Consider the following 138874-nt stretch of genomic DNA (forward strand, 5'->3'; position numbering starts at 1 on the left):
ATTCCCGTTTAAAAAGCTTCATGGATAACAGAAAATAAAACCAAATCTACAGGTTCAGCAGGGTTCACATTACACGTCTAAACCTCACTACAACCTCTTCAAACTCTGCTGAGTGAGACGGTCAAGCTACTTCACAAAGTCATTGAACCGCTAAAGCCCGCAGCATCCTCACCACTTCCCACGGAAAACACTGCCTAAACACCAGAACAGAACACAGAAGAGAAAGTGGAAACACAACTTCACACTAGGCTCCGCTGGGGCTCACAACAGCCGCTCAGACCGCAGAACCAGCGCTTGCAAGGCATGAAGCCTCATGAGGCCGGAACGCGAGCGGCAGCACCGGCCGGGAAGCAGCCCCGGAGGGAGGCCGGGCCGGCCGGGGCAGGGACGCTCACCCCTCCGGCTGCAGCGGCCGCGCTCCGGCCGCGACCAACCCACCCCGGGGACGGCTCCTCCGGGGACCGCTCCGTCCCGGGGGCCGCCAGCGGCGGCTTCCCCTCACCTCGGGTACCTCACCTCGGGCCCCCCCACCTCACTGCGTGCCCGTCCGTGTCCCCCCTCCCCTCCCCGCGTGCCCGTCCGTGTCCCCCCTCCCCTCCCCGCGTGCCCGTCCGTGTCCCCCCCTCCCCTCACCGCGTGCCCGTCCGTGTCCCCCCCTCCCCTCCGTGTCCCCCCTCCCCTCCCCTCGGGGCCCCGCAGCGCTCTCCCCTCACCTCACCTCAGGGGCCGGCGGCTGGGCCTGGCGCCAGCAGAGCGAGGCGGCCGCTGCCTCCGCCGTGTGAGGCACCCTCAGTACCGGCGCCCGAAGCGGCGGCTCCGGCCCCGGGCACAGGCACAGGCGGCCGGGCCCTCTTCCTTACCCCGGCCCTCCCGTCCTCCGTCCCCGCCGCCTCCGGGCGCCGCTCCCCACTCCAGGCCCTGGCTCCCTCCTTCCCGTCCTGCCCCGGCGCCTCCATCCCCGGGCCCCCCTCCCCCGGCCGGGCTGCGCCTGCGCGGCGGCCCCTCTCCCCATCCGGGTCCCTCCGTGCGGTGTAGCAGGTCGGTAGGCGGGAAATGGCGACTGGCTGCTGAGCGGCTGCGGAGCGCGGAGCCCCGGCGCGGTGTAAACACAGCGGAGCCCGGTGCGGCCCGGCCCGGCCGCCGGCAGCGCGGACCCCGGGGCGCTGCTCCCGGCCCCCCGCACCCGCAGGTAACCGAGCCGCGGCTCGGGCAGCAAGGGGTCCCAGCCCGGGATCAGGTGGGAGGGTGAGGGGTGGCCGCTCCGGAGTGACCGGCGGGAGCCTCCCCTCAGGGCCTGCCCCAAGCCGAGCCCTGCGCCCCCGGTCCCGGTTGTCCCCCGGCCGTGCTCTGCTGCCTGCGGGGACCCAGCGCCCGTCCCCTTGCACCTCCCCGGGCCGGCCGCGGAGGCCGGACAGCCCCGGCCGCACCGGAGCGGCGGCGGAGCCCGCCCGGGCCGGCCCCGGCCCCCGGAGGAGCGGGCGGCGCGGCTGTCACCCCCGCGCCGACACCCCCCGCCTCCCCCTCTAGGCCGAGGCCTGCGGAGCGCCCGCACCGCCCGGCCGCCCCCCGTCCCGTCCCGTTCCGCTCCGCTCCGCACCGCGGGGGCTGCGCTGTGCGCTCCGGGGGGCGGTGAGGACGCGTCCCGGCCGGGCCGGACCGGCTCAGGGGGCGCAGCTCCGTGGGCTCCATCCCGGCCCCGGCTGCGCACACGGGCGGGCCGAGCCCGGCTCCGCGGAACGGGCGCGCAGGACGCGCCTGTTGCTGGCGGCAGCACCGGACGCGGCTGTCAGCGGCTGCGGGCACCGGTGCCTCGCTGCGGGCTGCCCGGGCACGGACCGCGGCCGGCGCGGCGGACACCAACTTCGGGCGCTGTCAGTGCGGAGGCGGCCGGGCCGGTACCGTGCGGGACCACCGCCATCTCAGCCCGGGGCTGGCATCAGTACCGGGAGCGCGGCGGAAGGCGTTAGCGTGTTGCATGCCGCATTGATTGTGTGCTCGCTTACCAGGGAGGACTGTACAGCCTGTTGCTCAATTTATGGTACTTGAGAGTGCGTGAGAGGACAGGTCTTAGTGTGTCTTTGTGGCTGTTCTGGTGAGCTTCAGCCTGGGCTATTTCTCCCTCTGAGATGATGGTTGTAGCACTTGCTGTGATCGCAAGCCTGTTGTGTCCGGTGGGGTCTTTCATAGTCTTCAGTTGCTTGTGATGTGCTTCACAAAGTAATTTTGAGGTTGTAGTTCTTGCCTTTGCCTTTCTTGGTAAGTTTCCACTGTTACAATACGTTAGTCCGTGAAGAGGATCTCCAGGTGTAACTATTCCTCTGTTGCCTTCGGCGACTCACAGCCTCTTTTGCCATTTCTCCATCAGTAAAATGGGGATAATAATACCTCAGAGAGTTGTTACAAGAAGTAGTTAATGTTTGTAGAGGGCTTAAAAGACCTAAGTGTTATTAATTAAGCCCCATGACACATTAAGGTAAGAGTTAGCGAACCAGGTTTACACATGGATGAACCGAGGCAGGAAGAGATTATGATTTAGCTGGAGTAACATATTGGATCTGTGACAATAGCAGAAAACAAGTTGTAACTACTTCATGCTGTAGGCACAAGCGAACCATTCTGTATAACAGATAAGATTCCAAGATTATTTGCCTCTCCCTCACTCCCCCCTTCCGATTTCAAGCTTTTCTGCTTGAGGAGGGTTTGCCTGTGTGACTTCCAGTTGACTGGATAGCTCCAAGGCCACTTGTGGCTTGCCCACTTGAAAGTGTTTCAGCAGTTTTCATAACAAGATATATGTTCTAGGACGCAGGCCAAATCCCGACTTAAATTCCATAAACCATTCTCCACTTTTCCCCTGAAAACATTGTGTGGAACTTAGTTAAGACTTGATCCCGTTCCAGTTGGTGGAGTACGCACTGAAGCTGACATTCCTGCTTCATTTGAGCAAGTTCTGTAGTTAGCGAACAAACCCCCTTGTCAGTGTGTCCCGGAGATTTAGTGGTACAGTTGGATCCCTCCTCCACCCATGGAAACACCCCTCAAATGCTGGAGCTGGACTTGGGGTTTCAGCATTTAAAAGGAGTTTTCCACCTTCAGATTTCCACCACGATGCTGATAACTCCACACTGACGTGACCGCTGCTGAGGGCTGAGGAGCATTAAGCAGTTAAAAAGAAAAGAGCCTGCTGGATTCAAAAGGAAACGTAGTCTTCATCTTACAGAGTTTTTCCATACTGTACTGGCTTTTCTTTTCTTTGATCACTTGTGCTGCTGCTGAGGCCGACACCAGCAAAAATAGTGCTTGCAGGAGACTTGGAGAGTCACGTTTTCTATGCAAATATTTCATTCCTGTGGAAGAAACTTTTTCCATAGGTATAAGTGGAATAATAACTTGGAATAGTTGCCTGTTGTTGTAAGAACCAGTACTGACAGTCAAACAGAACTGTTTTGGCAAGAGCTCGCCAGAAAAGCTTGAGCAGGGGGGGCTGAGGTGACCTGAGTTCCCTTCCAACCTCCACCATTCCAGGAGTCCGTAAAAGCAGGATGTGTGGAGTAGGGCTGGAATTCACCAGCGGTTCGGAATTCATGTGCACTTCTAGACACACATGTGCTCTGACAGAAGCTTGTGATTTCCTGCCCTTTTGAAGGAATATCTGGAAGTTCCAAGACATCATTGTCATAGTTGCAAGATCCCAGCTGGAGCCAGTGGGACTGTGTAACTCTAACACTGCCTCTTCCAGGATACAGGTTTGCAGTTTCCCTGTTCAAACCCGTGCAAGTCCTTCCCCATCCGTGTGGTTTCACGCTCCCACAGGGGAGCCAGTTCTATGTGTGATGGTTTTTGACTTGGATCATGTCCCCATAAGACTATTAAGATCATCCCAGATTCAAAGACTGCCCCACACACATGCTTTCCCTGCCACTGCATCCTTATTCCATACTTCCTCAGGAGCATTCCTCTCTGTCAAGTGCCTTTCTGATTTGTGACTGTGACTAGATCAGATATGATGACTCTTACTCCTGTTAGCCCAGAAAGTAAAGGACTAAGTCTGAATGAAATTCTTTCATTTGCTGGCAGCTTCCATTACCACTAAGTGCTGGCACCAGCCTCTTGTAAATTTTAAATGGGAGTTTGTTTTCCATCTCTTGCATATGAAAAGTTCCTTTGATGTTTATAGATCCCAGTTAAGTCTTCAGGAAATGCACATACCCACCTGAAGTGCCCAGCTGATGCATCAGATTCATCCCAGATTGCAGTGTTTAGGGCCAGACTGTTTAAATGGAACCACACTGCTGCTCCTGTAAGGGAGTTCTAAGCTCTTTCCAGGCTCGTTTAAAAGAGGAGCTGTCTCAGGGAGAGAGTTTGGTGGTGTCAGACCCAAATGAACCCAGGTTAATTTGCTCAGTGCAGAGCTGAGTGCAGCGTGGTGCATCTCTGACTGCTCAGAGAAGCTCCCATAGTGTGAGGTACTCCGCAGCCAATGCAGTGTGCTGTTTGCAGGCTGAGCTGCCTCCATGGCCACTATTTAGTGTTCTAGAGAAATAAATATTTTACATACACAGATGAAGACATTTTCAATAGCACTTGAAAAATGAAGTGTGAAATCATCCACATCTAAAGCAATCAGTCTCAGGGGCTGGATGGTGGCTTCCCAGTTGGCAGTCATAACTTGGTCGAAATAGATGACTTCCCAATCAGATCGGTTGCAGTAATTACTTTGATTAGTAACTGAAGGTCTTCTTCACTACAGAAAAGTTCTTTCATTGCACCTCATGATCCCAGGAAAACACTTTTATCAGGACAATCTGGTGCGAGCAAGTAATGAGTGTCAAGTAAGGAGCTGAGTGTCACCACTGCCAGCCCCACCAGCTGTGGGATCAGATATTGGCCCTCGCTGCCTCAGTTTCCCTGCATGATGGGTCAGTATTTGTGGTGATGCTGTGGTCTGTGCCAAGGGGAGAGGATGAGCAGCCGCTGGAGGACAGGCTTAATGCAGCAGCCGCATTGGGTTCTGCTGTATTGTGACCTAAGAGATCCTTGGGAAATGTTTGAGAGCTCAACCCCATCACAGCTCCCTCCACCTGGCTAAGAAAGGCCCTGAAGGGCAGCTGGCTAGCTGGTAAGTTCAGTGCAATGAGGGTGCTCAGCCCACTGAGGGATGGGGATGCCTGAGGTGCATGGTAAGAGGATGGAAATTGAAGGGTGCCCAACTCCTGTGCGCACTCAGAGCTTCTTTCTGTTGGGTGAGGAGACCGGTTAGAAGGCATAAAACACTGAAAGTTACACCACCACAATAAATATGAATTCCAAACTATAACATTATAATGAAAGGTTAACTAGAAGGAGCTGTTAACTCCACTGCCTCCGGAAAATAAGCTGTGCATGCTTAAAGTAATACAATGCTAAAAAGTGGATCCTGCTATTAATTGCCAAAGTGCCAAGTGTAAGAAGGAGCAAAACATCTGACTGGAAGACGTTTGGATTAGAATTTACCTATAAATAAATTACCTTATTTTATATCCACAAACACATGCAGTGGCTGCACAGCAGGAGTGTCATTATCGGCAGAATGAGGCTCAGAAGGTGATACTGCAGGGCACATTGGCATCCTTGAAGCCTCATATGCAAGGAAAGGAACCTGTCCTTGTTTAGGCTACATTTCGGAATAGCTAATTTAAGTTAATAAATGAACAGGAACTCCCATCAAATCAGAGCAGTTGTTGTGAGCTTCAGCTGTACTGATTCAGTGTAAATCAGAACTGTTTACTTGAGGCCATTCTAAACATGATTGCTTTGATTCACCCTGTATTTTAGAAGGTGCTAATTAGCAGAAGGCAGGTAATTCAATCTGAGGATTACACTATCCCACAAGGACTTCCCTGGCACAGCCACACCAGCCTAGTTAGTGGTAAAACCCCTACACAGAGGGGTTCCTTTTGGCAGCACGAGTTGCACTTGTACTCTCTGGGAGGCTTGCAACCCTAGCTGTGTGTGACTAGAGAAAACCAGTATTCCCCTTTCCTTTCACATTTCTATCAGGCAGCATTTGGTTTAGGCACAGTCCAATGCAGATTTCCTCAGTCTAGACAGAGCTTCAGAGATACTCAGTATTTCCTGCTTGGTACCTGGGGGATGAAGGTGCTGGGACAGACAGCCTGATGCAGGTGTACTTATTTCTTACCCCTGTGGTGGGATCCTCACCCACTGTAGCTTCCTCTAGGCTCATTCTTCTGTAGTTTATGTCTTCTAGCTGATGTTTTTGAAGCATTCACTGTTTCAGGATGGAGTGGGCTGGCTCTGAAGGTTCCGTGGTCTCCTTTGTCCTCAATTCATTTCCCAATACCCTTTTCATAAGAGATAATGCCACCTGAGTTGCTTCTTTCTCCCTTTCCCAGGCACTTCTCTCCCTTTAGTGTCCTGGGGGAGCTCATTTAGGTGCAGCAGGCTTCCTTTTGTCTGAAATAATGCCTTTGGGCTGTGGTGCGATGCCTGGTCACCTGAATCACATCCATCACCTGGGGGGAGAGAAATCCTGTAGGTGAGGGCTCAGCTTGTCCCTTGAATGTGTGGCTGTGCTGCAGTCCTGTATCTGTCTGTGCCTGAGCAATGATGAAGAAGAGCATCTGTTAGCAGTTAAGAAATAAATGAAGAGTGTAAGAACAAGTTAGTTATTAGTAATTACATGGGCAGTGGTTATATGTCTGTGTTTGCTAAAGAAAAGCTTAATATGGGCTGGAGTTTTAAGGTGTGTTTTTGGGTGAGGGGTGGGAAGTGCAGATAGCAGAAATATCTGTGAGAACATTAAGGGTACTTTAACATTTAACTTGTGGGCTTTGTGTAGCTAGGTTTAAATATAGGATGTTTGATTGGATTGCCTAGCTCAATTTATTTGACACCTTAAACTCTCATCAAGACCAAGTAGTTGTAATTAAATCACTTTAAATGCACTTGGGAAAGCTTATGTATTTTGCTTATCAAGACAGAACTGAGGAATATTAAAGAAGAAAACAAGAAACATAATGGAAATTTGATACTTTTAATACTTAAAATATAGATTTAGAAGAAGCTTTTGAAGACTCCAGTGTAGCTGCAGTGATACTCAAGCAGCTGGAGTTACTGGATGTAGAGTTCCTTAATTTCGTGCTGCTGGGGACTTAAAAGCTTACTAGCACTCTTAAGAGAAAAGCCTTTGAAAGCTCAGTCGGAGAAATGGGCTGTGTAGATACAGATCAGGTGAAGAGGTGTCATGTTTAATTACCCTCTTGGACTTACTTGAAGATGATTCTCTTTTGATACAAGCTGGGTTTATTATATACCTGGAGAATGTTTGATAATGTTCACTCTCAAAGGAGTTCAAGTCAAAAGTCAGTTAATGTGATAGGGCTCCAAACCATAAAATAGCTTAAGAGTAGAGAATAACCACTTGTCATCAGTGGTCCACACTTGCAGCGGTAGGAAGTTTCTCAAGCAGATTGCTCTTTGCTCTGTCTCCTCTTCATGTGTTTTCTGTTCCCTTTTAGCTCAGGTACTGCGAGGTTAGAGGCGTGCGTGTAGCTGTCCATGTGCCGTTTGCTGGACGTTTGGAAGCTCTGTGCCTCAGGTAGCTGATACTTTGTCAGCCTCGTGGGGGAAAGGGGGAAAGGGATGGGCTTTTTGTTGCTGGGTTAGTTTTGGTTTTCAGTTAATCACTGATGAACCCACTACTGTTACAGCAGCTTACTCAGAGTGTTGTCAGTCTTCATCTGTATTGTCAAGTACTGTGGTGTGGGAGGAACGGGCCCATAGAATGAGTCTGTTGGTGCTGAGGACCTGATGTCCATGTTTGCATTTCTGGATGTTTTAGTGTGGTCTGGTCCTATGTGCTTCAGTGGTTGATGTGTATCTTCCAGCTCAGTTTCAGTCTGAGCACTCCAGGTGATAAGCTGCTTTGTTATGGGCACCCGAGCGCTATAAAAGGGGATGGTATGCATTGTTTCAAAAGCTCACACTAGATCCAAACTGAAGAATCGGTGCAGATTCGTGTCAAGCATCACCTTACCTTATGGGAAGGCAGAAGATGCCCTGCCACTTCTAAAGTTCTTGTTTATGTTAAGTTCCTTGTGAAAGGGGTGAGAAGCACATGGCAGTAATGGAAGAAGAGATAAATCTGATGTGAAGAGGGTGTAAAAGATGGCTAAAAGCCTTCAGTCAACCATCCCAGGATAGAAGCAGATCCCATGAATCTGTGCAGTTTCCTGCATGTCTGAGCAGATGCTTTTTCATCTGCTATGTGAGTTCATAGCTCAGCTCTTCTCCGTGTGGATAGATGGACACTCCTCATCAGGGTCTGCCCACAGGCTGCTGAACTAACTTGGTTTGACATAGGTGCTTGTTTAATCAGGATGGACTTGGTTTATCCTCCTTGTTCAGAGAGTTTAGAAAACTAATTTCTGTGTTATAACATAGAGGATACTGAAAGGATGAGAATGATTCCCCACACACACACCTTTAATGTGCATGTTCTGAAATGTGGGTGGGAGTTTTGAGCCCTGTAGTGGACAGGGGCAAAAGATGTTAACCTTCTACATGAATGGTGTGCTCAGCATTGTTCTTCAGACTCTGCTTTCGAGTTATTTCCACGCTGCATCATCAATATCTTGTCAATATAATAGTCACAAGCTAAAATACTCCAGTTTGTTTTGTATTGTTTCTCGAACAGCAGAATTGGTACAATCTGTTGCACAGGCTCTGTTCCTTTGTGCCTTCCAGCCCTCTCCTCTCCTGTAATACCCCCGAGTGCCCTGGCTGCAGTGTTTTGGGTACCCCCACCTCCCCTGGAGTCCCTCCTGCAGTGTCTGCACTGGCTTAGCTGGTGGCTGTGCTGGGAGTGGGTGCGTGGTTGTTCCTCCCCTGCCCAGGCTCTGCTGGGAGCTGGCCTTTGGAGGTAGGCTAGGAAGTGTAGGCAGAGGGGATGTGGGGAAGGGCTGGGCTCGGGCCCTTTGTTGCTTATTGGAGGTGTTAAAAGGATACTTAAAGAGCTTCTGATTCTCCTTGAAGTTGGAGGAACTTACTAGTTTGAGATTTCCCTCCTGTGGAATTGGTTGGTGTAGGTCAGTGTGTTCCATGTTTCCCAGGGGAGGACTGGCACACATGTATGGACAGTGCTGTTGTATAAGCCTTATTTTCTCTAGAAACAAGGCTGTAGAAAATCAACTGTAACAGAAAAAGCTTGTTCATGTTAATGCTAAAGAATGCAGCCCATCAAAGAGCACAATAAGCAAATGAAACCCATGGCATAAAATACTGTTGCTTAAAAAATCTGTGATGGATGGTCTTAGTTAAAATAACATGCTGGAAAAGGAACACTTGAAACCTGAATAGTTTCAGTGATCGCATCAGCACAAGCCCAGCCTCATGCTGATAGTGGAGCAGATGAGGCTGTGCTTCCAAAGCAGCCTGGAGCAGTCAGGGCTGCTACAGTCCCACTGACTACACAGTGACACAGGTTGTATCCTCCTGGTGAAGCTATAAACAGGGGGACCACCTCTGTCCGGCCTGTAGGGACCAGCTCTCTCCTGTGTATTGCTGTGAGCTGCTCTGAGCCCCATCCAGGAGAGCCCTGTGCCACTCATACCATCTGGCTGTGCCAGAGAGCTGAGCCCTGAGCGGTTGGGTTAAGTTCTGCAGTTACACACGGGAGGCTGTGGTACAGCACTTCACCCCCATGCCTTGGGCTTGCTGCTTTACTACTGTAGCTGCCCTTCCTCCTGCCAGGAGCTGTGTTCCACCCCTTGTTCCTGTGCTGGAACATTGCAGTTTATTAAGCTGGCCTAAAAATATGGCTAAATAGAGGGCTCCTGAGTGCCAGCACGGCCTCGGGCAGGGTGCAGGGCTATGGTAGTGATTAGATGGGCTTGGGCTGTGCCAGAGCTGAAGCCTGGCAGCAGCAAACCCTGCCATGGGGTGAGAGCTGAGCGGGGACAGGAGCCATGTGCCATGTTCAGTGACAGGTCCTATCTTAGCTGCACTCTGAAAGGCAGCAAAGTCAGTGCAGGAATGGACGGCTGACTCCTTGAACTGCCTTTCCCTTCCTTCTGCCTGGCCACAATGCACAGTACCCCATGAGCTGGGGGGATGCAGGGGAGGGAGGGCTCCATTCCTGCTGTTGTCATTAAAACACTTCTAAAGATCAAAAATACTTTGCCATGATTTTGCTGAACTGTTTCTGCAGTGCTTCTAAGGAAAAGTGTTGGGCGTCTCATCGTATCTAGCATGTGGCACATGGTGACAGCTAACTTGCTTCCAAGTATCTGCTATTGAAGATAAATTAGCTCTCCTCAGTATCTGGAAAACTCTTCCAAATGAGTGTAACTGCTTTGGAATGGGATGAGTGAACCACTGTCAAACAGACTGGCATTGCTTTGGGACGTGGCTGGGCGCTCATGTTCTGTGGGACCCCTGATGGAGAGGGCAGGTTTCCTCCTCATACCGGGGAAGAAGAATCCAACAACTGTAGGTTCATGGTTGGTATCAGCACTTCTGGTTCTTGCACATTTTTCTGCTTTAAAATCTACAGATACAGGTTAAGGGTCGAGTGTGGAGATGGAGGCTTCAGCCACCTCTGTTCCATTCAGGTTTGCTAGTGTGCCAGATGCATGCATGTTTTCTCTTAAGGATGTAAACCCTCATCACGGGGCATCACTGACAGTCACATCAATAGTTCTGTAGCACTCAACTTTTCCTCAGATGCAGCTTTCCAATGGAAGGCATGAGGCAAACTGACTTGCTCAACAGAGCAGTTCCCTGTTTGTTTCCAGAGCCATACCTGCTGCTCTATAGCCATGAAGTTATTCCATTGCATCTCAGGCATTTCAAAGTGGCAGAGATATGTTAGACCGAAGTGGAAGCAATTACACAGGGAAATAAAGAAGCAGAATTCAGGGTAGCATCAAAGAATGGAAGATCATAGTGTGGATGCAGATCGGTTCTGGGTACAGGACTTCTGCTGCTGTCAGTAGCTTGTGGTTGTTACACTTTGTAATATTGGCATATTGAAACTTCTCATGACTTCCCACCGAGCAGCCACTGAGTTTTGTTTTCTTCTTGTGGATTTTTCACCCAAAATATAATAGAGGAAAGAATGATGAAAGAAAATAAGATGTGTAAAATAGTGATTGGACAGGTCCTCAGTTCAGTTCCTTTTTGAAACAGTTCCTAATGTCTCAATAGTGTGTTTCTGAGGTTGTATGTGACAACATACCATCCCTCACTGGTAAAGCTCTTAAAACCTGAGCACTTGTTTTCCTGTCAGTTTTAACTTGTGTCCATGCACAGATCAGCACATTCATCTCAGAGGCTGCAGTTTGTAAGAATGAAGTTCTCCAGGTGAGAAACAGGCCGGAAAGGGCAATGAATGTGTCAGGGCTAAAGCAGCACGTTAATGGGAAAGGGTGAGTTTCAGATGTGTGCGCCAGGGGCTGATGGGAATCTTGGCTGGGATGGCAATTCCCTGCTTTTAACAGCAGAGTTGGTTGAGTTTTGTGCTTTAAATCAGGGAAGGCAGGTGTGAGAGGAGCATGGCAGCGGCCCCTGGCAAGGCAGAGCCCAGTGTAAGCTATGTGTAAAGGTTCTGAAGCTACAGAGTGCACCAAGGAAAACTTCCAGGGCAGGAAGAGTGGTATTACCATCTAAAGAGGTTTTATCCTACAATAGAAACCCTCTGCTATTTCTAAGGCCAAAGGAGCAGCCGAAAGCCTTATCTAGCCTTTAAAAGATAGCAACCTGACGGAGTCCTGCGGGATATGTGATTGTGGTTCTGATCCCACAGGGAGATTAAGGTGAAGAACAGCAAGATTAGGGTTTCTGGAGCAGTTAAGCAAAATGCAGCTCTCTTCTCTGTGTGGACCTTGCAAAAATTGCTGGCTTCTCAGAACAAACACAGCAGTTACTCCGTGCCTTCCACAGTCCAACACAGACTTAGTGGGGCTTGTTACTACTCTTGGGTGCTTTAGTTGGGTTGTTCTCAATTAAAAAGAGAACTGGTGCGGAGCAGCAATTAAACACCAGTCAAACCCAGTAAGTCATTAGGATTTGTCTGTGGTCAGCCAGCATCCTGGAAGGGCAGTGCAGGAAGTGTTTAGCAACCTGCCTCTACCACGGCTTGTAACAAGAGGGAGATGACTTCCAAAAATAGGCTTGCTCTGTGCCTGCAGCATGGATTAAGTGTCCGAAACGCCCGATGTGCCTGGGGACAGCTGCTCCAGCCCAGCCCAGGATCACTGCTGCTTCTGGGGGGTTTGTTACCCTCTCGGCTAAAACTCAGGTGCTGCAAGCTCCCATCTCAAACCATTGCAGCTACTGGTGAGCACCAGGGTCCAGTGGTGACTGATGTCAAATTCTTGTCTCAGCAACGTCACTCGTAAATAGGACCTGTCTTCAGCTGCAGGTCTGGGGTTCTGCTCTGACATTAACTCTCCTACAGCTAACCCAGCTCTCCATTTCTCTTGCTGGGTTAATAGTCAGACCCAAAGCAAAAAGGCTGAATTAATGACAAGCTACAAAGAGAAAAATGTCTTGGCCAAGAGGTAATGAACTTGTGGTTCCAAACACATACCATATATTCAAACCAAAGCCTCGCCGGCAAAGCAATGGTGCCTAGAAATATGAGTGCTGGGGTAGAAAGTGAAGTACCAGAAAAGCTTTCTCCTGTTAAGGCCACTTGTTTGGCAAAGTCTTTCTTAGGAAGTGTCTTTTAGGGGAGGTGCTTGAGCTCTGGGACAGCAGAGGGGTGGGTGGGAGCCCCAGGCAGACACCCTGAGCAGCAGGGGCTGAAGACACGAGGCTTCGAGCATGACTTTAGTTTGGATTGGAATGACTGTAACCTGAAAGATGGGGAGGAGAGGACAAGGTGCTTTCCATGAAGGATGGGAAGTGAGAGGTGCAGGTTGCGTTGCATCTTCCATCATTGTAAATGCCAGCTACTGTTTTGAGGGACCTTGTGGTTTCCTTATACGTTTATCCAGGTTTCATAACCAAGCACCACCAGCTGAATAGCACATCCTGTGCTCAGCTGTTCCTGGAAACTCTTGTCTTTTTATTTTGCTCTTACCTACCCTGTCCTGTGGACTTCCTCGAATCATGGTTTCCTGGTTAATAGTTGTCTCTTTAGGAGACAGTTGCAGAGAACCACACTTACAGATTTGAGACGTGACCGGTAATCCAGTGTGCTGTAAAAACCAGAATCCATGGGCTGGAATAGCGTGAAATTGCTGTAGTTTTCCAGGGAAGGAGAATAAGTTGGTTAAAGAAAGGCCAGGAGTGTTTGAAGGGGGAAAGTCTCAATGTCTCTGAACTAACAACAAGCATTTCCTTGATGGCTGTGAAGTGCTTTGGGGCCTGTCAGGATGAAAGGCTTTATCTGTAAGTCATTTTCCTTGGCTTTGTTGTGAGTCCAGGCAGGTATCTCATCACACAAGGGTTATCCTTTGTCCCATACTTCTCCCTCCCCACCAGGCAAAGGCTTACCAACTTCTTGTCCATTTTCCATGGTGCCTCAGGCTTCTGTGTACACTAGCATGAGATCTTGTGTTTCTTGAAAGCATCACCAGTGTGAATGGACTCGAGCCAGCTCCACGAGCACATTGTCTTGTTGGGATGTTTCTTCATACTTGAAATCTGGGTCACGTCACAGCAAGGAAATGTGCTGATGAAACATGACTGGCATTATTTGTTTAAAAGGAAACAGAAGAAATACTTGGGTTTGGCTCCTCTTTCTGTGGATCTGTCTGCTTGTGTGTCCTGAAGTCCCTGGGAGAAGTGAGCAGTGAGGTCTGCATTATCTGAGCTGGTTGATGGTGGGATGCTGAACCTGCCCCTGGCACCTCACACATTCCAAGCCAGACATCAGTTGTCACTGATGCTGTTAGCTTTGGGGATGGTTCCCAGCTTTGTGTGTGTTGGGCACGTATCCATCTCTGTCTACAGCATATACAGCATGTGTTGACACTCACTCAAAATCCTGAAGAAAGGAACAAATTTTACTGCCTTCTTGGCTTTGTGTAAGAAATGGCTTAAGGAATGCTGTGGAAGTGGTGCAGGAAGAACATTGTGGTGGTTAATGGGATGTATTCCACAGCATTTTTCAGCATGCTTTGTTTTGCAGTGTGAGTTTTTCACACACACTGGTCATCAGCCTCGTGATGGCAAAGCTGATGTATGGGCACAGGGACCCTGAGGGAAGGGAGCCTTATGCCATGTAGTTCCATCACTTGGGAAGGAGCTGTGCTATGGCAGCAGGAAAACATCCTCCCTCAACACAGGCCATGTCCACAAGGGGAGGTTAATGTCATCTGCAGCAGCAGAAGCTCTCTGCTTGAGGGTCCCAGCAGGAGAATCAGCCAGGTTGGTAAAGACCTTTTCCCCCAGCCCTGCCGAGGCCACCCCTGCCCCATGGCACTGAGGCCTCATCCCCATGGGATGTGAACCCTTGCAGGGCCAGTGCCTGCAGCCCTGTTCCAATGCTGAGCACCCTGTGGGGCAGGAATTGTTCCTCAGCTCCATCTAAACCTGCCCTGGTGCAGCTTGAGGCCAGTTCCTCATTTTGCTTTAGTGATCTGGGGTAAAGCAGTAGTACTGCATGTGATGGGATAGTTCCCCAACTGAAGAGCTCTTGGAGGCATGCTCTTAGAGAAGTGAGTCATTCCCAGGAATGTCTTTCCTGTAGGTACACCCTACCCTTGCCATGGAATAACAGTGGCACTTACAGGGTGGTGTGTCTGACAGCTTGGGGATGCAGGAAAATGGGGATTTACTGCAGCTGTAGCTCCTCTCCTGCTGCTTGTTAACAGCTCCTTCATTCCTTATTTTCCTGTCTCACACGTTGTTCAGTGAGGATTCCATTTAGTCCCTCTTTGCTGTGTATTTCTCTTGAAGACCGAAGGGTTTCTTTCCCCCCACTTTCTGGGTTTACTGGAACTACAGAAGGGATGCAAGAAAGAAGGGGGTTTGAGGGTTTAACACATATAGAGCAGAAACATCAGCTGAGTCTTTAAATGTTCAGCACATTTGCTGCCCATGTATTGAGTTGACTTCAGGTTCATGTTGTGGTAATAGCTCAATGAGGAGGGATTAGAGGACTGCACAGAAGGAAGGTTTGAGCTGCAAGCTCCTGAAAGAGAGTCTGTTAAAAGAGGACTGAAGAGCAGAAGTCACTGGGGGTGGTTTGCTGTGACCCCCCCATGCACTCACTGTTGGGCTGTTGTCCCAGTGCTGGAGCCAAGCCCAGCCCCATTGGGTGGCTATGGCAGTCAGTGGTCACACAGCCCTTCAGGGGCTCACAGTGATGCCATGAGCAGGGAGAGGCAGACTGGGTGAGCCCAGGGAAGGAAATCACCTGTGTGCTTTGACTGAGAGTGTGGGAAGTGTCTTAGTCTGCATTGTGCTGCTGTGGGGAAAGAAACACGGCTGTAAGTCAAACCCCAGCCATGGCAAAGGTCTCAGGCATCAGGAAAGCAAACTTGTGTCACTGAGAGGATTGCAGGGAACTGTTGCTAAGTCCATTAGAGATATTTATAACCCCAGGCTTGATACCCAGGGTGTGAAATGAGCCAAAGAACTCTGGCAGCAGTGGACAGATGAGTTGAATGGTTCCTTGCTGGATAAATACATACTCGCCATTGACAGACATTGCATTGGTTCATCTTGTGCCTGCCTGATAGTTCTTTCCATTCGAGAAAAATCAGGCAACTTGCAGTATAGCAAATGAAGCAACAGTTTCATTCTCACACTGGAATCTCACCCGTGTCAGTCGTCTTTCAGTGTCTCACATATCCCTCTTACGTTTTAAGCCTGCTGTTTCACACAGTCACCTTGCAGGGTGTTTTCCAGCTCTTCAAAACATATTAAGTAACATTTTAATGAATGTGCTTTACTTCTTTGGAAATACAAAATCCCACTGCATTTTAGTGTCATTCACTTAACTCCTAATTCCCCGTGGGAAGCAGTTGTTCATACTCCATCAAAACCTTGCAGTAATTCAGTGTAGCTCTCTTCTCACCTTACAGAGGTTTATGAACTAGATAAATAAGAATGAAGCATCTCACTTGTGTACATGTTTATATATTCAAGGTCTGTTTTAGGGATGAGCCATCTCTCTGACTGCTGCTGTTGTGTGTAACACCCTTCACAGACTGCTCCTAGCACAGGGCTTGAGTGCAGTTCCTGCAGTTGGGGTGGCTTGAGACCACAGTTAACTAACACTTCACCTGGCAGCACTGTGAGACAGCAAAGGGGAGATGCAGGTTCTGCTATCGGGCACGGTTACTTCACTCTTGCTGTAGGAATGCTTCTCTTTGTCTCCTGGTGTGAGGAGCAGGGACAGGAAATTGGACTAAAATCTCTGGGATTATTTTCCTTATTCCTCTGCATCACTTTCCTCCAGGGATAGTGGATCCTTTTAAACCAAGTGCAAGTTTTATTGCAATATTAATAATGCAAAGATGCTCCCATGGCCAAGGTTGTGAGAACCAGTTTTTATCAATGTAGACTATGGTTTTCTGTTCTCTTCCCTTGAACCTCACATACGAGCCCACTTCCACTGTAGCTTCATCATTTAGGAATCTTGACTTTCCCTGAAAGCAGTTGTATGATCTGCTGACGGAAGGAGCTGGACATGGGCCTCAGCAAGCTGAAATCCCATGTTTGCTGGCAGTTAAATATTGTATGTAAGTGAAGTACTTCACTCTTGACAATACCGCTTGAGCCCTTTTTCTGCTAAGCCTTCCAGCAGTGGTGTCAGTAGTTATTGTATTCCTCATTAGCTGTGAACAGCTTCTGAAAGCTGTTATCCCAGTGTGGCTGTGTCTGAATCATTCCAGTACCACCCTTGCCTTTTCCTGAACAGAAGAGCTGTTGTGACATTGCTTGGATTTGAAACGTTACAGACTATTTATTCTGTCTCTTCAGCAATAAGATGCCTGCTAAATGAACTTCAGGAAAGCAAATACCCATTCCCATCAGGATAAGCATATGCTTTCCTTTAAAAGAAGTGCTTTTTGCCATGAGTTCAGCTGGGAAATGCCTGTTAGTGGCTTACCAGTGTTTCTGTGCGGTACAGCTCGCATGGGTTTCTTACTGCTGCTTTTTTCCTGCTCCTGATCCCGTCTGTGTGTAATTTTAAGCACAGGAGTAGCCCCGTTCAAATCGACCTGAGTGTGAGCTTCCGTCAGCTGGAGAAGTGGCCCTTGGTCCAGGAGAGCAGTTATATTTGGCTGTACCAGCAGTCCAGTTAAAGGTTAGAGATAAACGGGATACATTCCCTGGAATGGTCCTTTACTCAGCTTGAATAAGTATCACTCCTGCACAAGTTTTGCTGTGGTTGGGTCTTATCCCCAGATAGAGTTGTATTGAAGATCGCTCGTGGGTTCTGTGGCTGGGCTGCTGTACCCTCACCAAGCTGAATGCACAGTCTTATTTCATTTCTTCTTCTGTGAACACTTGACATGAATATAGATTTATGCCTCAGCTCAAATTTAATGTGGAGGCTTAAAATGAAGTATTCTGAGGAGCACAGGGCTGGACAGGGGTGCCTAGGTTGTTGGCTCTAGTCACTTGATGCGAAAGACACCAGCTACCACACAGTCCTCATCTTAAAAGCAGGTAGAGTTTTTGTTCCTACTACTTGGATTGGAGGGTTATGCAGAAACCTCATTGATCTAATGGTTAGATGTCTCCACAGCCAGATTATACTCATTTATTCTTCTGCCAGTGTTATGCTTTAACTTAAATAGCTCTTCCCCTTGATTTAAATTAAGCCATCTACATGATGCAAAAGCTTAGTGCATCAGAACGCTGTCAGTGTTATATAATGTTTTGAATTCATGATCTGGAGCTCAGTTCTTCAATGACTAAAGTATTCCTGGTGCTTTTTCCTTTTATAGCTTTACATGTGGTACACAGGAAAATGAGGCTGAGAACGCGGAAGGCTTCTCAGCAGTCGAATCAGATCCACACGCCACGTGCTCTGAGGGCAAAGAGGAAACACTCGGAGGTGGAGGAGAGCTTACCTGTCAGCGGAGGCAGGCCCACCAAGGATGACACCGGCCTGCTGTCGTCCATCAAGAAGTTCATCAAAGGCAGCACACCCAAGGTATGCACCCGTTTGGGCTGTGTCACTGGGGCACGCTCAGTTAAATCTGATTTGAAATGGTTCTTAATGTGGTGGAAGCAAAAGGTACTTGTCAAGAGTCAGAAGAGAGCAGCCCCTGTGGTTGTTGAAACAGGGATGAAACAACCCAAAGCAGACTGCAAAGCCTGCAGGAGTCAGTGGTAGGTGTGTTCAGCACAGCTCAGGAAGTCCAGGATTTCCCACCAAGGTATTGCTCTGTCAAATGTTCACTGATAAATTCAGTAGATTTTGAAGTTCTGTTTGAAGCATTCCCAAACTTGGGAATTACCAGGACTGGCAGTAAGAAAAGCAGTTCTGTAAGCATCAAGTTGCTCAGTATTTTAGCAATTTGATTCACAGTTGTTTAGGAGTTCCTCAATCAATAAAGGTCAAACCTCACAAGTTCACTATGCTGACATTGCTGTGACTACTCAGTGTATTACTACAGTGAATGCTGCCCCTCAGTGGGTCAAACCCAGATGCTGTCAGGGCTAAACCACTACGGCTCAGCTGTCTTCATCCAGAAACCCCAACCTTACTCATTTTCACCTCTTAGAACCTGTTGCATGTATGTTTTGAGGGTGAAATTTTTACACACACGTAACTTTGATGTGCTGAATGTAACTTTGCAATTGCTTCCTAAACCTTCAAGAAACTGCTTTATTCTGTGAAGGGAGGCAAGTGAAAAAGGAAGTTAAATTTGGCCACAGCAGCCCAACCATTGCCATTATGTAGCCATAAATTGTAAAGAAGAGTAGCCCAGAAGTCAGAATGAATTACATTGTATCCCAATGAATTCAAATGCATCCCAAAGTAACTAGATGATACCTAAAATTTGAAAGTCAGAAGTATCTTCTGGGTTTCCAACCGAGTGTTGAAACTGTAACTTTGTAACAAGCTGAAGTTGAAATAACTTCAATTAAAGTAACAGTATCTTCTTAAATTGTAAACCTAGAGTGAAAGTTCTTGTTTCCTGGCATGAGTTAACTACCACAGAAACACTGAGATAGCCACAAGTAGCACTGCAGTGAGGAGATGGTTAAATCGCTTACATCTCAGTTTTCGTTAGGGCACAACAATTAATCTCTTCTACATTCACCATCAATAATGTGGCTCAGCAGTGCAACAGTTTGGCTGCAAAACCACTGCAACAAATGCTGAAATCTAAGCAAAACGTTTTAGGCTGGAATTTTCAGATAAGGAAAGTATGTCTGCTTTTCCTTCCCTCTGTCCCTGTGGGGCTGTGGTCACTTTCCCTCTCCCTCGCTTCCCTTCCTCTCCCAGAGCTTTGGATCACATTTCGTTCTTTAGTTCCTTGACAGGGTTTTTAATATAAAGGTCCACGTTTTCCTCTGTTTCCTTTCATGCCCTCTCCTAGCAGGACTTGGAGTGGTTCCAGTGGCGTTAGCATGGCACGATATTGATAGTGCCGGGCTATCTTCCAGAGTGCTAATGACTTAACCAAGTAGTCTGGAGGCTGCCATGGAAACGTTATAACTCTTTGCGATAGTGCATGGGTATGAGTCCTTTCTGGGTGTGCACTGGGGGGTGTGGGTTTACGGCAAGAAATGTCTTTGGAACAAGTGTTTCTCGGTTGTGATCATAGTCACAGGTCATTATCTGATGTCTTGTTGGAAATACTCCTCAAACAAACAGACCCTGAAACAGCCTCAAGCTATTTAAGTTGGAGAAACCAGAGACTAACATATGGCTCTGAGTGTGGATGGTGACAGGCTTGAGGTCCTTTACTAACACACAGCCTACTGGCAGGTCAGCAATAGCATGGAGAGCACAACAGTGTTTGTCATTTCCAAAATGTCAGGTCTGATACACCAGAAAAACCAATACATGGGTACCTATGGGGAGTACTGTGAACATTCCTAACTATTAACATTGGAGACGTTGTAGAGGTTCCTCTAAACTTGCCTGATTTGGGGCTCTAGCACTAGCACTGTTAGACAGTGCACTGAGCTCCATCATGTCATACTTCAGACTCACTGTAGCCCATTCCCTGATACACATGGGGTTTCTGAATCAACCTAACAGCAAACATGTTTGCGTTGGTGTGATATCACCGTGTTTCTTATGGCACCGTTATTGATCATAATGGGTTATACTGAGTTCAAGATCATAGAATCCAAATAGATTGTTATATAAATACATAAAATAGGTATATTTATTCCTATATCTGTCCAATTAAATTTTCAGTGTATAAAGCAAGTAGCACAATAATGTAACTGACCACATTGTGACAGCTCCTATTCTGGAGCATGAGAGAGACCTCCTGAGTCTGAGCTCTTCCTGCCCCTGCTGGTGCCTGTTGCCAGTGTAATTCCTGGAGTGTTTCTACACTTGTTTTCTATAAAGCAGAACAAGAGCACAACTCATTTTCTGAAGGTCATTTGATAGCTTTTACAAGTGAATTTCCCTCATTTTCCCCAGTATTAACTTTTGCACAGATGTCCTAAAAGCTGGGCTGCTGTCCTATTCTTGTATCAGGTCAGGGAGACACATGTCAGCCCACTTCCATGTGTGTTAGTATTTCTCTAAGCCACTGTACTCTTAACATGGGCTTTAGATTAAATATTCTACAAGATCCAGTTACTTTTTTTGGAGCACACAAAACCTTCTTCTTTTTCAAGCTGTGAAACTGCAGCTCCAGGAGGGCAATGCTGTAACTCTGCAATGGAAATGTTCATTACCTTTGGTATGGTCTGTGTCCTCATTTACTTTGCTATGTAATTCATTTTGCATTGTCTCACAGCTCACATTTCAGTGTCCTCTGCTTTAGATTTCAGATTGCTATTTTATTAAGCTGTAGTAGGTGCTTTGGGAGCAAAAGGGGAAGAAACCTGTCTTGGAATCATAGAATACACTCATAGAATGGTTTGGGTCTTAAACATGTGTGCCTATACATATGCTCATGCACAGAAAATGGGCAAAAATGTTTGTTCTGTATCATTCATGCAAGTGCCACAGGGAAGAAGAGCCATTTACTTAAGAAGACTCACTGGGCCATATAACCCTTGTCTACAATGTTTTTAGCCGCTGAGTTTTGCCCTCTGATAAGGATTGTATAGCAGCAGGTTCTGCCCATGTATACAACTGAGGAACCCACTTTGTGTATGTAGGAAGCGTGGTGGAGACCTCCACGTGGGCTGTTGTAAACTTTACTTCCTGGATGTCTCACAGGCAGAGAAATCAAGTCCTGTGTAATTTTAGTTGCCTTGTACGTACAGTTCCCAAGCTGCACAGCACTTGGGTATTTGTGAATGAGCTATCCAGAGAAATAGCACTTCAAGACAGTTTTTCTGCTACAGAAGTTCCAGGTTTTCTTTCCTGCTATTTTGCTATTTCCCTTGAGCTGTGTCAGGTTAAATGTCCAGCTGGTCAGATACAGGTTGCATGTTGTGCATCTGGAAGTGGAACAATAAATGACATTTTGTGGTAGTATCCAGTGGAGAAAAGAGGCACTGTTCAGTGTGTAACTTTTCCCCCTCCTTTTCTATTTTAAGGAAGAAAGAGAAAATCCTGCAAAAAGAAGTAGGATCGAGCGGGATATCGATAACAACCTGATCACATCCACACCTCAATCAGGAGAAAAGCCTAACAAACAGATCTCTCGAGTGCGACAGAAAAGTCAGATGAATGGAGGTCTGTGAACACCCTAATCCTGTGTTGCTGCAGTACTTGTGCAGATGGCTCAGAGACCTGTTACTGGGGAGTAAATAACTTCTCTTTATTCCAGGCTCAGAGCTGTGTCTTAGAGCTCAGCCCTGAGATGGCAGTTTCTAGTTGTAGGATGGACCTTGCTGTGCATGCACATCTATGGAAAACCTTCACTGTTAGTTGTTATTTTGTAATGTGAAGATTTATTCTATGCCCTTTGTTATCTGTGATAACAACTAGAAAGTACTTTACTTCATAACTATATTTGTGTGTGTGTGTGGGAAACGTTCATTATAGGGAAGCTTAAGAGTTTCCAGGCACTGGACGTCAGTGACACTTTCTCTTGCCTCCATCTAGTGGAACCCCACTGATACTGTCAGCTGTGTGCTGGGAAGGGTGCACAGCAGCTTGAAGGGTCTTCTGTTATCAAGCTCATTTAAAGGATTTAAACTTCTACTGTTGGTTAATGTGTAGTATCATTTCTATAAATAACAAGTGCTTCCTGGTTTGTAGGGCTGAGATAGTGCTAAGTTTTTATCTGAGACTGAGCTGCTGCTGCTTTGTTGTTGTTGTTGTTGCCCAAGTTGAACTGTGAACAAGAGAGATCTTTCCTATAGTGAAAATGATACCGATTGAAGGGAGGATGTGTGAAAACCACAAGTGTGGGTTTGTACCTTTCACAGAAGCTGGAAGTTACGAAATGACGAACCAACACGTCAAGCAAAATGGGAAACTAGAAGATAATCCTGCCACGGGCAGCCCCCCCCGAACCACGTTACTGGGAACCATATTCTCTCCTGTATTCAATTTTTTTTCACCAGCAAATAAAAATGGTGAGTATTGAATGAAAAGCCCATTGTGTTAAAGCTCAGAATGATGGGGGGTTTAAGAACAAGCTGGTTTGAGTGGCAGTACACTTCACATGCTGATTTAGAGACCAGGAGTTACTACTACCTGACAAAGGGCTCCTTAAGTCTTTGAAGGGTTGATAATGAATGAAAGAAGCAATAAGTTTATATGGATTAGACTGTTTCTTTTATAGGTGTAAGTACCCAGTGGTGTATCTTTCATCTAAAACAATGTAATAATAATTGGTATTAAGTTCCTTGTCCCAGCCATAAGAGGCATTTGTCATGGCCTTCATTTTGGGTCTTATTTTTGTTAGCATGGGTCAGATGTGGCTATCTTCAGTTATTCTGAAACTGTTTGTTTGTGTGGTCAGTAATATCAGCATTCTGATGGGTAACTCAGCCTGATAATGATGGTGAATGTACTGAAATCTTAATGCAGGAACATCAGGATCAGATTCTCCAGGCCAAGCTGTTGAAGCTGAAGAGATAGTCAAACAGCTTGATATGGAACAGGTTGATGAGATTACCACAAGTACTGCAACATCAACCAACGGGGCAGCTTACACTAGCCAAGCAGTGCAGGTCAGGTCCACTGTCAACAATGGTTTGGAAGAGGTGGAGGAAACAAATGACCGGGATCTGCCACCACTTACAGGTAAGAAACATGTGCTTGCCTTGCACTCACGTGGGAGCTGTGTGTGATTTGTACTCTCAGGGAAACCCCAACACCTGCATTCTCTAGAAACTAGTATTTCACATTTGCTTAGGGCATCAAACAGTAGTAACAGGGCTTTTATTCTAATAGACAAATCTCCTTTATGCACCAAAGACACAGTTTTTTCAAAGCTTATCTGTTATTCCCAGTACTGCTCAGTAGACTTCATAGCACTTCTTCACATGAAAACAAAGGTTCCAGAATGAATACTGAAGCCTTCCACCCCATTAGAAATGCACATCCTGGGCTTGCTGATCACAAAAGAGCAATGTGCAGCATTTTGATCTCTTGTATTAGAACTTCAGGGAAGTGAATTTAACCTCTGCATAGAGGGGCTGCTGTGGGATACATGGCTGTGGTCCAGACCTTCTGGTCTGCTCTGCTGCTGAGGGGCCCTCTGGAAACACAGCAGTGGGAGCTGCTGGGGAAAGAGCTGTGCCACCTTCTCAGGCTGGTTCGTGCATCCAGGGAGTTGCCACCACCAGAGGCTGTGTGGGGTCTCCCAGCTTGGCCAGGTCATGATCTTCTGTGGCATGAGAGGGCACTGGACACTCGGGTGGCTTCCTTGGGAGCAGTGCAGGCCTTTTCTGAGGACACACGGGGACAGAGGGTGGGCTGCAGGGACAGATTTCCACTGCTGTCCCAGGCACTGGTGTACCAAGGGCAGACTCACTTCTGCAGGCTGCACTAATAAGACCAGCTCTTGTGGTGTTTTGTTTTATTTTTTGGTTTGGTCATTTTCGTTGAATTTTAGCACCAGTATCCCCAGACTGTGGCTACTCATCAGCCCATGCGGAAGCTACCTATGAAGAAGACTGGGAAGTCTTTGATCCGTAAGTGCTAATGTTTGTACTGCAAATACTGAATTGGTGGGTTTGGGTGTTGGATTAAGGCATTCTTATTCAAGTTGGGAGATTTTTATATGATGGAAATGAATTCCAAAAGCTCTTAACTTAAGAAAACAAGTGTATATTGATATGGGGTTTTATTCAATTTAAAATACTCCTTGTGCAGCCTTAAATATTTGAAATATGAAGTTGGGCTTCAACATAATGTAATGAATATGAGATACGTATCTACAGCCAAATCTCTATTCTTTCCAGGTATTATTTCATCAAACACGTTCCACCACTAACAGAAGAGCAACTGAACAGGAAACCAGCTCTTCCACTGAAAACAAGAAGCACACCAGAATTCTCCTTAGTTCTAGACTTGGTGAGTATCTCTATAAACACGTTCCAAAAGCAGGGGCTCTGTAGCATTGCTGTCACTTTGTTTGTTGCTGGAATTAGAAGTGTTTGCTTTCAACAAAAAGGCTTTGTCAATGTTATGCAATTTTCAGTTAAATATAGTTTGCATTAGGAAAAGATGATAGTGGCAAGAGCAGAAAGCTTGCTGTGCGGGCTGCCTGCTTAGCATCCTGCCTCAAGAAACGCATTACAACTCTCGTCTCAAACAAAGAGTTATCTGTCCCCATAGAGCTTTCTTAAATGCAGTGTGGGAAAACTGGGATGGAATAACTGGGAAAATTCAGCTTCGTGTCTTGCACCAAGATTGATCAAGGGCAAATCTTTTCATTCTGATGACATTTTTATTCTCAGAGGTCACAAATTGATTTTTCAAATACCCATAGAAAACATATTTGTCTTGATAATAATTTCTCTTTGTCTCCCTGTTTTAAAAGTTGTTTCAGAGCCTGTTAATGATGGCAGGAACATTAGTTTAGTTTATCATGCTTGGCATCACTTGGCATGTCCTCCAGTGCCCGTATAAACAGATACGTTATTCACACTGATGGATGCAGGTTTGACTGACAGGAGAGCCTACAGAATGAAGATACCTGCTTATAACTGTGCCCCCAGCTCACAGTTGTAAGTGATTTAAAAATCCCTGCAACAATAATGAATTCATTCATTCAAAGAGCTCTTCAATCTTGACAGCACTTGCATAAAAATATTTTCCAGACTAAATAAACCTACTTTAAAATGAGCATAAAAACCCAGAAATTCACTTCTGTTTTTAATATTCCTTTCATAATGTTTTCTTTCCTTGATGCCATCTTTTCTTGTTTTAACAGGATGAAACATTAGTGCACTGTAGTCTAAATGAATTAGAAGATGCTGCACTCACTTTTCCAGTTCTTTTTCAAGATGTCATTTACCAGGTAATTACTGTGCATGGAAAAACATGGAGCTTTTATTCTGTTTAAGGTAGGAATTCTTGCTATGTGTATTTGTTACCAACTTGTTTCAAGAGAGGTAAGAAACTGTCTAGCATGTAACAACCATCTGGTTATAAATGTATTGGCTTTGGCAGATTGGATTGTCCTGGGTTAGAGATGCTGCAGGTGGAGGCAGGAGCACCAGCAGTTTAGCCATTCCCCAAGAGCAGCTCCTCACCAACATTCCTCCCTTAGGGAAAAGCAGTCCCCATTGGCTGGGCATTTCTCTCTGTAGAGAAGACATCTTCAGCACCTGACACTGAGTAGGTTCTGTCCAGTCATCAGTCTTGTTGCACACTTCACCAATGCCACTTCTACTTCCTTACTCCCTGGTAATGTACCCAGTCTGCTGGGTATTAGTGTGATTTGACTGTCCTGTGGGGACTGCTAGGGTTCAGGTTTGTTCTGCCTCAGGAGATGGTTGCTGTGTGTGTCTTACATTGACCTGCCCAAGAGGAGCAAGTGGGAAGAAACAACTGTCTTCCAGCAGCTACCAGAGATGCTGCACTGATGCAGGCTGTTGTTCTCAGGTCCTTTTGTGGGGTGTACCTGGGAGCAGCCACAGCTTCCCCATCGTGTAGTTCACACCATATTGGACCCCACTGTAGTATCTTTGAAGAACAAGGCAGGCATCAGGCACCTTAAAAGGACACTTGTCCAGGTATTTTTCCTGATTCTAGAAGTGCTTTTCTTTGCTGTTGCATATAAACCCCTTTGGAACCTGGAATAATCTTTAAACACGGGTTTGTCTTATCACTTAGCTGATGATGGCCATGCACAGTTTCTTCCCAGGCTGACCTTGAAAGGAGCCTTAGAAGTAGTTGTTTAGAGGCTCTTGACACTGCTAACAGAATCAGGGAGGCTAAAGCTTCAGTTTTTTCCTTCCTTCTCTTAGATCTCAGTACAATTCAAGTACTTTCTGTCTATAATCCGATCTTTTAGTGACTGTGTGTTTATGCTTTTGCCTTTAGGAAATTGAAGTCAATGGAGAGAGTGACTTACAATATTTCTAAAGCTTTATTCAGTGGCATTGTACACGAGCCTGTATAGCCCTTGACACAGTACAGCTACTGTGTGAGTCCTGGAGTTTTCTCTTAGCTCTCTCTGGAGTCCAGCCTGGATTTGCTGAGGAACAGGAGCTTCTTGCAGGCCTGAGAGAGTCAGCTGCTATCTTCAAGCACACTCTCCTGGTCACTATTTGGTTTTGCTGCTTTTTCATCACACCAGACACTGACAAAGATTCATCTTTTACTACGTAACAGCTAATAAGGCAAGATGAGTATCTTAAGGATACAGTTAAGCTGATCTTTCACTAGGATTTAATATGCAAAATCCAAATAATCTTCTGTGATGAGAGTTGGAAGGAAGTTTGTTATTTCATACCCTTCTTAGGGGTTTTAGTCAGTGAATAGCTATTTACAAGCTTATAAAACTTTCTCTTGCATATTTCTTTTGCTTATCAGTCTGACCAGCACCTCTGGACCAGCCCTGTGCTGATTTCACATCTCTGCATTTCCTTTTGGCAGTGATTTCAGCTGGCAGCAGAGAAGCAGCCACTTGAGCTGTCCAAGCAAAGTAGAAGCCAGCAAGTGACTATATATAAAGGATTGCGTAATATATCCCACTGAAAACATACAAGCTGTGGAACAGACATTGCTGAAGATGTTTTCCATTAGTATCATGTACCACTTCCATGTAGGTTTTCCAGAAATATTGGACAGTTCTCTATTAATTCTTCTTAAGAAAGAATAGAATAGAACAGCACTTCTTTTCCTGCTGAATATCTGCTCTTTCTCACATCAGGCCTGATTAATACTGCAAAAGAAAAGCTAGCTGTGAGATGAGTACAGTTGGGCTTGCTTAGGTCTGAGGCAGTGAATTTGTTCCTGTTTTCTGCATTGAAAAAAAAGTCTCTAAATTAAAGCAGTGTTTTAAGTTCTGGGCTTAGTAAAAATCCAGTCTTTGCACAGCTGAAGTGTTCTTAAACACTGTTACCTGGTAAGTGCTGCCTTACATCTGACTAGAAAACAAAAACCCATGACAGTTCTTCAGCTGGAGACTTTAGACTTTGTACTTTGTCTTACTTTACATAAGTGCGACCAGCAGCTTATCTTCTGAAGCCATTTATCTCTCTTTCCTTGGTAAAGAGGTTTTGTTTCCATTGCTGACTTCAGGTCCCAGGTACGAGATCATCTCATCCCTTTGTTCTGCTCTGGAGCTGCCTTCCTGCTCTCTGCCTGTAGCCAAAAGGCACATCCTTTCTGTTCTTCACTGGAAGTGCATCTTTACTCATCTACCTCAGAATAGTTCCCTTTGACTTTTGTGATCCTTGAAAGATGTTCTGGAACTCCATAGGTCAGTTGTAGTTACTGAATACAGGGTTACACATGTTCCATCTCGCTGTCACCAATAACTTAGCTGCTTTACTTTGTTACTGCAGTGGAATGAAGCAAGCAATGCTTGGGAATTCTGCCTCTCCCTTTGAGTGACCCCCTCTCTGTTGCTTGGAAATAACAGAAGAGCCATAAAGCTTTGGATCTGGAGGCCAGGAAGCATTGGTGTATCTTTGGCACATCCACCAAGAAATCTGGGCTTAGGTTGGGAGGACACTCTCTACAGCTACCTGAAAGGAGGTTGTAGTGAGGTGGGGACTGGTCTCATGTTGGTGTGGCACTTACTGACATGATTTAGTGGTGGCTTTGGCAGCATTCACTCAGTGGTTGGACCTGATGATCTTAAAGGTCTTTTCCAACCCAGTTGATTCTATAACTTCATTTTAGTTCGGTAGAGCCTCTAGAGTTACGCTTCTGGCCCTTGAGGAGCCACAGCTGGCTGCGCTTCAAGCACTTCTGTCTGGTAATTCCAGGGATTTTGACACCAAGTGGAACACATGTGTCTTGTTCAGGTTTTCTAACGCAGGAAAGGAACACCGTTTCCTTCCAGTTCCACCTTGAAAGAACTCAGGTCCTGTGTGTTCTTGAACTGGGAAGACATTGACAGTTCAGATTTTGCACACTTAGATTTTGTTGCCATTGAAGCAATGGGATGAGTTGATCATCTGGGGGGAAGAAACATAACCAAGCAAACCTGCTACAGAGCTGGGAGGGGTCTTTGCATTCACATTGTGTGTTTGTGAGTGTGACTTTGAAGCAGGAACAGCATGTATTGCTGTTGACAACCTTTCAGTCTTTAGAACCAGTGAAAATTACTATTAGGCATCTAGTTTTGTAAGTAATCTCTCACATTTACTCCTGGCAGGCAGGGATGTGGTTTGTTCTGCTTTGGGTACTAAATTCTCCTGCTTGGGTCAGAGTTCTGTGCCAGGTCAGTGTAGCTGGGGGTACTGATGTCATTGCCTTCCACTGTGCCAGTGGCACAAGCCAGAGGAAACAGAGCAGTGAGCCTGCACCAGGGGCACTGTTAAGTGTGTGTCTGTGCAAGTGGCAATGAGAAATACAGGTTCTGACAGGAAAGTGGGTTTCCTGGATTTCTGGTTTGCATTCACACATCACTTTCTTAGGGAAAGATTGATACTGAGGTAGAGGTTGTGTTAAGATAGATGCACATTCATAACTGCTTGGCAGTGATCTCAACTAGGACATCTTACAACGATGCTGCAGTTATCCAAGGACTAAAAAACCGAACTAGAAGGCAAGGCAGGAGCAGTGTCCAGCCCTGAGGAGCCCGAGCAGCCATAACTGAGCTCTGATCTAATGCAGTGATTCTAAAAGCCCATGTAACTGGCTGCTGTGACCGGTACAATTCCATCCAGCTGTAAAAGGAACAATAAATTACACACAAAATGGGTTTATTTACATCAGCAGCAGTTGAAGTACTGGCAGATCACTCAGCTGCCCACTTTGGTTGCCAGGAGAGTTCGTAGGAGAGATGCTGAAGAGGCTGTTCCTGAGGTGACATCTGTGTTTCTTCCATAACAGGGGATAAGCCTTTTAGTTTGAAATCAAGCCCTTGAAGAAATCTCCAAACCAAATACCATCCTCTCTACCTACTGCCATTAGCAGCTGTTATCTGTGTGCAGGGACAGCATTAATATCCTCTCTGTGCTGGCACACATGAGCTGGAAGCTGCTCTGGTGCTGCCCGGCTGCTGAAGCTCCTTCAGGATGTCTGCTCAAAGCAACCGGTTTCATTGTGGCTTTTTGTCCAACTTATAGATTGTGACTGAAGTTCCAAATGTTCCAGTGATTTTTTTGAGCCTGATTTTATCATCTGATGCTTTCACTTAGAGCTGCCTGTGCTGCGGCTAATGCAATACTGGCTTAATTCAGTTACTGCTCTGCAGGAAGTCAGTATGTGCTGTTTACCTTGTTCATAATGCTCATTTTGCCCTTGTCTTTACAAACTGGTGCTTAGTGCAGGTGGTAGCTGAGGTGCTTTGAATCTTGATTCAAGTCTGTTTCTGCTGCAGGTTTATGTCCGATTAAGGCCATTCTTCCGAGAATTCCTGGAACGTATGTCTCAGATTTATGAGGTAAACCCCATCAGATACTACCTCTGAATTTCACTGTCAGATTATACTCATGTACTATACCCAAAATGATTACTTTTCCCTCTTGAATCCACAGATCATTCTTTTTACCGCTTCTAAGAAGGTGTATGCAGACAAGTTATTGAACATACTAGACCCTAAAAAGCAGCTGGTCAGGTAAGCCCAGAAAACTGAATGTACCTGGTGTTTGTGAGCAAACTAAGTGCTGCTTCCCATCCAGTGTGCTGGAGCATGTGCTGATGGCATGTGTCTCACTGACCTGAGGCTCTGTGGGCTCGTCTGCTCTAAGAGTGAGAGACAAATGAAGTGATTGAGCTGTTGCCTTGGGGGTTGAGTAAAGCCAGGCAGCTTCACGCTGCCCTCTGGGGCCAAACCCCATAGCCAGTCACTGGCTCTGAACTACTCAAACTCGAGTGATTGCTTATAAGTTGTGAATGGTATAGTTATCCTTACAGTCAGCATGGTTTTCTTTCTTACTCACAAAGTCATTTGTTTGTGGGTTTTCTATTGGAGCTGGTTTAGTTTTTCATTTGCTAATAGTGAGTTTGCTTGGCAGTGATGGGCATTTTGCAAGAGCAGCTCCTTAGGGCAGAAAGATGTTCTGCTGGATGAGATTCTTCCTGTTATTCCTATCTAGGAGGTGGGATGTTACATTGGGAAGCTGAACCCAAAGAGGATTCATCTCAGGGATTCACCTGTACGGGGTAACCCCAGTAAGGGCATAAAGTGGTTAGGGCCAGGCCTGTGTAAATGCTGCCCTTGGTATGTCACCGCAGCAGTTTGGTGTAATAGTTGTCAGGAAAGACCTGATTTTAATTACACACATAGTAAAACAACCGTTTGGACAGAGATGGTGGCTGCACCCATTGTTTTCACTGAGTAGTTTGGGCACATAGTAACTCATTTGCTGGATGAGTGTGAAGATAAACTGTTTGCTGGTTTCCATCCAGGAACAGTCATCTCACTGCTTGTTTTCACATGGCGTGCACAGCAGAATCCTGCTTTGGCTTTGGTAGCCTGACTTGCCACTGCGTTTTGAGCAGGCAGCTAAGACTGGGCTCCACATCCTTCCAGTCCTGGGAGTGTCTGAGCTTACCTGCATCACACAGCCAGAGGGGATGCATGTCAAGGAAGGTGTTTGCATGTCCAAGTGTGCATCCGTAGTGTTAAAAACCTTCCTCCAAGAGCCTCATGTGTGTGATTCAGGACTGGGTTTAGAGCAGGAAAATGGTAATAAAATACACAGCCAAAGAGTCTTCTGAGAGCTGCAGAAAGACTCACGTGATGCATGAATTTAGCTGTGATTCATGTGCCACCGAAAAGCTGACATGGAGGCATGATTCCCTTTGGCACCAGCCTCAAGGTAGACTTGTCAGCACTCACACATGTGACTCAGAATCTATATTTAAATTCATTTGCTGCCAAGGCATTTTCCTCCATAGCAACATTGGGAACTCAGCCCCTCTCTGAAACTGAGCACACTGTGTGCAGCTTCTCAAAACTTCACTTAAAATACAAGCAGCCTTAAAGACACTGCACGCTAAAGTAACCCCGTGAGAGCCCACATCTGTCTGCTTTACAGCTAAGTTATAGCATACTCCATGCAATGTGAGTATACTCACATACCCCATGCAATGTGTTATTCCTGGTAGTTTTAAAACTGGATCTTTTTAGTCTCTCCATCCATTTCTTGTGTAATACATGATAAGGGAGGAGGCTAATGGGAAAGGAAGAACTCACTGGAATGTTTTGGCCTCGAGGCTTTTTTCAGGTCCTAATAACTGAAATAGGTTAATTGCAAACAGAGGTAACAAAGGACACTTCTGGTACGTGGTGTTCTGGCACGTGGCAGTGTGAGGAGGCCATGGGCTGTGACAGCAAAGGGAAGGGACAATAAAAGCCAGTAAGTTGGCTCCTGTGCAGGATGAATCTCTGCTCTTCGGGCCTTGCAAAACCATTTGAGTATCCTGGGTCCCTGTGTTGATCCATCACAAGAGGCTGCTTGCACCCGGGTGTAGCTTTTCTGGGTAAATACAAACAGCTGCCTGCAGAGTGATGTAAAGTCTCTTTCAATGGTCATTTTACTGGGAAAAAGCTCAAAAGAGAATGGGAAAAAGGGAACAGTTTTTAAAGGAGCTGGTGGATGGGAGGAGGAGAAAACTGGCTAATGCTTGGCACAGTTAACTCTTCCCTGTGCTGTGTAAGCTGGTCTCATTCATTAGTGCTCTGCTTTACTTGCAGGCATCGACTCTTCCGCGAGCATTGTGTTTGTGTACAAGGAAACTACATCAAGGATTTAAACATCCTTGGTAGAGACCTTTCAAAAACCATCATCATTGACAATTCACCGCAAGCCTTTGCTTACCAGGTGAGGACGGTGCTGCTGCGGGAGAGGTGACACTACAGCCTAACAGCTTCCGCATGGCTTGTGAACCAAACCTAACAAAGCAGCCAGGTTTGCTTGCCTTTCTCTTATCCTTAGTGAAGAGCTGATCGAGTGCAAACCGAGTGACTTCTGGTGAACCACATAACCCATCACTTCTGCTTCTCACGTAGCTTTTTGGCAGAAGCCAGCAGGCTGCCAAGTGTGGGGCTTGGTCTCCAGCATGGAGTTCATTTCTTAATGCTAGTGAAGGGATTAGGATCAGATCTCTGGCTGAGATGACCACGGCTGTGACAGTGGCTCATGCTGAGGTACTATGGGTTACACACTGTGGGGAACGTTCCCAGCAGCCTGCCACATCCCTGCTCCAGGCAGCCTGTCACACAGCTGACGACATAGAGAGGGATCCCCAGCGTCTCACCTCCATCAAAGCAGCAGCAAAGCAAAGAGCTCTTTGGCTCAGCCTCACTTGCACGCACACAGAGCATCCACCGGTGCTTTAGTGGAGGAGTGTCTCAGAACACCAGTGCCTTTCTGATCTGCAGAGCTTCGAGAGCTAGTTCTGTCTCAGCTTTGAGGTGGAAATGTGTGTAGTGGGGTATGCAAAGGAAGCAGGCATTTTTGGAAGTGAAGTTCAATGCAAACTGCAGAGGGAAAATACATATTAATGAACTTTAGCTTGGAAACATTTTTCCTCAAAGTGCTGTTTCACAAGTTGTATTTTTAGATGAATTAAGTATAAACCGTGTGTTGATGGTTTTATTCTCTCTTTATGTTAGCTTTCGAATGGAATTCCTATAGAAAGCTGGTTCATGGATAAAAATGACAATGAACTCCTAAAATTGATTCCATTTCTGGAGAAACTTGTAGAGCTGGTAAGTGTTTCCTGGAGGTGGCTCTCCCCCACCCACTGCCCCAAACCTTCATCATCTCTTTTAGGTATGTCTATGGACTAGAGCAGGGTGCTCCGAGCCCCTGTGTCCAACCTGGCCTTGAGCACTGCCAGGGATGGGGCAGCCACAGCTTCTCTGGGCACCCTGTGCCAGTGCCTCAGCACCCTCCCAGGGAACAGCTTCTGCCTAAGAGCTCAGCTCAGTCTCCCCTTGGGCAGGTTCAAGCCATTCCCTTTGTCCCATCCCTACAGGCTCTTGTCCCAAGCCCCTCTCCGGGTTTCCTGCAGCCCCTTTAGGCAGTGGGAGACTGCTTATGCTTTGTGTATTAAAATGCCAGTGGTAGAAAGTTGACCTTGTTGAAGTAATGGGGCTCATAGACGTGTCTGTCCTGAAACCTGCACCTCTGTTTTCTCTCTCCCCTCCCTGCAGAATGAAGATGTCCGACCTCACATCAGAGACAGATTTCGCTTGCATGACTTGCTACCCCCCGATTAAAGCCTTTTGCCTCATTACTGAAGGGGGAGAAAATGCAGGACCCTTTTGGACTATAACAAAACATTGCCATTACTGTTGAAACTTTGCATTTTTGTACCCCGTCTTGCTTTTCTTATCTTTGGTGCCCAACAATAATCAAGGGTTACAGGAAGAGACTTTCTATGGCTGAGGTTGAACACGTTCAGTTCTCCACCGTACAAGCCCGTGGGTAGGCTAGAACAGAAGAGTCTTTAGAACTAGTGCAACTCCAACACGTTTTTGTATGTCCAGGACATCTGCAGTTTATAAAGAATTCTGTTTCTGCCACCAGCAGTTTGACCTGTAGAAACACAGGATTTTATGATACAACAGAGATTGAAAATGGACTCGTGTTTTCTCTCTGTTCGGTGCTCTAAGTGGGTTTGTAGCCACTTTTCTGTTACTTTCAAGATTCTCATTTCAACAGGAATGGCCAGTAAAAAGTTGGTTTCTTTTTCCTGTTCAGGTTTATAACCTTTTTACATTTTTGACCTGTAGTAGATTAGAATCTCATTATGCATTCCTTTTAGTTGAGGCGCTTCATAGTTTTCCTGGAAATAGCCAAATTCTCCTAGTTTTTTATTAAACAGTTGATGGCCGTTTTCCTGCTTCGTCTGCCTGCATACTGTATATTTGTTTAAAAGTACTCTAGTTTTAGCCCACGTAAGTTTCATTTAGAACGAGGAAAGAAAACCCACCCTGCATTTATCTTTTCTTTCTGTAATATCCTACTGTAGTCGGAATCTTTTCAGCAAATCCAGAGACTGGCTAGATAAGAAGACATGAATTACTAATATCCAGACTATTTGAGGCCCGTGCGCTGGACAGACGGTATCTCGCGGTGGCACAGACGGACAAGGAATACCTCAGACGATGCTGTGGGTGCAGGTCTGGAGAGGAGCACCGGTGCATGCCGGGGCCGGGCGGCCGGCTCGCTGCTGTCTCTGCCTCCCTGTGCTGGGCTCTCGGGGCCGGGGGTTCCAACGGTGAGTCCATCTCCTCCCCTTTGGGGAGGCTTTTCCTATAGGGGTTAGGCTGCGGCCGTGGGACGGCTCCGGCCGCACGGACGCGCCCCAGGCTCGGACTGGTTTTATGTCAGAGATGTCACAGAACGGCACTTTTTCTAAAGAGAAGTTTGATATTTTGTATGCTTGTTCCGAAAGTCCAGTATTGGAGATTAAAGGTGGACAACTGCTAAGGGAGAAGTATGTCAATTAATTTTGTATGTATATGACCTGTTTACTTGTACAATTTTATTGTACAAATTACATGCAGCTTCATTTTCAAATGAGTCCTTAAAATAAGGAAAATCTTTTTAGGAGAACATTTAATTTTTGTATTTTTGATTTTAAAGGCATGAGTTATGTCAACTTTTTCCAGTGTATTAATGAAGATTTTAACTTTTCATCAGGTTGAGTGTTTTCTTACTATATTCTCTGTTGTGTATGTAGCTAGCACATTGTGTCACTGAACTGGTTAAAGAACTTAGCATGTAGAGCAAGCCTGTTTTGTGGAAAATCCTTCATTCAAAGCAAACCATCATGGCAGATTTTCTGCAAAAGAAGTGAAAACATTTGCAATTCAGAATCCTGATTGTTTTTGTATTTAAAGAAAGGTATTTTGCTTGCAGGAAAGAAATACTATGGATTCATTTTAATGAGAATCTTTTAAATGTATTTATCTTTAGGGCATCTGGGCATCTTTACGCTGTTTGTCTTATGTCTTTATTGAAATAAACTGTACATAACATGACTTTTATATCTGCTTCTGCATAGACGCGTGCTCCTGCAGCCCCCCCTCCTGGGTTTGTGGCTGTGAGATGGTTCTGGGGTGTCTGTGGGCTCTGAAAGTGCTCAGGGTTTGAATTGCTCCATGCTCTTCGGTTGTTCCTTACAATGTAAACCTAAACGTGGGATTTCCAGCTCCTTTAACAGCGAATCCCTGCTGGCTGTGGAATTCTGGCTCCCAAGTCACTGCCATGACAACTGCTTTAAGAGCCACTGCTCAGCCGGAGTGAAACGGGTTTCATTGAGTAGCTCATGGCTCTTCTCTGCCGGTACAGAGACCATCATCTGTTGAGAGCGTGTCCCTGAGCACATGGGTCCTCTCTTTGCCTGACCCCATTCAAGAAGTGCTTTCTTTAGCTGAGGAAACCAAAGCATACATTGCACTTTACAGCTGTGTCTGTGTGGGGAAACGTAAGCAGAGGGTTTAGTTCTGTATTGCTGCAGAGCAGAAGTAACAGAGACTGATGAATAAACATAGGAAGTAGTCGTATTTTAATGTGCTGCAAGTCTGGTATTTATCACCCTGAGCTTCCTCTGCAGAATGAGTCCACCTTCCCCCAAATGCAGGTTCCTGAACACCCCAAACACCTTGGTGTGAAGGCTCTTTGCATGGAGCAAAGGTATAACCCTTCAGGTTCTAGTTTCACCTGATTAGTGTTGAGGCTCAGCTCAGCTCTGCCTCTGACGTGGGTCTGGATGGATTGTGTGTGCCAGATGTGACACGGGTGGTGGGGAGAGTCCACCCCATGCACTGCTCGAGTCTTGCATGCAGAGCTGTGCTGCAATCCTGCAGCTCTATCACTGACTCCAATTCTGTGTAATGTTAGAAAATACAACATCCTATTTCCAAAGCTTGTCTCGTTTTGTGGTCTTTTCCTTGAGCCTGGCTCAAGTGTGTTCCTTCTGCATGTCCGTATGTACCCTGTTGGAGGTCTGAGTATGCTCCATTCTGACAGCAAAGTAATGTCATTCATGCTTAGTTTGGCAATACATGTTCAATGTGTTTGGGGTTTTTAAGTTGCTCTATAGCTAGAACAGTGTCCACCTCGGTGTTCCCAGCTTCCTTTCCACCACTCATTCATTTCACCTTCCATCTGTGTAGGAAAACGTGGCATTGCTTTAGGAATGTATCTGAAAGGCTGGAACGTGTCAAGGCTTCATTAAAAGTCTCCCCAATGAGTGCTTTGGACCATGGGCACACTGAGGAAGGAGACTGCCTTCAAACAAAGCCCTCGAGCAGCCACAACTGGGGTGCAGGAGGAGGACGAGGCCAGCCTGGGGCTGCTCCTGCTGTGAGAAGCCAGTGTCCTTCCATGGCAATCATCCCCTCCCTGTGTGCAGCTCTTCCCAATGGATGCCCAAGTGTGAGACCAGGAAGCTGTGGGTGAGGAGAGGCTGAGTAGATGCCTCCAACAGGAGTTCTAGCAGCAGAGTTGCTTGTTCAGTAAAGAGACCTGTCCACAAACACAACCCCAATGTACTTTACCAGATACACACCCAGATTCCCTTCTTTTTCCTCCTGTTCTGCCATCCTCACAGCACTGCATGGCCACTCACAGCCTTCACTCTGCCTGAACAAACTGGAGTCAACATCAGTGTGCTGAAGTAGATGATGGGACTTGGAACCTGGCAATTTCTACAGGACCCAAGGCAAGCCCCATCCTGCACCAGCCCTGTGCCCCTTGGGGCTGTTCCTCTTCCATGTGAGGATGGGATTAATGCTAAGACCACCCAAGTATGGGGAATGAGAACTGTGCCTTCATCCCCCCCTCACTGCAGCACTTCTGGGATGCTCCTGTTGGAGGACCTGGAGAGGAGACCTTTGCAAAGCTCAGATTTCATGTGAAATGAATGTTTGTGTGATGCAGATGGATAAACTGGGACCTAATCAGAGCCACAGAGCAAACAGTCACATCCTGCTGCCAGTGTACAGACTGACAGTACCTACCATGGGAAACCAGCTCGGAGGGAGGTGTCTGTGCCTGCAGGTGCCAAGGGACACACATCACTCCTCTGTCAATGTCTTCCACTGTATGGAGAGCATTGGGTTCACAAGCAGCGTTATCCTGGTGAAGGGACTTCCATGGATGTGTGTGGCAGGATGACAGACAGCACCTCTGATCCACAGTCAGGCCACTTCCAGGTTTCATGCCATGAAACTCCTTGTCAAAGACCAGTACCTGAAAAACAGGAGCAACCACAGTCACACAGGCAGGGAGGTGAATGGCTTTGGTTTTACAAGTGCCCTTTCCATCCAGGAATCCATCGTGTGTCTCTTCAGACCAAGAACTGCTTTGAGGACTGGAGTTAAAAGGGACTTCCAGACCCATTCTGTGAGTAGGATAAAGCTGGAATGGGAAGAACAACGAGAACACCTGGGATTGCAGAAGCATTCCCAGGCTGGCTGAACGCAGGGAGCTCTTCTCTCTCCTGCTTTCCTTCCCCTCCCTGGGTCCCATTTGTTACCTGCTTCCATCCAGCTGAGAACTACCCATGATGGGAGAAAGCAAGAGACAGTGAGATGGTGGCAAGGAGGCTCCAGGGCTCGGGTCAGTTATTGGTGCTGCCCATGGAACATGAGTGAAGCTCAGGGATGCCACAGGGCTGACAGTAAAGACTTGGATACAGCAAACCCACACCTTGGGCTCTTCACACTGGAATCCTGAGCAAGCTGATGGGAAGCAGCAGGGATGCAGCAGGGATGCAGCACTCCATCACTCATAGTCCCTTTGTAAAGGCATCACAGGCAGTGGCTGTGGTTGGAAGTGAGCGCAGATGCAGCTCTGTGTTACCTGGTGCTGCCTGGGTTGTCTTGGCCATGCAATAACTTGGTTTCTTCTGTTTGGTACTTGAGAAGTGCCGTTGTAGCAATGGGCTGCACAGTGTCAAATACAGCTGGAAGAGAACTGGTGTCCTGTGGGGTTGTGCTGCTGCCATTGTTTCTAGTATAGACTCATAAAGGTCTATATGGAATAGTTGTGCTCTGGGTTTATCACTGTAGCTGATCCTCCACTGCAGACTCTTGTTTTCTGCACAGACCCCTCTCGTGTCTGTTTTCAGCCCATGAAAGGGAGCACAGGAGAGCTCTGTGTGTGGTTTACAAGCTGAAGATACCGGAGGCTCGACAAGAGGAACGTGGATGTGCTTTGTAACCGGTACAGCGCATCCCTCTGAGCTGCTGTGCTCCAAGTCTCATTGTCCACATGCTAAAACAACCCCATTGATCTCCTCTGCATCAGTTCCTCCTCCTTAAGCAGAGACCTTGAGGCTGAGCCGTTTGCTGTCCTCCAGGCTGGTTCCCCTCACTCCACGCTGGGTTTTCCTGTCCTTGTGCCTTCGTTTCCCCATCCGAACAACGGGAACAATTCCTCACTCTTTGTTCCAAAGGCTGCATTGACTTTAGGTGTGTTGTGTGAATCCAGAGCTCGGTTTTCATCACTGGGCACTTCCATGACGGCCCTCACCTCAAACTGAGCCCGGTGCTATGGGGCGATGAGCGGGTGCCCCCCGTTGCTCAGGCCCTCAAACTGAGCCCGAGCACACGGTGAGGGTGCCGCTAGGGTGTTAATGCTGTCTTGGCCTGTGGTTACCAGGCTACAGCTCCGTGTCTGTGTTATCTGTAGTGTCCGACAAACGGCTGAACCCAAAGGGGTGATAACGGCTCTGGACTCACCGGTACCGGCACAGGCCGCGGTCAGAGCCGGCTCTGGACTCACCGGTACCGGGACTCCCCTCACGGCCCCGCCCCGCGGTGGGCGGAGCTCCGTCGGTCCTCCACCGTCCCGGCGTGCCCCGCGCGCGGCGCCGCCTGTGCCGCTCTGGAGCGGCCGCCTCACCGTGCCCTGCGAGCGGCGGAGGGAAGATGGCGGCGGAGGCGGTGGATTCGTGGGGTAGGTGCGGCCGCTGCCCCCCCCGCTGCCCCCGGTCCGGTGCTCCGTTCTCACCGCTCTCCTCCTCCATACAGATGCCGACAGCTTCGAGGTGGTGGAGCCGGTGGCGAAGCGGCTGGTGCCGGGAGTGACCGGAGACCGCTGGGCCGGCGAGGATGAGGAGGACGACGTGAAGGTGCGGCCGGGCCGGGCCGGGCTGGGCCGCTGCCGTGTGGGGCCTCGTACGGGGGCCGCGGCTGGGGCAGGGAGGCCCCGGCGGGGGGGGTCGGGCGGCCGCGGCCACGCGTCTGCGGCGGGGCCGCTCCGGGCCCGGGTACCGGTGCCCCAAGGCCAGCGGCGGCCGCGGGTGGCAATGGCCGCGATGCCGGAGGAGGACGTGTCTGACAGGGCCCCGTGTGCCCAGGCCCTGCTCCGGGCGGGCGGCGCTGCCCGCAGCCTTCCACCGGAGGCACGGGCGGCCCCGCAGGCCTCGCTAGGCCTGAAGAGGCTGAGGGGGATCCAGCCGGTGCCTCCTCGCTGCCGGCCGGCCCTGGGTGCGCTGGTGGCCGCTGCTCGGCCTCCCGCAGCACCGCAGACCGTGGGTGAGCTCCTGGGTGAGCGCTGGGGTGGGTTTAAAGAAGGGTTTAAATTGGATCCTCTGTTGTTGACCGGAGACTTGTGCGTTGTCCTTTCCACCCCTTTTCCTACTCCACATGAACCCTTTGGCTTCGTCATTTGGAAATGCAGCAGCTCTGTTGTGTGGTTGTGGATTTGGTAGTGCCTGGATTACTTAAAACAGGTTTGTTACACGACAGAGGGTTTTGCTGTGTTTCAGGAGTGGTGTTTGCATGGAATCAGGGTTAAAACGTGCAGATGTTCACTTCTGATGCTTCCAAAAGCTTGTTCCAGCTGCCCCTGTGGCTGGAAGCCACAGAAACCTCTGTTTGTGCCACGTTCATATGGACAGGAGGGAAATGATGCCAGGGAGCATGGCAGGAGCCAGTGCAAGGAATGGAAATAGGTCAACTGGAAAGGCCTTTCTGTTGACAGTGCAGCAGCCACCAGGCCCAGGTGACGTGGGTGCTGTTGGTCACCTCTGCAGCAGAGCTGCTGCTTGCAGGGTTGGGTTTGCTGGGGAGGGCACTGGTGCCACCTGAGCCTCAGAGCAGCACCACTGTCCTTGAGCATGGGCAGCGGCTGTGCCACGAGTGGTTCGGCTCTCAGAAAAGCAGTGAAGGTGTTGTTGTGAGTTACAAGCTGTCCATGTTCCTCCTTCAGTGTAGCAACACCCACACGCTGCAGCTACAGGTGAAGTAAAGGGGTCTCTGTGTAGAGTAGCTGCAGTCCTTTGTAGTGTGGTTAACATGTGACTGTGGACATATATGTATATCTGTGTATACACACACGTCTCTTAGAGACATTGCTTCTGTGAGGCTGTCCTCCTGCATTTGAGAAGGATAGAATGTGTCCAAGAGAACTGTGCTCTCAGGGGTTGCTCTTCAAGAACACCTCTGCTTTGGGCTTTGATAAGGACACAAAGTTTTCCCACATGTAGTAAGAATGCAACAACTTAACTCTTCCAGAGGAGTCATGGGTTAGAGCTGGGGCTGTGTGGTCCAGCAGAGGAAGCTGCTCTGTTTGCTTTATCTGCTCTTCCATGGAAGGCCCGAGGTCACAGAGCTGAGCCTGTGGTGGTTCTTGGGTCCAGACTCCCTGTTTGTACCTCGGGGAGTGGCTGTGTAAGATACATGGTCTAAACCAGAAGCTTGGTGTGGTGTGTGAGCAGGAGTGGGTTAGGGTTGGTATTCCACAGTTTGGAATGGGGTTTCTGTATTCAGATCCTTCTTTTGGAAGGTTTTTCAGGAATGAACTTGCAGGAACTGAAGTTGGGAAACTTTTGACTTCCCCACGTTTAAAATTAGCATCTTCATCAGTGACAAAACTCTCTCTGGTGCTTCCCAGAGGATGGGCCTCCAGCCAAGGAATTCTCAGCTCACTCCTGGGCCATTCTGTGTGTAGCAAAGCCAGGGCCACCCAGACACTGAGCTCTGAAGGGAAGAGAGCTCCTGGGTCTGGTGGGAATCTGTGTGCTGGAGGGGCTGTTGCTCCCCAGTTGTGTCTTCTGGGTTTCAGGGGCAGAATGTGCATTATTGTATGTTTAAGGTACATGTGATGGAGCATATGAACTCATGAGAGAGCTGCTCTCCTCAGGGGCTTATTGGCACGACATGAAGATGTTTCCAGGAGCCTCGGTTCAGTCCAGTACATCTATGTACTGCTGAAACACTCTGGGATAAAGATGTCATCTTTGAGTTACTTCATATCAGTGTGAAAATACAACAGGAGAGCAATTTTCTATCCCTCTTGGAAAGTTCCCTGGAGTTCCTAAACCACAGGAACAGGTTACAAACACACTCAAGCTCTGCTGTTGTGTCCTGTCCCTGCGCAGGCACATGGGGAAGGGGGGAGCCTGTCATCCCATGGAGGCCCTTGCCCATACTGGGGACATGCCCTCAGCCCACGAGTACCTTTACCCCATGGACAGGGTCAGGGTGCCCTGCTCTGGGGTTTGCACTCTCAGATACTTGACTTTAAGACCCGTGAAGGACGGGGCAAGGGCTGAGGCAGCAGTAATGGAAGGAGCTATTTAAGAAGTGGGTGTAACCAACTTAATTAGATGCGAGCTAAAATAATGCTGCTCCAAATTCAAGTCAGCTCCTTGGAATGGGGAAGGAAGCTGGAGCCCTCCCAAGTGCCAATTAACTGGAGTGAGCTGGTGGATGGACTCCCTTGCTTGGGTCAGCACATTGAAGCCCTGAGTGCTTCCACCACTGCCTTCTATTTGCTGTGCTGTAGCAAGCTCAGAATTGAATAAATCACTTGATTTAATCAGTTCTGTGCATTGCTGTGTGAAGTGAAACCACAATGCTCAGGACTTACAGGATCTAAGCTTGTCTCTGATGGTGCCCTGACAGGAGGTGTGATTTTGGGTAAATGAGGTCTTGTCAGATGTCATCTCGTGAGCCTGCAAGTTGAGTGGAAGCTGGTAACTGAAGGTTTGAAGTCCTGTGAGTCTCTTGGCTTTAACTTGTGGTGGGAGCATCGTCTGGTACTTGGTACGTGCCTTCTGGTCCAGTTTAGAGCAGTGATTTCCACATGGAGGCCACGGGCTTGAATTTGCAGTGGGGTTAGGACAAGAATATGGATTCCCATAGCCCTGGTCTAGGGAATAGTCAGGAAGAAACTGGAATTACTGCTGTAGAGTCTGCAGGTGACATTGGCAGGTCAGCTCTGTAGAAACAGTGCTGCTCCTGTGTTTGAACCATGGATCACTCATTGGGCAGAGGATTGTGGCTGGGATGTGTGGGAGATGGTGGGCATAGAACAGTTTGGCTTAAACCTTAAAGCTCCTCCAGCTCCAACCCCTGCCATGGGCAGGGACCCCTTCCACTGGAGCAGCTGCTCCAAGCCCCTGTGTCCAACCTGGCCTTAAAGGTTGCTGAAGGTGAAAGCTGGAGGCAGTTACTGCAGACACCCTTGAAAATACACCTGAGGACGTGGTGGCTGTTGTGCAGCTCTCAACTTCCTCCCCACTTCCTCACTCCATACATAAGATTAATGGATTTAAAGAGGTGGTACATGAGCTGCTGCTCTTTGCATTTGTTACCTAAACAAGTATCTGTAAAAATCTTAATTCAGACTCTTTTTGTAGGATAACTGGGATGATGAGGAGGAAGAGGAGGAAGTAAAGGAGACGGAGGTAAAACAAGGTAAGACTTAAAGCACACATGGCTCTGTGCACAGCAGAGCAGACACTGGTTTGTTTGGAGTGTATCTGAAGAATCAAACCCACTACATGGGGTTGGTTTTGCTCTGACAAAGTGTGTCCTGGAGCTCCCTGGGTTCAGACTCCACCGATGGGGCTCCAGGGGTGACTTTGATCAGTGGGTCTGTGCTTGCTGGGGGTAAGCTCTGGTGTCCCTGTGTTACAGAACCAAAAGTCTCCGAAAAAAAGAAAATAGCAGAAAAAATCAAAGAAAAAGAAAAGCTACAGAAGAAGAAGCAAGAGGAGCTTAAAAAAAGGGTAACTCCTGTTTCCTTCTGGGTCTCAGAGATGCAGAGGACAGGGTCTGTGTGATTCTTTTGAGGTTGAACAAGCTCTGTAAAGCTCTTGGTTATGATAAAACAAACCTCAGTCTTGCACTGAGTAACATGGGTGGGGGGCATCAGCTTTAACATGTGTAATTGGGACAGTTACTGAGTGATGCTCATCTCTGCTGCTCACGGTACAATGAGCAGTGTTGAAACACAGAGCTAAGGTGCTGCTTCCCACTTGTTGCAGACTGTGTTCAACACTCAAACGTGTGTTACCCTGTGATGTGGTGTTGTTACCCTGCTCAGGGGCAGAAACAACAATGTTATCCCTGTTTCTTACTGCAGTTAGAGGCCCCAGAGGAGCAGAAGGAGCTCACCCCAGAAGAACAGTTAGCAGACAAGCTACGACTAAAGAAATTGCAAGAGGAGTCAGACCTGGAGTTAGCAAAAGAAACCTTTGGTAAGTGCAACTGCAGCAGCACCAGAGGGCTGTGTCCTGAAACCAGCCTGGTGGGGGGTACCTGCAGAGGGAACTGAGCACACACAGGTTGTGTGACTGAGACTAAAGAGGGGTTACAGTGGAACTGCTGGAGGCATGTTTCAGTGATGGGGACTAATTGGAAGGACCACAAAACCATCTTCAGCACAGGAGGTGCTGTTCCTTAGCAGGTAATAGTGTGAGCCCATAGGAGAAAGAGGTGGCTGGCTGAAGTTTCCGACATTGCACTTGGATGTATTGGTACTTGTGGTAAAAAGCTGAGTGAGATGAGTGTGTAAAATGAAAACCAAGAAGTGCTGTCTCTGAATGTTCCGAGGTGCTTTACAAGAGGGATTGAACAAGGCTTTGGAGGAGTGTGGCACAGCAGAACTCACTCCAGTGTGCTTCCCTTCAGGCACACTGTGGCAGGCCAGCCAGGCCAGGGCAGTGAGCTGGTGGAGACCAAGCAGATTCAGAGCAGATCAGTCTGGTTTTGTGCTCTGACAGCAGCAGCAGAGATCCTGACTCACAGCAGCATCCTCCACACATGAAAGCGTGTTTCCTTGATTACAGTGAATTAGCCAGCTACTACTCGGTGCAAATGGTGCTCTGGGAGTCCTTGGCAGGGTATGGGCGGGGGATGCACCAAATACAGCTGCAAAGAACCAGCTCAACTTTGCACTGGGGAGCTCAAGACAGGAATTCTGTATTTAAGAGAAAGGGGCTTCCTATAGAGCGCATTGCTCCAGGGAATGGGAATAGCTGCTGCAAATTACTACATTCTGGAGTAAAACACCTTTCCATAGAGGCTCCTAACTGGGGCTGTTGGCTTTTATGTGGTGGAAGCAGGGGGCAAAGCTCAGCTTTGGCTTTGTGGAGCTTTGGTGGGGGTTTGGACCCGAGTGTCAGCAAGGTTACTGCTTCCTCCGGTGTCACCCTGGGGCTCACAGCTAATGTCTGTGTAACACCTCTGTCTTCCCGTGCAGGTGTAAATAACACTTGTGGAATAGATGCCATGAATCCCTCCTCCAAAGATGACTTCACGGAATTTGGCAAACTACTAAAAGAGAAGATCACACAGTATGAGAAGTCCTTACATTACGCCAGCTTCTTGGAAGCCTTAGTTCGGGACGTGTGTATTTCATGTAAGTGTCATGGGAGCCTTTCTCGAGCATAATGTTCAAGGCTCTGTCACGATTGAATTGTGTAGTTTACACCAATTGAAGGAGGAATCCATTCCCCCAATGAACATCTGACTCCATTCCCACAAACTGTACTAAAGATTGTCTCCCTGTACAGGAGGCTGCTTATTTGGGGGACTTCAAACAGTAACTGTGATTCCAGGGAGCAGATTCACTCAGCCTGTATTCTGCTGATTTAAACCAATTGCTCATCCTCATCAGAGATGCTTATTTCTATGTTTTGGAGGGCGTTGATGTTGGGTTATTTGACTGCCTTTGAAAACAATACTGACACAGAATCCTTTTTCTTTTCCTGCCTTAGTGGAAGTTGATGATTTGAAAAAGATCACAAATACCTTGACAGTACTATGCAGTGAAAAACAGAAACAGGAAAAGGTAAGGCCTCTGCGTGGTGGTGCTGCAAGGGCTGGGCTGGTGAGGGCAGGGCTTGGACACTGCTCCAACTGCTGGGTATGGTTTGGGAGTAGCAGGAGATTAAATGATCACACATCCAACCTGGCCTTGAGCACTGCCAGGGCTGGGGCAGCTACAGCTTCTCTGGGCACCCTTTGCCAGTGCCTCAGCACTTTAATTCCTTCATTAAAGTGGTGATTCCACAGAGCTGAACACTGGATGCTGCATTACTTTGTTATTCTACCTGTTTAGAGCCTGGGTAAAATAGGATGACAGACAAAACATGGGCAAGTCCATGAGGGAGCTATGGGACACCTGAAAATACCACAGCTTTGCTAGGAATGGATTGTAATTGACAGCATTGCAGGGTGAAACACAGGGTAGGAGACGTGCTCATTGCGTGGCTGTGTGAGTGCTCATACCCAGAGACGTGAGGTGTTACTGAACTGGGGTAATGACTCATTGCTATGGAGCTGAAAGTCAATGTGCTCTTCCTATTTAAGCAGAATAAAGCCAAAAAGAAGAAAAAAGGTGTTGTGCCAGGCGGTGGTTTAAAGGCTACGATGAAAGACGACCTGGCTGACTACGGAGGCTACGATGGTGAATATGTACAAGACTTTGAAGACTTCATGTGACATTTATCTCCCTTTCTGTTGTTTTTCTGTTGCCCATAATCCCTTAAACATGTAGCACAACTTTTCTTCCTTTAAATTCTGCCAAATGCTACAATCAGAACTGCAGTATCTGTGCTGGTGGTTTAACTCCAGATGGGTGCCTGGTCACAGCTTAGACCCAGGATGTTTCAAAGCTATGTAAATTGCAGTAACCTCCCCCCCAAATTCTCATTAAGGGTAACTGTTGCTATTTGACTCAATAGTAACAGTCACTAAATTGGAGTTTCAACAGGACACAATGTTATTCCCAGCTGGGTTCAGTGACTTGGCCTTACCTAAGTGACCTGTGCTGAACCAGTGCAGTTTGCAGCAAGGGTGTGGTGTGCACTTAGTATTACAATTGCTTTGTTTTACATTAGAGCTTGAGGATTTGGGGTGTTGTGAAGGGGAGCCACTAACTTCAGTGTGGGGATCCTGCACTGGAGACACTGTCTGAGCGGGCATGGGGTGGGCACAAGCCAGAGGGATACTTGATCAGAAAGGAACGATTTGGTGGCTTGAGTATGAAGTTTAGTTTCCATTCATCTGGATTTCTACTAATGCAGCAGTATGGGTTTGGGATTCCTTAACAGTTAATTGCCTGGTTTAAGTGTAAAAACCCAGGACTTCCTTTTGGGCTGTCCTGGGTTGTGGTAGATCTTCAGAACTCGGCCATTTTCTTTCATTTAAAACCAACAACAACTTGCTTAGCAAACTGCAAGAGTTGCTACAGTTGGGCAAATTGTTATGTTAACAATTACAACACCTGCAGTGTTTTATAAAGCAACTAATTTAATAAAAATCACTATTGAGGACCTCACCCCGGCTGCCTTTGGACCCGTTCTTTTGGTGTCTTAAAATAGGTGGTGGGGTTGTGGTGCTGGGATTCCCAGCTTGGAGCAACCCCAAGTGCTTGGTCTCATTTCTCTGACAGGACTGACTAGCACTGCAGTTTGCAGTAGGGTTCTGCTCAGCCTTATTCCTCCCTGCCCAGCACATTCTCTTCCTTAGAGGTGCATTGACCTGACCTATGGTGGTACCTGCATCCTGTGACCTGCCAGCTTTGAGAGAAACACTGCACAGGGGAAGCATCATCACTGGTGTGCAGCAACCAGGAGGAGGCTCTAAGCTGTAAACCCAAGTTAACATCTTTGCTTATGAGCTGGGTTGCCATGGCAACGGTGGTTTTGCTGGGGTAGCATTTAGAGACAGTGGGATCCCATTGCTTTATTTTAGTTAGAAGCCATCTGTCTGGGTGGTGCCTCCAGCTGGGAGCCCTCCCCCTGCTCTGGGGCAGGAGTTAGTGTCTGTGTTAGTCAGGAGCTCTGCAGGTTGCTGTTACTTGGGGCATGTGCTGTACCCAAGGTAAACCCCAGTTTCTGCCTGAAGCAGCATTCAAGTCTTACCCTCCCTCCTGATTTACCAAAACACCTGAGCAGCAGAGTGCTTATTGCAGCTCCTGACCTGGTGTCAGAGCCAACCACCTGCCCAAGCATGGAGGGGAGTCAGGATCCACGAGAATACATCACTACCTTTTTCCTCCCAGCAGCAAATTAGTATCTGCTGTACAACCCTAAGGGGTTGTCCAGGACATTCACTTGACCACTAACCCAGGAAACAGAACCAGTCTGATCAGATGGGAGCCAAAGCATGGGTTATCTGGGCACGTACCTCAGCCTTCCAAAGGAGTTCACTAACTCCCACTGACTCCATCACCACATATGGGCTACTCTGCACCGGCTCCTCCAGCTGGCTGCTGGTTTGGACCCAATTGCTGTGGTGAGCCACAGCCTGACATGAGTGGCTGCTGGCTCCCTGTGGTTCCAAGGGGCTGTCCTGGCTGCAGGAGCTGGTTACTCACGTGTTTTGTAAACAGATTTATTATACAAAACACAGTTTTAGGTTAGCTCAATCTCAGCCCTTTCAATATTTACAACCACTACCAGTTCTCTGGAGCAGCCTTCACGTAGCAGCACAACACTGTAAGCAGGAGATGGATAAAATACCTGTTAAAGAGTCAGTACTAACCCTGCGGGAAGCTGGGCTCTAGTTTGACAACATGTCATTGAGGCAGCAGCCAGTCTGAGCGTCCTTCAGGAGCGAGTTCACCACATCGTAGAACTTGTTGTCATAAGCCAGCCTGTAGTAGGTGTAGATGTCCTCACAGTACGTGAGCAGCTTCTTCAGGTTCTTCAGAGCAGCTTCAGCAGGTGGGTGTTGTTTAACTCTGAAAGGAATTGTACACATACTTGAACTAGAAAGGCTTCACAGTCACCACTAAGACTGGTTTGCTACAGACCTCAAAGAACTGCTATTCCTAAAAAGAGGCTGTTCTCCTCTAAAGCAGCCATCCCAGCTTGTCCACACTACTCACTTCTTGGCGATCTCCTCAAACATGCTGGGCTTCAGAGGTCTTTGTTGTTTGAACTCTTCCAAGTATGTGAAATCTCCCTTGGTGACCACTTGCTGGTACAGAACTTCAGCCCAGTCTGGCACAAACTCGTATGCCTCAGCCACAATGGCTGCCTGCAGGGGAACGGAGCAGAAAGAGGTGGGTCTGGCACAGAAACATTCCTGTATTTAGGATACTGACAGTATTGTAGGTCCCCACCAGTGCTGTGCTCCTGTTTCCAGGCAGTATCATGGGGTAACAGTGACAGGCTTGGTGGCCACGTGGCAGAGCTGAGCACTGTGCTCAGGTACCTGCTGCTCAGAAGCAGCAGCAGATGAGGGAGCTGAGCTCACCTGGTAGAACCGAGGCAAGGCCACAATGGAGTCCATGAGCTCCTGCCTGCTGAGGTTGATGAGCATCGTGCTCTGCCCCGTGCTGAGGAAGTGCAGCTGGAGCGTTATGAGCTTCGTCAGCCACCGGCAGCGCAGGGCCTGGCGCACACAGGAGTCCTGTAGACACACCAGGGAAAACACCAGGAAAACAGGAAATCTTCCTAACAACCTTCATCTTCTAGATCAATGCAGGGTTATCACTGTGAGCTTTAAATGAAGCTTCACACACCACAAGAACTACTTTCATCACAACCACACCAGGTTTTAAACTCATTATGTTGTTCTACTCCTGCTGGTTAAGCTCATGGCCACTCCTAAAACTGGGGATCCCAACTGTAACCCTAAAGTGTAGAGCCTAAACAAGGAATAGTCATCTGCTTGTGGACACAGCAGTGCTACTGGGGGGATGCTGCAAGGGATTATCCCTCTGCTCCTCTTCTGGGACAGGATTCCACATTCCCTCCCTAGCACACCTTGCTTTGTCCTCCCCATTCCGCTCACTCCTGATGTGCTCCCCGTTCTGTGCAGCCACAATTCCATCTCATTTTACCTTAGAATAACTTTCTGCTGCATCAATGAAGAGCGTCAGGGCTTTCATCAGCAGCTTCTTTAAGTTCGCAACATCCCGAAGAGACTCCTCTGAAATGGGGAAAAAAAGAACCAATTATTTATAATGTGACAAAGTAAGTTACAAAAATACCTCCTGGTACCAAATGTGTCCCCCAGGGGATGCCTCAGAGCAACAAAAGACTGAAAAAAGATGTTTTGTGCTAAAAAAGCACAAAGAAACAGCACTGACTGCTCCGTTAATGGAGCAAAGCCATTGCTGGAAGCCAAAGGATGTTACCAGCACCAAACAAGCCAGCAGAACCACAGTCAACCTGCATGTCCTCCTGAAACAGACTTGGTTCCCACTCACCCCAGGGCTGAGATTCAATGAGTTTGAGCTGTATGCAAGCAGCAGCTTCGTGATTCTCCCCGATCTCTCGACACATGCTGAAGCACAGGGCTATCATGTTGTGCTTCTCACTGTCCCCAGGCCGGCAGCGCTTGATGTAATCCAGCAGAGCTGTCTTCAGCGTCCCGCTCTGGTGGGATGAAGGAAAACCCCATCAGGATTTGAAGAGCCTTTGGTTTATTCCCATTATAGTAAAAATATCTGATTTTTACAATATTAAATATTTCTGATTTTTGTAACCTTTAACTGGAAGTGAATCCAAAGCAGGACGTGAAATCTCTGAGTGACATTGCAAAGCTTGAAGTTTCAACACTGCACTTGCTGCAGCACTGGACTGATTTGAAATAGTTGAACTAAAACCAGAATAAACCCCAGAATTAGCTTATTCCTACGAAACTTGACTGAGATTTCCCACACTCCAGCAATTAAAATCCCCAGGTAACTCCACTCTGTTGTGTAAATACCAGTTCTAATGCAGCCACACAGCTCCTCGAGCTTCCCCCCTTTTGTACCCCTCCACTTACTGGGTCTAACTTCTTCCTCATGAGCACTTCAAAGTAGTGTTTCTCATGCAGCAGCTCAAATATGTAGGTCATCTCATTGTACCTGCCAATTCCAGTGAGAAGACGAACCTGTGGGAACAGCAGTGAGAGCCTGAAGCCCAAAGCAAGCAGAAACCCCACTCTCTCTGAGCAGTCAGAGCCATGGCAGGGAGGAGGCTGCCTGCCACAGTGCTGGGCTGGCTGGTATAGATACAGGGCACAGTGAGGGGCATCAGGCAGAGAGATGCTCCCTCAGAGCCATGGAGGTTTTGGTTTTCAACCAAACGATTGCATCCTTTTTCCTGTGAGGTGAAAGGATGCAATCCCATTAAATTAAAATAGGCAGTGACCCTTTTAGCAATGACACCTTTAGGCTGGGCATGTCTCCAACCTCTGGAGTCCTTCCAAGGCAACAGCCCAGTAATGCAAATCCTCACACCTGACCAGCAGCTGAATTACTCTGACATTCCCGTCCTGATCTACTTCACTGCTGCCACTTCACCATTCCCCTGTCTCCAGCTCTGTTTTCCATAGAAGTCTTCTAAGAGCTTCTGTGACTTGCACACATCAGACCAAACACCCACTTTTAGCTTCTAGGGCCAGGTGGGACAATGCAGCTGTCCAGAGGAGGAGGACTGTGTCCATTCTACCCCCCGGTTCCCCCTGCACTGCTCACCAGCAGAGTGACTGCTGCTGTGCACATGGAACCCTCTGCACACATCTGGATAAACACACAAGGTATCAAGATCCATACCATGACTCCGTACTCTTCATTAGGTGCCAGATACTCATCCGTGAGCAGCCGCGCTGCTTGGAGGACTCGAGTGATCCCTTCCATGTGGCAAGTCAAACTGAAGCAATTGTGAGCCAAGATCAGCAGCTCTGTAACTGAAGAATGGAAGAGCTCAGGTATTTCAGTTAACAAACTGAGGAGGTTAATTCCTGTGCCTCTCTCCACTGATGCTATTGCTGCTGAGGACACAGCCCTCCCAGTTACAGACAGCAGAACTGGATCAGGAAGTTGAGCTGTTATGGTCTGTCCTATGCAGTTTTGAGTAGTAACAGTTTCTATAACAGCACGCATCCAGTCTGGCTTCCCAAGCTGTGGGAAAGGCTGGGTTTTTCTGGATCATCTTCTGACACATTATTTTATTCCACACACAAAACTTCCAACCTCCTCCAGCAGAAGCAGACTGACAAACGTGTGGGAATACACCAGCACCCCACTGCTACCAGGCAGCTCTGCATCTGTGCTGTGCTGGGATTTAACCCAGGTAACGCCATGTTCAGTAACACACTACTCACATCAAGTATTATTTGCCATTTACTTACTGCATGACAGTTCCCCACGAGGTACAGAGGAAATTTTATCCAGTAACTTCATGCCAACCAGTGTATGATCCTGGCAGAGCTTAGCAAGCTGTAGGAACGCCTGACTGTCAGCTGCTGGGTTCACAACCTGTTTTTGTCCTGTGTCCACAGAGAGAGAGTGAGTTATATCCCAAGTGCTACTTGTTAGGGTGAGATTAACTATGTTAATAGAAAAATAAACCAAACAAACCACTCTAACTTCATCCAGACTGAAGAAGGATGCAAACATTTTATGCAAAACCCTATGTAAGGTACACAAGGTTTACAAGCCTTGTACAAGAGCTACCCAAACATTACTGACTATAATCAACCCTCAAATATCTTGAGAGCAAGGAGTGTTTTGCAGCCACAGGAACCATGCTAACATACAAGACCAAGCTTCTTTACTACCTTTCCCTTCTGAAGATGCCAGCAACTCCTGCATGATTTGCTCAGCCACCAGCTCTGCCACGGTGCTGGGCTGCAGAGCCTGTGTGGTGATGAACGCCTGTGCCTTCTTGCACCGCTCTGGCTGATGGGAGGACAGGATGGCATGAAGCAGCTTCTCAGGGTCCTGGGCTGACATCTCACTGTAGCAGCAGTTCAGCTCCTAAGAAACACACAAGCAAAGGGTCCAGTGCAGAGCATCTCTTGATCTCCAGTATGACTTGTTCACAATGAGCTGATGCAGGTGTGGAGAGCTGGAGAGCAGACAGAACCAGGTTCAAAACCTGCAAACCCCATCTGTCCTTAGGCCAGGTAACCTTCACCTGGGTATCTTAAGTATTAGTGTTCTCCAGATCAGGGTGACATGTAACTACTCTGCATTTGAAGTTTAATACTCACAGAGTGGTTGCCATGAACAGAGAGATTTTCCTAGCCCAATATAAACCTTAACACTTGAAATACATAGAAGAAAGACAGGGGCATTTCCTCCCAAAGGAAGAATTGTGTTTTACTGAGTAGGTTTTACTTCTGAGGCTCTTTCTCCTCTCCTCTACATACCACAAGCTTGCAGTGAAAAAGACATCCTAGTTGTTACATTGGCTACATCTGGCAGAGGTGAGGCTCTGTCAATACTCTCCTGTGACATACGACAGCTTTACAAGAGTACAGATTCATTGAAAAATGTACCTCCTAAACACAATGATCAGCTCTTAACTCAACAGTAGGGACACATGCAGCTTCAGGCAACAAGTATGTGAGTGGTACAAAAGGCAACAAGCCAACCACACAACTACACAGCAGCTCAGACCTAAAGCCCTCCCTCTGAATACCTGAGGTATGCAAAATTCTGTAGGAAAATCAAGGAAGCTCTGTGATAAAGGCAATTCTGAAGTCTGCAGCACACACACTGCTCCTTTTATTCAGGAAAACCTAATGCTATGTTTCAAAAACACAAGCAAATACCATGGAAAAGGGTTCTGGACCCTGAAAGAAGTGTTCAGCAGCACCTCTGCAGCAGAAGCAGAGATGGGCTGAAGGCAGTTATGAAGGTCAAGGAGCACAGAGGCAGCAAACAACAGTCTGCTGCCCCTCCTGCCACTGTCTGGGCCAAACCACTTGGAAGTTATTACGCACTCCTCTGAGCAACCTCTGAGTAAGGAGCTGTCACTGTGGAGCCTGCAGAGCACTTCTGTGCTAAACTTCTAAGGCAGCTGCTATCTCTTTGTCTCCTCCTGGGTTGGGGCTCATGATGAAGGCATCCCACAACAAAGGCCTGAAGCAAAGTGTGAGAGGAACAACATCTGCTTGAAAGATTATGAAAAAGGCACATCAAAGAGAGCCAGGCTGCAATCTGGCTCCAAGGAGTCAGAGCAGGGGCCTGGGGAGCTGGGGAGGTGACTTCATCTCAGCACTTCACACCTAGCAAGCATCTGGCCATTTCCCCCTCTGAAGCTTGCTGCAGGCACCCAGTGAGTACTCTCACTGCTCATTATTCTTTCCCCCACAAACTTCCACAGCAGAGCCTGATACAAACCACATGTTTCCTCAGTAATGGTACTAGACACATACCTTAGAAAGCTCATATAAACAGAGAACCTGTCTGCAGTAATTCCTGCCGTGGACACATTCTTCTATAAGAGCCTTCAGGCTGATAACAACTTGATCATCTGGAGGTGGAGCCACAATGTGTGTCCAGTCTTCTAAGCCTGATGCTGGAGACAAAACCACTGTCAATTCCTTTCTCATAAAGACAGGTAACACCAACAAGCCTTATCTAGGAGCTAGACTTCAGATATCTGCAGCAAATACATAACACTTCCTTGGTCTTTGAAAACTGAACTCGATAATACCTCAGATATACAATTTTGAGGTATACAAGAACATAAGGGTTCAGCAGCTTAGGCTTCATTTATTCCCTTCTGTTTCTATTAAACTTTATAGATGTTAGCATCAGAAAGTAATGCTCCAGCTGACAGCTTTCTCATTCAGACTTCATAAATATGCACAGAGTACTTGATATATCAACATTATCAGCCTTAGCCTTGCTATTAATACAACACACTAAACCCTTTACAATGTACAAAGTATTCAGAGAATCATTACTTAAAGCATTTCCTTGTTTCAGCTCCAGAAACACACTCAAGATTTACTAGCGTGTGTCTTCCAAAAGCAGGAACATTGATGAAGCTCAGTGCTAATTTACCAGAACAGAAATGTGAAGTATAAAAAATGAAGTTAAGAGACTATAGAAACTGTTTGCAGAAGCACACTGCCTGCAGCACATTGAAGCAATGTATGTTACAAGGCTTCAAATTCCTTTCACCAGAGGGTTTATGAACCAAGGAGATAACCCACTGCCATAGAGACCTTATTTCCTGCAGAAATGTTGAGGGAAATTAACACTGTGACAGGAGAATCCAGTGGAACCCAACAATGGTATTACTTGTGATGTGACTGAGGTTACTCACCACTCAGGACTCTGCAGTGTTCGGATGTGCTGCTTTCAGATGACTTCTCTCTTGCTGTAAGGAGAGCCTGAATATCTGGGTGTAAGTTCTCTAGATCAGCCTCCCCTGAGGCCAGAGCTCTGCAGTGCAAAACCAGTGAAACATCCCTGCTGTAGAAGTGGAAATACTGGCAAACACGGCTGGCTTCATGCACGCTGCCTTCATCAAGGAGGCACCCGATCAGAACCCTGAGTGACTGCTCCTCATCGCGAGTCAAGGTCTGCTGAGACTCTCTGAATGCAAGCCCCTCTAGTTTTAAGTACTCTGGTGTGTTGAGAACAGGTAGCTTTGAGAAAGAAAACTCCTTTGCTAAGTCATCAAAGGTAAGATCTGGGCTCACAGCACCATGGGAGGAGAATCTTGCTGTGCCTGACCCCTCAGCAGTGGGTGACTGTTGCTGTGCAATGCGACAAATCCAGATCTGCTTCTCTATTGCCTCTAACTCATGCAATGACACCGAGGCACTCTTGGCAAGCCAGTGGCCAGCCAGGGTAAGCAACAAATGCCTCTCCATGATGCTGGTTATCTTCTCATGAGATAAAGATTCAAACACTGTGTTTGCCTGATCGAAAAAGAAACAAGATGCAGCTTTGCTGGAGACTGAGTTTTTCATGAAGCTGTCGTTACATTTCCTCCAGAATTCAGTCCTTGTCTGGGTTTGGTGCCACAATCCAAGCTCCCTTAAACGATGCAGATCCCTTAGAACCTGCAAAATTCACAGAGAATTTAAACACCCATACTTCCAAACCAGAAAATCCACACTGGATGGCCAACACAGTGAGAAACTGAACTGAGACTCAGGGTCTCAATATGTAACAAATCCACCTATTTTCTCACCAAATAAAATTGATTGCATAGCAAGGAAAAAGAGCAAAAGAATAAGGAAAGCTACACTGTCCCTTACAGCTCAGCACCCACAGCCACCTTGTCTGCTGCACTTGCACTTAAAATTAAAAGTGATTTAAAGAAAAAACTGGTTTTAAGAAGGCTGAGAAGTAACATTCTCAACACTGCCAGTACTGGGAGGAGTAAGAGGTGAGTGTCATTACTGAACTCTACTGTACCTCTTGGGTAACTACACTGTCCATGGGCAGTTCAGCCAGTGCTGCTACCTCCCGAGCCAGTGAGAACATCCCTTTCTCTTGCAGCTGCTCCAGAATCGATCTGCACTCGCTCTGGAACGTCTCCAGATCAGAACTGGTTAGGATGGAGCGATTAATTGCTATGGAGGAATCCTTCAGGATCTCACTGAGTGCACAGAGTTTCTTCACGTAGGGGCCTGTTGTAAGAGAGTACAGACATGTAAAGGCTTTTAAACTGGAGGAAATACTGCTACTTACTTCAGTGTGCAACCCTGCCACAGGAGCACAGATCTTATACTCTAAAGCTTTTATGGGACTGAAAGTCAGCTCTAAATCCGTAACTAAAACACTTCTGCAGAAAATCTGTGCACTTCTCCACAACACTTGCATGCAATCACTCTCCCAGACTTAAACACAGTTACATTGTCATGACTGCAACTCACTGTAAGGACCACGTCTGGTTGTATAAATCCTTACACAGTATGAATACACTTAAAGTAAACATTTTCAGTCACTCCAGAAACACTCTATGTGGTCTTTAGATTAAGGAGGTACATCAGCTAACAGAGGAAGCTGTATTTACCATCAAGCAGAAGACCATCTGCAGCAGCAAGCAGCTGTAAGAGCTTTCCCAATTCATATTCCGTTCTACATTGCTGCATCATCAATTCCAGAAGAAACAAGGCTTGTGATTCCAGCCACTGTATGGGGAACTCTGAGGCTGCTGGTTCATCTTCAGTTTTCAGCTGTGTAGATAAAGACTTTTCAGTGCTGGGTTTTTCTTTTTTTGCAACTATGCTCTGCATTTTGGTGGGAATTGTGCTGGAAATGGAAGGTACCGGATCTACTTCCTCCTTTAAGAAACAATGAACTGCCATTGCTAAAGGGACACCAATCTGTTACAGATGTAAGTCTGACTTTGATCTGAAAGTAGTAAATATTATGAAAGGGTGACCACAAATTACTCCTGATACTCATGGAAGAGATAAAAGATGCAAGAAGGATCAGAAATAGATAGAATAAATTGCTAGATCAATAGCTCCTGTCATACTTCTGTATACTTGATAAGCATATATGCTGTGTGAGCAGCACATAGGTAAACCAGTGTAGCCCTAGCTTGAATTGCAGGAAGGAAAACCACTAATGACATAAAATGTTCATTACCAGGATACTGAGGGAACTAGAAAACTGTGATGGAAAGGGAAGAACTGAAATCTTTTGTGAAACATCTTGTTCACTATTTTCATATACAACATTCTAGTAAGGGAGAGCCAAGCAATGGCATTAAAGAAAATGAGTACTTACTTTTGTGAGACTTTCCTGAAACTTGTCCAGTTTGGTTTTAGCTTCACTGTATTTTTTACAGTTCATACACAGTTCATACATCTCCAGGATGTGCAGTAATGGGGAATCCTTCAAGACACAAAACCAGGTTAGAATTCTTTCCTAGAAGTACCTCAATACATGTGGCATTTATCTTCCTCAGTAGCAGAGCAATAAAATTATAACTTATTAAAACTGCATGCAAGGCTGATACATGATTTGCAAATGTGTAACAACTGCAAGAACTTCCATTCAAGATGTTCCTACTTGATTGGGGTTTTCAGTGGATTGCACCCAGGTTATCCAGGTCACAGACAGCAAGACAGAGGGGGAATCTGCTGCCTACCTCTCCAACACCATATGAGATACGCTTAAACATACCATTAAAAAGACATTATCTTACCTTTAAAAAGAGCTGGAAGCCATTTAGAAGTGTTCTACTTTTTTGCTTTCTTAAAAACACTTTCCAAATAACTGCCAGGTCCTGAAGATCCCATTCATGGCTTTCTGAGCTCTGAATATGGTTTGTTGCTTCAGCTCTGGTAGCATCATCCACCGCAGTAATTACCCAGACACAGAGACAATGAAGAATGTTTGCATCCTGTCAAATGACAAAATAATGGTGTATAGAACAACCTCATTATGTACTACTTGGTGAAATATGTCATAACAGTTACAATTATTACAAACACCAAGAAAACCCCTCAATGAATCATAGAATCATATCTACCATCGCACATAATTATGCACAACCATCACTTTTTCATTACTTATTCTTCTAAGAGATAAATAACTTCATCAATACTCACTTGGAAACATGCTGCTAAGACACTCAGAATGGGAGCCTGCTCTCTCAGTCCTGCAGTCAAAAGGTAACGTGAAGGGTTTGAGTTCCCCTGACACTGCAAAAGGATTTGGAAGAGGCTATCTGCATATCTGCCCTTGATCACACTGGCAGCACTGCTTTCAGCACTCTCTGCAGCAGCACACACGCCTGGTAGCTTCTCCAAAGCCAAAATCAAGTGATCTTGTAAAGCGGGAGTGAAATCTTGAAGGACAGAAATGACCTAGGAAAAGAGAACCAAAAGCATCTATACCACCACAGTGAAAAGATCCAAGTTACATTCCTAGGCCTGCTCGTTACCTTCTTACCTGGAATTCTCCAGTTAGACTCTTCACATTACCCTTCCCAAATTGCTTTTCATTTTTACATACTGGTAATATTTTATTAATTTTAAAATTATATTCTAAACCAAAAATGGAAGATTTGGTTTCTCTTTAGGTTGTCTCCACAATGTAATACTTGTTAAAAAAATCTATTTTTTTCCCTCTTTTTCTCAACATCACAGACAAAGACCACTCTTGACAAACCCTATCTTCACTTAAAATCAGGCAAAGGTAGCTTACCTCATGTGGCTGGTAGCTGTACAGTTGGCTTTGGATGATGAACTGCAGCCAGTCATTGCATTTGGCACATTCCTTCAGGTAAGACGTACTCAGTCTGATATTATGGAGCTTACAGAACTGCATTACCAAAGACCATTGCCTTCTAGAGTCACTGCATGTCCTGCATGGGATTTAAAGAGCTTCAGCTGTAATAAACTGGTATTTATACCAGATGTTAGTAATATACAACCTCATCACATGGCCTGAGATCCACTGCCTGCAAATGGCCACACCAGCTCTTCCGTGGACTTCACCACAGATTAAGCCACATTCCATTGTGGGAACTCCAGTACTGCACCCTGTGGACATTCCCACCCACCACAGCAGATACATTGTCCTACCTGGACAGTGTTTGTTTTGAAGTTAAGTCAATGATCTTCCCTTCTCAATGTGCTGCAAGAACTCTGTGGAACAGCTTGTCCAACATGCTGACTGCTCCTCCTTATTCTTGCTACATACCTCTGTTACCTCTAGTATTTGAAATACCAAGGCAATATTCTACATTCAAACACTGTTGTTCAGTTTACTGCCATAAAGCCCATGTGGATATTTTTGGTATTATCTGAACACACAAATGGTAAAATTCAGTGCTCAATTCCATTTGCCAGCATAATCCTTTAAAATCATGTTTTACTCACTTCTTTATTCCTTGCTGTTCAACTGCATCCCAAAAGGCTTCTTCTAAGGAGGTAAGAATTTCTGCTGCTGCTGCTTTTTCACCATCAGCCAATTTTGTTAACTTTTCAACTGTTTAAAAGAACATGTTGTTATTTCTGAGATGTTATTCGGGATTAGAGTAAGGGTAATATTTTCAAAAGCACCAAATAGTTTCCTAGTTAGGACAAAGAGACACCTGTGGACCTCTGGTTAGAAATTCAAGTTTTAACGTTATTCCTAGGATAAATCCTTAGTAATAATTATTACTATAATTTAATAATTTCCTTAAAGCTTTGAACATCTGATTTCACTGCAGCTCTAAGATAGTTTTCAAGTACAAGGGAGAAAAGAGATTTGTTAATGGTCCCTTGTTTAATCCTCTAGTTATATTATTACATTAGGCTGAACCTTACTAAGTATTAAACTAAGCCTTCAGCAGCTGTTACACGGTGTCTGTTAGATACTCCTGCAGTTCTGGCTGCATGTCACATTACAGTCCTTCTGTCCTGTTTGACATGCATTCAAAATCAGTATGAAGCAGGAATAAGAGCAACATTCTCAGCCCTTCAATGGACAGGAAGCTTTTACTCCATTCCTGAGAAGCATCTTTCAACCCATCTCTGCTTCTCTTCCCAATATATACAGAGTACCCTATCTGAAAGCAAACAGAAGACACCCTTACCCAAAGATTCTCTTATGTGATTGTGCTGAGAATCTTTATGTCTTGTTCTGTAACTGAAAATCATGTTTGCAACTTTAACATCAACCCTGAGTTTGAGGCTGTCGAGACCAAGCAATTCCAGGAAACAGGCACAGGCTGCTCCTACTGAAGGTGCACTGAAGAGAGAAAGAGCTAAACCATAGGCTTCCTTCCCTGCCTGCTGAATCCTGGAACAGAAAGAGCAACACTTAGCACATGTGATTTGTAACGAATTTCCAAACATGAATATTCCCCCCATAAACAAGCACTTACAATATTTCCTAAATGTACAGCCTTTAGTAGCATGAAAGATACTTACAACCCATAAGTTTCATACCCATATTAATAACAGGTTTCATATTTATATTTTATCATCTTTGCTGTTTACATAAGAGAAACTGATTTGTATAGAAATGAGGAAAAGAAACAGTTACTAATACACAGCTGCATTCTAGGCATTCTAGAAACAAAGCAATTTGTTCTGATGTAACTCCCACTAATTTCAAATATACTTCATAGTAAATTTAATATATTCAAGCAAGATGTGTAATTTGAATGTATCCTTTTGACCACATGATTTTGAAGCTTCAGCCAGAACATTTAATTCCTTCAGTCTCCAGTAGATTTGTCTTCTTAATCTCCAGTAAGTTTGTCTCGATGCTAGACTGAACAGACTCCTAGGAGATCTAAACTTTCAAGTGATGCCACTCACACCACCTGATGGCTGTTGAGGAGGATTAAATGTTACTCCATGTGCTAGATTATAACTTCAAAAGAACTATCTGACTGTCATTGTTGAGAAGACTTACAACTGTCTGGGGGATTTGCTCTTTACTAACTGCTGGACCAAAAATGTACCAAAAGCAAATGATGGACGTCCATGGTGCAAATAGTACAAAAAGTCCAGTCGTTCCATTATAGCATATTTGTTCACCAGTTCAGGGGATGAAAAGTGAGGAAAGTCACTTGAAGCATCTAGAAAGAATCATTATTATTATTATGAGCTGATAAACAGTTGAATTACATACAGAAAATGACTGCTACAAAACATGAGCTGACAATCAGACATCCCTCCTCTTGCTCTAATTCAAATCTCAGCATACCCAAACCCACTGAAATTCCAATTCTCATTGTAAAATCAAAACTCTGGATCACTTATAAACCCTCAACTTGCTTTTAAAAGAAAATATTGCTTTTCTGTCTCATAATATCTTTAGAAAGAACTCTGTGAAGAGCTTAATGGAGAAAGGGAACCTATTGAGGACTTAATTTCAAAACAAATTTTAGTAAATGACCCTATTTTTTTGGTAAAAGAACTGACATTTTGAGTAAGTTTTATTTGCCAAATCACTTCCCTGGAAGGTGTTTCACCCCAGGTGCTCAGGCTAGGAAAGCAGAGAAAACTTGGAAAGTAACATACCTGACACAGCAAGAGTATTTGCTGACTGCCAGCCAAACAGTTTAGTGGGATCAAAGGGCACCAATGACTGAAAGATTAGAAACAAAATATATTGACACAGCTTAAGATTTTCACATCAGCCTATGGAATATTTTAGGGAGCTACAGTAGCAGAGGATCAGGAATGGCTTGTGCTGCTATCCAGCAGTGATCCACCTTGTGAAGCTCTCTCTCAAAGGCACATATTTACCTACTCTGCATGATCTGAACACAACCAAGTGCAAGGAAAGGTTTAAACATCTGTCTAGGGCAACAGGGGAAGAACATGCTGAAGTGTTTTCTAAATGGTGATCTTATCAAGGCCATCACTTCCCTAATAACGAATAATACATATTATTTCTTCCAGCATTCAGGTTCTCTCATACCACAGGTCTGAAGTGAAAGGCATTTGCCCAGGAAAGTGTTAGGACATTCCAGGAGATGCTATCCTTTAATCCTAAATTTCAAAAACATTTTAACTTCTGTAATACTGAACAACCTACCCACTAAATACAGCAAGAGTATCACTGCTCTGACATGCCAGATTGCTGCAGTTAAACACTGTCTGCACCTGTCTGGGGAACAGGGGGAAGCAACTCACGCTATTTAGATACCATTTAAAAACCTGTTCAGAATGAAGCTATAAACTTTAGCTCCAAATGAAGGATTCCAAAGAAATAACATGTGGTCCCCACCCTCCAGGCATTAGCTGAAATAAGCTCCTCTTAGTTTACTTTTGTTCTGCCAAAAAGCACTACTGAGAAGCATTCTGTGTACCTGAACAAGGTGATAGAGAGAGATGTCAGGTGGCAGAATTCCATGAGAAGTACATGGTGGAAAGAGAGCAGCTTTGAGCTTGGGGTAAGGAGTCAATGCCATTTTTAGGAGCTGTGGATCAACCTTCTTTAGAGGATTTTCCGTATCTTCATTCTGAAGAACCTGTATTGCAAGGAAGAAAAAGGATTCTGTTAGGAAGGAGTAACTGCATTAAGATGATAATAAACCAATCTCTGAATACACCAAACTACCTCGTGGGAACCTGTGTGACAACACAGAAAGTCCCATTTGCTGCACACAGTACCTGATCGATACCTCCAGGTGCATACATCGTAGTAGCAAGTGCTAACAGTGTACGTCCTTCCAGCAGCATGCTACTCACACTGGCTTGATTACTAGGAATCAGGATCTGAGCATTTGCTAGACTAGCCTGAAAAATCATCTTTGGATCTGAAAGAAAAGAAGAAAGATTTAATGTCACGCAAAACCATTACTACATCATTAAATCATGCATTACAACTACCCTGTGACCAGGAAAAATGCTGGGGTTTTGTTGTTAACAGTTATTTTCCTCAATTTACTTATAAACACAGAAAAGCTGTCCTAAATTTTATTAAGCTTCTCCTAATTTCAAACCACATCTTAACCTACACAGATGGATTTGGATTGAGTGCCACAGTTCAGCATTGTATTGGTTCAATTCTTTATCCTCCACTGCTCACACTTCCTGAAAAAGCTCCACTTGGGCTTATTTTTATTATTTGTCAGTGTGTGGCTCTACAAAAGCTGAGATGTTCCCCAAAAAAAGTGAAAGGGCACAAATTCTACTGATTTTCAATGGCAAGAATGAAACCCCCAAAAAGCAAACACATAACCCAAGGGGCAGTGAACTAAAAATGCACCACAAGAACTAGAGGAATCTTTACTTTTAACATACATGGATTTTCTTATGGATTCTTCTGTTCAACCTGCTGGGAATGTAACCAAATTGGAGGTAATGATGATCATACATAAAAAAGAAATCTCACATATCTACAGCCTCCAAATCTTTATGTCCAATTTAAGCAGGAATTGCAATCTACAACGTAGAGATGAGGAATTAATGCACTTGCAGATGATTTGCCATGGACAGAAAAAGGTTTGCAGCAAAGCAAAGAATTAAACCCAACTGTGCCCCAGACTCAGCAGCATAAACGTGCGATCAGCTCCTGCATGGCTGGACTCCTACCTTGTGGGTTACTGGCAACCCCTCGACACTGCACCAGGAATTCGAACCAGGGATGTGCTTCATGCAATTCCTTGTTATCCAAAATAGGGCAATTTGAAGAATTTAAACTGGAAACGAGTGAATATACAGGATTTGTAACCATCCTCTGCCCCAGTATAACACTGCATTAAAAAATAAGAGCATCTAACTTGGTGCTACAGTGGCTCATTCCATCCACTTGTATGAAAGAGTCCTGGTGCCTTTAAGATTCTCTTGCTTATAACATTATACTAATTACAACTGTAATTGTTTCCTTTGATGACTGATGCACAAATTCATATTGATGAGACAACCAAATAGAGCTCCAGAATACAGCATGAACCCTCACACAGTGTTTCACTGCATGACCCTGCTGTGACCCAAGCAGCCTTTCTTGCCAAACAAGAAGGGCTGAGGAAACTCTCACTGCCAACTATTAATAGTGTTTCATGATTTAAATATGCACAAGGTTTGAGGGGTGAAAAGCCTTCATACCTGTAATAGTCTAAGTAAGTGTATAACAGATACTGCAAATTATGTTCTATACAGTGAAGGACGAAACGCGCGTGGAAGTCCAAGCCACCTGCAGCACTGTACTTTGGAACAGGGTGAGGAGTTTGCAGAACTCCCCCGATGTAGGACAGTCTCTGGAGCAGAAGTTCAAAATCTTCCAACTCAGAAGAGACAAAAACTCCATTTCTATGAGGAAAGAGAGAGAGCACAGGCCCTGATGAGACAGTTATCTCTTCAGCAAGCTCTGGAGGGTGTTCTCCATTCAAAATAACAAAGCAGACCTTTCCTTCTTGGGGAAGTACTTTCCCTACTGAGGTAAACACAACATGACAGAATACATCTGATAGTATCAAACAATACCACAGTTACTACAGTTCACTGTAGAGAATGAGGCATAAAGAGTGACATGCCCTGTGCATTAAAATGGGCATCAGAAATGTAATCATTGTGAAAGATTGAAGGGCTGATGCAGGGTTTTTATTGCTCTCATGTCTCTCACTGCTTTCAGGTAACAAAGTGCAGGTACAAGACTAAAATTCAATTTATTAATGGATTTGTGCTGTTTAAAAAAGGCACTAAATACAATATAAATATCAATACATATCAAAGATATGTACTAACATGTACTGCCATAAATATCTGATTTTGGCTTCAGCTCAGACTGGAAGCTGTACAATGCATCAAGGGCACATACCTCGCCAGCTTGTTTAATATGTCATTCCTCATGTAGCTGCTACATAACATGTTCCTGTCAATGATGTCTGGAGTAAGTGGGGGCCAGTTAGCTTCTCCACACAAGGTCTGGCTGGGCTCAGATTCTTCAATCCAGGAACAAATATTAAGCCAATCATGCTGGGCTGTCAAGTGCATCCAAAGAACCTCGGGATTGCATGTCCTGAGCTCTGCATTTTGGAAAGGCAAAGTGATGAAACCAGCACAGACACCACCAAGGGAAATAGTGACACTTATACATGTACATATTTTTAATATCACATTGAGATTAAGTATGCTGTTACAGCTTGCTAGAGCTTTAGGTTGGAAAAGCTAAATGTAATACCACAGCTCTACAAAACATAGCAGCAGATGACATTTAAAAGTCCCTTTCAGCTAGTTCCAAATTTTTCTCTACAGGAAAAACACAGATCCCTGCCAGAAGACAACAGAATAAAAGCACTTGTTTCACCCATTTCCACTATCAAAAATTGAATGAGCTACTGTGGTAGCACAAAACTTTATTTGTATCACTGCCACTCCCATACAATACTACATATAATATTACATTTGGGACATTTTTAGTCCCAAATTCTTCTGAATCCTCAGTAACACAACACTTGCCTTGGCGTGGTTTTCTGGGGAGAAGAATCATTTCCTGAATGAGCTCATCCCACCATCGGGCCCAGTTAAACATCACTCTGACTCTCCGATTGGGAACCCGACGTCTGTCGCAACTCAAGGAGTCCAGAACAGCTGAATGCCTGGAAAGGTCTTGTTCCTTTCTCCAGTTCTTGAAACTGCAATGAAGAATTGCATTAGAACCTTGTTTAGTACTCTTATAAAAACAGTCTAACAAACTGAGGTCAACAAATTTTGCCAGTCCATTCTGAAGAGGGTTGTTCTTCCCCTTGAAGAGGGACTTATTTCATGTGCAAGAGCAATGAGCAGAGAATTACCTCATTTTTCCCAAACTGGCATAGTAAGTGATAAATACCATGACATTTTACAATTAACTGTAATATGATTTTTCTGGGAGATTACTTCATTATGGCAATCAAAAATAGAGCAAACATTCCATCTGAACATGTTTCATTTGATTAATAATGTTAATTATATAATTCGTTATAAAAACACTTCATTTATGGAGGTGATGACATGAACAGAAGACTGCTGTTACATTGATAACAGTACATCATGGCTGGAAGGAACATGACAGCAACTGATTGTTACATTAATGAAACAAGTAATCAGTTCCCACAGTGACCCTTGGTTCTGCAAATGAAGATCAGCATGAAAACAATTAAATTGCAGAAGACTGTGTTTGTTAGTGCAATAAATCATAAGGAATGCAGAAACCAGCATATTATAAATCCTATTAACATTATGAATTAATAATGAGAACTGATAACCCACATTACCTGGCAAGAGATTGAATCTCTCTATTGTCTTGGGAGGATTCCGAGTAAAAGCTTTCAACCTGATGCACAAAGTCTATCATTTTCTTCTCTTTCTCAGAAAAATAATTTTCTTCTCGTAAAATTTTCACCTTTAATTCAAATTAAAGTATTACCTCCAATTACAATTTTTATTTACTTATAAGATATTAAAGTTGTAAATGATCCTGCAAGTGTAAGCAGTTAACCAACCAACTGTAGCAAATAATGTTGGAAGCATTGAGTCAATGCACTTAAATTACAAGAGGGGCAGGAGTTCCCACTGTGTGCAAGCAGATGGGAACTAGATCAGAGCCAGAACACAGAAATGACTTCTTAACCCATTTTTACTATAACTGCAAATACAAAAGAGCACAGACATGTGAATGGCATGTTCCAGTGACTGCACTGTAAGGATGCAGGACAAACCTGCCTGTTCCCATTCTGAAAGCACGATCAATACAGTTATTTCTCTCAGCATAAATACACATCAGACTTCAGACCTCAGAACATCAGTTGGACAGAAAACTACACTTACCAACAGATCTCGTACGTGCTTATCAACTGTGTAGAAACAGATCTTACACAATTCCTCCTTCACATCAAAGCCCTAACAAAAAGGAGACACTCATTGGATGCAAACTGTACAAATGCAGTGTACAGAATACTGTACAGTGTACAGAAACTGTACAGTGACAGAATAAAGGCATCTGCTCACTTTCCAAAGCACACAACCTTTTAAAGGCAAGCTGTGATATTCACTTCACCAGTTACCACAGATGGCATAAGCCAGGGGTCTGCCAGATGTCTCCATGTCTGGATATGACATGTGTACCCTTTACTACCTGACTTGCCGAAATCACCTTTACAATTTGCTGATCATCACATCAGTCAATACACGTAAATAGATCCTCAGCATGCTGAAGGCATTAGTGATCAAACAGTTCTTCAAAACAAGTTAATTTTCACTGTAATACATGCATGTGGCAGAATTAACACATCCATAAGACACCTAAATTCTCCCCATCCTCTCAGCACTCATTTATTTCATTAGTCACCAAGAAGGGTTGAGATCAGCAGCTTACTGAACACCTCTCACCATGTTTCTTAACAGTTCTGAGGCCTCTCTGGTGTTGTCCTTCAGAAGCCGGTCATAGACCAGGTTCAAACCTGTCTGAGTAAATTCCTGAAGACTTTGAGCAGGATGCTGATGCTTCCGGAAGAAAGCCTGGGCCTCTGGCATCTTGTTGTTTAAGATGGCCTCAGCAATGACTTCCTAAAAAGGGGAAAAAAGTAACAAACTGATACCAATAATCTTCAGGGTTAATATCTTTATAATCCCCATATTGATTTTTTCCCACAACATTTTAAATACATTTCCATATCAGTAATTTCCTTAAATACACTTAACAAGCATAATAAAAAACTGGTTACTCACTCTTACCTCTGGGGTCAGTTTTTCCCACATGTGGTTTTCTTCTACCTCAGGCAGTTCTTCATCAGGATCACCTCCTGTGTGCACTGGATTTATTTGTGCTTGAGGATATTTTCTCAGGAATTGTCTCAGTTTAATAATGTAATCAGTTAAAATATCTGCAGCCTTCTGCAGGAATTCATCAGGTTCTGTCAAAAGCATCCAAGATACCAGTTAAACAGAAATGAACAATACAGCACTTTTAATGCCTGGCAATGTTGAATGTGTTCTCCTGACTGATAAGCAGAACACGCCTCAGAGGAGAGAGCTCTGTCCTGCAGTGTGACCTGGGCAGGCACTGATACTGCCCACCCCTACCAGCACACTGCCAGGACACAGTCACAACTCTCCAGAGGCATCCCCTGTTCTCACTGTGTGTTTTCTCCTTCAGGGACAAGTAAATGAGAACTGAATTTTTTTATCAATCCAACCCATTATTATGAGGGTAAGTCCCATTTAAAATGCAGGGACTTTACAACATAACAACTGTGCCAGAGTAAGCACTCCCACACTCCCACATCCAGTCTGCAACCTACCAGATACTGCCTCTTGCTCCCAGCCACCCCTGGGATGTGTGACTCTCTTGCTACACAGTTAATTGGACTGGGAAGTGCTCCAGATAAAAAATAACCTGGTAAGCTATTTATTCTCAGCTGTATCAGTTTCTTAAACTGGTCTATTCCATTCCATAGCCACACAAATGTTTGTGCCAGAGTAGTTTCAGTGGTAGCATTGAGAAAAGCAGAAGCAGCTGAGGGCTGCTCATGTCACTTAACAGCACTGCCACCAAGCATCTAGCAATAGCTGCAAGTCCCATCATGACATTCTTAGGCATCCCAAAAAGATCCTGGCTGATCTGAGAGCCTGACTGTAGTTGTTTGGGCCAACACAGATACTCTATCCAGATTAATTTCTCATGTTTCCCTTTAAGCACTATCTTCCATTCACTTCATTCTAGAACTTTTCTGTTGTTATTTCTAGGCAAATCTAGGCTTTTTAATATAAAAAAATTAGTTGTTCTGACAGCTAATGATACATTACTACATGTGGTTCAAAATGAGCAATCTCACCCTCTGTGTGCACAAAGATTTCATCCAGTTGCTTGGTGAGGAAAGTCAAGGTGAGGTCTAGCAGCTGCTCAGAAAAGTGTTTGCTGTGAGACTCTGTATCATTTTCTTTGATTGCTGAGCAAAGCAAGTTTAAAGCTGGCCTCAGCTCTTCCAAATCTGCAACATTTACACAAGAAGTTAAACCATCTGCATCCCACCATATGTCTGCTCACATTGATTTAAACTTCCAGTGGAAAGTCATAAAGGTATGCTACAAAATGTGTCAAACAATGTATGTAACATGCTTTGTCTTCACATCAAGATGCTTACAATGCATATGCCAATACCAGAACACAACCAGAAAACCCCTTACATTATGTATCATTTCTCCCTTATTTTCCAGAAGTAGAGAAGCTGCCATATAGCATCATCCAAACACACAGGGGCGCAGGCAATTCAATCTGTTCTTACAAACACAGCCATAAATACCAAGGCAATTAAATTTAAACCTCTATGTAGCTAAAAGTCTTTTACTTACTCTTCAGGTAAGACTGGGATGTGCTATGAGGAGAGTGCTCAGGTCCAGAGCTGGGTGCAGAGAGACTGAAAAGACTTTCTTTGCTTTTCAAAAACAAGTTTACTGTGTCTAGTTGACGATTCTCCAAACCTGCCTAGACAAACATGCAGCAGAATAATTAGATATGTATTCTAAAATATATACTGTAATCTCACTGCTAATGTTTGTACTTCATACTTGGTGACCAAGTGAACATGCAGAAAAAAAGACATTTAAACTATGAGTACCTGTAGCCCAAAATAACAAGGTGACCTGGTCGGTACCTGCCATGCTCCTTTAATAGGCTTTGCAAAAACCCTGCCCCCTATCTTCAGGGGCAAAATGTTAATTCAGCAATTTACTACAGAGTTTGGCTTGGGCTATGAAATAAATACTGTGAGAATCAGGACTCTGAATACTTCTTTTGGGTTATTCACCTGCATTACTCGTTGTTTCAATGGTTTATTTAATAACTAAACCACTACTTTTTGCCCCTAGGCTACTGAGGCATACTTTTAATTGCATCTAAACCCACCATTAACATTGCTAAACTGCAGTCATTACTTCAAAGAAGCATTTTTGTCATCTGCAAGACACAAACCACATTTCTTTACCTCTAGTGCTTGTATGGGGATTGAACACCGAACCCATCCATTGAGGTGACAAACAGCATCTACAACCCCAGCGCTGCCGTAGATCATCAGTCTATTCAGAAACTCTTCTTGAGTTACACCAAAGAGAACTAAGGACAGACCATGTTCTGAATGAAAGAATGAAACCACAATTACAAATAAATCAGCAAGTTGCTACACAGCAGCATTTCTATCCAGTGCCTCCTTTCCTAAATAATGATGTGAAGCTGCAGTGGCTCCATTTGGATTTCACCTCAGTAAGAATGCATTAAAAATCAGACAACTGAGGCCAGAAAAGAAGAGCACTAAGAAGAGAATTCTATAACCCCCCTCACCTGTCAGGAGCAGAGACAGTGGTACCTCCTCGCTGCAATCCACATACACATTATTTTTGCCAAAGTGGTAATAGGTCACATCTTGCGACTCGAAATCCCAGAGAGCAAGAGTCAACCTTCTGTCATTTGTCAGTACTACAAACAGGGCTTTAACTCCAGTTACCAATTTACACTCCAGTTTCACCACTTCTTGTGGTGTTTCTTTGGGGATTTGCTTCCATTGCTGTGGTGCATTGCTGGGGTTTGTATCACTGCTCTGTGATGGCTTGGACAAGGCCCAGGTAAGAACCCGTGGAACCAAAGATACCACTGTCCCAGAATCTTCACAGATTTCAGGATCACGATCTTCAAGATGGCTCAAAAAGTGATACCAAGGTAAATTCAAGTCATTCACCATATCTGGAGAACCTGGTTTTCTTCTCCTTACTTTATCACGCAGCGAGGATAAGTGTGCCTTCCAGGACCTGGGGTGAAGAAAGAAGTCACCTACAGCACCAGGTATTACCCCAAGAATGAGTTTTCTCAGTTAAATAACTTGTATTTTAAGCTTACTGATTCCACACAGCACCTTGCATTTTAACCTTCACGTCCTGTTTATTTCTATGTAAATACTGTTTGCAGCCAAGTGGAATGATCATAGCTGCATTAGCTGACAATGTCCCTCAAGTTGAGCATTTTTAGCAGAATATTTTCTTTTCTCCATAGAAAATGCCCCATCAATTAAAAAAAGTGGGATTAAATTAATTCCAGAATTGAGTATTTCTTACATTTGCATCTAGTTATAATTAACATATTTTATCAGTATTAATGCCTTTAATACTAATGGTCACAACATGGTTAAAATGTTTTACATGAACACAAAATACACATGTGGTCATCTGTGCTAAACACACAACTGTGAAGTACCTGGAATACAAAGATCTCTCAATACTGGCTCAAACTAAAGGTAACACCCTAAACAACAGTTACTATTTGGAAGCTGCTGGATGACATATGTAAAGTCGCCTCTGCCCATTTCCTAACATCAAAAGATTTAAAGCAAAATATGCTGATTTTACTTGCCACAACTCCAGTTAAAGAAGAGTCAGCAGTTTATTATCAGTGATGTAAAGAAGGCAAACCCCAGGCTGATGTAGAGGTATGTTCATTAGGTACCTGTCTGTGCGGAAAGGCAAGGACAGGAGCTGCATGCTGTAGTCAGAACTAGCAAGGTCATCCTCATCAAGTCCTTCGGGAGGCTTCACTGGAAGTTTTTCAGGGTCTCTCTTACAGAGCAAATGCTCAGGGAACTGTCTGCGAAGAAATAAATGTTAAACTTCACCTCTATCACAGAGCCAGAACTCAGAGAGCTCAACACCTCAACTACTACCAAGGTAGTGCCAAGGTCAGGCACTTTTATGTTAGCTGTACTCAAACCTTGCATTCGGGAATTCTGCTACAAACACACCTGAAATACAGGTTCAGATCCACCAGGATGGCACAGTGGGAGGAACTGATGATCACAGCAGCACTGAGATCGTGTGACACTCTCACTGCAGTGAGCGGCACTGCAGTGGCTGGACTCGTGGCCTCACCCCGCATGTCCCCCTGCCACAGTGCTACATCGATGCTTCCTAGATTTGCACCATTGAAAGAGTCAAAGATGTCTTTAAAAAGTGTCAAAGGAAACAGCAGGCCTGAGACTGAGCAACAAAGAGACAACATAGAAGAGGGGGAACTGCTGCTGACTTGGTGGTCCATCTCTGCACAACACAACGTGTGGAACCCACCTATCAAAACACTGAAAACCATTACTCTGCTGTGAAACAGGTTTCCAGTGGCATGTTGAAAAACTACATTTGATACATGACTACATTTTTACAGCAACATCTGGCACTTACACACCCCTTTATTGAAAGCATCTACTAAACAGACGCTGCAATGTCTTTCAAGAAACTTCTGCTTAACCCTGACAGAAAAGAGAAACAACTTTGTACCTCCAGATCATTTACACTGACAGCTACTCACTGCCACAAAGGATACAAATCCAGCCAGAGCTATCCAACAGGAATAAGATCCCTCTGCAGAAGTGGACATCTGTGATTCTTTCAAAGACTTGTGGAGGTAAATCAAGGGTAAAGCAGTCATTCGTCTCTAAGGATGAGTCTTCAGGAAAGGCAAGGTGCACAACAATGAACGTATTGAGCAGCAGTGTGCACTTGTTGCTTTTAAAAGACAGTATCCTCAAAGAGAAAATTGAAGACGGACCTGTAAATGTAAAGGTATTTTTGGATTATAATAGTCTGGTACCTTTGATTTGTAAAGACAGTTCAAGAAAATTGCAGCTCAAGTTCACTGCCTCTGCCACCACCTTAATAAAGATTGGCACAGAGGGAGACACACGAATTACTTGTTTTGGTTTAAATCTCACTTTCTACATCAGGAGCACTAATTTTGCAACAGTTACCTACAACAGTACTGGGTTTTTGTGTGGAGCACTACGGAGAACACAACAAAATCACCACAAGATGCTCAGCCCTGAAAATAAAAGCTACATTTGGAAATAAAACCACTTTGGCCAGAGAGACTGTTTAACATTTGGAAGATCAAAGGCCCTGCAGTGACTGTGCATCCTAACTGCACACTACACGTGCTAATCACAGAACATGAGCTTAAACACATCATTATATGAATAGTGAAGAACTTTCTCTCTCTGTTTCTTTCCCATCAGCTCCAGGACCAAAGGGGAAGTCTGAGCTAGCAGAGTGCATGATTATCATTTAGTAAAGTGTATTGTAATTTCATCTCACCCAAACACCTCACCCGACAACAGCTTCATTCCCCCAACATCATCTTCAAACACAGAAATGTCACTATTATTTTGCACTAACGCTGCTACTGATCACTTGAAGTGAGTGTGACACGTCCCTCCTGTGCAACCCAACTGCCTCTGCTTTTCCACCAGGAGCAGAATTAGAATACATTCAAATACACATGGGAATTTACTCACTAATGTTTTTAGCTTCAAGGAGCTTTCTAAGTGTATCTTCCTTACAACTGTGCAGGGAAGCCGGGTTGTATTTTCCATCTTCTAGAGTGAGCTCATAGACAAACAGTTCATGACTTTTACCAAGAGCCAGTAGTTTGGTCTTGCCTGCTTGCGGATCATCTTCTGTGCTCTCCCACATGAAGCTGAAGATACAACAGTCAGGATGTTTATTGACCTCACTCTTTCCACCTTCCACCCACACTGAACAGTTCTGCATGAGGGACATTGTAATCTTAACCTTTAGCAGTGAAGATTCTGCCCTTGCCTCACCCCTCCCCAGCACTAGAAGGTATTTCACCCCAGCAGTGACCGCAGTGCAAGACAGTGCAGGAGGAATCTCTCCTGCTCTTCCTCTCAAGAATACAGGGGGGTTCTATCCTCTTAGTCATACATGGGTGTGAGCAGAGCTGTGCTTTGGGACCTGGAGGAGGAGAAGCACCAGTGCTGTCAGCCAGGAAGAAGCAGAGTATTCTGCCTGTTTCCATAGGCTTTGCCTCCCCTTGGCTCAGGCTGAGGAACCCTCCAGGTGTCTCCACCCCTGCTCTCCTGCAAGAGGGAAATGGGCAGAGGAAGAATGGACCAGGCCCCTCAGTGAACCCCCCAGCAGTGCTGCTTGTCACAGACACAGAACTACCGTGTGGCTGTGGTTTTGACTCAGCATTAGAAGCCACCAAAGCAGATGGAAACCATCATGTGATTGCTGGCTGTGCCACACAGGGGCTCACAGACAGGGAAGTCAGGGCCCTGTGAAACTGTTCACCAGAAACTCGATAAAACCACGCACATTTTCTTCTTTGCCTTTCCTCCTTTGCGACCTCCCATGATGAATGCACCCACAACTGAACAAACAACCCCATATCAATCAATTTCCACGGAGAGCCGCGCATTCCAAGCCAGGCTCTGTCAGGCCCCTCTGCCCTGCCCGGGGTCTCCCCTCCCTCCCGGGGCCCACCCAGCGCCCCTCACCGCAGCGGGGCGGTGCCGAGGACCCGGTCCGGCCTCCCCTTGCCCTGCTCGCCCCCCGTCACTTACTCAGCCCAGGCTCCCGGGAGGACGCTGCTCCGGGTCCGGCCTCCTCCACCCGGCACCAGGGCCTCCAGGCGGATCCCACCATGGAGCAGGAGGCTGCCCAGGGCGTCCTGGCTCCTGCTCAACCGGACACGGACCGCGTCCCGTAGGGAGCCCCTCGCATCCCGGGACAGGGGCGCCAGCAGCACCCGCAGCTCCCGCTTGGCCCGCTCCATCCCCTCACGGAGCCGCCATCTTGGCCGGGACCTCCCTTCCTTCCTCCCGGCTGCCGGCACTCACCGGTGCCGTGACGGGACTACAACTCCCAGCAGCCCCCGCGGGGCACCCCGGGCAATGCCCGCTGGGAGCTGCAGTCTCTGTGAGGGGCTACGGGTGAGGATGGCACCGGATCCCGTACCCTCCGTGCCGCAGGTGGGACACAGGCAGCGGCTGCCCCGGCGGCCGGTGTGCGGGCCCTGCGCACGGCTGTACCGGCTCCCTCCGACATGGTCCGGTAGGAGCTTGACCGCTGCCAAGCGTGCGGCTCCGAAGGGCCATGCCCGGCGGGGAACGAACGGGCCTGAGGGCTCCGCGCTACCGGAAAGGGCTCACAACACCGGGACACCGGGGACAGCACCGGGTCCCCACAGCACGGTCCCGCATGCGCAGACGGCACCGCACGCATCAGTGGGCGGAGCTTCAATGGCGTGGCCACGCCCACCACAGTCAGGCTCCGCCCCCAGACGCTCCCGGTGGCGGAGGACGGTGGCCGCGAGGGTCCGGTCGCGCTCTCCCATGGCGGAGCGGGAGGATGTCGCTGGTGCTGGGGCTGCTGTCGCACACGCTGAGCAGGGTGCTGGGGTACTCCGGGCTGCGTAGGGGCTGCCATGCCCCCCGGAGCCGCGCCATGGAGCAGGACAAGGCCCTCGAGGTGTACGGTGAGTGCTGGGGGGTCTATGGGGCGAGGGGGCTATGGGGCAGCGCTGTGGGGTGGGTGGTGAAGGAGCGGGGGGCTGCGAGGGGACAGTGGGGCCGCGACTGCTGTGCCCTTGGTGGGGTGAGGTGGGGGGAAGCCGGGCCTTGCCCAGCCCCTATGGGTGCTGAGGGGCTGGGGTGAAGGCGGCTGCGCGGTGTGTGGGGCTGGAGGGCAGGGTTCCAGCCCTGCTTGAGGGCTGGGATCGCTGTCAGAGCTGTGGGGTGCGGAGGGGGCACCTTGGGGTGCTGGGGAGCACGTGTGAGGGTGAGCGCCTCCCCTGGGTGCCTGCGAGCTGCCCCCAGCCCCACCGCAGCCCCAGGCTGGGGCTGGATGCTGTGACCTTGGGACGGGGCATGTACCACGGTCCCTGTTAGTGGGATCCTGAGTAAGGAGCGTGTTGGGAACTGAATCCCTGCTCCCTCTGAGCGGTGGGTGCTGCTGCTGCTGCCCCACAGCTCCCCGGGGAGGGGGGGGTGAAGGGCTCAGCCCCTGCACTGGGGCAGTTTCCTTTGTGTGTCATCACCTTGGACAAGAGGAGCTGGACACACCTGGAAAGGCAAGTCAGTCCAGAAGGGTCAGCCGGCGAGGTTGCTGTTCTGGAGTGACCACTGGTATTGTAAGATATAGAGAGGTTTTACCTCTGGGAATGCTGCATTGAGGATCCCAAACACCTCATCGAGCTGTGAGGCACTGCAGGTTGTAGGCATTGGGGAGTTCATGCAGCACTCTGCAGCTGTATCAGAAATGAATAATAAAGGGAAACAATGGCAAACAAAGAACAAAAAAGGGTGTTTCTAATAAAAAAGTCTTTTATGAAACTCAGGAAAGCTCCTTTATTGTGTTCTGCTCTAGATATAATCCGTACTATCCGGGACCCGGAGAAGCCGAATACTTTAGAAGAACTGGAAGTGGTAACGGAAAACTGTGTTGAAGTGCAGGAGATAGGAGAAGACGAGTATCTGGTTATCATCAGGTTTACACCAACAGTACCTCATTGCTCTTTGGCTACTCTCATTGGTAAGATTCCCGTTTCATTACATCTGTATCAGTGAGTGTTAAGTTAACTTGAGGTTGTTTGAATAATACTGGTCTTGGTTAAAATTGGGTATTGCTTTCCCAGCAGTTTGATCATCTTGAGAACCCTTCTAGCAATGAAACAGACACAAAAGCAGAGGAAATGTGGGGACACACATCTGTTTTCAGCAAGTTAGGGAAGCTCTTCAAAGAGAAGCTCAAATCTAGTGGGAAGTAGCCCAGAATTCCGTCTTCATGTTCTCCACATCTCTTTTATCTTCCCTTTACCTGCAGGGCTGTTCTTCATTCCCACACACATACAACAAATCCACGCTGCAAAACAAGGATACCAAAGAAGGCTCTGAATCATGAGGAGTTTGGAAGCCATTAAGTTGAACAAGAATCTATACTGGCTGATTTTCCTTTTTATTCTTATTTATGCTGAGATTGCATCTGGAAAATCATATCAGAGATCTCTAAAATGGTTCAAGTGCCCCAAAATTAGCATCTCTAACCATTAGATATCAATGCTGAGATTTCCCAGTGCATCTTCAAGATTTAAGGGAAAATAAGTCTTTAATTTAATGAAGTAGTACATGTACTTATGCCTAAAAATAAACTTTTGCAAGTTTATGCAGGAAGTAAAGTATAGGCAGTCAAGCATTAGCATGCCAAGCACTAGTAAGTTATTTATAGGCTGACCCTGTTAGGAATGTCAGTGGGTTAAGGCTGGGGCCTGAGGATCAATGATGCACATGCCAGATCTTAAACATTGTGCTAACCGTGTTCTCAGCACTGTGGTGGCTGATTGATTGTGAGTTGTTATCAGTGTCCTGTGACCTTTGAAGCACAGCAACTCCTGCTGTTACACGACAGTGCTGTGGGAACTGGTTTAAAGAGCTGGGTAGTGTATGTAAGAATGGAGGCAGTAAATAGTTTGGGGTTTGTTTCCCAAACTTCTCTGTCTGTACAGAGTACTCTAATTGAGGAGTATTTTCTCTTCTGGGGAGTATCTTCTATTGCTGGTACCACTGACTCAGCCCAAGGACAAACTGGAGCTGTGGTATGGCTTTGTCTGTGGGTAGCTCATTGCAGAGCCAGGCCTTGTGGGGAAACTGCAATGGGCTGGTGCTGGGGGTGTCCCTGAACTTGGATCTCACTCCCAGAGATAACTACAACACTCCTCTGCTTTCCTGTATCTAGGAGGTGTTTAGAGACCACCTAAGCTTGTCAGGCAGGTGTGAGCTTAACTGAGAAGCCACATCCAAAGGGTCAAACCACAAACTGTTCAGTCTCCTGTGGTTTGTGCTGCTCAGAACACAAAAGGAGGTTGTCAGTTATATTGGGTTTTGATTGTTATGTGAACTCTGAAACGTACCTGAAACCTTGAATTTTAGAAGAAAATCTCTGCTCTCTCTTGTTTAAACAGGCCTTTGTTTAAGAGTAAAACTTCAGAGATGTTTGCCTTTTAGACATAAGGTAAAGTACCTTTTCTAGAACTTCCTTTAAACTGTATGAGTGCATGCCAAGCTGTCTTTAAGAGGGTGTATGCTGCAGGGTCAACTAACTTCCAAGCCATGGGGTCTTTTTAGAGCTTGTCCTTTGCCTGTGGAGGGAGTGGATGTTGGAGCACAGTGTAGCACTCAAAGGGATCCACGAATAACTTGGTTCTTTCCTTTACAAAAGACCATTTCTCGCTGCACTTCTGCATGCTGGGCTTAAGGGGGTTTCCTCACCTCAGCAGCTGTCATTTGGGTTCTTGCCTGATGGAAGAGGGTGATTTCAAATCCAGTGTTTCAAAGAATTGAAGTATTAGTGCTGCTGCTCTGAGGGACAAGATTGTCTTGTGACTGTTGCAGTGAAGTCTAAGCTCAGCTCTTGCCACCCATCCCCTTCCATTGTCTGTGCACACTTGTAGCAGTGTGAATGACAAGCCCTGCATGTGTGCTGTGCAAGTTTTTCCTCCAGTAATGCATATATTCAGCTGTTGATATGTGCATCTAACACTACTGCTCTCCCCTCCAGCTGGAAATCTACATAACTGAAGGTACACATTCCACTGAAGAAGACAGTAAGTGGAGCCTGTGAATGAGTGCTGCCTCAGCCTTGTGTCTGTGTGCTTTTGAGAAGTCCTTTTCTTCCCCTACCTTACAAACCTTTTCTAAATGAATACACTGTCAAAGCTGAATAATTAACATGAAGAACTGTCTGGTTGATTCCACTGTCTTAGCATCATCATACAAAAATACATGTTTCTCAATCAGTGTTTAAAGTTAAGCTTAGAGGACATTGGAGTTCTTTCAGAGATGTAGCCCATCACTGTCTGAAGGAGCTGTTACAGCCTTGGCCAGGCAGTGTCCCAGGACTTTTTGTTCTTAAGCATCAGCTGTCTTTGTGTGGCAAAAAGCAAGTTTTTTTGATACAGTGACTAGAAATAGCCACAAATTTCACACTTCATTTCAAGATGTGTCATTAAAGCATCTTAAGTTCTTCTCCTGAACTAGAAAAGTAACAAAAACGTTTGATTTCTGGTGGTTGTTTTTGTGATTGAGCTTTCATTTGCCTTGCTCCCAATCCCCTGTTAACATCTGTCCTTTGACTGCTGGCTCTTGAGCACCCTCATGTGCTTCTTGTCTTGTCATCCTTCTACTGTGCCTGGCACAAGCTTCTTATACTCGGCCATGTAACTTGAACTTCCAGTGCCCTATCAGCTCTTGTTCTGATTTCAGTTGGGGCATTATTCAAATAACATCTTCCACCTAAAGAGAAAACTGAGGACAAACTGCTTCTGACTTCCCTTCTCCTGTGGTGTTTTGCAGTCAACAAGCAAATCAATGACAAGGAGAGAGTAGCAGCTGCGATGGAGAACCCGAACCTGCGTGAGATCGTGGAGCAGTGTGTCACAGAGCCTGACTAGCAGCTGGGGCAGCCACACTTACCATTTTGATACATTTCTTAAAGTACCTTTGTTAAAGAGAAAATAATAATAATCAAGGCCTTGAGTTTAATACTTGAGTTCTTTTTATCTTCCACGTTTTTTTAAAAGGAATTGTTTATAAGATAGATTTAAATTATGATTCATTAGCCTTTGGAATAGTGAAGTGTATAGTGTTCAGAGCTGTGATTTCTGGTGTCCAGAGGAGTATTTTGTGTTAAAGCACCACACAGGCATTGCCTTCTGACAGACGTTGTGTTATAAATGCAGTTTTGAGAGGGGAATTTCTACGTTGTTTCAATCACTGCGTTGTAAAAATAAAGGAGATTCTTGTACTGAGATGCTGCTTTCTGAGCTCAGAGACTTTCTCTTTAGGCTTAGATTGCTGTTAGGGAAGGAAACATTCCCTTCAACTTCCTTGTGGGTGAAGCTGGAATGAATTCAGAATTTGAAACCAAAGGACTGGACTATTCAATGTAGATCCTTACTGGGCACTGTTCCTGCTAAGTATTTGTGCTTTTCCAACTGTTACGTTCATGTTTCTGATGCTGGAGGCTTTGCTTTCTCATCACCTGAGGGTAAAGTTGTCCTACGGGACAGATCTTGCCAGTTTGACCCTGGTTTTCTTAACAACTTCACTGTCAGGCGGAAGGTGACAGAATCCCCCAGCCCTTCATCCCTCTGGTTCCCAGTGTCCTGCTTCTTGTTGCTGCTCCTTCTCTAATCTGATCTGGGGTATCCCAACTGTTGCCAGCTTTACCATTTGCTCACTGGGGAAGTTCCCTGGGCTTGGTTTCCATTGCAGCTGTGGATTTGACCATTGATTTACCTTTTCCTGATGAATTAGGCAGATGTTCCTCACTCAGCTGTCCTCGCAGTGGGAGTGATGCTCAGCACACGCTGATGCTCCTGTGCAGCCATAGAGGCCCTCGGTGGTACACATCTGATGAGCTCTTTGGCTATCCCGGGGTGTGTTTCCTGCTCAGTGCATAGTAGTGCCTCCTGCGGTGGTTCATGTGAGATTTAGTTCCTCTATGAAACAGGGATTGTCTGGTAGGCTTGAACTTGGTTACATGCTGAGAAGTCTGGGAGTTCAGTGCAAACGTCTGTTGAGATTTAAGGGATTTGTAACCATTTTAATGATGAACCACATAATGCTTCCCTCAAGGCATGAAAGGATTGAGTGGGCTCCAGCAATGCTGAGCATTACACAGCATGGGGGGGAAGGAAGGAGGGGCATGGGGGCAGGATTTTGGGTGCATGAGGAACATGGGATGTTTCTGCAAACCTGGGAAGACAGGTCATGTCCCCTATCACTCACTATCATAAAGTGGTAGAATTATCCCTTCATGGTACCACGATTTTGCATTAACAACAAGGAGAAACAACTGCAGAGGGCAGCAGCAAGTCACAGAGTGCTACCACACCGGGTAACTGCTGCATCCCTGCCCCTCTCCCACTGCCCACCTCTGTCTGCACCCGATTCCCTGCTCCCAGGCAGCTCCCTGTCCCCAGGCTGGCACCTCCTGGGCTGGGAACCATCGGGGGAGGCTGTGGACAAGGTGGGAAGTGAAGGAGGCGATGGTGGCAGTGCCTGATCTGAGCTGGGATGGTTTCTGTAGGGTCTTGTCCCTCTCTGCTCATGCCCATTGCAGAGGAGCCACGTTTCACATGCAAAGCTTCTGGACAGGGTTTGGAGCAGCTGCTTCAGTGGAAGGGGTCCCTGCCTGTGGTAGGGGTTGGAGCTGGATGAGCTTTAAGGTCCCTTCAACCCAAAGCAGGCTGGGATCCTGGGGTTGGTTTCCAGGCAGGATGTCTCAGATCTTAAAGCCAGTTTCCATCCCAGATCACCAGGCTGCAAGTCCAAAGGGTCTGTTTGTGTCCTCTCTTCCTGCTCACACCTGGGAGATCTCCCCATGCCTGCATGGCAGCAGCACTGTGTAAGTGGATTGTATCTGCCAGACCTTTACGTGGGAGCGTAACTTACTCCCTGCAGGCAGCACAGAGCAAGGCTGCAGAGATGGGGCTATTCTTAGCATATGGCTATCTCTAAATATTTACATGCAGTTGTCTTGAGCTTTCCTAGAGCTCAAATGCAGGTCGGCAGCTGCAGGTCCTGGGTGAGCTCTGACCCTGCGGGTCCTTCCTCCTCCTCTTCCTCAACACGCTCAACAGAAGTGGTTGCTGTGAGCAAGCAGAACGTGCTGTGCCATAGAAAAGCCAAACCAAGATGAACCAGCTCAGCTCTTCAAACCCTTTCCTCACTGTCCTGCCTTTGCTTCTGCAACCCTCCAGGCTGTGCTTGTGAAACCTTTCTGTGTCACACAGGGCTGGAGGGTTCAAGAACAAGGGAAATTAAAGCATCTCTTAGCTGAAGAGACATGGAGGGATGGGGTGAGCTATTCCTGGTCCTTGCCTCCTCCTCCTGTGCTTGGGTCCACATCCTTCACCCATCATAGAATCATTTAGGTTGGAAAACACCTTTAACATCATCGAGTCCAGCTGGTTGTTGGTGACCTCTCTGGCTCTTTGGGGATCAGAACACTCCAGCTGAGACCATCTGCTCTGGACAGAAGCACTTGGTAAGGGTTGAGGGCCTGCACAGTGCAGGTGCTCTGATGGGGTGACCCAGATGCTGCTGGAGATGCGGAAGTGGTTCAAGTGTTATTGTTAATATGAGACATAAACAACCTCCTCCATAAAACACAGTTCCCAGCTAACAGGCTCGTGGTTCCTTCCTGCCTCAGCTCTGGAAGTGTCTGGAGGTGACCAGGGGAGGCACAAAGTCTGATTTCTAACCTGAAGCCAAAGCTTCTGGCTCCTCTCAAATGAATAAATAGAAGCAACAGCAAAACACAAGCTACAGTAAGTGCCCTAACACCTTGTGCAGGTTCTCCTGCAATGCTGCAGTCAGGAGGAGTCTCAAAGTGTTTGTGAGAATCATCCTGGTGCCAGTTGCTGGGATGCTGCTGCCAGTCACCCATCTCCCAGTCACCCATCTCCCAGTTACCCATCTCCCAGTCACCCATCTCCCAGTCACCCATCTCCCAGTCACTCATCTCCCAGTCACCCATCTCCCAGTTACCCATCTCTCAGTCACCCATCTCCCAGTCACCCATCTCCCAGTCACCCATCTCCCAGTCACCCATCTCCCAGTTACCCATCTCTCAGTCACCCATCTCCCAGTCACCCATCTCCCAGTTACCCATCTCCCAGTCACTCATCTCCCAGTCACCCATCTCCCAGTTACCCATCTCCCAGTCACCCATCTCCCAATCACCCATCTCCCAGTCACCCATCTCCCAGTCACCCATCTCCCAGTCACCCAGCCAAGGTGGCTGTTTAAACTCTGGATAAATGTACATTCCTGCCTCAGTCCCCAGCCCTCAGCCCCAGTTAACCCAGTTGGAGTTGGCAACCACGCTGCAAGAACACAATTCCCTGCAACCTCCCACAGCCTAGTGGAGAAACCCAGTGGTTTTCAAGCAGGCCAAGTGAAACCCAGCGGCCAAAGGTCAGGGAGACTTGGACACCCCCATTGCTAGAGCTCACAATGAGGGGAATCCCCCCTTTACTGTGTGCCAAATGAAGCATGTGAGCTCCGCAGCGCTGCTCTTCAATGGCTCTTTCTGAAGTAATGAACCAAAAGTATCTTAGAATGACAAAGTGAATGGTGCTGGTCACCGTGCATCCTGTACTGCTAATGAGGAGCATGATTTAGGGCTTCCCTTCTGTCTGGGCTCTTTGGGAGGCACAGAGGGGAAGGCTCTATTGGGGTTCTCATCGTGACCGGTGCATCACCACATCCCCTGTGCTGCAGGGACCCGACCTGCTCTGCACAGACAGCTACTGCAGGAGATGCTCACCAGGACCATTACCACTGCAATGAACTGCTTTGCAAAGCCATTGTAAGCAAGGACACAGCACAGAAACTGAAGCCTTTCGGTCCACCAGCATCTTCCCCATCCACCCAGCTCAGGTTTTAATCACACAAACCCCAGCTGCAAACCACAGCTTTCAGTGATGCTCAGATGCAAACTGGTTGATATCCCATTTCTACTGCAGTGAGGGTAACCATCCCTCTGCTGCTGCCAGGGCCTGAACCGGCTGCACTTAACTGTGCTTTGAGGGACAAATGTGCCATGGGGAAGAGAAACCCTGAAACCCTGTTATTTCCTTCAGTAACTGTTCAATTTAACACCCATGAGCTGTAGCCATTAACCCCCACACAGTGGCTGTATGACCTGGGAGGGTGACAGAAGCACGGTACAGATGGAGCTGGTGTGAAGGAAACCAGGACAGGACACAGGCTCTTGTAACGTACAAATTTACACCGTGTTGGAAAGGAATAAAACACAAATGGTGAAGTCCTGGCTTGTGTTTTACATACAAATTACACACAGGAATTTCCCATTCTGGGACTCAGTGTTGTTCCTGGCAGCACCGGCTAAGAAATGCACCCTGAGCTGCGGGCTCAGTGCTGGGCTCCAGCCTTCAACACAACCAGGATCCCTCTCGTGGACTCCCAGTTTTGGCCATTCTCATAGCCTGAAGGGTAACACAGAAAGGGATTCCTACCTAAATGCTCCTGACCCTCCTCCAGGGATCAACCCAAGAGCAAATCCTCCCAAAGACAGGAGGGGTTAACACGTGGCACTGCCTGTACCGGCTGAGTGCCACTCTTCATGCAATATTGGATATTCTACTTAAAACAGTCAGCTAAACTTAACAGAGGTGAATCTATATATGCAGGAATAAAGGGGTTTAGCTTGTAAGAACACAGAAAAGCACCTTAACCAACCATTCAAGTGCTACACCACAACTGCATACAGAAACCCAGGCACGTGAGTGCTCTGCTGCTCCCCACCAGGGCAGAGCAGCGTTCCCCTCCTTCACAAACACACCCACTGTGGGACTCCAGACCCATTTGTCATCTCGCTCATGCCTTGGGGTCCCTGACCATACCTGGGCAAGGATACAGGCAATGGCTTCAGCAGAGAAAGCCAGCAATGGGGAGATGAGGGGATGGAGCCTCTGCACCTACCCCGAGCTCTGGCCTCATGGGGTAAGCGAAGCCAGTGTTGTATTCCTCTGCTCTGTCTCCACATCTTACATTACAGCTGTTTAGCTTCAGTGGTAAACATTTTAATGCACGTTACAGAAATGGGCTGTCAGCTTCAAGTCCCTTAAGGAATAAAGGCAATGCTCTAACCCGAGCAGTCGCTGTGCTGTGGAGCGCCGGGTGCTCCTTCAGCCACGTCAAACAACAGTAAGGGTCAGGGGGTTGGTGCTGGCCTGCCAACACCATCAAGAGGCTGAGAGTGTCAAATGATAGCACCATGAGCATGGCTGAGAGCTCTCCACAACTGTTGCTGCTTTCAGTTTCCCATCCCCAAAGCAGCAGCATGACCCTGGCAGAGGGTCCAGCTGCCCCATCACCTCCTATGGGAGCAGTGGGACCCGCACACCCAGCCCACACCAGACCTTACTTCAGACCGATGGTCGAGCACCATTAGCATAGCACAGATACAAGAACTGAGCCTTCCCCAGGGTGGAAGAGCACCAATGGGGCACAGCCCCCAGTCCTGGTGGGACCCGGCTCCCTCTGCTGCCCCGGGTCCTTCTGGTCCATGGGGATGGTGCTGTCACCTCCGGGACGTCCGCTCATCCCCGCGGTCCCGGGGCCCATACCGGCGGCAGCTCCGGCAGCACTGGGCATGGACGGTCGGGAGGTGGCACCGGCCCAGCAGCCGCAGGGTCTGGCAGAAGGCGAACGTCAAGCGGTCGCGCTCACAGGTGAGGTCTGGAGGGAGACAAAGGAGAGGATGGAGGTGTGAATGGTGTCACTGGTGTGGGGTGTGAGCACTGGGGTGGTTGGCAGAGATGAGGATGGATGGCGCTGACGGCAGAGCCACCTTCACCTGGGTACCAACATCCTGCAGCATCTTCTCAGGGTAGCGAAGCCATAGGGGTTGGAAGGGACCTCTGGAGATCATCCAGTCCAAGGCAGGGCCACCCAGAGTGGTTACACAGGAACCCAGGGGGGTTTTGAATGGCTCTAAAGAGGGAGGTGCCACAACTGCCTGTGGCAGCCGGTTCCAGGCTCTGCCACCCTCAGCATAAAGAGGTTTGTCCTCATGTTGGGGTGAAACTTGTTGTGTTTTGGTTTATGGCCATTGCTGCTTGTCCTGTCACTGGGCACCACTGAAAACAGATACTGACCTGCACTGATGAGATCCCCTCTCAGTTCGCTCTTTCCCACACTAACAGACCCAGCTCCTGCCATCTCTCCTCATAGGAAAGATGCTCCATGGCCTCCGCTGGCCCCTCTCCAGTAGCTCCTTGTCTTTCTTGGACTGGGGAGCCCAGAACTGGACACAGAGCTCCAGACGTGGCCTCACTGGGGCTGGGTATGGGTGAGTGGGGCTGAGCTCCTGGCGAGGAGGGTCCATGCTGGAGGCTGGGGAGAGGTGACAAACAGCAGGGCTGTCTCCTCAGTGCCAGACCTCCTCCTACAGCAGCATTGAGAGAGCTCATTTTCCTTCATGGTGTTTGTTTTGAGAGGCCACATCCATCGTCTGGTTCCCTTCCTGCAGGTGTCAGCCCCAGCAGCTCCCAGCTCCATCACCAGCCAGGCAACACAGACCCATCACCACCAGGCAACACAGACCCATCACAGCCAGGCAACACAGACCCATCACCAGCCAGGCAACACAGACCCATCACCAACCAGGCAACACAGACCCATCACCAGCCAGGCAACACAGACCCATCACCAACCAGACAACACAGACCCATCACCAGCCTGCCCTGTTCATAAGGACAAGGAGTCCCTTTGGTTTAACTTTTAGCTTCCTCCTTCTCTTCTCTATATCAAAATGAGCCTCCAGCACCTCCCTGAGCCTCCAGCACCTCCCTGAGCCTCCAGCACCTCCCTGAGCCTCCAGCACCTCATTGAGCCTCCAGCACCTCCCTGAGCCTCCAGCACCTCCCTGAGCCTCCAGCACCTCACTGAGCCTCCAGCACCTCCCTGAGCCTCCAGCACCTCACTGAGCCTCCAGCACCACACTGAGCCTCCAGCACCTCATTGAGCCTCCAGCACCTCCCTGAGCCTCCAACACCTCACCCTTGTGTGAGACTCATCAGCTCTGATTTTACCTCCCATACAAGTGATCAATATAACTGAGTTTGTGTCTGACAAGGACAGAGCTGGTGCTCCCCTGGGCCATCCCCCCCAGTCCCCTCCACTGCCTCTCCCTGGGCACCCTCTGCCTGGGACCGTGCTAAGCACACATCGAAATGGGGCAAAAAAGGGGTTTTCTCTTTCCCAGGACACTTCCCATCTGGGAAGCACAGGGATGGAGCAGGGGCAGCTCTCAGTGACCACGACCCCTCTGGGAACAAAGGCTGTGCTCAGGGAAAGGCTCCTGCCCCCATTCCCACAGGGCCGCAGCAGATACAGGGCAGAGACTTTTCCCCCTTTGGGATCTCAATCAGATCCCTCCCCCCAGCCCATCCACAGGGAGGTCTGTCCATGGCTCTAAAATTAACCTCCTGTTTCAGCAGAGGTATTTCCTCTCTTCCTCCCCAGCCACAGCTCTTTCTGCCCCACAATAACATCCCTGTGCCCTCGACAGACCCTTTAACACAGAAGCTGCTCCTTTCCAGTGCTGTGGGATCCAACAGCTGCCTCCAGACTGGGATCGAGTGGTGGATCCCAGCCCCGCAGCAGGATCCCGGCCTGGGGGCTGTTCCAAGCCCTGGGAGCTGCGGGACAATGCGGATTTATCCTGCTGGTTGAGCCAGAGCCGCTCAGGAAAGGGGAAGAGTTTGCTCATGTGATGCTCCATTGGGGTCTCAGGGATGGAATTCCCTGGGAGCATCCCTGGGGCTCTGCATAGCGTTATCTGAACCCCCAGGACCCTTCTGCACTAGGACATTGGAGCACACCCATACATGGCTTGGAGCAGCTGCTCCAGTGGAAGGGGTCCCTGCCTGTGGCAGGGGTTGGAACTGGAGGAGCTTTAAGATCCCTTTCAACCCAAACCATTCCATGGCTCTTGAAATGCACTGGAACAGCTCCTTGTCCTCAGCTCCCTGCCCACAGCTCCCTGCCCTCATCCATCCCCCCTCCCACAGCATTCAGTAATCATTTACTCTTCACCAGGGCATGACCGCTGGGTAACCCCCACCTGCCCGACCTGAGCTTCCCATGGCATTTATAACCCACAGTGGTTCAGGTGCTGGGATTGGGAGCGCTATTACATAGGAGAAACAGAGAACTGGGCTGCTCCTGGCAGGCACAGACACTGGCGTGCTCCGGGGTTCATTATTCACTGCAGTGCATGGAACAAGTGTAACAGCAGCAAAACCTCCCCAGTGTTTAGAGCACAGCTAAAATCCCTCCTGGAAGGCTGGGAATGCTGCTGGTGCTCCCTGCCAGCACCATGCTATGTGCAGGTCACTGCTGCTGTGCTGGTCCCTGCGCACCAGCCCTCCCTTATCGCAGCAGCCTTCCTAGAAAGCTATTTATGGATCCCAACCAAGCTGCCTTCCCTTGAAAGAGCTGTGAGGCTGCTGGGGCCTCTCGCTGCTTTCCAGGATCCGAGGTGATGGGCTGGCTCTTCTCCCATCCCTTCCAGCGCTGGGTGCCCATAGGAAGCTCTGTCCCTGCACTACCTGGAGCCATGCACAGTGTGAATAAGCCCATCGGGGTCCTGCATGGGGTTACTGCTCTTCACACACCATGTTATCCACAGAGGTGTGATCCCGCTGGGCTGAGCAGAGGCTGGGGGAGAGCCACCACCGGTGCCACAACCCCTCCATCACCTGCCATGGGACTGGGATCCCAGTGTGCTGCCATGGCAGGAGGTCAAGGGGAGCTGCGGTCCCACATCAGGCTCTGGTCAATGCAGCGCCTCAGCTGGATGCGTGCGGGGTCATGCTCAGGTCTGAAATCCTGGCGGAGCTACTCTGGAATCTGCTCTTGGGCAAGGGAAGCTGTAATAAGCACTTCATTTGTCAGCTCTCCACAGAGGTCCCTGCAGAACTGACCCATGTTACATTTAATCCTTTTACTGATGGGTTTTTCCTATTAACAATCTTTTTATGCAATCCTCACACTTCATTTGAACACAGGCTCTGTCAGCCGGTGCCAAATGCTCCTCTAAAGAAACAGCTTAAAGCAGGGCTTTAGCATCCAGGCTCAGTCAGCACATTGGAGGCTGAGCCCCCCCTCATTGGAGGCTGAGCCCCCCACTTCTCTGGTTGTTTCTTCAATTGGAAGCCGCTTTAAGTTTCATTTCAGCTCTGCCATCCAGCCCGAAAGCTTTTACTCCTGTGCTGGGGAACATAAACTTCCCAGAGCAGGTTTTGGGCCAACAGGGCTAGGCCGAGCTCAGAGCTGAGCTCAGCACAACCAGCGAGTTAAACTGCTGACCTCTGCCCTTGAGGATGCTCCCAGAGCCAGTGCCAGGTTTAAGCAGCGTTATCCCAGGCTCCTGCTCTGCAGCTCCTCTGGGAATGAGCCCTGAAGGCAGCACTGGAGCTGCAGGTTTGCCTGCATGGTGTCAGCCCTGCTGCTCCCGGCACGTCTCAGCACCAGCACAGAGCTCCCACTGACCCCCCATAGCACCCACCAAGGGAGGAGGAAATGCTGCTGCTCTCCAAGATGCTGAGAGGGGATTATCCAGTTCTAGAGTCCCTGGATCCAAGAGAGAGGAATTCTCATTTCCAAAGAGCTGCAGCCAAGCCAGGACCTTCCCTTCACTCCTCATTGTGCTCCCCTTGCTTCCCATGACTGGGAGGGGGAGAGGAAGCCAGCTCTGTGGAACGGGTCACTGAGCATGACCTGCCTGATGCTCCCGAATCCCAGCCCTTGGACCACGCTGCATCCAGAGCTTCCCCCAGCCAGGCCAGCTCCGGGACCCACCAACGGAGTCTTTGCTTCTTCAGCCTTTTCCTAAGCACAGACCAGGATGGGAACGGAGCCTGCAGCATCCCTGAGCCCTCCTAGTTCAACACCGAGAGAAACTGACCCCATGCAGGACCCTAGAACATAACTGTGGTGGCTGAGCATGGTTCATCCCCCAGCCAAGTACCTGAGCTCCACTCCTTCACTTGTGCCTTTGCTGTCTCTGTCTGCAGCACTTCAAGGGCAGTATCCTCCCTGGATGTGCCTTGGATGTACTCCAGAGTCTCCTAAGTAAGCAGGGGTTAACCTTGCATTGTTGGGATTAGGCTTTGCCTCCTCCCTGCCAGGCTGGGTGAGAGGTGTCCCCTGGGTGCCTGCCCACGGTGCTTCATATCCACACACCAGGCAGAACAGAAGCAGATTCTTGTACCCTGCTCAGGTCCACTGTGATATATGCAATGGGAGAAGCATCTCCCACCGATGAAGAAGCATCATTTGTCCTACATGTAACAAGACCCAAGGAATCATCTCCCAGGCATCCCTTTTCCATTGGCACCTGTTAGCAGTAAGTAAAGGGCACTTGACTCCAGCAGCACATCTCTCTCTTGCCACTTGGACACAGACCTACGTGCTCAAATGACAGAGAAAACTGGAATTTGCTGCAATCACTTTGAGCACGTATCCCCTGTGGCCAAGCGCAGGCACAGGCAGAACCATGGAGGATTTCATTTCTCTACTCAAAGCAAGCAGGAATATAACATTTAATTGCCAATTAGGTTTGAAATACACCCAGAGCCTGACTCGTGAGCCCAGAGCAGCACAAACAGCAGCAGTTGAAAAGGGCACCAGGGGTTTGCCCTGGTGCTGAACCTGCCTTGAGCACTGCCAGGGATGGGGCAGCCACAGCTTCTCTGGGCACCCTGTGCCAGCGCCTCAGCACCCTCCCAGGGAACAGCTTCTGCCTCAGAGCTCAGCTCAGTCTCCCCTCGGGCAGGTTCAAGCCATTCCCTTTGTCCTGTCCTTTCATCCTCCTCCAATGTGAAGCAATTGCTGCTTCTGTGTTTGACCTGCTGGATGCACCAGCACCAGTATCTCCGAGCACTCACGTGGGACCTGCTGCTCCACTCCCTTCCACGATGGCCATAAACCAAAGGGTAATTCTTCAGCCCAGCAATAAACACACTTGGGGGGGGTTTCCAGCTCTGACTTACAAGAAATGATCTGGTAATGGGAATGACGATGTGGGTGTGAGAGCCCTGCTCGGCCCGGCCTCGGCACACTGAAATCACACAGCAACAGGCTTTCCTGAGCCAGAGCTGCTCTTATCTCCCCGCAGCCCTGCCCAGCACCAGCAAAGCTGCTCCAGCTCCCATTGCCCTGGCTGTGCTGCCAGGGGGACAGTGATGTCCTCCCCACTGTCTGGATGCCAGGGAGGAGCTGCAGGGCTTTGACAGCAAGGTGAGGGCAGCAGCTCTCAGTGCTCATGCAGGTTTTCCTGCCCTGGAGTAGCATCTGTTTGAGCTCCTTGTCTTAGGAATGTCCCTGGTCCCTCACAGAGGCATCACACGGAGGTATCCGTGTACCTGATGGGCTCAGTGCTCCATCATGGCCGGTGAGATGTTCATTTGGGTTCAATCTGTTCCATCGCTGTCAAACTCCAGCTGCTGATGGTTGTAACCTTCAAACTCTACTGGGGTTACTGTGTTTGTGTGTCCTGCAGGAACACGGCTGCTCACAGGGGCAAACAGATGATTGCACTGGTATCAGTGCACCCCATGTTAGAGGAGATAGAGGCTCCTAACACGAACACAACAATCACTCCAGCCTGCATTCATCTCGTGCTGTGAGGAGCCCTTAGAAGACAGGAAGGGGCTGGAGTTTATGCTCATGCCTTTTCTGGGAGCCTCTGCCTGTGGATTTACACATCTGTGATTTCCTGCCATGTGAAAGGCTTGTTCCTCTTCATGCTTTGGCAGGAGCTGTTTGTGTTTCCAAGAGGCGTTTCCTGCCCTGGGCTGCAGCCAGAGCATTTATGTCATCCTTAATCCAGGATTTTCACATCTATTTCTGTGCTTCCTACACATCTGAGTGGTTTCTCTGGTGCAGGCTTGTGTGGCTGCACAGCTCCCATCAGCAAACCCTGCACGGAAACCTGCCCTTGCCAAAAGCAGCCGGAACCACATAGCATTGATGGAGTGAGCCTCAGTAATCATCTCCTAAGTGCTGAGCTCCCCAACAGCATGCAAAGGCAGGAGGGACCTGCAGCCAAACCAGCAGGAGAGGTTTGATGGCTGAAAGCATCCTGATGGGCAGCAGTCAGTCTCCAGATCCTAGGTAACCAAAGCCAATGCTTCTGCCCTCCCCAGGATAGGTGTTAGGAGAAACACAGCTGGATACAGGATGAGGATGGATGTCCCAGGCTGCAGAGGGAACCTGCATGGAGCTGTGCATCCTGTACCAATAACATCCAATGCCCTCATTACACAGCTTTCCCTTCAAGTGCTGTTAACCCCCTGCAGCCCACAGATTTCTGGCTTATATGGAACTGCCTGTGCCCTGGGATCTACCTCTCTGAGTGACAGCAAGAGGAGAAGCCAAGTGAGTGTCTGTGCTGCAGCCAGAGCAAGTACATGAACCTGTGAGCACTTTGCATGGCTCTCATGGCACCAACTCACTGCAGAGACTGCACAGACAGACCCAAGGATGCTGAAGAACGGCTGCCCCCCACAAGCACATCCCAGCTCACACTAGTGCCAGTAAAAGCCACACTCAGGCCCCTGAGACCCGAACACTCCGGACGTTTATAGACGGTTATAACATTCCCACCTAATTATCGATTAGCTGAGCCAGCCTTACACAACTCATGTCCAAAACACCCCCTCCATCATCCCACAGACATCCCTTCCCAGTGGGCTGACTGGTTTTCCTTCCTCCCATCACCCCCCTGCTGCAGGCAGCACCAGTTCCCCATTGGGGACAGGCAGAAGGGCCATGGGACGCTGCTTACCCGGCTCGGAGCTCTCGCAGTCCTGCGGGTTACACTTCTGGGTGCTCTCGGGCCAGGGCTCATGGTCACAGAGGCTGTTGTCCTCCTCCGCCAGCCCCGTCTTGGTGTTGATGCACTTGACCTGGCGCCGCCGGATGCCCCCGCCGCAGGGAGCCGTGCACTGCAGGACCAGGGCAACCCCATCACCCCCATGCATACCCCACAGCAGCCCCGGTTGGGATGTGGGGTCCCCATTCCATGCCCTGTGCTCACCTCTCCCCAGGAGCCCACCACCCAGGTGCTGCAGGGGTGTGTGTTGCAGGGCCGGGTGGTGCTGGGCCGCAGCGGCTCCTGGCAGCGCCCCGGCTCCGGGCACGTCACCAACCGCTCCTGCTCCCCACCGCCGCACGGCTCCGAGCACTGCCGAGACACAGCCATGGGAGGGGATGGACAATGGGGGGGCAATGAGCTCCATGCATTGGGGTCTTGGGAGATGCACTGCAAACCCACGTTGTGGATACACCAACCCCATTGCCCACATGGAGCACTCCCTTTGCAGCCTCCCCTGCTGCTCCGGAGGTTGCTGGAGGCAGGAGGATGGAGCAGCCCCACTGCAGCTGCTGCTGGAGCCTTGCAGGTATGCGAAGGGACAGGCTAAGCCTGCTGCATGCGAAGGGATAGGCTAAGCCTGCTGCATGCGAAGGGATAGGCTAAGCCTGCTGCATGCAAGGGACAGGCTAAGCCTGCTGCATGTGAAAGGACATGCTAAGCCTGCCGCATGCCTGCAGCAGTGACTGGGGGCCTCCAGTGAAGCCCATCCCTGCAGGCAGCTCTTCCCCAGGCACTGAGCACTCAAGGCCAGGCTGGATGTGGTTCGGGGCAACCATTAGAGTTAGGGTTAGGGACTAGATTAGGGTTAGGACTGGATGAGTTTGAAGGTCCCTTCCAGCCCAAACCATTCCATGGTGCTATGACTTGTGGGCAAGCAGATGCTGAGCATGCATGGAGGGAGAGAGGAAAGGAACTGCTTGTGCCCAGTGCTTGGCACTGCCCCCCGGGCTCACCCCTGCCCAGCAGCCCCCACCTCTCTCCAGGAGGACGTGTACCAGTCCAGGCACGGTGCGCTCTGGCATGGGAGCTGTGCGGGAGGCTTGTACAGGACAGCCTGGCAGTGGAAGGGCCGGAGCAGCCGCTGGTCCCTGGTGTCAATGCAGTGCACGTCCCGGACCCTGGTGCCTTCACCACAGCTCCTGGAGCACTGCAAAGAACACAGGCATCAGGCAGGGATGGGCAGTGAGGGCTGGTGGTGGGAGCTGACCACAGAGACCCCCTGCCTTGGGCTGGGTTGGGTTGATGCTCAGCATCTTTCTCCAGCACAGGCAGCTCTGAGTGTGTCACTACCATCCCTCTGAACACAGTTGGTTTCCAGCTGTAACAGCAACAGTCTTTACGCATTGGATAACTGATGATCCCAAGAAACAGCAGCCACCAGAGCAAAGAGGTTTGTTCCCCATTGCTGAACCCACCAGGTTCACCCAACCCCATTGCAAACAGTGCAGAGCAGCCAGGGTTTCCCAGGCCACATTCCCGCTTACCTTGCTCCAGTTCCCCACACGCCACATGGAGCAGGGTCTCAGGGAACACCTCTGAGCAGGGACAGGTTTGTTGGCAGCGGCACAGGCAGCATCAGTGCCGGTGCTGCAGCGCACGGTCCTCCAGATCGCACCCACGCCGCATGTGACCGAGCACTGAAACACAGGAGATGGGTCCTGATGCTCCCCTCTCCTGCCAGCCCCATGGGCTGCTCCTGCTGCCCCCCATGCCCTGTGCCTGCCTCCGGACAAGGATGGGGACCAGTGACCCCAGGGGTTCCTGGGAACCCACAGGCATCGGGAGGGTGCCCATAAAACCAGGGCTGTGGGATGGTGTGGAGAGAGGAGCGTGCCCAGCACTGCCTGGCATGGCACAGGGTGCCCAGAGAAGCTGTGGCTGCCCCATCCCTGGCAGTGCTCAAGGCCAGGTTGGACACAGGGCTTGGAGCAGCTGCTCCAGTGGAAGGGGTTGGAGCTGGATGAGCTTTAAGGTCCCTTCCAACCCAAACCATTCCCTGGTTCTCTGATTCTATGAAACCACAGAAGTACCGGCACAAGCCATGCACGTTTTCTGCATGCAAAAGCAATGCCCAGAGACCTGCCAGGAGAGGGACAGGTCTCTCCCCTCCATCCCAACCACATCACACCTAACAGGACCCAACACATACCTCGCTCCAGTTCCCGACCTCCCAGCTGGGCATCACAGTGGCTCCCACGGTGGTCAATGGTAGAAGCAAAGCCTCCTCCTTCTCCATCTTTTCATCCTCCCAGGGTGATGGGGGCACAGGGGTGGGCTGGGATAACTCGTGGTCCCCACCATGGAAAGCAAATGTCCCTGAGGTTGCCCATGGTGAGTGCTCCCCTGATGAGGTATGGGATGAGGTGCTGCTGAGTGGGGAACCAGGGGAGCTGTGCTCTTCATGGAGTGATCCCAGCTCCGGGTGCTGGGACACCCCCATGGTCCATGCTGGGGGGGACTCTGAGGCTGATGCTCCCATTGGGAGCACAGGAGGGCTGTGAGCTGGAGCTGTGGGCACGGCTGGTGCTGGGGGATCCTGCTGGGTGAGGCCATTGGAGGTGAGCTGGGTGGCTGCTCTGGGCATGCCAGGGGACAAGGACATCGCTGCTGGAGAGGCTGTAGTGGCCACCAAGGGGGGCAAGGTGAGGGAGGTGGGGGCATGGAGCTCTGGCTGCCCTGCAGAGCCACCACCAGCACCCATGGCATAGGAACCTGCAGGGAGATGGGTGCTGCCTGTTTCCCTTCCCACCTCCATCTCCCACCGTGGTCCTTGAGGAGTGGGGAAGGGAAGATCTGCACCCTCCATCCCATGGGATTGCTCCTCAGCTGCTGGCACTGTGTGTGTGCCCACTGTCCCCTCTGGCATTTCTTCCCACCCTTCCTGCTCTGTGCCATCACTGTTGGTGTTACCCATCCCCTGGGTGCTCCCATGCCCCTCACCACGGCTCCCTGGCTCTCCATGGCTGTCAGTGGGCAGCAATGGGGAGGGATCAGCTGTGGAAGGAGCCTGGGGAGCGATGCCCTGGGCTGGAGCATCCTGCCCAGCGCTGGTCCTTGTTGGCACAGCTCCCCAGGGTTCATCCAGGGGCTGGTGGTCTTGGCTATGGCTCATGGTGCTCTGGGTGCTCCGCTCAGAGCGGGGCACAAGTGTTACATCCTCCTCCTCCCCCCCAGAGCTGGGGATGCTGTATCTGGGAACAGCAGTTCCTGCATCCTCAGGGACCACACTCAGGAGGTCATTGACATGAAAACCCTCAGGCTCCATCTCTCCTTCACCATGCACAGGAGCAGAAGTGTTGGCTTCATTGGTCACCAGATGGTTCTCACTCGCTGCTCCTCCCAGGACAGGGGTGTGCAGGACATCAGCTGGCATCTCATGGGGCACATCCACATCGTTGGTGCTCAGCCCTGGCTTAGGCTCCTCACCTTTGGTCTCCTCTGTGAAGGGATAGTAAGAGAGATCCTCATGGAAGTTGATGAAGTTATAATCGTAGTAAAAATCATCAACAAAGAAGTTTCCCTTCCTGGCTGAGAAGTCCTCCTCAGTGATGATATTGACATCATTGGACTCGGGAATACTTGGAATCAAGGGGTTAAATTTAGGCATGTGCTTGCTGGGAATGTAATGGATCTCATTAAACATCTCCCTGCTGGAGGAGCCGCTGCCAGACCAGTCCGTGCTGGCACCATCCGACTTCTGGCACTGTGGCAAGGAGCAAATAGTTTCCGAGCTGGGTCTCTCTGCAGGGTCACAGGCGGCTCCAGTGCTGTTGCTGCAGTAAACAGGGCGACTCTGGGTCCCATTGCCACACGTGGCAGAGCACTGGGAGAGAAGGAGAGACACTGGTGTCAGGATGGGAGCACAGCCAATGCAGAGCTGGGAAGGAGCCCATGCCCCTCACTGGTGCTCACCTCTGAGATACCAAAGTGGGTGCTCAACCATCCCATGTGCCACGATGCTTTGGGCACAGGGAGAAGGGGCTCCAGGTCCCTCTACCACACTCCCACCACCCACCTGGGTCCGAAGACAACTCCTGTGCCAGTGCCAACAATGGTATGGGGTCCCCTGCATCAGGAGTCAGGAGCAGGAGGTACCAGTCACACCAGTAAGCAGTGTTATTAGTGGTCACATCTAGAGCCAGGGCTGTCTCCCCGTTGGAGGCCATCCCAGGCTGGAATTGAGGGGTACTTTGCTCAGGGTGATCCCTGACCTGCATTCCAGCCAGGAATGATTCTCCCAGGAGATGGCCATGGTGAAGGGCAGGGGTAGGATGATCTAATAGGTCTTTTGTGTGACCTATCACCATGAATTGCATCTCCTCTTCCAGAGGAGAACTTTGTGAAGCAGGGAATAATAACATGGGTGTAGTCCTAGTAGGGAAAAAGCCAGGGTCAATAAGGAGCTTTGTTGAGGGCAACCCCTCCTACAGCATAAGAGTCTCTTTGAGATTGCTCAGAACAGCAGAAACCCACAAACTGGAGGGGATGACAGCAAAGTTTGTGGCTGGGTAAGTAAATCCCAGTGCTACCAACATCACATGTGGTGCACAAGCCACAGGCCCTGCAGGCTGCGGTGACAGACAGAGCATCAGTCACGTACATCAAAGCGCCTCGGACAAGCCAGCCAAGGAGAACAAATGGTCAGCAGGGCAAACAAACCCAACGGAGCTGAAATCCCTGTTATCTGCATGGGAATGGATGGGCTGAGGCAATGATTTACTGCACAGCCACCAGCAGATGGAAATGAAGGGGTTGGGGTGGACTGAGCTGGGCTGGTCAGATGTGCTCCTTAGGCAATGCACTGCTGTGTTCTGAGCCCTCCTCATCTCTGCTCAGCCACTGGGACCTGCCCCACTCCCTGTGCCTGTCTGATGGGTGTCCACCCATGGCACATCTCCATCAGGTAGTGGCTGTGCAGAGGCATCACTGCAGGTTGCATGGAGGCACATGGTCCTGCCAGCAGACAGATGCCCCTGTCTGTGTATTGATGGACAGCAAATAGCACTCCTGGTTGCACTTTGGCACGTCCATGAAGCTGGGTGTGCATTGCTTTAGGGTCCATTTAAAGGCACCAGGGGCCAGTGGAAGCCCTTTGTTGAGCTACCCAGACCTCAAATAACCCTTTAGGCTTTGCAGGCTGCCCAGGCGCTGCTGGTGCCAGACACAGGTCTGCAAGTGGGGAGAGAGCAACAGCCCCATTATCATCACTGCACAGAGAACCGTGCTGGGAGGCTCCCAGGCCCTCATGTTTCTGGTACTGGTGGGACTGGAGGAGGAGCAGGGCTCTCACTTGAAGTGGAAACAGGGCAGAAACCCCCAACATCTCAGGATGCAGCACATTGCCTTGCACACAGATCCATCAGTGGTGGCTTGTGCTGGCTCTGTGCTGCCTCAGCCCTGCAATTGTGGCTTGGGGACCCTAGGAAAACACTGCTCACCAGCTCCTGTTTAACCTTCAGTTTGCTGCTCCCATCTGACTCCCTTGGTTTCTTAGCAACAAGCTCCCTTCCCAGGCTCACGTTTGGATCCTGGTGTTTGCCTTCACACCGAGTCTTTGGCAGCTTCTGCTTAGCTCAGCAGTGGTAACTTTATGGTTAAACCCTCATCCTGTGGCTAAGCTGACCCACAGCCATACAGGAATAAAGGAAGGCTGCCTGGGGTGTCCCAGGGCTGTGGGGTTTTATACATGGGGCTTTTGGGCCTTCTCTCTTTCATAAGAAGGTGTTGCAAAACGTGGGGTGCCCCCATCATTCCCTGGCAGCATCACTGAGGGGTCCCTGCCTGACCACCCCTGCAGCAGATGCACACACATCGCGCTGCACCCAGATCCCAGCTTGCCCTAGGCAAGAAATATGTGTAAGGCTTCTGCCGAAACAGAGGGGAGAGCTGTGGTGCTGGAAAACACAGGGAAGGGTTGGGAGCCTCTTGTTTCTGCCCTCCTTGCACCAAAAGCACTGAGCGTGGCCATCACCCTGACTGGGGGAGCAGTGAGGTATGGAGGTGATGGGGCAGAGGCAAGCAGCCCGGTGCTCCTTCCTCGATCCAAGACCTCCCCATGCAATGGAATTCCCATCCCTACACCATGAGCCCATGGAAACACATCCATGAATCCTCCCATCACTCCCAGACAGGCTGAGGATGGGGATGTGTGGGGGCACTTTGTCCCCATCTCCCACCAGCTCTGCAAGACACGAAGCCCCCCCCGCTCCTCCTCACCTGGGACCAGTTCCCCACAGCCCACTGGGAGGGACATGGGATGTGCTGGGGACAGGGAGCAGTGGCGTCCGGCTTGGCCAGGTGCTGGCAGTCCGTGTGCTGCAGGGCCCTCTGCTCGTCCAGCCCCACACTCTGGATGCACAGCACCGTCCTCTTCATCAGCCCCGTGTGCCCGCAGGTGATGGAGCATTCCTGCCATTCCCCGACCCACCACCTGCAGCATGGGAAGGGAAACTGAGCCAGGAGGTGCCCGGGATGCACATGGGGCCATGGGGGATTCATTGTGATCCCAAGGGCAGTTTGTGCTCCAGCCCAAGGACAGGGGACAGAGACTGAGAGGCAGGGATCATAGAATCATGGACTCAACCAGGTTGGAAAAGCCCTTCAAGCTCATCCAGTCCAACCACTCCCCAGCCCTGCCAAGGCCACCACTGCCCCATGGCACTGAGGCCTCATCCCCATGGGGTGTGAACCCTTGCAGGGCCGGTGCCTGCAGCCCTGTTCCAATGCTGAGCACCCTGTGGGGCAGGAATTGTTCCTCAGCTCCATCTAAACCTGCCCTGGTGCAGCTTGAGGCCGGTTCCTCTTGTCCCATCCCTTGTTACTTAGAAGAGACTGACCCCACCTCACTGCAAGCTCCTGTCAGGGACCTGTCGGGAGCAATAAGGTCCTGTCTGAGCCTCCCTCACACTCAATGGATCAGCTCCAGTGTTGGGCCAGGAGATGTTTATCCACATGGGAGATGCTCTGCCTGGACGATGCTTTCCCATGTGGGCAAGAACACACTGTGGTGATTGGGCAAGCACAGGGATCTGCTCTCCTGGACCAACGCAGGGTCTGGGATCCATTCTCAAGCATAAGGAGAGGTGCAAACCACTGCACACATCCTGCTGCCATGCGGTGTGGCAGCCACCGGGGTCCACACTCTGGTCACCCCTTTGGACATCAATGCCTGGCATAGAAGGCTCAAGGGCCGCAGACCTGGCTGGGCAGGGCTCCTCGCTGCATGTGCGCTGCTGGTCATCGGGCCGGGTGAGTGCATCGCAGTGCTGCTCCTCCACGATGCCCGACAGCTTCTCCACACAGTGCACGACCTGGCGCTGTACCCCTGTGGGCACAGGGACATCAGAGAGGGCACCCATACACACACACACCCATGTACACACACACCCATGCACACACACACACACACACACCTGGCGCTGCACCCCTGTGGGCACAGAGGGGCATCAGGGAGGGCACCCATACACACACACACACCCATACACACACACACACACCCATGCACACACACACACACCCACCCCTGGTGCTGCACCCCTGCGGCACAGAGGGGCATCAGAGCGGGCACCCAGCACCCCTGCCAGCGGGAGACAGGGCACCCATGCACACACACACACCCATGTACACACACACACACTGAGGCTGTGTCCCCATAGGAGCCAGCTGGCAGCAGCACCCCTCTTTCTGGCTGTTTCTGCCCCAGCTCGTGGATAAACCACTGCCAAAGCCTCATGTCCCATCCGCAGTGCTTACATGGTGACACTTCCCCTCAATGCGCTGCCTGCTTCTGGCCTCCCTCTTGCAGCACATACTTGACCCTGACTTGGAGAGCTGCAGCTCTTCACCACTGCCAACAGCTGGGACTGATGCAACCCTGCTGACACTGATGAGTTGGGCTGGGGCTCAAGCTCTTGAGAGCTTATAGGGCCAGTGGGGCTGGAGCCCTGGGGCTGGTCCCATAGCGTCAGCTCAGTCTCAGCTCCCACCATCAGCCAGCACAGGGAGAGGGGCTCAGCCACCTGCCCTGTGCTTCCCTCCTGTTCTGGAAGCCAAACCGTGCACAGGAAAGCTGGTTTGAAATGAAACAAGCACCCTCAGCTCCCATCCTCCTCCCCTCCCCACACTGCAGGGCCCATGCAAACCCACAGCAATAAATCCAAGCATAAATGCACACAAAACACAGCTCCTGCTGCACTGCAACCCTCCTGCTCCAAGCTGGAATCCACCCCTATATCCCAGGAGCAGGCAGGAAGCCTCTCCCAGCACTGTGCTACCTAGAAAGTGTCCTTGGATTCCCTTTTGTCAGCATTAGCAGCTCTTGAGGAAGCACTCGCTGGTCCAAGCCTCCCCTCTTGCAGTGTGCTAGGATCAGCCCCCTCCATTGGCCACCCCAAAAGCTGCCCTGTGGGGTGGGATGGGGGGAACACAAGTGTCTGACACCATGGGTCAGTGCAGGAGCTCAATGCTCTGCATGCACCAGGCACCCTCCCACATTTCTCCCCATAAACCCCTGTAAATGATCCCCCCTGGAGAGCCCCAGCCAGGCAGGAGCCCTTCCATGGACTTCTCTAAAGCTCCTTTGTCTCCATCACCCTGACGCTAAGGAACACCCGGCACAGTAACAGGACACCGAGGCAAGGGGTCCCGGCCCCGCAGCGCGGTGGTGGTGATGCCTTTTTATCCCCTCATCCAAGACCTCCTGGAGCCACAGACACAGGAATCCCAAAGGCATCCCCATGACCGGGATCCGGACTCACCAGTGCCACACGTGGCAGTGCATGTGGTCCAGGAGCCGAAGCGCCAGAGGAACTCGGGCTGCTCGATGTCGTTCTCGCTGTCCGTGGGGCGCTGGATGGTGTACTGGTACCGCACACCCGGGTTGGTCTCCTGGAACAGCAGCTGGGGGGAGGATGGGGGTCAGGAGGTGCTGCAGGACCTGCACCCCATCAATGGGGTCAGCCAATGGCAGGAGCAGGGGAGGAGCAGAGGACCTTGGGCTTGGGCAGTGGCAGGTGATCATCACACACAGTGAGGACACTGAGGACCACCACTGAGGTCTCCCTGATGAAGGATTCCCCTGTAAACCCTGCTCAGTCCCATTGATGCATCCAGCTCCATCCAAGGACCTTCTCAAGGCTGAGCATGGTGAAGGGCTGGGGATGGCCACACATCCTGTTCTCCATCCCTTTCCCTGCAGCCAGCCAGCCTTTCCCTGCATTCCTGCCCCCAGGCTGCAGCTGTGGGGCAGGAATGACCCTCCTGGAGGCCAGGAGGATGCTGAACAACATCTGCCTCTCCATAACCCCCCATGAGCTCTCCAGCATGGGATGGTACAGCTGGAGGGAGGCTCTGACTGCCCCCAGCCCCATGTGCTGGGCTGAAAGGGGCTGGTCCAGATGGATGGACACAGGTGAACATCAGTCCCTGTGTCCTTTGGGATGGCAGCATGAGTCTAGCCCAGAGGAGGACTCCAATCTCCTCACCTCCATGTGTCCCAGGGAGCAAACCCCAGTGATGGCTGAAGACAGCACACATCTGAATCCCTGATTGCCCCAACTTGAAGCAGGTTCCTGCTGCTCTCAACACCCACGACGGCTCCTGCAGTTGACAGATCCTGCCCAAGCACCTCCTGCACCCGCTCCCAAAGGCTGGGAGTTTATCCATGTTTTTCTTAGCCTGAGCGCTCCCATTATTGCCAAAGCTTTGTTGTTGTTGGAGCTGTGGCAGGAGCCAGGGCTTCTTTCCAAACCTCTCCGTGAATATTGAAACGTCTGTCAGAAGGTTTTAATTAGCTTATGAATCCCAGAAAGTGGGTGCTGAGCACGGCAGCATTCCCAGCACCAGCAGCATCCCAGCACCAGCAGCATCCCAGCACCAGCAGCATCCCAGCACCAGCAGCATCCCAGCACCAGCAGCATCCCAGCACCAGCAGCATCCCAGCACCAGCAGCATCCCAGCACCAGCAGCATCCCAGCACCAGCAGCATCCCAGCACCAGCAGCACTCCCAGCACCAGCAGCACTCCCAGCACCAGCAGCACTCCCAGCACCAGCAGCACTCCCAGCACCAGCAGCACTCCCAGCACCAGCAGCATCCCAGCACCAGCAGCATCCCAGCACCGGCAGCATCCCAGCACCGGCAGCATCCCAGCACCGGCAGCACTCCCAGCACCAGCAGCACTCCCAGCACCAGCAGCATCCCAGCACCAGCAGCACTCCCAGCACCAGCAGCACTCCCAGCACCAGCAGCACTCCCAGCACCAGCAGCACTCCCAGCACCAGCAGCACTCCCAGCACCAGCAGCACTCCCAGCACCAGCAGCATCCCAGCACCACCAGCACTCCCAGCACCACCAGCACTCCCAGCACCAGCAGCCCTTGGCAGCAGACGAGCCCAGCATCCTGCTCACATTTCACCCTGTGCCTCTGCTGAAAGACAAGTGAGAGGCAAAGACTTTGGCTGCTCAATGTGGCCAAGCTCCAGGGTGAGCTTGTGTGAAAGGGCTGATGCTGATGACAACAGGGAATGGCTTGAACCTGCCCAAGAGAGGGGAGACTGAGCTGAGCTCTGAGGCAGAAGCTGTTCCCTGGGAGGGTGCTGAGGCGCTGGCACAGGGTGCCCAGAGAAGCTGTGGCTGCCCCATCCCTGGCAGTGCTCAAGGCCAGGTTGGACACAGGGGCTTGGAGCAGCTGCTCCAGTGGAAGGGGTTGGAGCTGGAGGAGCTTTAAGGTCCCCTCCAACCCAAACCATTCCCTGGATTCTGTTGGCCCCATTAACAGGCAGATCCCTCACCCTTGACCACTGCAGTGGCCATTCCCAAAGGAAGGAATTGCAGAGTCACTGCACTGCGCTGCCATCCCACTACCCCCACCCTGCATTTATAACCCCTGCAAAGCTCATTGAAACATAAAGCCAGGCTGAAAAGTGATTCCCCAGGCAACCCTTTTCCATGGATACAAGGTGAAAATGAAGAGAGTGGGATTAGGTTCCCAAATAAAGCCATTTCCAGGGAAGCTCCAGAGCTGCGGCTGCTGCAGTGCAGGAGGGGATTAGCAACAGGCGAGTTGGGCTCATATGAAAAGCATTCACAGGATGCACCAGGTGGGAGTTCAAGCAGGGAAGGGGCTCAGAGCAGCTGCCCAAGCTTGGGAAAGCAATTTTGCCTTCAGGAACCATGAGCAGCTTCTCAGCTGCAGGAAGCAAATGTGCAGAAAGAGTCAAACTGGAAATTCATGGATTTCAGAGGATTTTAAATGATCCTTTTGGAGTTTTACCTTCTGCCTCAAGGGCTTTTGTGAGGCATCAGAAACTGACCTGCTCACCCATGTGTGGGCCATGGAGCATCACCCCATGGGCTGAGCTCTCATAGGAGCACAGCACTGCTGATGGAGCCGCTGTAACCACAACAGCTCCCAGCTCTCATCACCTCCAGCCCTGCCAGAAGCACCGCAGGCTCTTCCCCTGCTCTTGATAAGATATGGGAAAGGCCTCAGGAAATGGCTCTATCCTATGTAAATACCTTGAGGAATGCTGCAAAGGGGACAATGAGTGGGCTGGAAACACTCCCTGGGCAGCAGCGTGTGCTTGGCTGCTCCCAAAGCTGGCTCCCAAGGAGATACACCCTCAGATGGCAGGGGAGTGCATGATGGACAATGGGAAGGCAGGAGATCCATCAGCTCTGTCCCCTTCCCACTGTGCATCCCAACCACCAGCATCACCCACAGTGTACCTGGATCCACACAGGCTCCACCGTGGGCCCTGGAGAGGTGAGGTTCTCCCAGTTTCCTGTCCTCTTATAGGTGAAGGTGGTTCCTGCTACCCTGTAGTCCCCATTCCACTGGATGGTCCAGCCTCCATTCAGGAAATACTTCTCCGGGTCCTCGCTCCGCAGTGCCAGAAAATTCCCAGCTTCTGCAACTTCTTCAATCCGGATCTCACGGGCTCCAACAGGGATAATCCCAATATCAACATAACCTGGGAATGGAACCAAGTCAAAGACATGGCCTTTAGGTGGGTCCTAGCATCCCCTGGGTGCCAGCATCATGCCAATCCATACATCTCTGTAAGGCACCAGCAGGCACTGAGCCTGGTTGGTTCCCTGCTAGGAGAGCCCATTGCAGAGTGAGGCATTTCCCACATGGCAAAGGCATTTACCACACCTTGATCATGTCCTTGTCAACACACAAAACCCTATAAACACCCCCAGACCAGCTCCAGCATGCACAGATTTGGTTTCAGGCATTTAGACACCCAAGGAGCAACAAGTGGAATGCCAACACCACATCTCTCCATGCTGCTGCTTGGGTCTTACCCCATCACAGGTGGGAAGCTGGGATGCAAACAGCAGCAGGGAGCCTGGCTGGGTGCGGAACACAGTGTGTTGGGGATGGAGTGAGTGCCCTTACCCAGCCCCTCAGTGTCCTCGAAGGTCTTCTGGACGGTGTGGCACGTGGAGCCGTCCCCATGGCACACACCGCACCGATCCTCCACCGCGTTCGAGTCGATCTCATAGTCACAGCCCACATTCTGCAAAGGGAACCCCATCAGCACCCACTCCCATTGACAGCCACCAGCGAGGGACAGGGGGACCAGGCTTGGTCCTCATGGTGGCAAATAAAGAGCATGGGATGGGCAGTGATACAGCCGCGTCGGCTGCAGTGTGGGTTTGTCCAGCATATCCTCATGGTCCTGCTGCCCTGTTCATGCACAGTGAGGATCATAAGGATCATGTTTTTACCTTCTCCTACCCAAGTTCCTGGGCAGAAGGGCCTGTCAGCAGGTTATGTGCTCAGTCAAGGTGGGAAAGCCCCTTGGTCCTCGGCCCTGCTAGCTCTGTTTCGAAACCCTTCCCAAACCCCTTTTCTATGTTCTGCTAAAACTCACTACACCTCATGCCAAGTGATGGAATCACAGAATCATGGACCAGTTTGGGTTGGAAGGAACCATAAAGTACATCCAATTCCAAGCCCCTGTGTCCAACCTGGCCTTGGTTGTGCTCTATTTCCTTGAGGCCAGCACAGAGATGAAATAAATCCATGCCATGGATCCCATGGAAATAAGGAGACTTTGGAAGTGGTGAATGACAAAACAAGTCAGCTCAGCCCATCACTGTGCATGAGCGGGATGATGGTGCTCACCTAAGGGATGGGTAACAGCATCCACCTGCATTTCCTGAGCCCGGGGGGTCCTCGGGCTCCCTCCCCAGTGTGGTACCCACCTTGCAGATGCCGTTGATGCAGAGGTCACGGCTGGCATTCATCTCATAGCATGGTGTCCCATCAATGACTGCATCCCGCAGCTTCTCTGCAAAGTACTCGTGCTCGGGGCGGCAGTGCAGCTCGCAGGGGTTAACTGGGGACACAGCAGGCAGGAACTAAACCCCAGCAGCCGGGGCCATAGCCACAGACATAACCCAGAGCTGCAAGCCCAGACATAGCATACAATGAGGTGTAAACACACTGCAGGGCAAAGCCTGGATGTGAACGGCAAAGTCAAGCCCTGAGCAAGACTCTGTCCCCACTCACTGTTGTTGGGCACCGGTGTCCACTTGTAGAACTTCCCTTTGTAGAGCATGGGGTTGAACTGGCTGCACTGGACCTGGCGGAAGGAGGGTTTGTCCGGGGGGCACAGCCTGACGTTGCAGATCCGGAACCGCTTCCGCTCCCCCAGGCAGTACCTGCCCCCATACTTTGGCCTGGCCATGGGGAAGAGGGAAAGTCAGAGTCACAGAGGGTGTGGGTTGGAAGGGACCTTAAAGCTGATCCGGTTCCAACCCCTTCCACTGGAGCAGCTGCTCCAAGCCCCTGTGTCCAACCTGGCCTTGAGCACTGCCAGGGATGGCAGCTTCTCTGGGCACCCTGTGCCAGCGCCTCAGCACCCTCACAGGGAACAGCTTCTGCCTCAGAGCTCAGCTCAGTCTCCCCTCTCTTGGGCAGGTTCAAGCTGTTGCCCCTGTCCTACCAATAAAGACCTACCACACACAAGGGGAAGCTCCCTCTTCACTCACAGCTAAGGGAGGCTGGTTTTGTACCCGCTGCTAAAGTCTGGTCAAGCCTGAACCCACCTGCAGTCAGCAGGGAGCTCTCCCAGCTATAACCCACCCATGGCCCTGCTGCAGTGCTCATGGCTGTGAACCCAGCATCCACTCCAGGGGGGTCCCCAAAGCACAGAGCAAGCTTGGAACACATGGAAGCCATGGCCTATGTCCTTCTTTAAGTCAGAAATAACACTAGGTTTTCCTCAGATGCCAATGGGCTCCCAAAGCACTGTTGCTGCCTCCTGATGCCTTTCCCTTCTGCCACAGCACTCGCCACGGCCACATCCCCATGACCAGATGAACATTACTTGGCCCTGATCTGCAGGGTCTGGGCACACTTTGCTGAGCAGAATAAGGTTAATCATTACTTTAGGGCTGTGTTTCCATGTCCTGCCCAAGGAAATGCCTGCAGGAGGAGCCTGCCCAGCCACACATTTGTTCACTCCATCCAAAAGGCAAAGCTGAAGACTCAGCAGCAGCAGCCAAAGCAAACATCTGCCCAGGGCCATTCTGCTGCTTCCAGTGTTTGCTCTCCTGCCCACCCGCAGCTGTGTTTGAAGCACTCCATCAACCACAATGGCCCTTCTGCCACTGAACTCATGTCAAACACTAACCCAGCCCTTGACCTGGGGCCGAGGTGACACAGTGCTTCTGACACAGCCTGACAGCATGTGCTGAAAACAAGGCACCCAGGGAAGAGAAAGCACATCTGGGCTCTCAACAGAGCCTGCTCCAGTAGCCTGCATTGTGCCTCAAGCCATTGAAACACTACTGCCAGTGGAACCATGCTCAGAACTCCTTTTCTCTCCCATCCAAGGGGAGAAAAACACTCTGACAGCCAGGGCTTTGGCTGAATGCAATGCAACAGAGATTTGGGACCAAGGGGGCATATGGGGCACCCTAAAAACCCTGGGATGGACCAGGCGGCTCCTTCATCCCTGCCTGGATGCTTCCAGTGCTGGCTGTGGGCAGCAGGCTGGGTGGAGGCCGGGCACACACCAGAATCCCTCCTGGAATGCAATGGGGTGATAAACAGCAGCAGGATTTGTCCAAAGGGCTCTGAGTCAGGCTCAAAGAACGACTGCTTTTCTTTCCTGTCACTGAAGGACACTGGGTATGTTTTGTATCTGGAAGCAGGAGTCTTTGCTCTTTGTCTGAGTCATATTGCAACTGCTCTCTGCCTGCAGGAGTGACTTCTAAGTGGAAGGAGAAAGAGCAACTGCCCTTCCAGAAGCTTCCATTGCCCAGTGGTGGGATAACCTTGGAATGCTCATAGCACTTCAAAAGCACATCATTCAGACCAATAACTGCATAATCACAGAATCCCAGCCTGGTTTGGGTTGGAAGGGACCTTAAAGCTCCTCCAGCTCCAACCCCTTCCACTGGAGCAGCTGCTCCAAGCCCCTGTGTCCAACCTGGCCTTGAGCACTGCCAGGGATGGGGCAGCCACAGCTTCTCTGGGCACCCTGTGCCAGCGCCTCAGCACCCTCACAGGGAACAGCTTCTGCCTCAGAGCTCAGCTCAGTCTCCCCTCGGGCAGGTTCAAGCCATTCCCCTTGGCCTGTCCCTACATCCCTTGTCCCAATCCCCTCTCCAGGTTTCCTGCAGCCCCTTTAGGCACTGGAGCTGCTCTCAGGTCTCCCCTTCAGGAGCCTTCTCTTGTCCAGGCTGCCCCAGCCCAGCTCTCTCAGCCTGGCTCCAGAGCAGAGCTGCTCCAGCCCTTGCAGCATCCCCATGGCCTCCTCTGGATTCATCCCAGCAGCTCCACATCCCTCTGGTGCTGGACACAGGACTGCAGGGCGATCTCCCAGGGCAGAGCAGGGGTTTTGCCATGCTTCATGGGGTGATAAGGAAGCATTGGGTTCCTCTCCTAAACCAGGTCCCATGGAGGGGCACAGGCTCACTTACGTGGGGCTGCTGCACTGCCTCTCTGCGCTCTGCACACCAGCACCGCAGCTGCGGGAACAGGCAGCCCAGGAGCTCCAGGAGCTCCAGCCACCATTGATGGCATCGGGACGGAAGCCCACGGGCACACACTCGCCATTGAAGCACCACTGCCAAGGGACAGAAAACAGGGTTTAGGGATGTGATAACTGATGCTGAGTCAGAGAGCCTGGTTACAGGGAGCACAGCACCCATGTTCCCCCAGGAGCATCCATGCTTCATTCACATGGAGGTACCTGGGGTCAGCTGGGATCTGCCAGAGCCTGGCACACTGTGAGCAATGGGGAATCAGAGGTGTTGGGCTGTTTTGAGGGTTTATCTGAGGGAACACAGCCAAAACTGCCCTTGGACCCCTCAGCCCAGAGGGGGCAACCAGCAAGGCACAGGCAAAGCAGTGGTGTCACAAGGAGCATCTGAACCCGTGGCCATTCCTGGTTCTCTGGGGCCAGTGGAGGATACACTGAACCTAACCATGAGAGACATCCACAGCTGGTTTTGTACCCCTGTGGTTTCATGCTACCTTGGGCAGGAAAACCCTGTTCCAGAGGAGCAACGTGCGGCAGCTCCGATGCAGGGTTGCTGTGGGACATCATCACCCATGCAAGGGTGACCAGCGCTGGCTGCAGACACCTGGTCCCCTCCACACCCCATGCAGCACCCACTGAGCTGTCATGGGTGCTCCTGGACCCTCCACACCCCGGATGTGGGACAGACCCTTCCCCTGTAGGGTACAAGCTCTGCAGGTGAGCACCCACCACTGCAGCAGGCGCAGAGCAGGACGAGCCTTGTGCCATGGTAATGAACTGCAGGTTCCCCCTTCTCAAGGTGTTTTCAGCTCCCCCATATCAATGGGGTTTGGGCAGAGCAGGGGCAGTGGCTGAGCCCATCCCTGTGTGCAGGACCAGGGGGTCTCTGCTCCCCATTACCTTGTTCTCCCCGCATGCTGTGCCATCAACAGCAGCATCCAGCTTGGAGTGGCACGTGTTCCCCACCGTGCACCACAGTGTGTTGCAGACAGTCTGCAGGAGAACAGGACATGGTTACAGCAACAGCATCAGCATCCAGTTAACTTGCAGGGAGAGGACACAAAGCCCCCATCCTCAGAGGGGCCTCAGAGCTGCTCCAGCCCCTGTTACATGGGGGGGACCCACAGCTTACATCCATGTCATCGCAGAAGGTGGAGTAGGCTCCGTACTGCAGCCGGCACTGGTGGCCCACATCATAGAGCACACCCGGGGGTACCAAGGGGTAGTCCAGCACCTGACGGGCTGGGGGGTCATCCAGGCACAGCCCCCAGCCCCGGCTGAAAGACAGAGGTCACAGCAGCATCACCACCAGCCCCGCACACCTGTAGCAGTGCTCCAGCAGTGGCTAATGGGGGACCCAAACACCTCATTCATGCCCCATCACCATGAGGAGCAGTTAGTAATACTGCTGCTATGAGCCCGGCTCTCAAACCAACCCCAGGGCTGCTCCAGAACACGAGTGGGCACTTGGGGTACCTGTTCCCAGAGCGATCACCCCACAGGCTCTGGGAATAGAGGGTTATGGGGAAGGCAAAGGCAGCAGCAGCTTCCCCATGCAGCTGCCAGGCCAGTGCCCTGCACCTTCCCCTTTTCCCCTCTGAGATGCCTGTCAGAGAGCCAGAAATACCATTTTTCCTTGGAATAACCCCCTGGGTTTGTGCTCTGGGAACAGAGCTCAGCCAGGACTCCCCTTTCACAGCTCAAGGGAAGAGTTCTGCTGAGCTAACACTTCCCTGCTCAGAAGCAGATGCTGTCCCTGTGTTCATACATCACCCTGACCCCAGAAGCATCCCCCAGATGCCACAACCCACATGTCAATGCCCTGCTGATAGAAATGAAGTTGATTGCCAGCAGCAAGACCCATTCACCCTCCTATCTGCGGCTGCAAGCTGTGCTCACACTGTGCTGGACAGGACAGCAAAGGGATATCCCATTGGAGCCAGGCTGTGCAGGGACAGCCCTGCATGGGGCTCTCTGCTCCGAGTGCTTTTGCTATGATACCTCACAAACACACAAGAAGCTGTCTCTGGTTTAGCTTTCAGTGTGGATCCAACAAGCTTGTTTCCAGCAAGGCAGAGCCCCTGGTGAGCCTTCCGCAGCAGATTACATTACTTGGGCTTGTTGGGATTGGGAACGGGTTTAAGTGAATGTGAAACATGATTCTCTTTTAACCCAAATCAGCAACACAGAAACAAGGGTCAGCAGCACAGCTGAGCTCCTGCTTGGGGTGCTGGCAGCCCCAGCAGAACCAGCAACCCCTCCTCCCTTCCCATCCCACCCCAGTGAAGTCCACACTGGTAAACAGCTCACTTGGCTGGGGACAGCTTGTAAAATACCTTGGATTGCTTTATAAGCAGCTTCCCTGTTGGAAAAATCCGATTGCTTTCAGCAGTCCAGGGGCTTGGAAGTCTCTGTTCCACACTCACAACAGGGGGAGCATCCTTCCTATCCCAGGCAGGTTGGATGGGGCTTGGAGCAGCTGCTCCAGAGGAAGGTGTCCCTGCCTGGGGCAGGGGTTGGAGCAGAAGGAGCTTTAATATCCCTTCCAACCCAAACCATTCCATGGTTCTATGACACTGGTGTCCCTCAGGACGAGCTCACCTATTCGGGTACTAGCACACGGGATGATGCACATCACCCCCAAACCACCACAACCCTCCTGGTCCTCTGATCTGCTGCTTTGAGTCACTTTCTGTCTCATCCCAGCTTATGGGACACATCTCTGTCCCAGCATGGGGGGTGATTTAGATCTGCTGTCAGCTCTCCAGTGCTATGTTCAGCATCTATTTCTTCATTAAATGTTTTACAATCATCCTACTGGTGCCTTCCATTGGCCAAAACACATTTCTGAGCCAGCAAAACCTGGCAGGGGTTTCCCTGTGGCTTGGCAGGGTATGCAGTAAACCACAGTGCACTGAAACCATGCAGGCTCTGCCTGCTTCAGCCGCTCCGTAATGAGCCGGTGATGGAGGGGATGGCAGGATGATTAAACCTCCATATGGGAGGATGTGCAGCTACAGCTGAGAGCAGGATTAACATTCCAAAAGCTCTCGGAGAACTGGAGGAAGGGTCCAAAGAGCCAGGATGGAATTCAATAAAAACACAGTGGAGTTTGGGAAGAATCAGCTGCACAAACAGGGAATCTGGCAGAACCCAAAGCAGGGAACACCAGTCATCCCCAGGCTCCAGGGAGCGGTGGGAAGGAGCCCATGGAAGGATGATGGGAGCAAACCAGCAGCACTGTGCAAAGGGGCTGAAAACCTGGTTGTGTGGTGTGGAGAGAAGGCTGAAGGGAGATGAGACAACCTGCAGCTGTGCCAAGGCTGCTGCTGAGATGAAGGGAGGCTGCTCAACGCCACTGCAGGGCATCCATGAGACACTGCATCCTGTTCCATAAGGGTATTCCACCAGCCAGGCTGTGAAAGAGCTCATGTCAGTGTGAGGGTGGACAGCAATGAGCCCACAGCATCTTCTGACTCCTGCGAGGGTTAGAGGGGAAACCATGGAACGCCAAAAAGGGCTCAAAGATGCTCAAAAGCGCTTGTAAAATAATAAACTTGTATAATAATCAGCATCATCTGAGTGCAATTTCTGTCTTCAAACGCAAGGTCCCTTCCAAGCACATCCAGCAACCCCAGGTCAGCTGGGTCTCATTTGTTGGCTCATTCCTTCCCATTCTCCTGCCAACAGCCTATTATAAGGCACTCATGTCTGTGCTGGCAATGAGCCTCTCCCTTGCCTGGGGGATGTCACAGCCGGTGGAAGATGCCTGCCAGGATCAAGGAAGAGCTGCCCCTTCTTTGGGGACAAAGAGACCCAAACCCAAGCAGGGAAGCATCCAGCTGCTCCCTTTCTTCCCCCTCGCAGCCCAAGGTTATCGCAAGCAGGAAATGCTTAACTCCAAAGTGAAGGTTAAAGCAGAAGGCCAAGAACACTGAATATGAGAAAGCTCCATTCCCCCTGCATGGAGCCAGGCCCACATGTTCCGGGATGGGATCTGGAAGCAGAGCTCAGCCCCAGGCAGCCTCCCCATGGTCCTCACCCAGCTCTGCCCACCGCTGTTTCTCACTGATGCTCTCACTGTTTTCCTGTAGCAAGGAAGGAAACCAATTCCCCAGTGCAAGCCACTGGCTGAGGATCGGACATCTCTGGGCTGTGTTCCTAGGAACTCCATAACAACAGCCTGAAAACCCAGGCACGGGGTGCTAAAAATAAACAAGCGCACAGAAGGATCTGGCTCAGGCTCCTTTCCTCACGTGGTGCCTCCTGAATCCATGCAAACATCAGCTGCAGAGCAGAGGAAACTGCATGGAGCAGCAGAGAAACCTCTGCCTCAAGCCCTGTCCCACTGCCCAAACACTCGTGATGCTGCTGTGTCCAAACCCATCCTTCACAGCAAGCCCTGAGCCAACCAAGGGAGACAAAAGCATCCCGTGGGTCAGACCCCAGCCCTGAGCCATCCCCAGCATCCCTGTGAGTGAGGAAGAAGAGGAAGGGAGGACTTACTCGAGGAATCGTGTGATGTACTCGCGGCTGCAGCGGGACCAGGTGAGTGGGGACGTGTCATACAGGAGCTGTGGAGACATGATGAAAGGTCTTTTCCCAACTGGCTCACAGTCATTGCTGCTTCCATCATGCTGAATCCCAAAACTGTGTAAGAGCACAGCCCCACAAAGGAGAGGTGAGCCGCACGCCGCTACAACCCCACAGCATCTCTGCTCCCAGCACGACACCCAGCGCCGGACACCACAAACCATCCCAGCTCCTCGGTCACTGACACTGTCCCTGGCTGTGTGATAGCAGGGACACTGCTCTGACCTCTGTCCCATGCTTTGAGTTCAGCTGTCTTGGTGAAAACTCAGCCAAGCACAAAGTAATGGGGACACGGAACGAGATCGGGTTCATTAAACTGACTGGGTATTGTGTTTTACCATACAAAGTACTTGGAGCAAGCTGCTGTAGTGGGAGGTGTCCCTGCCTGCAGCAGGAGGTTGGAACTGGATGAGTTTTAGGGCTCCTCCCAACCCAAACCACTCTTTGACTCTGTAATTCTATATTATTTACTATGATGTACAAGTGATCTGGTCAAAATGTAACTGAAATTACAGCAAACAAATTTCTGTTGCTGATTCTATGAGCAGGTCCTATCTTAAAGCTTCTCAATGGGAAACCTTCCTCCCCAAAACCTTCAGAATCAGCAAATTCCCCAAACCTGGAGCAACCAAACCCTTAAATCTGAAGCGAAACCCCCCAGGAGAGCTCTCATGGATGCAGGTTTGCACCAGGGAGGAACCTCATGGCAACCTCCTCCCACCTTCCACCCCTGCCTTCTCGAGCCCTGAGTGAGCAGCGCAGAGGACGGAGGCCAGAGGAGGAGGAGGAAGCTGTGGTACCTGTGTCCGAGCTCATGGGCCACGGTGAAGGCCAGCGGCAGCCCCGTGTCCTCGTTGATGTTGCAGCTCCGGTGGGGCTGGCACATCCCGGCCACGTGCGACAGCCCCAGGGTCTCACAGGGTCTGTTCATCGCTGCGCAGATGTCCTTCCTTGGGGGACCAACACAGACACAGAGCACAGGGGGTTGAGGGGGGCAGGAGCATGGGATGCATCCCAGCCCATGAGGAAGATACATGGACAAGGGCCAAACAGAAGTGAGAATGGAGACATCCAACGTCTTTCCGCAATGGAAAGATTTACGACCTTTCCCTTCCCCTTTACTCTCCCAGTCTCCCTGGCTTATTATGAAGCCTGATTAATGGGAAGTGCTAGCCAGCCTGGCTACGTTATCCCATTGTGTAAATAAAGCTGATGCTGGGAATAATGAAGCAATTACTACATTGCTTGGAGAAGCACATCCCAGGAGTGCTGTGATCCAGGGCAGGGCAGCTCCAGCCACCCAGGAAGAGCAACCCCATTGAAGTGCAGGGCCTTAAGTGCTTTATTTCTGCTACAAAGCAAACTGCCTTAAGAAGATAAAACCGTTGTGGGTTGTGAATCATCACACAAACCACCAGGATACATCCGGCAGCCAAGTCCCTACAGCCTGAAACCATCCAACTGCTTTTCTTTGACTGCAAGGTGTCAAAACTTGGCCAGAGGTATGAATTCCTGTGAGCTTCATGGGAGGTTAGGGGCCTCCTCAGAGGCTGCTCTGCCAACCTGCATTAGCCTCCAAGGGAAAAAGGAGAGTTAATCCCTATGTACATCTCCTGACAGGATCCAGCCGTTCTTGGCCTTGGCAACAGGGCAATGGGGAAAACCTGGTTTGGAAACCTCCACTTCTACTCGACTGGAGCTGTCTCCAGGTTTAAACCTGAGATGTGAGACCAGTTCCAGCACTAGGACCAGGCTACCTTCAAATTTCATGTTACACATCTGGTGTGCAAGTGTCCAGGCAGGGCTTAGGCATGGAGAGCAAGTTTGCACTGAGAGGTCCCCCTGCCTGCAGATGTTTCTAGCTGCCAGAATAACACCTACAGCATAAAATCAGCACATGGGCACAGTACCTTGTGAGCAGGACTGCGACGTCGTGATGCAGGGGATGGGAATCTCCTTTGACATTGATGCTCTTCTGCCATTTGCAAAAGCTTTTCAAGGTGTTGTCTGCATGGTGGGAGATCTTCAGATCCTCCTGCCAATGTAAATAAGTCTGCTGTGATATTGGTGCTGGATCCGTCTGGGGTTTAGGATGCAGTGGGGAAGGGTCTGATTTCAGACTCAGCAGGGTGGAATTGGGAGTAACTGGCATCCAGATGGAATTGCTCCATGTTTATGTTGTAGGCTGGGTGGGAATACAGTGCTGGGTGGGATATGGACCCTTTCTGCTTTTTTGTCATCTGTATTTCAACCAAACCATTAAATCATCTGGTAATGGGGGTTAAGAAACACTGCAGGAAAATATCCCATCCTGCCTGATGGTGAAGGATGCAGCTGGGAGCCCATCTGAGTGGCATTGGGATCCCCGAGAGCCCCAGTGCACCTGGGAGCACAAACATCCAGTGACTCACATCCCCTGCTACCGGTGGCAATGCTGAGTTACTAGGAATTATACTGGGAATCAGACTTGGGAGCTCCTCTGGCTGCAGCCCACAAGGACAAGCAAGGCACAGGCACCTGCATTTCTCTTACACAAACTCATACAGGCCATGAAGACAGTGCAAGAGAGAGGTTTTGGCTTTCAAGGCCAGCTCCCAGCACACCCAGCCTGGCTGCCAGGCTCAGTGAGTCACTGTGTTTTCTCCTTACCTCTTCCTCCTCCAGCAGGATGAGTCGCACTATGGCAATGTTGATGGGGTTCCCGATGCTGGCGTGGTGGAACAACCCTGCCACCTGCAAGAGCCAAAGACATAAAGCCTGAAGGGAAGACCTGGCCCCGTGTCACTGCTGGGAAGGACTGCAGGGGAGCACAGCTCGAGGGGAAGCCACTGAATGTTGCTGACATTCCCCAAAACAAGAGCAGATGCAGACCTGGACCAAAGCATTTGGAGTGTGATGAAACCAGTACAAAACTGATCTGATCTGGGTAGCACATTGAAACTCAACCAGCAATGCCTGGGGGAACACCTCTGCCTTCACTGATGGAGGTGTTTAACACCTCAAAGAAAGCCTCACCTCCCTGGGTGCCTTCATCAACCCAGAAACAAGGGGTGTTTCTGAGGTCCTTTGCCCCATCCCACCCTCTTTCCTGGCCACCAACCAAAGCTCTCTTCTGAAATGCAAATAGGTGCTACCACAGCGCAGCAGAACAAACAGACTGAACCAACTCACACGGATTTATAGGTTTCTTTTATGGCACAGCAAGTCCTTACAGATTCCCAGTGGAGACCCCCACAGTCTGGTTCTCCTTCCCTTAACCATCCTAAGTGGCACCTTCCCAGGAATGTTGTTCCTGCCTCTCCTGCTAACCAGGCTAGTGCCAGCACTGGATCCCTCTGCGGGCATGGCCAGCCCTGAGTGCAAGGGACTCCGAGCCTAAGCTCCCAGGTCCCTGTGGGTTTCTCCTGCTGTAAGGAGGTTTCCTTATCTCGCAGAGGGTCATGGGTGGCCCTCATACAGGTTTCGGGATGGTTTCAGCTTCATCCCTGTGCCCAAGTCCCCCTGCACTGAGATACTGGCCTCGGGCTCACTGACACCAACCCATGGGATGCAGCACTGAGCACTGCACTGGTGGGAATGGCCTGGCTGGAGACAGGGTTGCTGAGGTCCCACCAGGGATGAGTCCTGGCAAGCGCAGTGCTCTTTATGTCTCACAACCACATCCCCGAGGAGCCAGTGTCTGGGCCATGGGGAGGAGCAGGACTCACCATGTTCATCACGGTCAGCACGTACTTCTCGATGCTCTCGCTCCCATGGTATTCTATCATCTTGGTGTCTGCCACCACCAGCGTTTCCACCCACTTCTCCTTGCTGATGGAGCGCTGCTTTATCCTTCTCCTCCTGTGCTGCTTCTGTTCCCATCTTTCCCTCCTCTTCTCAGACCTCTCCAGGCTTTCCTGGGATTCTGAGGGATCAAAGGAGGAAAAAGACTTTGTTTTTTTGATAAAATGGTTGGAATTTTGCTAAAACATCATCAAGAGATACCACAAACCACTTAGAAACAGCCCCCAGTGCTTGTGACTGTCACCCCAGGCAGAGACAGCTCCCCAGTACAATATGCTCTGCATCCCCAACACTGAACTGATGCCTTGAGCCAGATCCCGAGGATCATCAGTATCCTGGGCAGGCTGGGGTGTTACAGCACCGCACAGATCCCTCCAGCTACACGGAGACTGAACTCTGCTCCTTCCCATAGATAAACAAGGGGAACATTCACGGGGCTGAAGAGGACCGGAGGAGAGCTCGGATGCTCCTCACGCACACCAGCAACTGGGAATTCTCAAGCAGAGACTTTTCCTGTGACACTGCTCCAAGATCAAGGTCAGGGTCAGCCCCAAGCTGGGTAAAGGCTTTACAAACCACATCCCACACAGTGGGAATTGCTTTTATGACCAGTTTCTATGGGCTCAGCCTTACTTTAACAATGGACTTTTACATTTTATGGACTATACTGTACGTTAGCAGTGAAAGAGACTTTTATCCCCCAGCCTGAAAAATCCCAACTATCTCGATAATGTGATGCACTAATACCACAGTGACAGCTTAATCACAACAGCTTCCTTGGAGCTTGTTCCCATTGTGTCCTTCGCTGCTAAGCTGCCAGCCAGGACGTGAAGGTACTGCAGAGAATGGGGCAGAGGGCTCCAGGGGTCCCAGGGAGGCATTTTCCCTTTGAGGTCCCTCTTAAACCCTTGCCCAGCTGCACACACAGCCTGCCCTCGGTATTGACAGAAGCTAAATAACACCTAACAGCCTAACACCAGCTGGCTGCATGGTGCTCTGCAAAGAAACCCAGCAATCCATCACACAAAACAAAAGGTTTGCAGTAATTAAAGCCCTGCAGACTTCTGGTTTCCTGCCCAGGGCACACTCCACATCCACTCTGCTAGCCCAGACTGCAAAAGGGATTCACACAGGCTCTATTGTACCCAGTGAAATTCATTTACCATGAATAGACTTCAAAGTCTAGAAGGAGCCCTTATGATTGTTACCATAGATTAAATAATAAACTTAGATTAACAGAAGAATGCCTGAAAATAACCTGGTTACAGTGAAACCAAACCCCCTTTTCTGACAGCAGAGAGCTCTAAGAAACATGCAAGCTAAGATGCTCTGTGTGAAGATGCAGCTCCACTGATGCAGATGGGGAGTAAAGCACCCGTGAGCTGCTGGGGATGCACTGAATTCCTCAGTACTTGAAGTCTTGGCTTTGGGAGTCTCTCCAACCCATCTGCTGCAGACAGAGGAGCAGGAACCAGCACGAACCCTCTGCCCCACACAGCCTGCCTCTGGGGCAGCGACCGGGTTTCACTCCCACAGTGCAAGGCCCCAGCAGTCAGAAACCAGTGTGTGCAAGGAAATGAAAACAAACCCTCTGCACAGCACGGGAGGCATTGAGCAGCCCCAGGAGGAGATAAGAACGAGAGGCCTGAGGGTCAGCATGGGCTGAGTCTTGTATGTGACAAATGTAAGCAACACAGAAAATGGGCAGGATAAAACAACACCAAGCCTGTGTGCAGTGATGCCCATAGCTCGTGGGTGAGCCCTCCCATGGTAGAACAGCGTGTGGAAGGGCTGCATTGGCACCCATGGGCCATGGGGCTGTTCCCCATGAGCAGCTCCAGCCTGTCGGACACTCACCCACCAGCAGCATCTTGGTGGTTCACTATTTTGGGCTGAGGGTTTTCCTTCTTGCCAGCCTACGTGGCAAAGGGAACCCCCAGCAAAACTCAGACTAAGAGCCATGAGTGTCACTGATGGATGCTGGAGGTTGAGATGGGAGCTGAATGTCAGGTCTAATGAGTCTGTGGAGGTGATGCAGTGGATTTAGGCTTGGACCTGCTCTCTTTATGTATGAGGTGCTTCAGAGCTGCAAGAGGAAGGGGATCTTACCCTGCACACCACAGGTCTCCTGTGGAGCTGGTGGCCTCCTGCCTGGCTCTGCCCCCAGCTCGGGTGCCTGGCGCTTGTATATCCTGTGGGGCTGTGCTCCTCCATCCTCCTGAAGGCTGCTGGACACCGGCTCGATGAAGTAGTCCTCATCCATGAGCCGGAACACACCTTTCTGGCAGGGAGAGACAGAGTCACTATGAAGCTGTCTGCATCTAGCACAGACCCACATGAAGAACCTGGAATGGGAGAGAGCTTACAACTGGTGTTATGGCTATTTTAAGCTCTAAACTCCCAGACAAAAGAGAATAAACCAGCATGGAGTAATTGGTAAGACAGGAAAAAGCTGTGAGCAAGCATTGCACCAACAGAGGTGTTTCCTGAGCAGAACCTCCTCAGATACAGCTGGTTGCTTCGGGCCTTTTGCAGCACCACTTTCCTGCCACAGAGCCATGGGGATTTCAGACTGGGGAGAGAAGGTTTAAAGTGACTTCAGGCTGAGTTCTGCTCACCATTTATGGGCCACAGACCCTCTCACAACCTTGTGCTGATGCCTTTAGCGAGTGAACAACTTCTGCTTCATAAAAACCAATCCTAATCCCCAACACCTGCGCGATACTGTCCATTTTCAACACACTTTACAGACCTCAGTGATGGTGTTCACCAAACACCACCATGAATGGGTGTTTTCAAGTGACACAATATATGGATGGCAAATTATTCAGTAAGTAACTTCTTTTTTTGCTCTCCTGTGTTTAATTCACAAAGAGGAGTTTAATTCTGGATGAGCTTTAAGGTCTCTTCAACCCAAACCAATCTGGGATTCTATGGTTTAAGTCATGGATTTCCCTGGCAAAGCACTGACACAACAGCCTTACTTGGGAAGTCAGTCCAGCTTTCAGCCAGACTCCAAACCCATCTGCAGTGGAACAGGGCAGTGGAGGTGCTCACAAAGCATGAAGTGGTTTCCCTGCACATGAGCTGTGCGATCTAAATACCCAGCACCTTGCTCTCAATGTGTTCCTCATCATCCCACATTTAGTACTGGAAGGCAGAGGTGAAATGGGAATTGCTCTTTGGGAATTCGATCACAAGCAAGTAAACACTCCCAGAGAGTTCCCAAACCGCTGGAATCCATGGGAAATGTACAGTCAGCTCATCCACAGCTGCACCAAACCTCCGGGATCCTCATCCCCACTCACTGCTGTCGGGAGGAGCTTTGCTATTGCTTTCAGCAGCAAAAAGGTTTTCCCCCAGTGTCTGCTCTATCCTATGGAGGAGGGATCTGTACTCACCAGCCCATCGCAGGTGCTGAGTGCGGCCGGACCTCCCTGTAACACCCGGCTCCGAACCTCCCCGATCATATGGCAGGAGTTGTAGGTGTGAGGCTGTATCTTGGCGCTGGCAATGCCCCCGAATCGCCTCTCGGTGACGAATCCGGGGGCCAGGAGGTTGTTGTTGAGGCTCAGGTTGAACTTCAGGGGTTGTCCTTTGTAATGCAGTTCATAGAAGGCAGGAAACGTGCTCCTGGAGGAAGGGGACCTGCGGTGGAGGGCTCGGTGGGACAGGTCATAGGACAGGAAGGAGCCGCTCTCGTCCACCTTGATGGGATGAACGATGTCGCTGCTGGAGTACAGCGGAGTGGGCTCTGGGGAGGAAGGGGTCCTGTGGTTACCTTTGGGTTCATCACCCCTCACGCTGAACCCCGGGACAGCCCAGTGGGGTCTGGTACCCACACAGCAGCTGGACCTGGTAACTGGTGTCCCATGCCGCCGGGGGGGCACAGGCAGAGCCCCACAGCCTTGGGGCGCATGGACCCCGCTGTGTCCGGGCCGGGCTCCCTGGGATAGGGTGCGGGTCAGCGCTGGGGAGGATGGAGACGGATAACGGGGGTCCCGCAGCTCTCGTTTCCACACGCACATTCCCTTTGTTCCGTTACAGCCGCGGGTTGAAAGAACCCAATCCCCCCAACCAAACCCCCCCAGAACCCCAAATCCCGGCTTGAAACGGCGTTTGGAACCCGGTCCTTGGGGATAAGCATCCCCCGGCACTGAGCACTGCCCCGGTTGGGTAAAAGCGAGCGAACCGCTGGGTTCCCTGCCCAGCCAACCACTGTGAACCGCGGAGAGCACCGGGGGCTGCCCCGCACCGGCGGCCATCCCCGCGCATCCCATCCCGTCCCGTCCCGTTCCGTTCCCCCGCTCCGGACCTGTCCGCTCCATGCCCGTTCCCGGTTGCGCGGCCAGCGCCAGCGCCGCGGCGAGGCTGAGGAGCGCGGCCGGGGCCGGCATCGCTGCTCGGTGCGGCGGGGCTGGGGCTGGGGCTCGCCGGTAACGGGGGGCGGTGAGCGCCGGCAGCGGCTCCGCCTCTCCGGGGGTGTGAGGCTCCAGGCACCGCGGCACTGCGGCGCCCCCTGGCGGACACCGTGAGCAGCTCCCTCACGGAGCAGCGTGGTCGGAGAACGGGAAACGGAGCCGGGAGTGCGGCTCCCCCCGTGGCGGCTGTGCGCATGCGCGTGTTAATTACCTTAATTACATTACCCAGAGATAATGAGCTGGCAATGGAGAAGAGAAGTGATTTAGTGCTAATGCAGTAACCCCTAAGGGGCAGCGGGCGGCGCTGCCTGTCCCCCGGCGCTCCCAGGAGAGGCTGTACCCGCTGCCGCCGGCCCCCGGCCATGAGATCGCTTAATTAATAACTTAATTAATAACTTAAATATGCAAATGAGCCTTGCGCCCCCCCCCGCGAGCACGCCCCCTGGCGGCCGCACTGGCGAACAGCAGCGCTCAGGGAGGCTGAGCGCCAGAGCAGCATGCAGGCAGCAGCCTGCAACAGCGCCCGGCTAGCTCAGTCGGTAGAGCATGGGACTCTTAATCCCAGGGTCGTGGGTTCGAGCCCCACGTTGGGCGCATTCCTTTTTCCTCCGTTTTAACGCCTTTTTTCCTCCCCTTCGCCGTTTTAACGTCCCCGCAGCCAAACTCGGACAGCCAAACCGGACCGTCCCCCTCCGCACTGCGGCGGTGGGACCGGTGGGACCGGTGCTCGCCGCCGCAGCCTCCAAGCCCCATCATGCCGCGGGGGAGCACTGCGGCTGCGCGGAGCGAGGCGGTGGGGGGGGCCGGGACCGGCCGCGCCGAGCGCGGCGGAGGTGGTAAGGCCCCCGCGGGGAGGGGGCGGGAGGAGGCAGAGTCACTTATAAATGGCGCCCAAGCAGGACCCCAAGCCCAAATTCCAGGAGGGTGAGTATGGGGGGAGCCGAGGTGTGGGGATGGAGGCCTGAGGGGGGGTGCGGGATGGCGGCCGGGGGCGGGCCGCTGTGGGGTCCGGGGCCGCTGTGGGGTCCGGGGCCGCTGTGGGGTCCGGGGCCGCTGTGGGGTCCGGAGCCATTGTGGGGTCTGGGTCCGCTGTGAGGGGGAGTCGAGGTGAGGGGAAGGAGGCCTGAGGGGCGGTGCGGGCCGGGCCGCTGTGGGGTCCGGCTCCGCTGTGAGGGGTGCCGAGGTGCGGGCAAGGAGGCCTGAGGGGCGGTGCGGGTCCGTTGTGGGGTCTGGGGCCGCTGTGGGTCCCGCTCCGCTTCTCCAGCCCCCGCTGTTAATGCCGGCTGTCCGCCGGTGCTGCCGGTCCTGGCCGGGTGCGCCCAGAGGAAACAAAGGGAACCGGGTGACCCCGCCGGGGCTCGGCCTGCGGGGCCGTTGTACCGGGGGAGGCTCCGCGCAGGCCGCTGGCTCCGTCCGGAGCCGGTGCCGGTGCCGGCCGGGCAGGAAGCGGCGCTGCCCTCGGGCCTTCCCTCGGTGCCGGTGCCGAGCTCCGGTTCGCGGTGCCCGCGGCCTCAGCCGGGCCCGGTTCGCAGGCAGGGTCTGGGGTTGGATCTCACTGCGCGGCCCTGACAGCGAGAGAATGCGTGGGGAAGAAGCGGATTTCTGCGGTCTTTGTCTGCCTTCGGTGCCTCTGCCCGGCCGAGGAGAGGTGGGGCCTTCCTATCCCTGTTATTCTAAACAGGCATCGTTTTCCTGCAGCCGTAGACATTCATTGGGGTTAAAACGGGTGAAATCTCCCAAATCTGACAGGTTTTTTATTGATTATCAAACGTGGTTATTGCTTACCCTGCCTTGCAAGAGAGCTCAGCGAGGGATCCTCATGCAGGATTCATGGGAGCAGCGTTTGGACTGCAGGTTATGGTGGAATCCATATTTGCAACAAAGCACCAGATTATTGCAAATTTTTAGGCTTGGAATGATGCTTTTTAGGAGATTTATTTTGCAAACATTGTGGTTTTTAGGTAATCATTGTAATTAATAGCACTACCTTTAAAAGGAAATGATAGAGAAGGTTAAATAGAAACCAACACCCTCCTTTCTCCTCTGCCTGTCTCTCACTCCGGTTTCCATGCAGGGCTTCCCACACGGCTGTGATTTGTCTTTGAAAGCACAGTCTGCAGCAGCAGCACTGGAAGTTGGCCACGCTGGGCAGCTGGAACAACACCATCCTTGTGTGTGCTTCGTGGCTGCTGGCACTGGGATGTGTTCGGTCCGGCATCAGCATTCCGTGCCATGCACTAATGCCAATGGAATTGTTAACCTGCAGAAATAATCAGGATTCTAATGTATGATTCACATTATAATAATGAATGTGCAATTAAGTGAGCTGCAGAAATGAAACCTGAGTAAAAATCCAGGCTGAAATTGTGTCCACAGCTGTAGCAATGTGAGCAATCTGGATTTAGTACAGAAGGGAATGTTTTAAGCGGTTTTCCACACTGTAAATGTGTTTGTGATCTCAAATGCAACATTAAAAGGGAGACAAGTGTTGTGGATAAATCTTCCTGCAGGCCTGAAAGTGAAATGTTTTATTGTGCATTGGTTGCAACATGACCAATGGAAATGATTTTAATTGCAGATTTTGTAGCTAAATGCACACCAAGGAGCAGACTTCGAAGTTGTCCCTGTTGGCTCTTTTTCACAAAGCAAAGGGTGAGGAGGGGACTGGATTTGTTGTGCAAACCTGTAAGAGCCAGGAAAACCCAACTGTCAAGCTGGAGGTACAAGTACCCCTTGAAATGAAGGGACTGATGGTTTTATGTAGGCATGAGAAGGGAGATCAGCATTGGTGCGGCTGGGCTGGGAGCTGTAGGTTCTTGAGGTGCTCTGCATCTTGATAGCAACTTCTTTCTTTTATTAAAGCAAGTAGAAGAATCTCAGATGTCAGATTTAATTCTGAGTTGCTTAAGGCAGTTTTTGCCATCTTCTGATGAGAATTCAGTGCTTTCTGGTCTGTTCTGAAGGTGGTAGTTAGCCTGACAACAGTGGGAAGGCTTCATTGGTAAAGGGCATTCAATTTCTGTTTGCAGAGTGAGTGTCTCTCAGTGGGGGGTAGTTTTAAACCTATAGCCCAAGAGCTGATCCTTCCTCTATCCTTGTCATTCCTGAGCTTCCCACAAGGAAGAGGGCATGCAGGGTTCTGTCCCTGCTTAGATGGACTCTTCTGAATGCTGCCTTCCTGATGAGTACCTGCATGTGTGTTCTGCTCATGGTGACTGCCACGGCTCTTCTGTCCACAATGTCCCGGGCAGTGTATTATGCAGCCTGTCTCTCTGAAAATGAGGCACTGCAGCTTTCCAGAAGGAAACATCTGTACTCAGATATCCTGTGTTAAGTACATTCAAATTCCCACAATGTAACCACACAATAAGACCTCGCCATTAAGGAGAAAAGAAAACAGACTGAAGAACAATCTCTTCCCACTTAAAAACCCCAAAGTGAACATTTTTTCCTTGCTGTTGCACAAACCTGGCATTCTGTCCCAGGAGTCGGATGGAGGAACAATGTTGGGGTCTCCCTTCCTGACGTGCTGAGCTACAAATACCAGGTGGTGAACTTCCTGCAGGAAAAGGAGTACCAAGGACGCTTCATAGAATCATATAATGGCTTGGGTTGGGAGTTCCAACCCCTGCCATGGGCACGGACCCCTTCCACTGGAGCAGCTGCTCCAAGCCCCTGTGTCCAACCTGGCCTTGAGCACTGCCAGGGATGGGGCAGCCACAGCTTCTCTGGGCACCCTGTGTCAGGTCTTCACCAGAGCTCTGACCCTCTCTTGCATGAGAGTGAGTCAGCTTCTCAGATGGATACCTGCCTTAGACTGTCCAGGCTGATGCTGGATTCACCCTGTGTTGTACTTGATGTGTTGTACAGAAATGGCACCTTGGTGGTGGTCTAAGATGTCTGTCTGCAACTTTCTTTCAGGTGAACGGGTGCTTTGTTTTCATGGACCTCTCCTTTATGAAGCAAAGGTATGTGTGCTCACTTGCTGCTGCAGGTGGTTCTCACTGCTCAACAAGAGAATAAGGAATATCCCACTAGATTAGATTAAGGACTGAAACTAAAATGAATGAAAACCTGGTAATGTAGAAAATAGGTTTTAAATCCTGGAGCTCTGTGTTATTTCAGAAAACCCAGTGCTACTATGCAGTTATTCTAGTGAACTACTAAAAGCTGGGCTTATGTGCTGAACATCTTCTGAAGCTGTGTTCCCAGAACACTGGAAAGCATTTGTGCTCATAGGATGTGATGCTGATGCTAATGCATGAGCTAGTAAGCTGCAGTTTGAGCTTCCGCAGAGGTGTAGGTGACTGAATACAATCAGTGGGCTTCACATGGGACCACAGTGCAGAAGATAAGCCAGCTGTGTCCTGGGCTGCATCAGAAGAACAGAGACCAGCAGGTCAGAGGAGGTGATTGTGTCCCTTTGCTCTCTGAGACCCCACTTGCACCATTGTGTGCAGTTCTGGTATCCTTAACATGAGGACATGGAGCTGTTGGAGCAAGTCCAGAGGAGACCACGAGGATGATCAGGTGCTGGAGCACCTCCTGTATGGAGACAGGGTGAGAAAGTTGTGGCTGTTCAAATTAGGACAAGGGGCAATGGCTTCAGACTTAAACAGGGAAGACTTAGGTTAGATACAGGGAAGAAATCCTTTACTGTGGTTGGAATAGGCTGCTCAAGGAAGTTGTGACTGCTCCGTCCCTGGCAGTGTTCAAGGCCAGGCTGGATGGGGCTTGGAGCTACCTGCTCTAGTGGAAGGTGTCCCTGCCTGTGGCAGGGGGTTGGAGCTGAATGATCTCTAAGGTCCTTTCCAGCTCAAACCTTTCTGTGGTTGTGCTGCAGCTCTTTCTACTGAATACAGTGTTACCTCTGTGGCTGTAGAGATCCATATCATTTATTTTGCTTTTGAAGACTCCTCTGCTTCAGCCAGCTTACCTGCCTGTGAGGTAGGGACCTGCATGGGAGCCAGCTCTCTAGTGAATGGCTTTGGGCTAACTGGGGGTAGGGAAGTGGCTTGTTTACTCTTCTGGTCTTCCTCAGGGGTTTCTGATCCTTCTTGTGAATGAAGGTGTTCCTTTGGATAGCTGAGCAGTTGCTCATGTCCCCACCCAGCCCTTCCATATTTGTACCCAGGCAGTAACCTGTGGTAGAGAACTTACTTTTGGCTGTGACATAGCTGCTGGTATCAGTCACTTGGTGTGGAAATCTCTGCATGCTTGAACTCTGGAAGCTGAAAAAGCAAAACTCGTTGAGATCTCTCTGTTCTCTTTGGTACTGACTGAACTTTCTTCTCTGTTCCAGTGTGTAAAGGTTGCTATAAAGGACAAGCAAGTGAAATACTTTATCCATTACAGTGGTTGGAATAAAAAGTAAGTATTGCATAAAATGAAAGCAGTATTTAATTTCCTTTGTGGGAAAATGAAGCTTTGTGAGTTGGAACACAAGCTTGATGGATGAACCCTGCTGTGTCCCTGCTGTTAGGAGTTTGTTTCTGAAATAGACCTAGATGGTTTTACACATCAGCCAGTGATTTATAGCAACACAAAGAAAGCATTGTCTAACTAACTATTTCCTCCAGAGCTTTGCTTGTAGAGACAGACCAGCTCAGGGCATCAGGAGAGTGATGGGAATGCTTTAGTATAGCAGTCTGTTTGTTCTAGTTTGAAAATAGGCACTGTAATTCCCCCTGGCAGAAATAGCTGGTGCAGAAACTTCCCTGTTCTGTGTTGTAGGAGAGACAACCCCTACTGAGGTGGAGCAAAACTCCCTGCTCAGACACACAGGGTACTTCACTTTTACACCACTCTGGCAGCAAAGCTTTGGAGGAACATGCCTTACAGAAGGCTGTATTCAGAGTGGGGAAGGTTCTCTGGTTTAGCCCTTCACAGGAGCAGGTTTAGCCTGTACTTCAGTTCTTGCCTCTCATGTGAAGTTAAAGATACTTTCCCCCTCTGCAAAATGGTAGGATTCTAGGTGAGAGATTGCTGCACAAATGTGTCTCCATGAAATAAATGTTGAGCCCACACTAAAGGTGAACACTTTCATGAGCTTGTTTCCTTTATGTACTTGTGGGGTTTTTTCTTTCATTTAAATTCTGTTCTGCCATGAGGTTTTGAATTTGGGCAAAAAGAAGTTGTTTTTCTTAGTAATGAAAAGCTTCAGCTCTTCAGACTGTACAAATCTTTCAGAGAGCACCTTCCTCTTTGGGTTTGTTTCATTTCAGTGCTGCAGATTCCAGTCAGGACTCTCAGTCCCTGGTGTCTCCATCTCACTGACATGAGGAAAAGCTGAACTTCATGTTTTAGTGTGTAACTTGTTCACATGCACCCACACAGCTTGCCAGCAGATGAATGTTTTACTGTAAACACCTACAGTTCCAGGAAGTGTAGTTGGTTCTGGAGGCTGCTGTCTGTCAGTGAGGCAGCATAAATGGGATCCTTCCTCCCCCGTTTCTCACTGATGGAGGGTGCTGTAAGTGATGCTGTGACTCCTGCTTTCCTTGCTCGCACTATTGGAGTTTATTTGCCTTCAAGCTTCCAATTAACTGCATTAAAAGTGGCATTGCTGCAAGATCAGGCAGCTGGGGCAGTGTGAATCCTTACCTTTGGTTCCTGTAATTATGGTCCTTTGTTACTTGTTAATTGCTTGACTTAATAATTCTTTTTGCAATATCAACAGTTAGGATCCCAAAGAGTTTCTTCATCGTACAGATAATGTGCTGCAGTTATCTAGCACTTCTTTTGAAGGTCCCATGCAGCTGTACAGGCAGGAGTAAGATAAGTGGTTTAAATATCTAACTAGAGCACTACCCTAAGGACAGGGGTACAACTGGATGGGGTGTTCTCTGTAACTCTTGGATGCTAAGCTTGTCTTGCCTTAATGTTTCTGGAGACCTTGTACTCCTGTAGTAGTATTGGTTTTCCCACCTTGATATTCCAAGGCTGAGAGTTGTTGCCATGAAATGAAAATGACACAGAACTTTCTACATGTAAGCTTTGGTTTGCATCCTTTAGAACACCTTGGCCAGTTTTAATGTGTTCTATTTGAAATAAGTTGTCAGATTGCTTAGATGATCCACTCTTTGTCAAGTGGAATTCTTGCTCCTAATGGCAATTTCCCCAACACCTGTTCTCTTAAATCGTTCACTTCAGATTCTTCAAATATTCATGTCATCTTGGTTTCCTTCACAGACAGAAATCAGAACTCTTCTTCTTACAGTAAGATATTATTGCTGAATTTGTTAACCTATACAATGTTGGAATAGCTAAGGGAAACTTGCTTTGTAATATAGTTATGGCCACAGGTGTCCCATCATTTAGTAAATGTAGGTTATTTTTTCTTTTCTTTCCTGAGATGCTTCCTTTAAATGAAAGCCATTTCCCTCCCTCCTGAATTGCCCATCCTTCAAGTTTGGGAACCTTTGGAAATGACCAAGGGTCACACTTCCCTAGAAAACGTTACAGCTTCAGTCAGTGGGGAATGCGTTTGGTAACTTACACTTCCAGTTGTGCCAGTCCACGACCTGACACAAAAGCAGAGTTCAGCCTCCAGTTCTGTGAAGCTTTTACTTGATTGTTGCGTGTAGAATGCAATTGTGTCATGGTTTTGAATGATGGTTTGATTTCTGGATTCTTATTTCAGCTGGGATGAATGGGTTCCAGAAAGCAGAGTGCTCAAATACGTGGATACCAATCTGCAGAAACAAAAAGAACTTCAAAAGGCCAATCAGTGAGTATGTTTTTAGAAGTCCTTGGCAGTAAGTAGGGGTTTTTATAGAGCTTTATGAGCTAGATTTATGGCTGACTGGGTTTAAACCACGACAAGCTTCCATCCAACAAGTGTATATCAAGGGAAGCTAGTGAGTTTAGAAATGAAACAAAACACTTTCAAGAGGTGTTCCTATGTTCATCTACTATTGAGGTGGTTTGGCTCACAGAGGTGCTCTGATCAGCTTCAGGACACCTATAAATACTTTGATTTTTATGAATGCTAATCTTATGTTCCTGTAATAGAAATGCTTTAATTGAGAGCTTAGGTGATGTTTTACAGCAGCATTGTGCTGCTTCCACATGATTCAGAATGAGGATGGTGGGAGTGGGAGGAAATGGCTTTTCACACTGCCAACTATTGTATGAAGAAGCCTAAATCTTTCTGATAATGAGCTGAATTTGTTCCTGCTCATGACACACTGTTCCACAAACCCATTTACTACACATTCTCTACATGTTTTGCATAACCTGTTTCCTTGGAGGGGAGAGGAAAAGCTTCTCTTCCTGTTAAAGTTTGATTTATGGATGAATTCTTTTTCAAGGGAACAATATGCAGAGGGGAAGATGAGAGGTGCTGCTCCGGGGAAGAAGACTTCTGGGCTGCAGCAGAAAAATGTTGAAGTGTAAGAAGCTTTTGTTTTATAAACCCCCCCAAAGCCAAACCTCCTCCAAACTTTCACCTGCCAGTTTTACTATTGACCTTTAAAGAGGGTATTTTTAGAATGGTTCTGCAGGCTGAACTACATTGCTTCAGACACAACCCATACAAAAGCCGTGTCTCACTTTTGTGATATCAAAAGGCCTTTGTTGAATTACCTTATGAAAACTGCTTAGGTTGTGCACTGTTCAATGCTGAATGAAGGGACTGAGTAGACACTAACACTGCTTTTTGCACTCTGTTCCTCTCAAGTTAGCGAACTGGCACTCAAACTGGTGAGTCCTCATAAGACTTGTGTATCTCAGTGAAATCACTCTCTATAGAGAACACTGCAGTTCTTCCAGGCTGCGCAAGCTGTTTGGGATAAAACCCTTAATGCCTTGCCTTCTTTCTGTACAGTTGTTCAAACTGCATTGCAAGAGTCTTTGTTTTGCTGTTTTTGACAAAACTAAACCCATGTGCTATTAAAAATGGTTTGGAATCTTAAGAGACCAGAAGCAAGCTCAGACATTTCTTAGAACAAGGAATCTCAGGATGTAACTGTCAGATTTCTTTCATTCCATCCTTTTTGGTTTTCAGAGTAGGCTTCTATGGTGTGATGTGTAGAGTCTCATACAATCAGTACAGCTCTACTGTACTCGTGTGTCATGAAACTCTTCTGTTTGGGTAGTACTTCACTTAGTGATGATCGTCGTCATTACTATTGTGATGTTCTAACCTGCTGACTTCATTTATGGTTTTAGTCTTCATGAGGAAGCTGCTGAAATGACATCAGTTCTCATGGAGAGCATTTGACAATAGCCTCAGATTTCATGTCTCATTTATGGGCAGCTTTATGCTCTGAAATGTGCATGGTTGATCTGGTAGTGGGTACACAAACATGTTTTTGCTCTAGATCCTGAATGCAGATTTCACATTGGCATTATTGGCAGCCTGGGCAAGGCTGGAAATTGGCTCTTTGTCCTGGAATGAGGAGTGATGGATCTGGCTATAATGCTGTGTGCATGCTCCCCTGTGGTCTGTCACTGTGGGTGCTGAAGCGCTTTACCACCACCAGTTTGGGTTGCTCCATCAGCACAGACACCTACTGACTACTTTGGCTTCATTTGAGGCTGAAAAAACAAAACAAATGCCTGTTTAGGCAGTTCCTAATGAATGTCATTAAAACCTAATTAAAATAGATCTAAATTATGACTGTTGCTAATTTGGCTGCTTAAGGGGTTGCTGCACCTGAGCTGTCTGCACTTTACTCAGCGGGCGTAGGATTAATTTCATGTGTAACTTTGACACATTAGTGATGACTCAGTTGTAAATGTCTACAGTTTGCATTACAGAGAGCATCCTGATAGTAACTTCAGGACTGGGTTCCCTACGCTGCCAGCTTTAGTCATCTTGGTAGCTCAGACTGATTGCAGTGGGATGAGTTACTCTCTGGCTGAGTAAATGTTAACCTGTGCTTGGAATCAAAGTTGGCTTCATCTCCTCAACCACACCTAATAATGTGGCATCCAAGGGAGACCCACACATCAAAAATGACTTGGACTTAAGCCTCTGCATAACTATAAAGCTTGAAAGCATGTTGCCAGGTCTGTCTTTACTCTCTGGTTGAAACCAGTTGGGGAAAGGGAGTGGCTTTGCTTTTTGCTTGTCATCACTATCCTGAGCTTCCAGCACAGCAAACCAGGCAAGAAGTTAATTCTCTGAAACTTCTGTTTCATGTTGATTGGAAAAGTTAATTCCTTAATGGTGGATTTTCAGAGTTGCAAAGGAGAAGAAGGAAAACTCTTGTCATTAGAACAGAAGTCTGGTGTTGGGAAAGTTATTTCTGACAGGGTCCCATACGCTTGTTGCACTGATCTTGCTCCTAGTCTCTAGCCATTACCAGCATCCAATGTATCCTTCTAAATTAGACCTGTGATTCTTTCCATGAAGTCTCCCTATTTTTCTTCCCTATTTGGAGGCTGAGGGAGAGGAAATACTTTGACTTACCCTAGCATGATGCAGGGTTGAGAAACTGATGTATTATTGACCAAACTACTGGTGCTTATGTCCTGCTACAGCTAAAGGCAAGATGGCTTCTGAGGAATCTCAAAATCCAGTTCCTAAGTGAAACCTGTGGATTGTTCCCTTGTTGTAAATCTAAGGGCATTGTAGATAAAGCACTGATGGTGGGGAGGGGGAGAAACTTGTCCTGCAACTATTCTATTTAGGCCTCAAAATTTACCTTTTGTAGCATTCTTGGAGGATGGAGCAAAAGGGAAGGTAACTTAGAGGTTGAAACCCTCTCTTCAGATAGCCAACTAGTAATGGAAGGGAACTAGCAATCTAAACACAGCTTATCCTCCAGGAATGTTCAGTAGGACTGTAGTATGCTGCTAAAAAGGTAAATTTTTGGATCTTAAATAGATTCTCTTGAAGGGTAAACACGAGGTCTGACATTCTTTCCTTAACTCAACCCCCATTGTGCCTAGATTTTTCAGACGAGATGGAGCGCACACAGTTTGCTGTTTGGAGACCCCTACAATCTCGACGCGGTGAGTTAAGGATGGATTGTCAAACCAGGATTTTCATCCTGAAATCCAGATCTCCTTCCTTTCATAGATATCTTTTAGGGACTCTTAAAGTCCTAAGTTGTAATAATGTAAGCTTTGGTAGCAGTTAATGATAAGTACTGCAGTGGGTTGTTTCGGGGTGGTTTTGTGTTAGTTTTCTAAGCCTGTATGGACTACCAGACTTCAGTTTCTCTGAAATGTCTGCCTTTTCAGTTGGGGTAGGGTACAATATGAGCAGTCAAATGCATTCAGTGTGTCCACTCTTTAAAAAGGGAGGACAGCTGACTTCAGATTTGGAAACTGGGTAGTTTTAGAACATTGTGTTGCTCTGCATGCTCACTGCAGCCTGGTTTGTGCTTCCATGGAAGTCAGTGACAAACAACACAGTCCTCTGGAAGTCTTGGAGTGAGGCTGCTACAGGACAGTGTTAGAACTATGAGGTGTGAACTTGCTCCTTAATGTGCTGTATTTTCATTGTTGGCTGGAGTCTGTTCAGAGGCTTTTGGGGTTTGGAAGCAAGATTGGAACAACCAGAAATATGCAAGAAATGCAGGTTGTGTACCTGTGCTTTTTAAATAATTCTTCCTCTTAGGATAACCAAAAGCTATCATAGAGAAAACTTCTGTATGGTTGTAGCAGGTGGGCGAGAATGAAATACAACCCTACAGCTACTGGCTTATCCAGACTTCCACATGTAGCTCTGCTGAATTCCAGCTTCCAAGAGTTTCTGCTTCCTTTCATGGGCTTACTGTGATTAACTTACAAAAACCAGTACACAGTCAGAGTTAATGGGTGCTTGGCAAGTAAAAAAGGCAACTGAGAGTGTTCTGGAGGGAAGATATGGCACTGAATAACAAAGGTGAGAACAGCATCTGGTTTTAAATGATCTGTCTGCAAGCAGTCTTGTCCAAGATGCTCTCAAAACAGCATCTCTGCTTGGGAGTTACTGTGTTTTCTTGTAACAGAAGTCTTGTTCTTAATCTGAATGTATTTCTCAAAAGCATATGCTCCTGCTGCACGTCTCGTGGCATCCTCTGCTGTCTCTGGCACAGCCAGTAGCTCTCACAAGCTACTTCAAGTCCTCCACATGTCAAGCAGCATATGAACGCTGCCTCCGTGCCAGTTGTCTGGGGCTGTAACAACACAACAGCAGCTCAAGCTGGAGTTTTTCCACACCTCTTCTGCTCTTTAACGGTCACCAGTAACGTGTACTTAGGGATAACCAAGTGAGTCAAGTCTGGAATGGTGCTCTTCCCTATTTACTCTTCTTGCTTCTAGCAGTCTGTAATTAAGGGACTTCAGAGCTGGAGGCTGTAGCCATGTGATGGGTTTAATAACCTTTTGTAGGACTGTGTTAGATTTATCTATTAACTTCTGAACCCTTTGGGCTTCTGGCATCCCATCATCTTGTCACAGCATGTTCTCATTTTAATTCAGTGCTGTGTTGCAGAGGACAGGAAAGAAGATGACTCCTCCTGCCTCTTTAATACCTGCTGCTTCAGGTTTTGGTCTTTGATCTATCTTGAGGAAGATTGATTAGTACTTTGAGCTTTGCCTCTAGTGCGTTTCCCCTCTCTTTCCTGCCCAGTTGTCACCTTGAGAAAGCTCTTGTCTGCCTGGTTACTCCTGGCATAGAAGCTGTTGTATTCTTTGTTCTCTTTACATCTTCCTTGTTTTACTATGTGGCTTCTACAGGTGGGTTCCTGATGAGGCACAGGAGATGTGTGTATGTAATCCTGGCTCTCTTCTGTATCCTTTTGTTACTAGTGTTTAGTTGGATCTTCATAGGAATCCTGCTTCTCACAGCTAAGGTAGTGATCAAGCTGCTTGAGCAATAGCAGCTGATACCGTGCTTTTTTACAGCACACCTTTCACACTTTTAATATACTTTTTATTACCATACACCTTCTATTAGGAGAGGCTTTCTGATTTCGTACAGCTCAGTTTGCTTGATCAGTAAACTGGTGCCTAATCTCCTTTTTCTGGCACTGGTGAACTCAAATGCTATAGACCAGGTGGCAGCTCCCTTCATCCTCTGCTGCTCATACTAAACCAGCTGTTGCAGGGAGGTTCTGACAGTCCTCCAAGTCCCTTTAAAAGGTGAATGGAATTTGGCAGAGTAAAATACTTGTTATTGTCCACAACATGTTTATGTACCTGGTCATGGACCTGTTGTGGAACAAGTAAACCTTCCGAAGTCTTGGGGTTTGTCCCTGCTGTCATTTGTGCTGTATTCTGTTTTCAAAGCTGGGTTTATTTCCTGCGGACAGTTCCCCACACACATCCCAGGAGGCACTGCAGACACTTCAGTTTAGAGCTCTGAGCTTAACACTCACTCCTCTATAGACTCACAGAATGGTTAGGGCTGGAAAGGACCTTCAGGTCATCTGGCTTCCTGAGGTGGTACCCGAGGTTCTGTGACAGATAGTTATTATCTTCCCTCTGATCTGCAGAAGGGTGAAGTGCAGTCTTCTCTATGCTGTCTTCTCTGCTACCTCCTCAGTCTTGCCATTTGATCGTGAACACAGTCCTGGTTTGGATGCTGAGATTGGAATTTCAGTATTATGCTCTTGTGGCATGAGCTGCTTATTTTCCTTCCCTAACCCTGACCCCTTTGATACTTAGCATTTCACTGTTGTGAGCTGTTCTGTGAGCTGTAGCGGTGTGTGGTTTCCACTGCTTCTCTTGTTTCTACACCATTTCAGATGTCAGTAGTTCACTTATTTTTGGCATTCTAATTCAGCCTCACATGTTGATCCCTAACACTTGAATATTCTTGTTAGAGCTGTGTCTTGCCCTGCTGAAGTAAAACCCTTGAGGAGCTCTGGAGTAGCTCTTGCCAGCGCTGATTGCTAGTGCCCTGCTTTGAGGAGGTGACGTCTGGCTGCAGTGGGATGCACCCTTCGCATTTGAACTGTGAGATCCTTAGCTCTTTGCTCCTCTGCTCAGTCTTTTAATTAACACTCTTTCCACAGAAGCTTCCTTGAAACTTCCCAGGCTGCTTTTTAGTTGTCAGTTTGTGGTGAAAAATGCCAGTCAGAGGAGAAACATGGACAAGGAACAGCAGCTGAGCTGGGCTGTGCTTGCTGCACTGAGAAGTCAATGGAAGTTCGATGCTGTTTCTGAGCAGCAGTATCGGGCTTGCTGTTTGAGATGTGGTTGTGAAGGGACACCAAAGGATGTGTTGTAACCTCTCCTAGATATGCCTCATCTTGTGTCACTTCAGGACCTGCATTCCATTTGTTCTTGCAGGAAGGCGTTATCTGCCATCATGAGGAATGTGCGTGGTGCTCTTCAGCTGCATGTCTCAAATAAGAGTCTGCCTGGTGTGATTAATGGGCTCTAGTTATCTGACATGCACTGCTCATGTCGGGCTGCAGCTCTATCAGTGGGGCTGTCTATAGCCTCCAGGATACAGGTGCTGCATCTTTTCCTGCCATGCCTCTGGTGCTGTGCACACAGCAGCCTGCACAGCAGCCTTCACCTCGTGCAGGTGTTATTCCAGGCAGCCTGCTGTACAGGCAGAAGCCTGCCACATGCTGGTGTTTTCACTCTAACCATAGCTCTTTCTGCTTGTTCCCTAACTCAGATTTGTGTTCTAGACTTCGCAGACAGATGGCTGCTTTGACTTGAAGCAGAGGCATATGACTTAAATGTAAGGAATGAGGTGGGAGTGCACAAGCAACTGCCTAGAATGGATTGCGATAGACTTTGTGCTCCAGTAACGTAGATGTGGTTTACTATCTTAATTGCAGTAGTTCTTTAGGTACTTTATATAGCCTGTCTGTTCCAGTTTAAGACAGTGCTTCTAGACTAATGCTTGACATTTTTGTCTTGTGATTTTACTTCTGGAAAGAACTCCCTGTTCCTCCTTGTTTAGGCTTGGCAGAAAAGACTTTCTCTTCAATACACAAGTCCATTATCAGTGCCTTAACTTGGCAATTGTTCCTTCTTCCTGAAGAGAAATGATCTTTATTCTGCCCACAGTTTAAGCCTAATTAATGCTTGTTTGACTTGAAGCTTGTAAAAAGTCTGCCACTTGCTATCTGCAGACCTTCCTAGAAACTCTGCCTACTTCCTGCCCCAGATAAGCCCAGTTCAAAGCCTGGATACAGAAGTCACTTGAGATAGTGGTGAATTTCCAAGGAAATAATCTTGCTCTGGTAAAGAGTTTTATCCATGCAGTCTGCAAGAGGTTTAAGTGGGCTCCTGTTAATAGTGACGAGTAGTAGTCCTCTGAATTATAATGTTCTGGTTAGTGAATATACAAAGTTCAGGTAACAACAAAAATACCTGTTATAGGACAGGTTAATTTGGTCATTGATACTTTTGACCTACCTGAATATCTGCACATTGTGTGCATTGTATTCAGGTGTCCACAAGTTTGTGGAAGTATAGCTTTTAATTGAGAATAAAAGCAAAGGCTGAGGGTAGGCTTTAGAGAGTGGGAAGTGCATGAATTGCAAACAGTAACTGCTGAGAAGAAAATAAGAATTAGGGACAAGGCTATTTAGTGTTGTTCCAAATATTCCTAATGAGTGGCAAGTGTAATTGTGGCCTCCCCTGACTGCTGGTGATGGAATTGTAACCTTCATGCACATAACTCAGAGTTCTATTTAAACTTCCCTCTGCTTTCCCAGCACTTGGCCCTAAGTGATCCCTGAAACATGGAAGGAAGCCACCTACACATCTGGTGTGGTTTGCCAAGAGCACTTGGGAAGTAGGAATCAGGTGTTCCTGGTCTGTCTTCTGGGAGTGTAGGTTTAAGTTTAGTGATTCCCCAAAACCAGGTGAGTTCCAAGCCTGGTACATGAGAAATCCTGTAGTGTCACAACTGTGATGCAGTCAGAGCTGACATTTTTCATGTGCTTTTATCTGAATACCCTGTAGGCCACTGAGCATTGCTCATTGTTCTGCACTTAGTGGACAGCTTCTTTGGCTTTATTCTTTTGATTCCTTTAAGTACCATTATCTTTATATTTTCAATAATTTGTGTTCTTCTTGCAGGAAAACAAAAAAGAACAAACAGAAAAGTAAGTATGGCTTTATTTTGTATGGAAGTGGATATCCTTAGGGAAGGATTCTTGCTTGAGGCAGGTTTAAGGTCTTCTTCCAGCTAAGTTTACTTACTCACACTCTTCCTCACGGCCAGGAGGAGTGCATCCTTTCCTGGTTTGTACACAAACTCCTTGGTCCAGAGCTCTTTCAGGCTGAAAGCAAAGATCAAAAGAGCCATGGATCTGTTGAAATAATTCATAAGTCACATTTATGTTTTCTTACTGAGGTGGAGATGTGAAACATGTGCACAGCTGAGCTGCTGGCTCCAAAAACTCTTCCCAAGAGCACTGCAGATACTGACATTGGTTTGGTGTTGGTGCAGAAACCTCCATCTTCAGATAAGTGTGAAGACAGCAATTTAAACTGCCACAAATGAGTGGCACTGCCAGAACACAGCCAATACTTAAAACAAGTGAAGATGTGACCTGAGAGAAATCTGAGTCTTACTTTTAAATCCTTCCTCTAAATCTTTACTGGTGTTCCTTACTGATTTGCCTGGTTCCTTCAGCAGTGTCATCTCTGTGTTCTGTACAGCTCCAGGGATTGGAGAGGGGAGCAGTACCAGTGAGACTCCTCAGCCTCCGAGGAAGAAGAGGGCTCGAGTAGATCCAACGGTTGAAAGTGTATGTATCCCTTGTTCTCACATTGTAGCAGGAAGGTTGCTTTGCTCAGAAAGACAACAGTATTACATCCTGCAGTGTGGAGTGCTACAACTTGCAGGACTAAGGTTCCCAAGTGGCCTTGAAAAACCTAAGCAATTACCTTGTTCCCTATGGAGCCTGCAGGAATTCCACAATGTTTCAGTTGTGAGAACAAGGAATAGAGGTGACTCTAAGCTTGGGCAGATATCTGACCGTGATGTGTCTGGCTTCACTGTTTTCAGGAGGAGACATTTATGAACAGAGTTGAAGTGAAGGTGAAAATCCCAGAGGAGCTGAAGCCGTGGCTGGTGGATGACTGGGACCTGATCACCAGGCAGAAGCAGGTAATGTGGCAGAAGAGCAGAGCTACAGTTTCATCCCCTCTTCAAGTGCAGAGTTTGACAGCAGCCTCATGGCTTTGCTTGGCAGCTCCATGCCAGCTGGGTTTTAACCAAAGGTCACCTGTGAGTAGGACTGTGGCCCCACAGAGTTGCATGTGAAATAGGCTTGGTCTAATCAAGCTCAAGATGGAAAGGCAAATCATTTTAACTGCTTATTTAAGCTTTAATTGTGTTCTGTCTATGCATGCTTGGCCACTGGAATGTTGTGAGCAGCTTACTGAGCTGGTGGAGGATTGGGCTGTAGGAACATCACGTGTGGTGCCTGTTTTGCTTCAGCTCCTTTCTGCCTTGTTTACCTGTCACTCCCTGCCAAGTTCTCCAAGTACCTTGAGTTGTTCCACAGCTCTTGACAGCAAGTTGTCACTTAGCAAAGTGAGTCAGCTTCTGCCAGGCTGGATCTATATACAGCTTCCTGAGAGAGTAAATTAAACTTTGCTTTCTGTTTTCAGAGTATAAAACACTTTCATGACCATAAAATGTATTAATCATTACTTGTGAAACCACTACTAAAATTGGCAAGAAGCATAGAAAACAATACTGGTTTTCATTGCTGGCTAGACTGCAATGACATGCTCTAACTTACTGCTGCTCCCAGGTGCTGCTTCCATTCTTGCCATGCCAGATACACGAAAACTGGATTCAAGTCCTGTGTAGATAAGCAAGTTCATCCTTGTGTGCATTGGCTTAA

At 49.0% G+C, this 138874-nt stretch overlaps 6 protein-coding genes, 1 long non-coding RNA gene and 1 other non-coding gene across 13 annotated transcripts in view; 5 read left to right on the forward strand and 3 right to left on the reverse strand.

The window, feature by feature from the left end:
• The first annotated feature begins 1026 nt into the window (after positions 1 to 1026).
• Positions 1027 to 35654, forward strand: CTDSPL2 (CTD small phosphatase like 2). Of its 3 annotated transcripts, none has more exons than XM_034066220.1 (13): positions 1027 to 1189; positions 17916 to 18124; positions 21658 to 21796; positions 22495 to 22644; positions 23102 to 23317; positions 24132 to 24210; positions 24481 to 24592; positions 25455 to 25541; positions 30027 to 30089; positions 30184 to 30263; positions 32349 to 32475; positions 33270 to 33365; positions 33813 to 35654. In XM_034066220.1, the coding sequence occupies exons 2-13, from the start codon at positions 17939 to 17941 to the stop codon at positions 33876 to 33878; spliced, it is 1401 nt and encodes a 466-aa protein (XP_033922111.1). In that variant the 5' UTR covers positions 1027 to 1189; positions 17916 to 17938; the 3' UTR covers positions 33879 to 35654. The 3 variants fall into 3 exon arrangements, with proteins under 3 accessions (XP_033922111.1, XP_005141243.2, XP_033922112.1); XM_005141186.3 differs by lacking the exon at positions 1027 to 1189 and adding an exon at positions 7585 to 7600; XM_034066221.1 differs by lacking the exon at positions 1027 to 1189 and adding an exon at positions 17243 to 17269.
• A 179-nt stretch (positions 35655 to 35833) lies between these two features.
• On the reverse strand, positions 35834 to 39372 carry LOC115947585 (uncharacterized). Its single transcript, XR_004081482.2, has 3 exons — positions 38476 to 39372; positions 37632 to 37863; positions 35834 to 36080 (listed from the first exon to the last, which is right to left on the reverse strand). It is a non-coding gene; the product is annotated as an uncharacterized lncRNA (long non-coding RNA).
• A 90-nt stretch (positions 39373 to 39462) lies between these two features.
• On the forward strand, positions 39463 to 47193 carry EIF3J (eukaryotic translation initiation factor 3 subunit J). Of its 2 annotated transcripts, none has more exons than XM_034066223.1 (8): positions 39463 to 39573; positions 39648 to 39748; positions 43265 to 43322; positions 43545 to 43636; positions 43993 to 44107; positions 45112 to 45270; positions 45629 to 45702; positions 46224 to 47193. In XM_034066223.1, exons 1-8 carry the CDS (start codon positions 39546 to 39548, stop codon positions 46353 to 46355), a joined length of 759 nt encoding a protein of 252 aa, XP_033922114.1. In that variant the 5' UTR covers positions 39463 to 39545; the 3' UTR covers positions 46356 to 47193. The 2 variants fall into 2 exon arrangements, with proteins under 2 accessions (XP_033922114.1, XP_033922115.1); XM_034066224.1 differs by having other exon boundaries at positions 46227 to 47193.
• Positions 47044 to 74617, reverse strand: SPG11 (SPG11 vesicle trafficking associated, spatacsin). The gene is made up of 40 exons (XM_034066222.1): positions 74396 to 74617; positions 73325 to 73506; positions 72358 to 72582; positions 71783 to 71981; positions 71491 to 71628; positions 70336 to 70799; positions 69983 to 70128; positions 69351 to 69483; positions 68834 to 68989; positions 67734 to 67912; positions 67389 to 67565; positions 66828 to 66899; positions 66275 to 66402; positions 65478 to 65653; positions 64837 to 65044; positions 64125 to 64328; positions 63612 to 63718; positions 62688 to 62833; positions 62384 to 62545; positions 61590 to 61656; positions 60979 to 61144; positions 60152 to 60357; positions 59451 to 59559; positions 58774 to 58933; positions 58176 to 58433; positions 57770 to 57967; positions 57349 to 57456; positions 56627 to 56789; positions 56026 to 56240; positions 54923 to 55667; positions 54024 to 54166; positions 52419 to 52617; positions 51990 to 52127; positions 51412 to 51545; positions 50640 to 50747; positions 50077 to 50245; positions 49708 to 49796; positions 49119 to 49274; positions 48748 to 48899; positions 47044 to 48600 (listed from the first exon to the last, which is right to left on the reverse strand). Exons 1-40 carry the CDS (start codon positions 74605 to 74607, stop codon positions 48420 to 48422), a joined length of 7278 nt encoding a protein of 2425 aa, XP_033922113.1. The 5' UTR covers positions 74608 to 74617; the 3' UTR covers positions 47044 to 48419.
• Positions 74618 to 75092: 475 nt separating this feature from the next.
• CIAO2A (cytosolic iron-sulfur assembly component 2A) lies at positions 75093 to 79637 on the forward strand. Of its 2 annotated transcripts, XM_034066433.1 has the most exons (5): positions 75095 to 75309; positions 76200 to 76364; positions 77791 to 77840; positions 78387 to 78432; positions 79181 to 79637. In XM_034066433.1, exons 1-5 carry the CDS (start codon positions 75183 to 75185, stop codon positions 79276 to 79278), a joined length of 486 nt encoding a protein of 161 aa, XP_033922324.1. In that variant the 5' UTR covers positions 75095 to 75182; the 3' UTR covers positions 79279 to 79637. The 2 variants fall into 2 exon arrangements, with proteins under 2 accessions (XP_033922325.1, XP_033922324.1); XM_034066434.1 differs by lacking the exon at positions 78387 to 78432 and having other exon boundaries at positions 75093 to 75309.
• A 3985-nt stretch (positions 79638 to 83622) lies between these two features.
• On the reverse strand, positions 83623 to 121093 carry ADAMTS7 (ADAM metallopeptidase with thrombospondin type 1 motif 7). Its single transcript, XM_034066381.1, has 24 exons — positions 121001 to 121093; positions 120087 to 120439; positions 118795 to 118966; positions 116610 to 116806; positions 115552 to 115635; positions 114813 to 114937; positions 113703 to 113852; positions 112816 to 112959; positions 109442 to 109586; positions 109210 to 109302; positions 108248 to 108393; positions 105828 to 105997; positions 105521 to 105654; positions 104709 to 104829; positions 104033 to 104277; positions 101063 to 101204; positions 99504 to 99630; positions 98523 to 98736; positions 94456 to 96129; positions 93791 to 93943; positions 93280 to 93453; positions 92469 to 92615; positions 92217 to 92376; positions 83623 to 85099 (listed from the first exon to the last, which is right to left on the reverse strand). Exons 1-24 carry the CDS (start codon positions 121080 to 121082, stop codon positions 84942 to 84944), a joined length of 5310 nt encoding a protein of 1769 aa, XP_033922272.1. The 5' UTR covers positions 121083 to 121093; the 3' UTR covers positions 83623 to 84941.
• A 534-nt stretch (positions 121094 to 121627) lies between these two features.
• TRNAK-CUU (transfer RNA lysine (anticodon CUU)) lies at positions 121628 to 121700 on the forward strand. The gene has a single exon. It is a non-coding gene; the product is annotated as a tRNA-Lys (tRNA).
• A 201-nt stretch (positions 121701 to 121901) lies between these two features.
• The window catches only part of MORF4L1 (mortality factor 4 like 1), a 20845-nt gene continuing 3872 nt past the window's right edge, over positions 121902 to 138874 (forward strand). Inside the window, exons 1-9 of one of the 2 annotated variants that reach the window (XM_034066126.1) lie at positions 121902 to 122030; positions 125028 to 125074; positions 126409 to 126476; positions 128749 to 128835; positions 129419 to 129499; positions 132006 to 132068; positions 137094 to 137119; positions 137679 to 137767; positions 138028 to 138129. In XM_034066126.1, coding sequence (XP_033922017.1) covers positions 121991 to 122030; positions 125028 to 125074; positions 126409 to 126476; positions 128749 to 128835; positions 129419 to 129499; positions 132006 to 132068; positions 137094 to 137119; positions 137679 to 137767; positions 138028 to 138129 — 603 coding nt within the window. In that variant the 5' untranslated portion in view covers positions 121902 to 121990. The remainder of the gene's footprint in view (positions 122031 to 125027; positions 125075 to 126408; positions 126477 to 128748; positions 128836 to 129418; positions 129500 to 132005; positions 132069 to 137093; positions 137120 to 137678; positions 137768 to 138027; positions 138130 to 138874) is intronic. The other variant, XM_034066127.1, reaches the window with a different exon arrangement.

The sequence above is a fragment of the Melopsittacus undulatus genome, chromosome 9 (assembly GCF_012275295.1).
Source record: "Melopsittacus undulatus isolate bMelUnd1 chromosome 9, bMelUnd1.mat.Z, whole genome shotgun sequence".
NCBI classification, from domain to species: domain Eukaryota; kingdom Metazoa; phylum Chordata; class Aves; order Psittaciformes; family Psittaculidae; genus Melopsittacus; species Melopsittacus undulatus.

What these genes read in the sequence shown, in the direction of transcription:
- SPG11 (XM_034066222.1), bottom strand. Translation starts at nt 74,607, where the DNA reads ATGGAGCGGGCCAAGCGGGAGCTGCGGGTGCTGCTGGCGCCCCTGTCC. An exon ending in GGTTGCCAGTAACCCACAAG is followed by an intron (nt 62,834 to 63,611) that starts GTAGGAGTCCAG and finishes CTTTTCTTTCAG; the next exon opens with ATCCAAAGATGATTTTTCAG. An exon ending in ACACTGCAGAGTCCTGAGTG is followed by an intron (nt 54,167 to 54,922) that starts GTGAGTAACCTC and finishes TTTTGTCTCCAG; the next exon opens with CATCAGGCTTAGAAGACTGG.
- CTDSPL2 (XM_034066220.1), top strand. Translation starts at nt 17,939, where the DNA reads ATGAGGCTGAGAACGCGGAAGGCTTCTCAGCAGTCGAATCAGATCCAC. An exon ending in CGCAAGCCTTTGCTTACCAG is followed by an intron (nt 32,476 to 33,269) that starts GTGAGGACGGTG and finishes TCTTTATGTTAG; the next exon opens with CTTTCGAATGGAATTCCTAT. An exon ending in TGGAGAAACTTGTAGAGCTG is followed by an intron (nt 33,366 to 33,812) that starts GTAAGTGTTTCC and finishes CCCTCCCTGCAG; the next exon opens with AATGAAGATGTCCGACCTCA.
- CIAO2A (XM_034066433.1), top strand. Translation starts at nt 75,183, where the DNA reads ATGTCGCTGGTGCTGGGGCTGCTGTCGCACACGCTGAGCAGGGTGCTG. An exon ending in CTCTTTGGCTACTCTCATTG is followed by an intron (nt 76,365 to 77,790) that starts GTAAGATTCCCG and finishes TTGTTTAAACAG; the next exon opens with GCCTTTGTTTAAGAGTAAAA. An exon ending in ACATTCCACTGAAGAAGACA is followed by an intron (nt 78,433 to 79,180) that starts GTAAGTGGAGCC and finishes GGTGTTTTGCAG; the next exon opens with TCAACAAGCAAATCAATGAC.
- ADAMTS7 (XM_034066381.1), bottom strand. Translation starts at nt 121,082, where the DNA reads ATGCCGGCCCCGGCCGCGCTCCTCAGCCTCGCCGCGGCGCTGGCGCTG. An exon ending in GTCGCAGTCCTGCTCACAAG is followed by an intron (nt 113,853 to 114,812) that starts GTACTGTGCCCA and finishes TGGTCCCCCAAG; the next exon opens with GAAGGACATCTGCGCAGCGA. An exon ending in CGAGGACACTGAGGGGCTGG is followed by an intron (nt 104,278 to 104,708) that starts GTAAGGGCACTC and finishes TTCCATTCCCAG; the next exon opens with GTTATGTTGATATTGGGATT.
- EIF3J (XM_034066223.1), top strand. Translation starts at nt 39,546, where the DNA reads ATGGCGGCGGAGGCGGTGGATTCGTGGG. An exon ending in GGAGGCGGTGGATTCGTGGG is followed by an intron (nt 39,574 to 39,647) that starts GTAGGTGCGGCC and finishes TCCTCCATACAG; the next exon opens with ATGCCGACAGCTTCGAGGTG. An exon ending in AAGAGGAGCTTAAAAAAAGG is followed by an intron (nt 43,637 to 43,992) that starts GTAACTCCTGTT and finishes TTCTTACTGCAG; the next exon opens with TTAGAGGCCCCAGAGGAGCA.